Genomic DNA, 144,179 nt, shown 5'->3' on the forward strand with positions numbered 1-144,179 from the left:
TTGTGACAATAAGCAATTTTCATTTCATTTTCATTTCAGCTGCTTTGCCTTTATGTAGCTACTATCCCCACTCCTGGCACCACGGCCCATGATAACAACCAGCCGACCCGAGCAGTTGCCAGAACCTTGTGGCCTGTTTGGGTGGCCCCCAGGGAGTGAAATAGGAAGGGGGTCACAGAACTGCGTGCCCTGTTTCAGTGACCCCCATGGGGAGGGAAATCTGAAGCTGTGGTAGAACAGCGTGCCCTGTTTTTGGCAGCCTGTTAGGGTGATTGAAAGTGGTCCTCAAACTGTGGACCTTGGTGTTAAATGTTGAGAAGGCGAAAGCTGACAAGGTCGAACTTGACCAAATGAGCACAGTAAGAAGTCTTACAACACCAGGTTAAAGTCCAACATGTTTGTTTCAAACACTAGCTTTCGGAGCACTGCTCCTTCCTCAGGGGAATCTTGACCATCTTGACATCTTGACCAAATGAGGAAGGGGGTCTACAATGCCCCTTTTGCTTGCCCAAAAGCATTGTGATTGGCAAAATGTAAAAACGGGACAAATTCCAACAAACACTCTGCTGAGCAGGAACAAAGGGCTGGAGAGCTCAATAAGCTTTTTAAAAAATATCTGGGGATGATAGATCGGCGAATCGGCCCCTGGTCCAGATGGCCCCTTTTCAAATGGAGGTGAAAGTACTGCACAAACAAACCCAGATAAGGAATGCCAATACTGAGCCTTTTACTGCCGCAGAAAGACAAATGTTATAACAAAATTGTTAAAATAAAAAATTAATTAAGTTGTAAGTGAAATACAAGCTTGTGTTAAACAATTTTGAATTCAGTTCTGCATCAAGGTCATAGCTAAGCGTGTAGTTTGGCAGCAATCCAATTCCAACTTTCAAACATTTGAAGTTTAAAAAACTATTAAAATATCTTTCAAACTTGGTTAAGTAACGACATTGCAATCGGTTTAAAGGAAAATAAAAGGATTGGGGGAAATAAATTGAAGAAGAAAAGTTAACAATTTCAGCAGCCGATTGATTTGTTATTAAATTGCCCAGAAACGTGTGTGTCTATGATATATGTGTCCAAATTACTTAATATATGTTTGATTGTGGATTCATGGGAACTCAATCACACCAGTTAAAAGTGGGAATTCTAAGCATATTGCAGAGGGATTTGAAACAAATGTGAGCATTCAATTGTGCCATCACATTAGCCCCGTTAAAAAACAAAGGGTCGGATTCTCCGTAGCCCGATGCCGGAATCGTGATTGGCGATCGGGGGGAGTATGGGTTCCGATGCCGGAATTGGGGCTAGCGTTGGTTTGACGCCGGTCCACCATGCTCCTCCCCCTCCAAACCGGCGTCATCGTGACGTGTACCGCGCGTAGTTGCAATGCCGTTGGCGCGTCATCAGCCAGCTACGTGTGGTCCCAGCGGGTGGGAACTCGGCATGCCGGCTGCGGATTGTGTCCAGCGTCGCCACACTTGGCTGGAATCCATGCTGGTGTGGGGGGGGGGGATCTCTGCTAGGGCTGGGGGGACTGTGGTGGGGCATGGCCAGGGGATGGGCTATGGGGTCCGGTTGGCGGATTAGGGTTCACGCACGGCCGGCGCCATATTTTACGGCACGACCGGTCCAGGTCGTCATTCTCCGACCATTCTCGGCATGATCCTCGGGGGTTTCGCGGGCTGCCGGTGCTCGCCCCTGACCGGAATCGATGAGGGATTCGCGCCAATTATCGTGTCGTGAACCTCCCATGATTCTCCGTTCACGTCGGCACAGTCTCAGAAATGGGGAATCAGTCCAAAGGTTTTGTAGGTTGCAATGTGTTTGGGCGAGAATGCTTTTCAGAAGTTAACAAAGAATAAGTAATGCCGATGAAATCAGTGGTTGGAAATTGGCTTAAATGGAACAAAAAAAGATAAAGAAGTCAGATGAACAATTTAAGTTTTATAATGAAGGAAAATGTAGGATATTGTTTATTCTTTTAACCAATAGATTGTGAGCCTGCAGTGCTCTATCTCGTTAATAATCTGTAGCCAGGAGAGAAAGTTGATGATTAACTGATTTAAATTTATGCACCGTGATAATCTGTATTGTGTTTGTTTTATGTGGATATTTGCAGATCTTTGTCAGCATTGTTGTGGACTACACTTATCACGGTTGATCCTTCTGGGGGAATTAACCTTGTCTGGAGTTTTTGACTACAGATACTCTGGAAGTTTACAACAAAACCACAAGGACGCTTAAGTAAAGAATTTTGGTCAATGTTGGTTTAAAGAACTTGATATATTTCACTGCTTTTGTATGAATGATATTCGGGTGTTGTCTGTTCAAGCTTTAATGTTTCTGTCTGATATTGTGATTTTGAGATTATAGTTTAAATGATTTAAGCCAAACTCTCTAAATTCAGAAATTATTGTCACTTCATTATTTAAGAAGGGGTGAAACTAGATACCGACAGGCCAATCAGTTTATCAACAATTGTGGGGTGGCAGCTGGAATCTGTCGCCAGGGACACGGTGATAATGTTGGAGGAATATCACCTGATCAAAGAGAGACGAAAAAAACAACACAATGATCCTGTTTATCGGTAACTGAAACTAGACCTGGTTTAATGATGCAGTAGACGTGGAGCAGATGCTTCCTCTTGGGGGGCATTCGAGAACGAGAGGTCATAGTCTCAGGGTAAGAGGCAGCAAATTTAAAATAGAGTTGAGAAGAAACTACTCCTCCCAAATGGTTGTGAATCTGTGGAATTCGCTACCCCAGAGTGCGTTGGATGCTGGGACAATGAGCAAATTTGAGGAGGAATTAGCCAGATTTTTAATTGGTAATGGGTTGAAGGATTGTGGAGAGCGGGCAGGACGGTGGAGTTAAGGCCAGGATGGGATCAGCCATGATCGAATGGCGGGGAAGACTCGATGGGCCAAATGGCCTAATTCTGTTCCTACGTCTTCCTGGCTCTCTCATATTGTTTATTGTATTCGTGTTCAGTGTCTGAGGTACAGGGCCCAGGTACAAAGTGCATTTGCTTCTGCTTGACTCTGTATCCCCTCACTGGTAATAACTCTTTATCTGGTGATTTAGAGATAATCGGCAAGCCTGGTTGGGCAGCATGATAGCACAGTGGTTAGCACTGTTGCTTCGCATCGCCAGGGTCCCAGGTTCGATTCCTGGCTTGGGTCGCTGTCTGTGCGGAGTCTGCACGTTCTCCCCGTGTCTGCGTGGGTTTCCTCCGGGTGCTCCGGTTTCCTCCCATAAGTTCCGAAAGACATGCTGTTAGGTCAATTGGACATTCTAAATTCTCCCTCTGTGTACCCGAACAGGCGTCGGAATGTGGTGACTAGGGGCTTTTCAAAGTAACTTTATTGCAGTGTTAATGTAAGCCTATTTGTGACAATAAAGGTTATTATTATTATTATGGGTTTGGTAATGTTGCGGGAGTTTCATGACTATTCGACTATAGTGTTCCCAACTGACTGGACGACATTCAGAGTTTCAGTTCATGAACTGCTTTATTGCAAGCATAACAGGGGACCTAATTTACCACCAGATGGCTTGCCAGCTCCCCAATCACAGAAAATATAACAACTATATTTTTCTTTATCGTTCAAAAGAATACATTTATGTGGGGAAAAGTGAGCTGTTTGTAATCCACGCTAGGGGTCAGGAGGAGAGACTTGGAGTGCTTCTGCTCAAGATGGTGGAGAGGAGCTTTCATTATTTAGGTATACAGGTGGCTAGGAACTGGGATGCCCTACACAGGCTCAACTTATCTCGGCTTGTAGAGCAGATGGCGGGAGACTTTAAAAGGTGGGACATGCTCCCGCTTTCACTGGCGGGAAGAGTGCAGACTGTGAAGATGACGGTTCTCCCCAGATTCCTGTTCCTTTTTCAGTGCCTCCCCAGTTTCATCCCCGAATCCTTCTTCAAGCGGGTGAACAGGATTATCACGGGATCTATGCGGGCAAACAAGACCCCGGAGGTCAAAAGACTGTTCTTGGAGCATAGCCGGATTGGGGGGGGGGGGGGGGGGGGGGTGTGCTGGCACTGCTGAACCTCTGTAGCTACTATTGGGCGGCTAATGTGGCCATGATTAGGAAATGGGTAATGGAGGAGGGGTCGGCGTGGGGGCAGCTAGAGGCGGCGTCATGCAAAGGCACCAGCCGAGGGGCACTAGTAACAGCACCGCTGCCGTTCTCACCGGCATGATACACCATAAGCCCGGTGGTGACGGTGGCACTGAGGGTCTGGGGTCAATGGAGGAGGCACAGAAAGGAGGAGGGGGCCTCAGTTTGGAACCCGATATGGAACAACCATAGATTTGCTCCGGGCAAGATAGACGGGAGGTTCCAAGGCTGGTATAGGGCAGGCATTAGAAGGATGGGAGACCTGTTTATAGATGGGCATTTCTCTAGCTTGCAGGCGCCCGGGAAATGCTTTCAGATATCTCCAAGTCCGCGACTTTCTCAAAAAACAGGTGGGGAGATTTCCACGGCTACCCCCTCGAAGGATACAGGACAGGGTATTGTCTGGCATCTGGGTAGGAGGGGGGAAGGTGTCGGACATATACCAGGAGCTGCAGTAGGTGGAGGAAGCCTGAGTGGAGGGGTTGAAGGGCAAGTGGGAGGAGGAGCTGGGCGAGGTGCTAGATGAGGGCATGTGGGCTGATGCCCTGGGCAGGGTGAATTAGTCCGCATCATGTGCCAGGCTCAGTTTAAGGTGGTGCACCGGGCTCACATGCCGACGGCGGGAATGAGCAAGTTCTTTGGGGTGGAGACCTGGGTTAGCGATATGTCTGGGTTCCTCAGCCTGGAGCGAATAAAGTTTGCCTTGAGAGGGTCCTTGCTGGGGGTTCTCCAGGCAATGGCAACCTTTCCTTGACTTTCTGGGGGAGCAGTAAGTGTCAGCAGCAGCAACAACATGGGGGGGGGGGGGGGGGGGGTTTGGGTGGAGGGAGGGGGAATTGTCTATTTAATGTATATTTGAGTTTTGTATAATGATAACAGCCACCTAGTTTTGTTAAAGATTTTTCGGGTTTTTTTCTGTTATGTAAAAATTCTGGTTGCAAAAAGCTTTAATAAAAACAAATTTTAAAAAAAGAATACATTTATTTAGAAATTATCTATGTCCGTTCACAACTAATGCTTTGGATTACATAATGTATTACACATGAGTATACTTGCCAATCATAATCAAGGCACGTTGTCATGTGAGAGTACCTTTAAGAAATGGGTGCTTACAAATCAGCGTGTATGTAAGTATCAGTGGTGAGAGTACCTTTAGGAAATGGGTGTTTATTACTGCAGTGATGTCAGAGAGTGGGTGGAGCTGGGCTGTCTGTCAGCTTTTTACTTTCGGTTTAAGCTGTTTGCTGCAGGGTGTGTTTTAGTTTAGTTTTCAGAGCTGGATCGCTGCAGTCACAGCCAGAAGGTGTATTACAGTCTCTCTGTGATCTAAAGACTGTAAATCGATCCTGGTGATTTAAAACTAATAACAGTAGTGACTTTAACCTGATGTGCTTCTGGTAAAAGGTGTTTTAAGTCTTATGGATGTTAAAAGGAAAGCTTAAAGTATTACTTAGTGTTGTATTCTTTGGGGGTTGTATTTGAATTAATGGTTTCTAAGATGTTCACTGTATGTTTTAAAAAGGTTAACTTGAGTTCATAGAATAAACATTATTTTGCTTTAAAAATACTTTTCAATTTCTGCTGTACCACACCTGTAGAGTGGACCGTGTGCTCCCCATACCACAATCTATTAAAAGTTGTGGGTCAGGTGAACTCCATGATGAACTTTGGGGTTCTCTAAACCCTGGCCCATAACAACGTACATAGTATTATAATATCAGCAAGCACGTATTTGACCTACTTATCTACAAGCTACTAGGAATACACAAATTTAAATGTACACATGAGCTGTAGTTCCCATACTCCCATCCCATTTTCCTGTGTTCTGTGAGAATCACATGAGCGGCAACTGCATGATCAATTACATTTTTGTGTGAAAGTTTGTGTGTCTATATCCTTTTGTTGAAATTAAAAGTTCTTGAATACTTATCTGGAGCAACAAGTTTCTACTATCTGTCTGTGGAAATTCACTGACTATATCAAGCAGCATGAGGTGTGAACACTTCGGATTTATTCAAAACTGGTGTTCGTTTATATATAATCAATATATATAAGTATTGATTTATTAACCCTTTCAATAGAGTTTTGAAGGTTCACCTGATTATTTTTGATGAATCACTTCATCTTTCACAGACATGGCAACGTTATTCAGTCTTCTCGTCCAGTTGATGCTCAGAGTCAATCCATCTGTCTTTACCCAGGACAAGCTCACCATAATTGGCGTGAAAGATTGGAGGTAGTAACTGAGCTGCCAGGTTGCCCAGGTGGTACTGCCAGGGTGCCAGAGTGACAGTGCCAAGGTGGCCAGATGGCATCAGCAGTGACAGGGTAACCCTGCCCAGAGGCCGAGTGCCAAACAGTGCCCGACTGAGATATCCAATACGAGGGGGTTCAATCCCGGGTGCTGGGTAGATCCGTCGGAGACACACTCAAGAGAGCCGACTTACTCACTTGAATATGCAAATTTAGGCCCCGCCCATTGTGGGTGAGCTCCAGGTGGTGACATCTCACGACATCCATGAGATCTCATTGGATTTCGCAAGGCGGGATGGGCTGGGTAAATCTCGCAAGAGGCCTCTTCCGACTAGGGACGCGATGCGCTCGTTAGATTGTGCTCAGAACCTCAACTTGTCATTGTGTCGGGTCTCTGTTCCGAAGGATCGCTCTCTAGTTATTCCAAGGGAAGAACCTCTTGAGAGGTTTCTGTGCATTGGGTTTGTGAAACGAGGAACTGATCAGCATGACATAGCCAAACTCTTTCATCATCCACCTGTACAGCGAATGATATTGGGTATTATCAGGATCACAGCAGCTACACATTCGTCGCTGGTGGTGTAGCTTCCAGCAGACACTCTCTCTCCCTGGTCTTCAGAGATTTGCTCCCTCCGAGCAATTTGTGCTTGTTGCTGCCGTTTGACAATATCTGAAGTATGGGGTGGAGTTAGCAAATCAAACTGTGGGGGCGATTCTCCAGGAAATTCTCAATGTGGCAGCGAACGGGAATTGCCGCGAGCTTCCCGGCGCTCGGTCCAGCGAGGCCGGCAACGCAATTCAACATTAACTGGTCCACTTAACAAGAGTCAGGGGTTTCTCACAGCAAATGAAGGCTTGCCAGTGGATTCTTCGGGACCGCGCTCGCCCCGCTCTAACCAGGTCGAGCAGCACGCAAGCTGAAATTGCTCAGCCAACCCCAGCCAGCCCGCAATAGTGCCGAAAAAAGGTCTAACAACCTGTACCAGGCAAGTGAGTGTGAGGAGCCGCCTCATCCCCCCCCCCCCCCCCAAGGAAGCATCCACCACTCACCTCCCCATGTGGCCCCTAACCCTCCCTCCACCCCCTCCCCCTTCTCCGAGCGGCCCCCAAACCTCTCTCCACAACCCTTCCCACCACTGTGTACCACACATGTGGCTAATGATCCCTCCCCCTGCGTCTCCTCTGGAAACGCTCTCCCACCATCGTTGGGTGTGGGCTCAGACTGGCGGAGGAGTACCGGAGATAAGAATCCTCTGACTGGGACTGGGGTGGCTGAGGACAGATCGGCCGCTGGAGGCTGGCGGACGACGCAGAGGTGAGGGACCACCGGGTCCACCCGGGGCAGCTGTCAAACGTGAGTTGTTATTGCCTTACTGACTGACCCATCCCTCCCACTGACCACCTGTCCATTCACCCACAGGTCCTCCAGCCGACGGTGCAGGCCCATCCCAGTTGGCAGCTCCTCCTGCCTTCCAGGAGACCACCTTGGAGGAGAGCTCCGAGGATGCCATTGTTATAGTCGTGGCACAGCTGTCATCCCCATCCTCCACCAGCGCAGATACTCACACCTTGGTGGGACATGCTTGTGGGCAGTCTTCTGGGGCATAATCTGGTGAGCACCACACTGCTGATGATGCACATCTGGTGGAGGCAGGAACCCCCCCAGGTGGGACAGCAGTCGGGGGGGGGGGGGGGTGGGATGTCACCCACCACCAGGCTGACCTTGATGAGGTTCTGTGGCACATGTCCTGTTCTCAGCTGGGCATGGCCAAGGCGCTGCAGAGCTTGTCCCAGTCACAGGTGGGCATTTGCTGAGGCACTGCAGGGCATGGCCCAGTCAATGAGGAGCATCGCCGAGGGCGTCAACACAATGGTGCAGACCATGTGGGCGGGATTCTCCTTGCGAGCTTGGTATGACAGTGTGTAAAATATTTGGAAAGTGTTTTTGTCGTTATTTACCATATGTGGTGGCATTCTCAGTGTCTGTGCCATCCCAGTGGGCGTGTCATCATTGCATGTCCTGCCACTCTAGGTTCTTGCCTGGTGAGCCGTGCCCAGCTGATGAGGTGAAGGATTCCCCCCCATGGCACCATGGGCCGTTGCGTGTGTAATATCAGACAGAGGGCTGTGTTTTTCTGGCCGTGTTATTGATCACAGCCAATCCGAGCCCCAGATTGAGTTCCATTGTGGTAGTACAATCCTCACAGGTCATTGGACCGCTTCATCAGGATTAGTACACAGCTCTGACATCACACACTCATTACCATCTGGCAGACATTTCAAATGTTACCGAGTTCCGCCAACCTCGGTCCCTCAGTGTCTTTCACGGGAGAGTGGGACCAATAAAGGAGCAAGGTTCAGACTTAAAAACAGAGATAGAACATAGAACATAGAACGATACAGCGCAGTACAGGCCCTTCGGCCCACGATGTTGCACCGACATGGGAAGTCAAAAACTAAAGGCCATCTAATCTACACTATGCCCTTATCATCCATATGCTTATCCAATAAACTTTTAAATGCCCTCAATGTTGGCGAGTGCACTACTGTTGCAGGTAGGGCATTCCACGGCCTCACCACTCTTTGCGTAAAAAACCTACCTCTGACCTCTGTCCTATATCTATTACCCCTCAATTTAAGGCTATGTCCCCTCGTGCTAGTCACCTCCATCCGCGGGAGAAGGCTCTCACTGTCCACCCTATCTAACCCTCTGATCATTTTGTATGCCTCTATTAAGTCACCTCTTAACCTTCTTCTCTCTAACGAAAACAACCTCAAGTCCATCAGCCTTTCCTCATAAGATTTTCCCTCCATACCAGGCAACATCCTGGTAAATCTCCTCTGCACCCGTTCCAAAGCTTCCACGTCCTTCCTATAATGAGGCGACCAGAACAGTACGCAATACTCCAAATGCGGCCGTACTAGAGTTTTGTACAACTGCAACATGACCTCATGGCTCCGGAACACAATCCCTCTACCCATAAAGGCCAACACACCATCGGCCTTCTTCACAACCCTATCAACCTGGGTGGCAACTTTCAGGGATCTATGTACATGGACACCGAGATCCCTCTGCTCATCCACACTACCAAGAATTTTACCATTAGCCAAATATTCCGCATTCCTGTTATTCTTTCCAAAGTGAATCACCTCACACTTCTCCACATTAAACTCCATTTGCCACCTCTCAGCCCAGCTCTGCAGCTTATCTATGTCCCTCTGTAACCTGCAACATCCTTCCGCACTGTCTACAACTCCACCGACTTTAGTGTCGTCTGCAAATTTACTCACCCATCCTTCTGCGCCCTCCTCTAGCAACGGTCCCAGAACAGATCCTTGTGGTACGCCACTCGTAACGGAACTCCATTCTGAGCATTTCCCATCAACCACCACGCTCTGTCTTCTTTCAACTAGCCAATTTCTGATCCACATCTCTAAATCACTCTTAATCCCCAGCCTCCGTATTTTCTGCAATAGCTGACCGTGGGGAACCTTACCAAACGCTTTACTGAAATCCATATACACCACGTCAACTGCTCTACCCTCGTCTACCTGTTCAGTCACCTTCTCAAAGAACTCGATAAGGTTTGTGAGGCATGACCTACCCTTCACAAAACCATGCTGACTATCCCTAATCATATTATTCCTATCTAGATGATTATAAATCGCATCTTTTATAATCCTCTCCAAGACTTTACCCACAACAGATGTGAGGCTCACCGGCCTATAGTTACCGGGGTTATCTCTACTCCCCTTCTTGAACAAAGGGACCACATTTGCTATCCTTCAGTCCTCTGGCACTATTCCTGTAGCCAATGATGACATAAAAAATCAAAGTCAAAGGCTCAGCAATCTCTTCCCTGGCTTCCCAGAGAATCCTAGGATAAATCTCATCAGGCCCCGGGGACTTATCTATTTTCACCTTGTCCAGAATAGCCAACACTTCTTCCCTACGCACCTCAATGCCATCTATTCTAATAGCCTGGGTCTCAGCATTCTCCTCCACAACATTATCTTTTTCCTGAGTGAATACTGACGAAAAGTATTCATTTAGTATCTCGCTTATCTCCTCAGCCTCCACACAGAACTTCCCACCACTGTCTTTGACTGGCCCTACTCTTACCCTAGTCATTCTTTTATTCCTGACATACCTATAGAAAGCTTTTGGGGTTTCCTTGATCCTACCTGCCAAAGACTTCTCATATCCCCTCCTTGCCCGTCTTAGCTCTCTCTTTAGATCCTTCCTCGCTTCCCTGTAACTATCAAGCGCCCCAACTGAAACTTCACGCCTCATCTTCACATAGGCCTCCTTCTTCTTCTTAACAAGAGATTCCACTTCTTTGGTAAACCACGGTTCCCTCGCTCGACCCCTTCCTCCCTGCCTGACTGGTACGTACTGATCAAGAACACGCAATAGCTGTTCCTTGAACAAGCTCCACATATCCAGTGTGCCCAACCCTTGCAGCCTACTTCTCCAACCTACACATCCTAAGTCATGTCTAATGGCATCATAATTGCCCTTCCCCCAGCTATAACTTTTGCCCTGCGGGGTATACTTATCCCTTTCCATCACTAATGTAAAGGTCACCAAATTATGGTCACTGTCTCCAAAGTGCTCACCTACCTCCAGATCTAACACCTGGCCTGGTTCATTACCCGAAACCAAATCCAATGTGGCCTCACCTCTTGTTGGCCTGTCAACATATTGTGTCAGGAAACCCTTCTGCACACATTGTACAAAGAACGACCCATCTAATGTACTCGAACTATATCTTTTCCAGTCAATATTTGGAAAGTTAAAGTCTCCCATAACAACTACCCTGTTACTTTCACTCTTTTCTAGAATCATCTTCGCCATCCTTTCCTCTACATCCCTAGAACTATTAGGTGGCCTATAGAAAACTCCCAACAGGGTGACCTCTCCTTTCCTGTTTCTAACCTCAGCCCATACTACCTCGGAAGAAGAGTCCCCATCTTGCATCCTTTCTACCACCGTAATACTGTCCTTGACTAGCAGCGCCACACCTCCCCCTCTTTTGCCCCCTTCTCTGACCTTACTAAAACACCTAAACTCCGGAACCTGCAACAACCATTCCTGTCCCTGCTCTATCCATGTCTCTGAAATGGCCACAACATCGAAGTCCCAGGTACCAACCCATGCTGCCAGTTCCCCTACCTTATTTCGTATACTCCTGGCATTGAAGTAGACACACTTCAAACCACCTACCTGAACACTGGCACCCTCCTGCGAAGTCAAATCTGTGCTCCTGACCTCTATACTCTCAATCTCCCGTACCCCAAAACTACAATCCAGGTTCCCATGCCCCTGCTGATTTAGTTTAAACTCCCCCAAAGAGCACTAACAAATCTCCCCCCCAGGATATTGGTGCCCCTCAGGTTCAGATGTAGACCATCCTGTCTATAGAGGTCCCACCTTCCCCAGAAAGAGCCCCAGTTATCCAGAAATCTGAATCCCTCCCGCCTGCACCATCCCTGTAGCCACGTGTTTAATTGCCCTCTCTCCCTATTCCTCGTCTCACTATCACGTGGCACGGGCAACAACCCAGAGATAACAACTCTGTTTGTTCTCGCTCCGAGCTTCCATCCTAGCTCCCTAAAGGCCTGCCTGACATCCTTGTCCCCTTTCCTACCTATGCCGTTAGTGCCAATGTGGACTATGACTTGGGGCTGCTCCCCTTCCCCCTTAAGGACCCGAAAAACACGATCCGAGACATCACGTACCCTTGCACCTGGGAGGCAACATACCAAACGTGAGTCTCTCTCGCTCCCACAAAATCTCCTATCTGTGCCCCTGACTATTGAGTCCCCAATTACTAATGTTCTACTCCTATCCCCCCTTCCCTTCTGAGCAACAGGGACAGACTCCGTGCTAGAGTCCCGTACCCCATGGCTTACCCCTGGTAAGTCCCCCCCCCCCCCACAAGTATCCAAAACGGTATACTTGTTACTCAGGGGAACGACCGCAGGGGGTCCCTGCACTGACTGCTTCTTCCCAGTCCCTCTTACAGTTACCCATCTATCTCCAGTCTTTGGTGTAACTATTTCCCTGAAGCTCCTATCTATGACCCCCTCTGCCTCCCGAATGATCCGAAGTTCATCCAACTCCAGCTCCAGTACCATAACACGGTCTTGTAGGAGCTGGAGATGGCTGCACTTCCTGCAGGTAAAATCAGCAGGGACACTAACGGCATCCCTCACCTCAAACATCCTGCAGGAGGAACATTGCACTGCCTTCCCTGCCATCCCTCTTAGTTCCCACCAAGTTCTGGTAAACAAATATAAAATAAATTTTTTAAAAAAGAAAATAATATAATATAGCACTTACCTGCTCACACCAATGGGTCTTATTATTAGGTTAGAGGAGGAGGGCGGGTGGGAGACACTACGTGTAGATGAAATAACATTGCAGGGAGGGATGGAAAGTGATGGTGATCGACGATGAATAATACTTTTACCAAAATCTCAGTCACAAAACAAAGGTCACTGCAAAATGCACTTGGGTGAAAAGGATCCAACGTGGCAATGATTAAATTCCCCTGAGCTTTGCCGATAGGCGGTCCCCCGTTAAAGGGGACGGGGAACCCTAAACCATTTAAAGTTTCTGCATAAAGTCGGCCAGTTTGGGTACCGACCCGGCTGGGACCTTTCATGCTCAGTAAATAATAGTTATTGTCATAAAACTTTCTTTCCCTTAACAACTCGGTGTGGACTCCTTCTTGGTCTGAAAAACAGAGTCAAACAGAAGCAAATGTACTTTGTACCTGGGCCCTGTGCCTCAGTGACTTAGCACAAAGACAATAACTAATATGACAGAGCAATACAGGATGTATAATTAAACCAGATCTAGCTTCAGTTACCTATAAATGGGATCACAGTGTTGTTTTTGATGAAAATCCTATTCTTTCCATTTTGTCTTTGCCTTTGCTCCATATGGGCCGGGATTCTCCCCTACCCGGCGGTGCGGGGGGTCCCGGCGTACCGGAGTGGCGAGAACCACTCTGGCGTCGGGCCTCCCCAAAGGTGCGGAATTCTCCGCACCTTTTGGGGGCTAGGCCCGCGCCGGAGTGGCTCCCGCTGGCACCAGAGGTGGTTTAAACCACGTCGGCGGGAAAGGCCTGACAGCGGAGGGACTTCGGCCCATTGCGGGCCGGAGAATCGCCGCGGGGGGCCCGCCAACCGGCGCAGCGTGATTCCTGCCCCTGCCGATTCCTGGGTGGCGGAGAATTCCGGCCACGGCGGGGGCGGGATTTACGAAGGCACTGGGCGATTCCCCGACCCTGCGGGGGGTTGGAGAATTCCACCCGTGGTGTCTCAATTGACTCAATGGAGAAGTTAACTGTTTCTAGTAATGTTTTATAATACGACCTGCATAACATTAGAAATGTTTTTAAGATGTTCACTTTGAAACACATTGGATCAGGACTCCTCCATTCCGCCGTTCAATCCGAGGAGTGTAGCTGACATCCCTTCCTGTTGTTCCTGACTTTGCCTTTGGAGCTCCAGCAACTGAGGCATGACTGAGACCAGAGACACGTCACCTGACTAGGATTCAGCAGATTCCTGGCTTCCAACAATCCTCTGAATGCCGGCACACTGGGGTGATCCTGCTGTGGGTCAGAGAGAGAGTGAGGGGTTCACCAGTTTGTGACCCCGAGGCCTCTCTAATACTCAGTCTCACTGAGGTGTCGGCGCTGGTGGAAGGTGTGGGTGAAAGCTCTGATGTCTCTTCGATCTCTACATCCGTAAATACATCCTCGCTGGTTTCTGGGCTTGACTCCAGTGCCTGGCTGGGGATGGGAGGCACTGGGCTCCTCCCCTGTGTCTGCAGGAGAAGGGAGATGTTATTATTACACAGCAGGGCCATAACGATAGGAAAGACCGGACTCGTGTTAGCTTGCTGTGATGGATGATGGTGTACTGGATCCTCACTTGGATTTTGGTGCCCCCCTCGCCCTCAGCACAGGAGCGGCCGTCTCCCTCCCTGATCAGCTGGAGGGCTCTCTGCTCAAACGGAGAGAGAACTTTATACTCCTGCATCCCTGCCCCCCATCTGGGATCTGTCCCATTTATGATGTGTCAACTTGTCCGGCAAGAGATAAGATGGAGAGAGTGTAGCCAGGATGCATGCTAGGACAGATGGTAAGGGTGCTTGGCATCTCTGGTTGGTGAGCGGGAGCAGGGAGGTGATCATGGAACACAACAATTCAGACTTAGAAATAGAGGTGAAATAACATTGCAGGGAGGGATGAAAAGCGATGGTGCTCGACGATGAGTAATACTTTTACAAAACCTCACAGTCAAAAAACAAAGACAATAACAAATAGGACAGAGCAATACAGGATGTATCATTAAACCAGATCTAGTTTCAGTTACCTATAAACAGGATCACAGTGTTGTTTTTGATGAAAATCCGGTCCTTTCCATTTTTTCTTTGCCTTTGCTCCATTTGTATTCCTGGAATCGAGTCTGAGGAGAAGTTAACTGTTTCCAGAATTGTTTTATGTTATGAACTGCACAATGCGCCCATCTTAGAACTGGTTTTAAGATGTTCTCTTCCAAACACATCCGATCAGGACGAGGATATTCAGTCCCGCAAACCTGTCCCACTATTCCACGAGATATCAGCTGATCTGAACATCAACTCCTTTCACCCTCCTTTGCTCCACATCCATATCAACACCATCTGTATACACTCCCCTATCCACCATGTTTCTGTATGAACCTGGAAAAATTTATGAATCTCGCTTCCAATTTCCACCCCATAACGCCTTCACATGGTTCATTTCCAACACCTCTTCCCTTCCTTGACTTCTCTATCTCTATTTCAGGGAATAGACTGTCCACTAATATCCATGGCAAGCCCACCAACTCCCACAGTTACCTCAACGCCAGTTCTTCAGACCCCACATCCTGTAGGGACTTATAATTAGGCTTACATTGACACTGTAATGAAGTTACTGTGAAAAGCCCCTAGTCACCACATTCCAGCGCCTGTCCGGGTACACTGAGGGAGAATTCAGAATGTCCAAATTACCTAACGGCACATGTTTCGGGACTTAATTCCATTTTCCCAGTTCCTTCGCCTCCATCGCATCTGTCTCGATTATGCCATTTTCCAAAATGGTGCTGCTGACATGTCTTCCTTCTTCCTTAATCATGATTTCCCGCCCACTGTGGTTAACAGGATTCTCAACCATGTCTGATCTATCTCCCAGATCTCTGCTCTCACGCCTTCCCCTCCCTCCCAAAACCAGGATCAGGCCCCCCTTGTCCTCACTTTACACTCCACCAGCCTCTACACTCATAGAACCATCCTCCGCCAGTTCCGCCAACTCTGACATGATGTCACCACCAACCACATCTTCCTCTCACTCCCCTGTCAGCTCTCCAGCTCTCCATAAATATCTGTCACTCTCCTCAATGTCAAACTTAGGACAACAGGTTACCTTGTCACACCAGAGGTGGCAGCCCCGGGAAGTACGGCTCCCCTTTCCCCACAAAGCCCCTCACCTGCAGGTACCTGAACCTATTTCCCTCAGGCAACTGATATGTTTCCTCAAGCTCTTCCAGGCCCACAAACCTATCCCCAACAAACAAGTCCCTGAAGTAGTATACCCCCAGCTGCCGCCACCCCGGAACCTCGCATTCAGCCCCATCGGCACAAACCTGTGATTATCACATATCGGTGCCCGCCCACAGAGATTTACAACCCAAAATGCTGCCTGCACTGGTTCCAGACTCAGCACTGAGACCACCACTGGGCTCACTGAATACTGGGCTGTCAAGAACGGCAGGGACACCAACTGCAGTCCCCACAAACTAATCCCCCTACATGTCGCTGCCTCCATCTACCCCTGATGTGGAGATGCCGGCGTTGGACTGGGGGTGAGCACAGTAAGAAATCTTACAACACCAGGTTAAAGTCCAACAGGTTTGTTTCAAACACGAGCTTTCGGAGCGCTGCTCCTTCCTCAAGTGACCTGAGGAAGGAGCTGCGCTCCGAAAGCTCGTGTTTGAAACAAACCTGTTGGACTTTAACCTGGTGTTGTAAGATTTCTTACTGTCCATCTACCCCCAAACCGATCCCTCCTCCACTGCCCATTTCCTGACTCACCTGCAGGGTTTTCCCCGCCCACACACACACCCCCAAATTATCCCATTCACCTTCCTGAAAATGAACTTGGCGACAAAGGTGAGGAAGTTCTGGAACATAAACAAGAATTTGGGCAGCACCGTTATTTTAACCATCTGCACGTGACTTGCCAACGACAAAGGCAACACAACCTCCTAAAGCCTGCTTTCATACCCACCACCAGCCAGGCCAAGTTCAGTTTACGCAGCTGGGCCAGCTCCGTGCCACCTGAATCCCGATCTCCCTCATTGCTGTTTGCTTCCTCTGGCCCCCTCCTCGGTCTTTTCCTGTATCCCTTCCTGATGTTTCCCTGTGTTCCTCCCTTTCTGCCCCCCCCCCCCCTGTTCCTATCTATTCTGTATGCTCCTGTCTGCCCTCACTAGGTCCCCGCCTCCCTCCCTTCCTATCCGCTATTGGGCCTCAAACAGGTCTGGAACAGGCGGATGAATAGCCCCCATGCTTCACGTCCGACCCTTGGATGGTGTATTTGATCTTCTCCAGGTGGAGAAATTCTGCCACGTCTGCTGGCCAGTCCACAGCTGTGGCTGGTGCTGCTGATCGCCAGCCGGGAAGGATTCTCCGGCGTGCGATCAGGGAAGCAAAGGCAAGGGTGTCGACCCTTCTGGCTGGTCTGAAACGCTGAAGACTGCCACTCTCAGGCACAGCTCCACCCTCACCCCCACAGTCTTGGACATCGCCTCGAAAAAGACTGTCCAGAACCCAACAAGTTTGGGGCAGGCCCAGAACAAGTGGGCGTGGTTGGCCGGGCCTCCCTGGCCCCGTCCACATTTGTCTTCTACCTCCTGGCAGAACCTTTTCATTGGGGTGGTGGTCAGGTGGACTCTGTGCATCACTTAAACTGCCTGAGGCTGAGCCTTGCGCAGGAGGAGGTGGAGTTGGCCCTGCTCAGTGCTTTGCTGCGGGATCCCTACCATATCTCTATTCCTAGTTTGTCATCCCATTTCTGTCTTGCCCTATTGCTGTCCTCGCCCTTTCTAACAGTCGTCTGTACATGTCCCGCATTTCCCTTTCTCCATACCGTCCACCTCCAGCAATTCCTCCAGCATAGCGTCTGACGAGGCCCTGGGGCACCTCGTCATCCCCTTGCGGAGATCTGTAAATGTCAGAGCTCCTGTCCGTACAGTAGCTCCAGTCTTTCCGTCAGCTTGTCCAGGGCTGCGTGTCTGTCTCTTGTGTAGGAGTCCCTAATCGCTCGTGCCACCCGCACCGCCCCCCCCACCCCCATCCTGTCTCCACTTCTTAAACGAGGCGTACAGCATGACTGGTGAGAAATTGTGGTTACCGCAGATGGGGGCCATGATGGACACTCGGCTGAAGTACTGTCTCCACATTTTTAATGTAGCTTCCATCACTGGGCTGGATGTGTACTTAGTTCTGGAAGGGTTCAGGGCCTTCTTGGGTTACAAATTCAACCTGAGCAATGTGACATTGTACAAATGTACAGCATGTGAAGAGTTAATGTCATGTTAAAACTAGCCACTAGAGGGAGCTAAGGGACAGTGCTACAAATTGCACTGATGCCTAGATTTCTGGGAGAGTGAGCTGGAGAGAGTCATAGTAAGGCATAGGAGACATCAGTTTTGTATTTGAGATTTCTGTAGCTAGCGATAGCATAGTTTAATATAGTAACCTTATACTTTAGGAATATGTACGAATCTTATTTAGTAGTGTTAATAAATTAGTTTTGTTGGTTATAAAACTTGTTGTTCTTTGTTCAACACTACACATACAAGCCATCCAGGTAAAGCAAAGCAGGAAACAACACATGGTACCAGGTCTGGTTCCTAAAGTAGAATAGTAAGGTTTAGGGAGAAAGAAACAAATCTCCGTTCGAAGAAATAAAAAAAAACTTGCGAAAAAGAATCTCACCCGGTCTCCTGCAGCAACAACCGGCAGCTGTCATAAAAGAAATACGCAGTGGAAGCTTCATGGAGGGTCTACAGACTCCACAGTAATTCAGGACGTCAGTTAAAGTAGATGCGAACTGGAAAATTTTCAAACAAGAGTTTGAACAGTACCTCTCAGCCTGAAACCTCAAAGCGGTCAGTGAGAAGCGAAAGATTGCGCTGTTACTAAACTTGGCTGGACCGCTGATGATAGAACTGTATAACTCATTCCACTTTGAGAATGCGTTTGAGAAAAATAAGTTTAATGTGGTAATTGTAAAATTTGAAAGCCATTGTGAGAGTGAAAGAAATGAAATGCTGCGTCAACGACTGCAAAGGCAACAAAATGTAATGCTAGAAGATCCTAGTAATATATCCTGTGTGAGCAAAGTAACTAAAATTAGATGTTCCCAAAATTTCTTCGGGGAAAGTGACGCAAAAATCCCCATCGGGATGACTCCGTGGAAGTTGTGGCACAGCTAAAATTCAGCACGCTGCAGAAGGCCAGTTTGCACAAGGGCACATGAAAAAAAGCGCACCTTGGAAAACGGACATTGCATGCATGCACATTTGAAAAGAAAAGCGCGACCCGGAAGTTTACCGTTCTGCGCATGTGCACGACAATGTTGCACATGCGCACCTGAAAAAAGAGCGCACTCCGGATGACGATCGTTCTGCGCATGCGCAAAGGAAGTTTGCGCATGTCGTCACGAGCATGAGTACGCGTTGTGGCCACACCCATTAATAAAAAATGCAAAGCCTTCGGGAAAAGATGTTTAAAGTGCAGCAAACTGGCAGCATGTGACATCAGATAGCAGTAATCTGACAGATAGTGATGCTGATACCATTGAAGATGAATAGACAATTCCAGTGATACTGAATGTCACATTAATCAACTGCAAGCTCGTCACGGGAATGAGTGCCAATCTCCTCAGCCTCTCCGATTTGAACCACTGAGAGCTCCACCAACAGTTTTTGATCAAAAGAAATGTCTGGTCGTCTACAGTGGGAATGGGATTGAAACTCTAGGGGTATGTGACCTCGAAACATGGGTGCACAGTCAAAGTCACTGCCGTTGTAGATACAGAGCGAGAGTCCATATTGGGAGCGAAATCATGCGAAGCCCTGAACCTCGTTAAGCGACTGTATGTGCCAGACAGCGTGAAGACAGAGGAACATTGTAACTGGCCACAAGATATGATACCACAGTCATCCGATGATGACAGTGAAGAAACAGATGATGAGCAAGAAGCAGAAGAAGACTATGAAGGTCTATCTAGTTTATTTGCCAGTAGTGACGACGTGATCACAAGTAGCACATAAACTGTGCAGCACAACAGGGAGACTGACAGACCTCAGCTGGACTGTATAGAGGCTGGCAATGAAATTGCAACAGTGAACAGATCAAGTGAGAGCACGCCAATTGTGAACAGCCATCAAGAAAATTAAGACACCTCGGAAAAATTGATTCCAGATGAGAAGCACGAAGAGCTCAAAGAGTCGTCAGATAATCCAAAAGGAAATGACAGTGGAATGTTCAAAGATGAATCAGATAAGCCAAAAGAAACTAATCTTGAGAACACAAAGAGTAACTACAGAACAGCAGAATTTACACAAAGGTATGACCCAGTAACCAAAGAACAATTAACTAACGCATTGCAATTCAATGGAAACAAAGTGTTTAAATTTGTAGTCACACTTGACAAACCATGTGCATCAAAAGCAACACAGATAGCAAATGAGAAAGGCGTTGCAGGACATTGTTTAGAAAAAAGCATCATTCCAACAAATTGGACAAGTTGGCATTTGCTCAAAGACCAGGAAGCAAACCAGTTTTTCCGCAAATGAGACAAGAAATCGACGCCACAAGCACAGAAAAGACCATGTGAGGCAACAAAGGTGGAGCAACCAGCCGAAAACCTGATTGATTGAACTGATGACTTATTGGTAATGTACCACACTACCACAGCGGATACTGACTACAGACGGAATTCATGAACTGTTAAAAGTTAATAACTGCATTGTTAACCAAACTTTTTAATTGTTGACAAGCTGTGTGATAACCTGTATAATAAATGTATGGATATTCAACCTTGTATGTAAAAACATGGAACATTTTTGTTTCAAAGAAAGGGGGATGTGACATTATACAAATGTACAGCATTTGAAGAGTGAATGTTATGTTAAAACTAGCCACTTGAGGGAGCTAAGGGACAGTACTATAAATTGCATTGACTCTTAGATTTCTGGGAGAGTGGGCTGGAGAGAGTCCAGGAGAGTAGAAGAGGAGAAGATGGTTAGGCATAGGACACATCAGTTGTGTATTTGAGAGTTCTGTAGTTAGAGATAGCATAGTTTAATATAACATTATACATTAGGAATACGTATGAATCTTATTTAGTAGTGTTAATAAATTTGTTTTGTTGGATAACCAAGCTTGTTGTTCTTTGTTCAACACTACACATCCAAGCTATCCAGGTGGTGTAAAGCAGAGAACAACACAGGCAAGAGCAAGGTATTCCCAGTGAATCCAAATGGGGGAGGGACGGAGCTTGAGGGTCTATCATTCAAACTAGCCCAAAACAAATTCCACTACCTGGGGATTCAGATAAACCATGACTCGACACGGATCCACAATATGGCCAGACTGTAGCACAATGGTCAGCACTGTTGCTTCACAGTGTTAGCGTCCCCGGTTTGATTCTCAGCTTGGGTCACTGTCTGTGCCAAGTCTGCACCTTCTCCCCGTGTCTGCGTCGGTTTCCTCCGGGTGATCCGGTTTCCTCCCAGAAGTCCTGAAGGACATGCTTGTTAGGTGAATTGGCCTTTCTGAATTCTCCCTCCGTGTGCCTGAACAGGTGCCTGAGTGCGGCGACTAGGGGCTTTTCACAGTAACTTCATTTCAGAATTAATGTAAGCCTACTTGTGACACTAATAAAGTTTATGATTATGAATAATTTCTTAAATCCATTCGTTTCCTGTCTGATTCATGGAGTTAGGAACATTGACTGCAGTTTCCATTCCTCACTGAGGAGTTACAGAGCCACTTTACACAATCTCAGATGTGGTCCAGGAAATATTTGAGTATCTTCCAGTCCCTCCTGTTGGCTCTCGGACACCAATTGGTCAACAATTAATCTGACATCATTAATGGTCCAGCCAATCGGATTTGATTTCAGTGGCTCCACTGGTCTTCAGTCCGCTCTATATATTCACAGTCACACTTGGAACCTCATCACATCAGACAACTGGGAAAGAGAGAGGTAGGAATGGGTGCAGGAGATTCCCACCTTTCATTGGAAAGCTTGATGTTCATGTTGAATTGTTTTTGTCTTTCAGGTTTGAGGAGAGGAACTTCATGCCAGACATGATGCTGATTGGAGTTTTGCTGTTGGCTGCACTATTCAGCAGTGAGGTGGCAGGTAAACTGATTCCATTATCTGTAGAAATCAATGACTGTGTGGTGAATGTGATTCACACGGGATTATAATCTGTATATATATGTGTCTATATTGTAAGTGCAGTTGCACTACCTGACCACCAGGGGTAGTAGCTCTGGGAATGCTCGAGATTGTACTGGGCTTCTCCCTTGGCTCCGCCCAGGACTCCTCCCCCTGGAGCTGCTGTATAAAGATCAGTGCCACAGGGTCAGCCGGCCAGTTCACCGAAAGTTCAACGGCTAACAGGCTGGCTCTGTTGTAAGTATATTAAAACCGTTACTCTAATCCTACAAGCACGTGTCCGTAGAATTGTTGGTTCCAACAATTTAATATACTTAGGAAACAGTCGAAGAAAATCATGGAAGCAGCCCTCAAGCCCGGACGCCTAGAACTCGACCCACAGGATACAGAGGCTAAGGAAATTTTTTCCCACTGGCTGAGATGTTTTAAAGCCTACCTGGCAGAAGCCAGCACCGCCGGAACAACGGAGGAATAAAAACTCAGCCTACTGCACGCGAGGGTAAGCCACAGAATCTCCACACAGCTAAATCCGGCCGGTTCTTACACCGCAGCGCTGCCGATATTGGGCAAAATGTACGTTATGCCCATTAACGAGGTTTGTGCACGCCACGTGTTTATGACTCGCCGTCAGTGGCCTACAGAAACGCTTGCTGAGTTTGTACGGGAATTGAACAATCTTTCCAATGACTGTAATTATCAAGCCGTTACTGCGGCTGAACATAGGGAGCTTGCTGTGCGGGACGTTTTCGTAGCGGGCCTTAGATCTAACTATGTGCGCCAAAGACTGCTAGAAAAGGGGGCCCAGGACTTAGACACTACTGTGGAGGCTGCTACCACTATGGAAGTTTCCTTCCGCAGCCTCACGTCGTTTCCTGCGGACTCCGCAACCTCATCGTGGACCCCTGACCAACAATCCCCCCAGGCCTGTGCCGCACGGCCCCCCCAGCTACCGCGCTGCCAAAGCCAGTTACTCTGCTGCCCCAGCCAGCTACTCAGCTGCCCCAGCCAGCTACTCAGCTGCCCCAGCCTGCCATTTCTGTGGCCAACGCCAGCACCCGCGGCAACACTGCCCAGCCCGATCCGCAACCTGCAGCAGCTGCGGGAAGAAAGGCCACTATGCCAGGGTGTGCCTCGCGAAAAGGGCCCCAGTTTTTAACTCCCCTGCAGAGAGAACAAATCGCTCCCAACACCAGCGGGCCCGCGGGGCCTGAAACGCTGCGGCCTATGCCCCGACTCCGCCCCCTCCCGCCACGTGCGATCCATGGGGGCCGCCACCTTGGCAAACCCCCACAATGCGGCCGGCCACGTGCGACTCATGGGGGCCGCCATCTTCCTCGCCGCTCACCACGTGCGATCCACGGGCCCCATCTGCATCGGCATGCTCAGAAAGCTCATCTGAAGACTACGACTTCCCCGGGCAATCACCACGCGGCCCGCAACTCAATGCGGTCACCCTGGATCAATCCCGCCCCAAGCACCTACGAAGTTCGATGGCGGAGGTCCAGATCAACGTGTACAGCACGCCATGCCTCTTTGACTCCGGGAGCACCGAGAGCTTTATACATCCAGAGCTGGTAAGACGCTGTTTGCTTTCTATTTTTCCGGTGAGCCAAACTATTGCCCTCGCTTCGGGCTCCCACTCAGTCCAAATCCAAGGACGCACCGTCGCTACGCTCACAATTCGAGGCGCTAGTTATTCTAAATTGAAACTTTATGTCCTGCCTGACCTCTGCGCGCCACTCTTATTAGGCATGGATTTCCAGTGCAACCTCAAGAGCCTCATCCTCAGCTTCGGCGGGCCCCTGCCCCCACTCACTATCTGCAGCCTAGCCACGCTGCGCATCTCCCCCCCTCCTCTCTTCGCCAATCTCACTCCAGATTGCAAACCAGTAGCTACTCGCAGCAGGCGATACAGCCTACAGGATAGGGTCTTTATCCGATCAGAGGTCCGAAGGCTGCTCAGTGAGGGGATCATAGAGGCCAGTAATAGTCCCTGGAGAGCTCAGGTGGTGGCTGTCAAGACCGGGGAAACATTTTGCATGGTCGTCGACTATAGCCAGACCATAAATCGCTTTACCCTCCTAGACGCGTATCCCCTCCCCAGAATTGCAGACATGGTTAATCAGATCGCCCAATATCGGCTATTTTCCACTATCTGAAGTCTGCATACCACCAGCTCCCAATCTGCCCGGAGGACCGCCACTACACGGCATTCGAGGCCGATTGCCGCCTCTTCCATTTCCTCCGGGTTCCTTTCGGCGTCACTAACGGGGTTACGGTGTTCCAACGAGCAATGGACCGAATGGTAGACCAGTACGGGCTGCGGGCCACGTTTCCGTATCTGGATAATGTTACCATCTGCGGCTATGACCAGCAGGACCACGACGCCAACCTCCACCGTTTTCTCCAAACGGTACAGAAATTAAATCTCACTTATAACAAGGAGAAATGCGTTTTCCGCACAAACAGACTGGCCATCCTCGGCTACGTCGTGGTGAACGGAGTCCTGGGCCCAGACCCGGACCGCATGCTACAGGAGCTTAGAACTCCCCCTCCCTCATTGCCCCAAGGCCCTCAAACGGTGCTTGGGGTTCTTTTCATACTACGCCCAGTGGGTCCCCCAATATGCGGACAAAGCCCGCCCACTCTTTAGGGCCACACGATTTCACCTGTCAGCTGAGGCGCGCCAGGCCTTCAGCTGCATCAAGGAGGACATCGCCAAAGCAGCCATGCGGGCGGTGGATGAATCCACTCCCTTTCAGGTTGAGAGCAATGCCTCAGAGGTAGCTCTAGCAGCCACTTTAAATCAGGCAGGGAGGCCCGTTGCATTTTTCTCCCATACCCTATCCGCTTCAGAACTCCGACACTCCTCTGTCGAGAAGGAAGCGCAAGCCATCGTGGAGGCTGTTCGTCACTGGAGGCACTACCTCGCAGGTAGGAGGTTCACCCTCATCACCGACCAACGATCGGTTGCCTTCATGTTTGACAACTCCTAAAGGGGCAAAATAAAAAATGATAAAATCCTTCGGTGGAGGATCGAACTCTCCACCTATAGTTACGATATTAAATATCGACCGGGGAAGCTCAACGAGCCCTCGGATGCCCTATCCCGCGGGGCATGCACCAGCGCGCAGATCAGCCGTCTGAAAGCCAGCCTCGTGGACCTCTGCCATCCAGGGGTCACCTGGCTCGCCCACTACATCAGAGCCCGAAATCTGCCTTTCTCCAACGAGGAGGTAAAAGCGATCACCAGGGACTGCCCGATCTGTGCAGAGTGCAAACTGCACTTCTATAGACCAGACAGGGCCCACCTGGTCAAGGCTTCTAGGCCCTTTGAACGCCTTGCGATCGATTTCAAAGGGCCACTCCCCTCCACTAACAAGAACATCTATTTCCTCAACATCATCAACGAGTTCTCCCGATTCCCTTTTGCCATTCCATGCCCTGATATGACCTCCCACACAGTCATTAGGGCCCTGCATAGTGTCTTCACCCTGTTCGGTTTCCCCAGCTACGTGCACAGCGACTGGGGTTTGTCCTTTATGAGCGACGAGCTGCGTCAGTACCTGCTCGACAAGGGCATCGCCTCGAGCAGGACTACCAGTTACAATCCCAGGGGGAACGGGCAGGTGGAGAGGAAGAACGCGACGGTCTGGAAGACCGTCCTGCTGACCCTCCGGTCTAGAAAACTCCAAGTCTCCCAATGGCAAGAAGTCTTCCCAGACGCGCTCCATGCAATTAGATCCCTCCTCTGTACAGCTACAAATCAAACCCCTCACGAGCGACTCTTCATTTTTTTCTAGGGGCACTACCACGGGAGTCTCACTTCCGGCGTGGCTGAGGACACCAGGCCCGGTCCTCTTGAGGAAGCACGTCAAGGGGCACAAAACTGACCCCCTTGTTGAAAAGGTGCGCCTCCTCCATTCCAACCCCCAGTATGCATTCAGGGAGTTCCCGGACGGTCGCCAGGACACAGTATCCCTTTGGGACCTGGCACTCGCTGGATCCAGCCCCCCCACCCCCACTGAGGAACCCCTTACCCCGTTCCCTATGCTGCTGCCCCCTCGCGCCCCCGATTCTGCAAGCTCACCCCACCGGTTCCACGCGCCAGAACCAGCCCGCCCCCAGTCTCCGGTCGAGCCAGAGGTGTATAAAGTTTGGACGAGACCCGCCCCGGAGTCTGCCATCGTACCCCAGCTCTCAACACCCACCCAGCCACCGCAAGAGGCTACAACCCTGGTGCTCCACAGATCGAAAAGAACAATTCGTCCACCGGACAGACTAACTCTGTGAGCCACCACCCCCGCTGGACTCGATTTTTTTTACAGGGGGTGAATGTGGTGAATGTGATTCACACGGGATTATAATCTGTATATACATGTGTCTATATTGTAAGTGCAGTTGCACTACCTGACCACCAGGGGGAGTAGCTCTGGGAATGCTCGAGAGTTGTACTGGGCTTCTCCCTTGGCTCCGCCCAGGACTCCTCCCCCAGGAAAATGAAAATGAAAATGAAAATCGCTTATTGTCACGAGTAGGCTTCAATGAAGTTACTGTGAAAAGCCCCTAGTCGCCACATTCCGGCGCCTGTCCGGGGAGGCTGGTACGGGAATCGAACCGTGCTGCTGGCCTGCTTGGTCTGCTTTAAAAGCCAGCGATTTAGCTCAGTGAGCTAAACCAGCCGCTGTATAAAGATCAGTGCCACAGGGTCAGCCGGCAAGTTCACCGAAAGTTCAACGGCTAACAGGCTGGCTCTGTTGTAAGTATATTAAAACTGCTATTCTAATCCTACAAGCACGTGTCCATAGAATTGTTGGTTCCAACAGACTGTGAACAAAAAATAACGATTAATATTGGCAGCACAGGAGGTGTAACCGGATAATAGAAGATGGGAATTTGGGAACAATCAGACTGTCCCGGATGGCTACATCTGTCGGACGTGTCTCTTGCCTGAGACACAGCAGCTCAGAGTTGTTGAGCTGAAGTGTGAGTTTGAGACTCTCCAACACAGGGGAGGAGGGGAAATACCCACACGGCTTTCTCCAAATCACAGTCACCTCATAGTGAAGCACATTGCAGGAAGAGGACTCTGTGTCTGTCAGGACACAAGAGGAGGTAGAGAAGGAGGCCCTATGGATAATTAGAACCATAGACCGTGGAATCGCTACAGTGCAGGAGGCTATTCGGCCCATCTAGTCTACACTGACCCTCTGAAAGAGCACCCTACCTAGGCTCAACCCACTGCCCTATCCCTCTCACCCCATCTAACCTGCACATCCCTGGACACTAAGGGGAAATCAACCTAACCTGCACATCTTTGGACTGTGGGAGGAAACCAGAGCACCCAGAGGAAATCCACGCAGACACGGGGAGAACGTGCAGACTCCACACAGACAGTGACCCAAGGGTAGAATTGAACCCGGGTCCCTGGCGATGCGAGGTAGCAGTGCTAACCACCGTGGCACCACACTGCCTCTAGAGCTATTCTAGAATTTACTGCCTGTGAGGATTAGGATGGAGGCTGCTGGGTGAATACAAATTACACAGGATATACAGCAGAGAAACAGGCCATTTGGCCCAATCAGTCCATGCTGGAGTTTACACTCCACTCAATCCTTGTCCCATCTTTCATTGTCCAAATCTGTTATTGTAACTGTGGTAACTCGAGACAATAGACTGGAGGCTTCCAGTAACAACAGAGAGGGTTTATTAACACTAGGCAAAGACAACTATTTCCAGGCACAGAGCAACAATGACTATGGGAAACGTTTTACGGCCGCGTTGTACTTGAGCGAGAGACTGTGAGAGATCGGTTTGCAATCTAATTGGCCCACTCCGGTTGACGTGATCAGATCCTGCTGCAACTTGGCTAAGAACCAATAATCACCATTTAAAGCCAATCTCCATTCAACAAACGAGAATGATCCTCTATCTATCAGCCTCCCGTGATTTAACCGTCCCCCCAGCAAGTGACCACACGGGTGCCAATTAGGGCACATTTTATAAACGTGAAGCTGGCAGAATAGCTGCTGTGGTGATCTGAGGAGGGGACTAGCCATCTTCAATCCCGGGCAATGAGCCCCGGGGCACTGGGGTTGCTGCCCATGTGCCCGGGTAGGGGGGGCTGAGAGAACTCCCAAGGGGAACGGCCTGGGCCGAAGGGGGGGGGAATGGGTTGGGTCACGATTGGTGGAAGGGCTCCACCCTGGGCTCGGGGGGGGAATGTGTCAGTGTCTCAACGCCTACGAGTCCGCCATGCCACCCCTGGATAGTGTGTATCCATATTGGGGGCAATCCCAGCCCCTCCTTGTCTGTACCACTGACCACCCGTAACTCCCACTGACCGTGGAGGCCCTGTGGCTGAAGACTATTGCTGATGGGAGTTGGCAATCGTGGTTAAGTGAGCACTTCACACCTCCCAAGTGGATTCCCATGGGTAGGCGCGCCAAGTAGCATGTGGTTATTGAGCAACATCCCAATCAGACCGTAACGACTGGACCCTATGCCTGAACACTGCAGGAAGCAACACCTCAGACACAGCAGCCAACATCCAAACACCTGGGGGCTGGGCCCCAGCACCGGTCACATTTCCATGGCTAGAGGGTGGGTGTGTGCACCGGGAAGCATCTAACACCCGGTCCAGGTAACATTACGTGCGGGTGTCTCAGGTACAGGGCCCTGGGTCCAGTGACCAGTGGCCCCCGCTGCGGCCGGGGTTGCGTGGGCAGGGCGTGTCAGGTGGCATGGGATGCCAGGGGGGAGTGGAAGGGGGGAGCAATGGGGGACTGGAGAGACGCGGAGTGGAAAACTCCAGTGGTCGCCATTCCCATCCCTCGGAGGGATAACCATTTGAAATGAGCGTTTACCAAGATGAGGAACATCCTGCCCATGAAGGGGTCTGCAATGTCTCCATGTACTCCAGTTCATTCACAGCCCGGCCACTCACTGGGGTGGAGGTTGGCTGTAGGAGACAATGACTGTTGTGTCTGACAGCAGATACACTGGCACACTATGTTTTCAATGGGGAAACTCAGGTACAGGGCCTGAGTTGTTAGGAACCAAACGCTCCCTCTGAACGCACTCCACTCAGCACACGGCCATGGCACCGTGTAGACCTGCTCGATGCTTCGGGGCTGCTGACCTGTCCAGGCTGTTGGATGCTCCGGAGGTGAGGCAGAGCCCACTGTTCCCCACAGGAGGAGTCGGAGGAACAGCCACAGGGCTGCCAATGCTTCCTGGTAGTTAGTGGCAGTGGCCATCAGGTCGTGCAGTATCACGAGGCGGACCGCTGTCCAATGTTGTAAGAAGACAAACGACCTTCACAGGACTCCGCAGGTGAGTGAATACCGGCCCCCTGGCCCCGACCCTGCCTACCACCATGGCTGAGGGCCTTGGCAACATTTCCCAGTCGCTGAGCGACGTGTCCAGGGAGCAGGTGGATATTGCTGATGCTATACAGGGCGTGTCCCAGGGGGCAGGTGGATATTGCTGATGCTATACAGGGTGTGTCCCAGGGGGCAGGTGGATATTGCTGATGCTATACAGGGTGTGTCCCAGGGAGCAGGTGGATATTGCTGATGCTATACAGGGCGTGTCCCAGTGGGCAGGTGGATATTGCTGATGCTATACAGGGCGTGTCCCAGGGGGCAGGTGGATATTGCTGATGCTATACAGGGTGTATCCCAGGGGGCAGGTGGATATTGCTGATGCTATACAGGGTGTATCCCAGGGGGAAGGTGGATATTGCTGATGCTATACAGGGCGTGTCCCAGGGAGCAGGTGGATATTGCTGATGCTATACAGGGTGTGTCCCAGGGAGCAGGTGGATATTGCTGATGCTATACAGGGTGTGTCCCAGGGAGCAGGTGGATATTGCTGATGCTATACAGGGCGTGTCCCAGGGAGCAGGTGGATATTGCTGATGCTATACAGGGTGTGTCCTGGGGGCAGGTGGATATTGCTGATGCTATACAGGGTGTGTCCCAGGGAGCAGGTGGATATTGCTGATGCTATACAGGGTGTGTCCCAGGGAGCAGGTGGATATTGCTGATGCTATACAGGGTGTGTCCCAGGGAGCAGGTGGATATTGCTGATGCTATACAGGGTGTGTCCCAGGGGGCAGGTGGATATTGCTGATGCTATACAGGGTGTGTCCCAGGCACAGGTGGATATTGCTGATGCTATACAGGGCGTGTCCCAGGGGGCAGGTGGATATTGCTGATGCTATACAGGGCGTGTCCCAGGGGGCAGGTGGATATTGCTGATGCTATACAGGGTGTGTCCCAGGGGGCAGGTGGATATTGCTGATGCTATACAGGGCGTGTCCCAGGGGGCAGGTGGATATTGCTGATGCTATACAGGGTGTGTCCCAGGGAGCAGGTGGATATTGCTGATGCTATACAGGGTGTGTCCTGGGAGCAGGTGGATATTGCTGATGCTATACAGGCCGTGTCCCAGGGAGCAGGTGGATATTGCTGATGCTATACAGGGTGTGTCCTGGGGGCAGGTGGATATTGCTGATGCTATACAGGCCGTGTCCCAGGGAGCAGGTGGATATTGCTGATGCTATACAGGCCGTGTCCCAGGGGGCAGGTGGATATTGCTGATGCTATACAGGGTGTGTCCCAGGCACAGGTGGATATTGCTGATGCTATACAGGCCGTGTCCCAGGGGGCAGGTGGATATTGCTGATGCTATACAGGGCGTGTCCTGGGGGTAGGTGGATATTGCTGATGCTAAACAGGGCGTGTCCCAGGGGGCAGGTGGATATTGCTGATGCTATACAGGGCGTGTCCCAGGGAGCAGGTGGATATTGCTGATGCTATACAGAGCGTGTCCCAGGGGGCAGGTGGATATTGCTGATGCTGTACAGGGCGTGTCCCAGGGAGCAGGTGGATACTGCTGATGCTATACAGGGCGTGTCCCAGGGAGCAGGTGGATATTGCTGATGCTATACAGGGTGTGTCCCAGGGGGCAGGTGGATATTGCTAATGCTATACAGGGCGTGTCCCAGGGAGCAGGTGGATATTGCTGATGCTATACAGGGCGTGTCTCAGGGAGCAGGTGGATATTGCTGATGCTATACAGGGCGTGTCCCAGGGGGCAGGTGGATATTGCTGATGCTATACAGGGTGTGTCCCAGGGGGCAGGTGGATATTGCTGATGCTATACAGGGCGTGTCTCAGGGAGCAGGTGGATATTGCTGATGCTATACAGGGTGTGTCCCAGGGAGAAGGTGGATATTGCTGATGCTATACAGGGCGTGTCCCAGGGAGCAGGTGGATATTGCTGATGCTATACAGGGTGTGTCCCAGGGAGCAGGTGGATATTGCTGATGCTATACAGGGTGTGTCCCAGGGAGCAGATGGATATTGCTGATGCTATACAGGGTGTGTCCCAGGCACAGGTGGATATTGCTGATGCTATACAGGGTGTGTCCCAGGGAGCAGGTGGATATTGCTGATGCTATACAGGGCGTGTCCCAGGGGGTAGGTGGATATTGCTGATGCTATACAGGGTGTGTCCCAGGGAGCAGGTGGATATTGCTGATGCTATACAGGGCGTGTCCCAGGGGGTAGGTGGATATTGCTGATGCTATACAGGGTGTGTCCCAGGGAGCAGGTGGATATTGCTGATGCTATACAGGGCGTGTCCCAGGGGGCAGGTGGATATTGCTGATGCTATACAGGGTGTGTCCCAGGGAGCAGGTGGATATTGCTGATGCTATACAGGCCGTGTCCCAGGGAGCAGGTGGATATTGCTGATGCTATACAGGGCGTGTCCCAGTGGGCAGGTGGATATTGCTGATGCTATACAGGGCGTGTCCCAGGGGGCAGGTGGATATTGCTGATGCTATACAGGGCGTGTCCCAGGGGGCAGGTGGATATTGCTGATGCTATACAGGGTGTGTCCAGATGCAGGTGGATATTGCTGATGCTATACAGGGTGTGTCCCAGGGGGCAGGTGGATATTGCTGATGCTATACAGGGCGTGTCCCAGGGAGCAGGTGGATATTGCTGATGCTATACAGGGTGTGTCCCAGGGGGCAGGTGGATATTGCTGATGCTATACAGGGTGTGTCCCAGGGGGCAGGTGGATATTGCTGATGCTATACAGGGCGTGTCCCAGGGAGCAGGTGGATATTGCTGATGCTATACAGGGTGTGTCCCAGGGGGCAGGTGGATATTGCTCATGCTATACAGGGTGTGTCCCAGGCACAGGTGGATATTGCTGATGCTATACAGGGCGTGTCCCAGGGAGCAGGTGGATATTGCTGATGCTATACAGGGCGTGTCCCAGGGAGCAGGTGGATATTGCTGATGCTATACAGGGTGTGTCCCAGGCACAGGTGGATATTGCTGATGCTATACAGGCCGTGTCCCAGGGGGCAGGTGGATATTGCTGATGCTATACAGGGTGTGTCCCAGGGAGCAGGTGGATATTGCTGATGCTATACAGGGTGTGTCCTGGGGGTAGGTGGATATTGCTGATGCTATACAGGGTGTGTCCCAGGGGGCAGGTGGATATTGCTGATGCTATACAGGGTGTGTCCCAGGCACAGGTGGATATTGCTGATGCTATACAGGGTGTGTCCCAGGGGGCAGGTGGATATTGCTGATACTATACAGGGTGTGTCCCAGGCACAGGTGGATATTGCTGATGCTATACAGGGCGTGTCCCAGGGGGCAGGTGGATATTGCTGATGCTATACAGGGTGTGTCCCAGGGAGCAGGTGGATATTGCTGATGCTATACAGGGTGTGTCCCAGGGGGCAGGTGGATATTGCTGATGCTATACAGGGTGTGTCCCAGGCACAGGTGGATATTGCTGATGCTATACAGGCCGTGTCCCAGGGAGCAGGTGGATATTGCTGATGCTATACAGGGTGTGTCCCAGGCACAGGTGGATATTGCTGATGCTATACAGGGCGTGTCCCAGGCACAGGTGGATATTGCTGATGCTATACAGGGCGTGTCCCAGGGGGCAGGTGGATATTGCTGATGCTATACAGGGCGTGTCCCAGGGGGCAGGTGGATATTGCTGATGCTATACAGGGTGTGTCCCAGGGAGCAGGTGGATATTGCTGATGCTATACAGGGTGTGTCCCAGGGAGCAGGTGGATATTGCTGATGCTATACAGGGTGTGTCCCAGGGGGTAGGTGGATATTGCTGATGCTATACAGAGTGTGTCCCAGGGAGCAGGTGGATATTGCTGATGCTATACAGGGTGTGTCCCAGGCACAGTGGATATTGCTGATGCTATACAGGGCGTGTCCCAGGGGGCAGGTGGATATTGCTGATGCTATACAGGGCGTGTCCCAGGGGGCAGGTGGATATTGCTGATGATATACAGGGCGTGTCCCAGGGGGTAGGTGGATATTGCTGATGCTATACAGGGCGTGCCCCAGGGAGCAGGTGGATATTGCTGATGCTATACAGGGCGTGTCCCAGGGGGCAGGTGGATATTGCTGATGCTATACAGGGTGTGTCCCAAGGAGCAGGTGGATATTGCTGATGCTATACAGGGCGTGTCCCAGGGAGCAGGTGGATATTGCTGATGCTATACAGGGTGCGTCCCAGGGAGCAGGTGGATATTGCTGATGCTATACAGGGTGTGTCCCAGGGAGCAGGTGGATATTGCTGATGCTATACAGGGTGTGTCCCAGGCACAGTGGATATTGCTGATGCTATACAGGGCGTGTCCCAGTGAGCAGGTGGATATTGCTGATGCTATACAGGGCGTGTCCCGGGGAGCAGGTGGATATTGCTGATGCTATACAGGGTGTGTCCCAGGGGGTAGGTGGATATTGCTGATGCTATACAGGGCGTGTCCCAGGGAGCAGGTGGATATTGCTGATGCTATACAGGCCGTGTCCCAGGGAGCAGGTGGATATTGCTGATGCTATACAGGGTGTGTCCCAGGGAGCAGGTGGATATTGCTGATGCTATACAGGGCGTGTCCTGGGGGTAGGTGGATATTGCTGATGCTAAACAGGGCGTGTCCCAGGGAGCAGGTGGATATTGCTGATGCTATACAGGGCGTGTCCCAGGGGGCAGGTGGATATTGCTGATGCTATACAGGGCGTGTCCCAGGGAGCAGGTGGATATTGCTGATGCTATACAGGGTGTGTCCCATGGGGTAGGTGGATATTGCTGATGCTATACAGGCCGTGTCCCAGGGAGCAGGTGGATATTGCTGATGCTAAACAGGGTGTGTCCCAGGGGGCAGGTGGATATTGCTGATGCTATACAGGCCGTGTCCCAGGGAGCAGGTGGATATTGCTGATGCTATACAGGGTGTGTCCCAGGGGGCAGGTGGATATTGCTGATGCTATACAGGCCGTGTCCCAGGGAGCAGGTGGATATTGCTGATGCTATACAGGGTGTGTCCCAGGGAGCAGGTGGATATTGCTGATGCTATACAGGGTGTGTCCCAGGGAGCAGGTGGATATTGCTGATGCTATACAGGGCGTGTCCCAGGGAGCAGGTGGATATTGCTGATGCTATACAGGGCGTGTCCCAGGGAGCAGGTGGATATTGCTGATGCTACACAGGGCGTGTCCAGGGGGCAGGTGGATATTGCTGATGCTATACAGGGCGTGTCCCAGGGGCAGGTGGATATTGCTGATGCTATACAGGGCGTGTCCCAGGGGGCAGGTGGATATTGCTGATGCTATACAGGGCGTGTCCCAGGGGGCAGGTGGATATTGCTGATGCTATACAGGGTGTGTCCCAGGGAGCAGGTGGATATTGCTGATGCTATACAGGGCGTGTCCCAGGGAGCAGGTGGATATTGCTGATGCTATACAGGGCGTGTCCCAGGGAGCAGGTGGATATTGCTGATGCTATACAGGGCGTGTCCAGGGGGCAGGTGGATATTGCTGATGCTATACAGGGCGTGTCCCAGGGAGCAGGTGGATATTGCTGATGCTATACAGGGCGTGTCCCAGGGAGCAGGTGGATATTGCTGATGCTATACAGGGCGTGTCCCAGGGAGCAGGTGGATATTGCTGATGCTATACAGGGTGTGTCCCAGGCACAGGTGGATATTGCTGATGCTATACAGGGTGTGTCCCAGGGAGCAGGTGGATATTGCTGATGCTATACAGGGTGTGTCCCAGGCACAGTGGATATTGCTGATGCTATACAGGGCGTGTCCCAGGGGGCAGGTGGATATTGCTGATGCTATACAGGGCGTGTCCCAGGGAGCAGGTGGATATTGCTGATGCTATACAGGGCGTGTCCCAGGGGGTAGGTGGATATTGCTGATGCTATACAGGGCGTGCCCCAGGGAGCAGGTGGATATTGCTGATGCTATACAGGGCGTGTCCCAGGGGGCAGGTGGATATTGCTGATGCTATACAGGGTGTGTCCCAAGGAGCAGGTGGATATTGCTGATGCTATACAGGGTGTGTCCCAGGGAGCAGGTGGATATTGCTGATGCTATACAGGGTGTGTCCCAGGGAGCAGGTGGATATTGCTGATGCTATACAGGGCGTGTCCCAGGGGGTAGGTGGATATTGCTGATGCTATACAGGGCGTGCCCCAGGGAGCAGGTGGATATTGCTGATGCTATACAGGGCGTGTCCCAGGGGGCAGGTGGATATTGCTGATGCTATACAGTGTGTGTCCCAGGGAGCAGGTGGATATTGCTGATGCTATACAGGGTGTGTCCTGGGGGCAGGTGGATATTGCTGATGCTATACAGGGCGTGTCCCAGGGAGCAGGTGGATATTGCTGATGCTATACAGGGCGTGTCCCAGGGAGCAGGTGGATATTGCTGATGCTATACAGGGCGTGTCCAGGGGGCAGGTGGATATTGCTGATGCTATACAGGGCGTGTCCCAGGGGGCAGGTGGATATTGCTGATGCTATACAGGGCGTGTCCCAGGGAGCAGGTGGATATTGCTGATTCTATACAGGGCGTGTCCCAGGGAGCAGGTGGATATTGCTGATGCTATACAGGGCGTGTCCCAGGGGGCAGGTGGATATTGCTGATGCTATACAGGGCGTGTCCAGGGAGCAGGTGGATATTGCTGATGCTATACAGGGCGTGTCCCAGGGAGCAGGTGGATATTGCTGATGCTATACAGGGTGTGTCCCAGGGAGCAGGTGGATATTGCTGATGCTATACAGGCCGTGTCCCAGGGAGCAGGTGGATATTGCTGATGCTATACAGGGTGTGTCCCAGGGGGCAGGTGGATATTGCTGATGCTATACAGGGCGTGTCCCAGGGAGCAGGTGGATATTGCTGATGCTATACAGGCCGTGTCCCAGGGAGCAGGTGGATATTGCTGATGCTATACAGGCCGTGTCCCGGGGGGCAGGTGGATATTGCTGATGCTATACAGGGTGTGTCCCAGGGAGCAGGTGGATATTGCTGATGCTATACAGGGCGTGTCCCAGGGAGCAGGTGGATATTGCTGATGCTATACAGGGCGTGTCCCAGGGGGCAGGTGGATATTGCTGATGCTATACAGGGCGTGTCCCAGGGGGGTGGATATTGCTGATGCTATACAGGGTGTGTCCCAGGGAGCAGGTGGATATTGCTGATGCTATACAGGGCGTGTCCCAGGGGGCAGGTGGATATTGCTGATGCTATACAGGGCGTGTCCCAGGGAGCAGGTGGATATTGCTGATGCTATACAGGGTGTGTCCCAGGGAGCAGGTGGATATTGCTGATGCTATACAGGGCGTGTCCCAGGGGGCAGGTGGATATTGCTGATGCTATACAGGGCGTGTCCCAGGGAGCAGGTGGATATTGCTGATGCTATACAGGGCGTGTCCCAGGGAGCAGGTGGATATTGCTGATGCTATACAGGGCGTGTCCCAGGGGGCAGGTGGATATTGCTGATGCTCTACAGGGCGTGTCCCAGGGGGCAGGTGGATATTGCTGATGCTATACAGGCCGTGTCCCAGGGAGCAGGTGGATATTGCTGATGCTATACAGGGTGTGTCCCAGGGAGCAGGTGGATATTGCTGATGCTCTACAGGGCGTGTCCCAGGGGGCAGGTGGATATTGCTGATGCTATACAGGCCGTGTCCCAGGGAGCAGGTGGATATTGCTGATGCTATACAGGGCGTGTCCCAGGGGGCAGGTGGATATTGCTGATGCTATACAGGGTGTGTCCCAGGGAGCAGGTGGATGTTGCTGATGCTATACAGGGTGTGTCCCAGGGAGCAGGTGGATATTGCTGATGCTATACAGGGCGTGTCCAGGGGGCAGGTGGATATTGCTGATGCTATACAGGCCGTGTCCCAGGGAGCAGGTGGATATTGCTGATGCTGTACAGGGTGTGTCCCAGGGGGTAGGTGGATATTGCTGATGCTATACAGGGTGTGTCCCAGGGAGCATGTGGATATTGCTGATGCTATACAGAGCGTGTCCCAGGAAGCAGGTGGATATTGCTGATGCTATACAGGGTGTGTCCCAGGGGGAAGGTGGATATTGCTGATGCTATACAGGGCGTGTCCCAGGGAGAAGGTGGGTATTGCTGATGCTATACAGGGCGTGTCCCAGGGAGCAGGTGGATATTGCTGATGCTATACAGGGCGTGTCCCAGGGGGCAGGTGGATATTGCTGATGCTATACAGGGTGTGTCCCAGGGAGCAGGTGGATATTGCTGATGCTATACAGGGTGTGTCCCAGGGAGCAGGTGGATATTGCTGATGCTATACAGGGCGTGTCCCGGGGAGCAGGTGGATATTGCTGATGCTATACAGGGTGTATCCCAGGGAGCAGGTGGATATTGCTGATGCTATACAGAGCGTGTCCCAGGGGGCAGGTGGATATTGCTGATGCTATACAGGGCGTGTCCCAGGGGGCAGGTGGATATTGCTGATGCTATACAGGGTGTGTCCCAGGGAGCAGGTGGATATTGCTGATGCTATACAGGGCGTGTCCCGGGGAGCAGGTGGATATTGCTGATGCTATACAGGGTGTATCCCAGGGAGCAGGTGGATATTGCTGATGCTATACAGAGCGTGTCCCAGGGGGCAGGTGGATATTGCTGATGCTATACAGGGCGTGTCCCAGGGGGCAGGTGGATATTGCTGATGCTATACAGGGCGTGTCCCAGGGGGCAGGTGGATATTGCTGATGCTATACAGGGTGTGTCCCAGGGAGCAGGTGGATATTGCTGATGCTATACAGGGCGTGTCCCAGGGAGCAGGTGGATATTGCTGATGCTATACAGGGCGTGTCCCAGGGGGCAGGTGGATATTGCTGATGCTATACAGGGCGTGTCCAGATGCAGGTGGATATTGCTGATGCTATACAGGGTGTGTCCCAGGGGGCAGGTGGATATTGCTGATGTTATACAGGGCGTGTCCAGGGAGCAGGTGGACATTGCTGATGCTATACAGGGCGTGTCCCAGGGAGCAGGTGGATATTGCTGATGCTATACAGGGCGTGTCCCAGGCACAGGTGGATATTGCTGATGCTATACAGGGTGTGTCCCAGGGGGTAGGTGGATATTGCTGATGCTATACAGGGCATGTCCCAGGGAGCAGGTGGATATTGCTGATGCTATACAGGGCGTGTCCCAGGCACAGGTGGATATTGCTGATGCTATACAGGGCGTGTCCCAGGGGGCAGGTGGATATTGCTGATGCTATACAGGGTGTGTCCCATGGAGCAGGTGGATATTGCTGATGCTGTACAGGGTGTGTCCCAGGGGGTAGGTGGATATTGCTGATGCTATACAGGGTGTGTCCCAGGGAGCAGGTGGATATTGCTGATGCTATACAGAGCGTGTCCCAGGGGGCAGGTGGATATTGCTGATGCTATACAGGGTGTGTCCCAGGGAGCAGGTGGATATTGCTGATGCTATACAGGGCGTGTCCCAGGGGGCAGGTGGATATTGCTGATGCTATACAGGGTGTGTCCCAGGGAGCAGGTGGATATTGCTGATGCTATACAGGGTGTGTCCCAGGGAGCAGGTGGATATTGCTGATGCTATACAGGGTGTGTCCCAGGGAGCAGGTGGATATTGCTGATGCTATACAGGGCGTGTCCCAGTGGGCAGGTGGATATTGCTGATGCTATACAGGGTGTGTCCCAGGGAGCAGGTGGATATTGCTGATGCTATACAGGGTGTGTCCCAGGGAGCAGGTGGATATTGCTGATGCTATACAGGGTGTGTCCCATGGGGTAGGTGGATATTGCTGATGCTATACAGGGTGTGTCCCAGGGAGCAGGTGGATATTGCTGATGCTATACAGGGTGTGTCCCAGGGAGTAGGTGGATATTGCTGATGCTATACAGGGTGTGTCCCAGGGAGCAGGTGGATATTGCTGATGCTATACAGGGTGTGTCCCAGGGAGCAGGTGGATATTGCTGATGCTATACAGGGTGTGTCCCATGGGGTAGGTGGATATTGCTGATGCTATACAGGGCGTGTCCCAGGCACAGTGGATATTGCTGATGCTGTACAGGGTGTGTCCCAGGGAGCAGGTGGATATTGCTGATGCTGTACAGGGCGTGTCCCAGGGAGCAGGTGGATATTGCTGATGCTATACAGGGTGTGTCCTGGGGGCAGGTGGATATTGCTGATGCTATACAGGGCGTGTCCCAGGGGGTAGGTGGATATTGCTGATGCTATACAGGGCGTGTCCCAGGGAGCAGGTGGATATTGCTGATGCTATACAGGGCGTGTCCCATGGGGCAGGTGGACATTATTGAGACATTGCAGAGCTTGACCCAGTCGCTGAGGGGCATCACTGAGGGCGTCAGCACCATGGTGCAGGCAATAGGGTGGGGGTAGGGGGTGGAGGGGTGCTATGGCTGCCGGGCAGATAACACAGAGACCTCGGGAGCTCACTCCAGGTGCCCTTCCATCCCGTGGATACCCCCAGCACCCCAAAGGCATCATCTGGGAGTCCTGGAGACCAACCTGCTGTCTCCCATTAGGGAGGGGACGGCAGTCTCCACTGCACCCGAAACCCCCCTCTCCTCCCCTCCCAACCAAGGGGAATCTCAATGTCAATGGGCAGCACAGGGGGCACGATCATGCCAGTGAGGCTACCAGACCCCTCCAGCTCCAGGCCCTCCAGAGGACGTCTGCCAAAGCATGAATGGCCACTGGGAGGTTGGGGCGAGAGGGGAGGAGATGATAGACAAAGGCTGGCCCTGTGAGAAGCGTGCAAGGAAGAGGGTCTCCCCAGGCCCTCTGGGCATGCCAGACCCTGGCCGCTGCCTGCCCTCCATCCTCCGACTGCTCCCCCGAAGCAGCACCTCCTGGTCTGGCCCCTCCTCATACGCCCCCCCCCAGACAAGGCTGCATCTTCCTCCTCCTCCTCCTGCAGCACATCGCCCTGCTGCTGGGCCAGGCAGATCACCACAAAGCAGGGTACCCTCTGGGGAAAGGGTGGGGGGGGGGGGGGGGAGGGGTGTGGTGCTTCACTACCCCAACAGAGCAGCCCGGGCATCGGAACGGCATGTTTAGTAGTCCAATGTGAAACCCAATGAGAGCACAGGTGGCAACATGTGCCTCGTTTTATTGGGTCCAACCCATCATCCTGGGGAGGTCATCGAGGAAGTCAGGGATCTCCAAGTATCCCAGTATATATCTGTCGTGCACGCTCCCTGGGAAGCTTGCACAGATGTGCGGGATCCGGAGGTGGTGGTCGGACACAAGTTGACCATTCAGGGAGTACAACCACTTCCTCCACAGTCCCTGATGCCCCAGTCTTTATACGGCGACAAGCATGTCATCTATTGCCTCCTGGACCTGGATCATGCCAGCGATGCCTGAGCATCCTGCTGCCCGGGCATCTGGGTGGGCTTGGTCCAGCTCGAAGTTTATGTAGTCTGATACCCGGATGCACTATGGGCTGTCGCTTTGCAACTGTCCTGTCCTGTGATCCCTTTAATGCCAGTCCTGCTACATTCTTCGGGGTTAGCTGCTAGATAGATCCTGCAACCTTTGGGATTTCTGTTTAAATTGTAGTCTTTGGACACTGAGACAAACTCCCTTCCAAATGGACTGGCCCAAAACATTCCCTTTAGGTTTTGTGGCAGAATCTGTGATGGTGTTTGATGGACTTGGCAAACAGCCAATCAGTGCATATGGAATTTTCAATGGCCTCCTATCGGAGCCGGTGGTTGGTGAAGCCAATCAGTAACTCTCTGGGAGAGCGCCATCTTTTGTTCAGTTCTGTTATGCAGCCAGCAAAGTATAATAATAACTTATAATAATATTTATTGTCACAAGTAGGCTTACATTAACATTGCAATGAAGTTACTGTGAAAAGCCTCTAGCGGTTCGGGTACACTGAGGGCGAATTCAGAATGTCCAAATCACTTGTGGGAGGAAACCAGAGCACCCGTGTCGTAATATCCACTCATGTATATAATGGGATGCAGACAGGCAGTGATTGACACACAGGATGACCAATGAACACACAACACAGGACAACCAATCACCAGACAGGAAACCATCACTATAAAGCCCACAGGGCATTAAGATTCCCGCTCTTTTCGGGACCCAGGTACTGAGACAGTCAGAGTGCACAAGTTAGTGGGCATTACTGCCATGTGGTAGCTAGTACTCTGGTCGAGCCAGTAAGAGGTCGTCAGTAGGATTAGTAGAGTGTCAACCCACAGCTGAACATGTACAGCAGTTCATAGTTAAATAAAACAGTGTTGAATCATCTCCGGTGTCAGACGTTTGTTTCTAGCTTCCCTGCATCCAGTTGCAGTCGATGTCGAACCATCCTGCCGAACACATCATGGTACCAGAGTGCTATTAATCCTGCAGAACCTACTTCGAGTGAATCTGCAACAACCAGCAAGCGGACATCCAGCGAAATGGAAAACATCCAGCCTCCTCCACAGCTCTGCATCTCCGGCAACCTCGGCGCTAATTGGAAGATCTTCAAGCAAAAGTTCCTCTTATACATCGAGGCCTCCGACCTCGAGGCAGCATCGGATGCAAGGAAGATCCCGCTATTTCTCTCGACCGCGGGGGATCAGGCCATCCATATCTACAACTCGCTTACATTTGCCGATAGCGAAGACAAGACGAAGTTCAAAACAGTTCTGCTAAAATTCGACAGCCACTGCGACATTGAGGTGAATGAGAGCTTTGAAAGGTACATCTTCCAGCAGACGCTTCAGGGTAAGGATGAACCTTTTCAGTCCTTCCTGAACCAGCTCCGCATCCTGGCACAGTCATGTAATTATGGCTCGACGGCTGATTCCATGATTTGGGATCAGATCGTTTTCGGGGTCCAGTCCAATTCCCTGCGGGAGCAGCTCCTCAAAATCAAATAGCTGACCCTCTCCGCCGCTATCGAGATATGCGTAGTCCATGATCATGCCAAGAATCGTTACTCGCACATCAGGGCGGCAGAAACTGCAAAACTGGCTTCCCACGAGGCAGAACGGGTGCAAGGCCTGAGCATCGAGGAGAGTGGCCGTTTCGGGCGCTTTTCCCGGGTCCCGACGCATGCGTGCCACAGCCGGGTGGATGATGAGGCCGACAACCCTTATGCGCAGGTGCGTATGTTGGCCGACCACACTCCGACCGCACGGAACACGCTGACGTCAGCGTTATGACGTGTCTGAATTGTGGCTCCGCCCATTTAAAGCGGCAATGTCCAGCCAAAGGACGGCGATGTCTACAGTGTGGGAAGCCTGGCCATTACGCGGCCTTATGCAGGTCCGCTCCACCAATTATCAGCCAGCTATCCCAGATACGGCGCAGAAATGTCCACTCGGTACAACAACACATGCAGGATGCTGATCCCGACAGCCCAACGGACCCCGATGCTGACTGCCTCGAGTCTCCATATCGGGTGGGCATCATAACCCCACGCGAGCTGGTCCCCACCATGCCTGCAAACCGCCTTTCGATCCTCAGTGTGGATCCCGACTATGAGTGGTGTGCTATCCTCACAGTCAACCAGGCTCGCATCCAATTTAAACTGGACACCGGCGCGTCTGCAAACCTAATATCGCAGTCAGATCTCGACAGCATCCGTGACCAACTGAGCATTATTCCACCAGCCTGCCAACTCCTTGACTACAGTGGCAATGCCATAGCTGCTAGTGGATCGTGTCAGCTAGGTGTATCTCACAAGGCAATCAAGGCAACTTTACGATTCGAGATCGTCAGGCCTGACAAGGCATCCCTGCCCGGTGCTCACGCCTGCAAACTCCTGAATCTGGTCCAGCGCGTCCATGCCATGTCCTCAACACCGGCGACTACCTCGCCCGATGTGAATCTCCAGGCCGAGATAGACGACATCCTCACACAATACCACAACGTGTTTGAAGGAACTGGCAAGCTCCCATATCGCTACAAAATTTTGCTCAAGCCGAACGCCACCCCAGTGATCCATCCACCACACTGGGTGCCGGCTCCTCTCAAGGATCATCTGAAAACGCAGCTACGAGAGCTCCAAGACCAGGGTATCATCTCAAAGGTCACGGAACCAACAGACTGGGTCAGCTTCATGGTCTGAGTAAAAAAACCTTCTGCAGCGCGTGATGAAGCACCTCGCCCATGGCTGGCAAAGGGGGCAGTGCGCCCAGTTCTTTAATGTTAAGGACAAGTTAACGGTCATTGAGGGAATCCTTAAACTGGATAGGATCGTCATTCCTCAAAGCATGCAAGCTATGGTGCTCGGGCAGATCCATGAGGGGCACCTTGGGGTCGAGAAATGTCGACCCAGAGCTCGGGAGGCGGTTTATTGGCCGGGCATCAACCAGGACATTGCCGCAGGGTCCTCAACTGCCCAACCTGCCAGAAGTTTCAACCGGCTGAGCCCAAAGAAACACTGCAGCAGCACGAGGTTGTGACCTCTCTGTGGTATAAAGTGGGGGTAGACCTCTTTCACGCCAAAGGGCGGGATTACGTGCTCTTGGTCGACTACTTCTCCATTTACCCGGAAGTGGTGTAATTGTCGGACCTCATGTCCAAGTCCGTCATCAAAGCCGCAAAGAGACGTTTGCCAGGCACGGGATACCACTCACAGTAATGATGGACAACGTTCCATGTTTCTACAGCCAGGAGTGGTCTGATTTTGCACGATCCTACCACTTCCGACACATCACCTCCAGTCCCCATTACCCGCAATCAAACGGGAAGGCCGAGCAATGGGTCCATATTGTCAAGCGGTTGCTGTGCAAGGCTGCAGACTCAGCCTCCGATTTCAGCTTGGCGCTGCTGGCCTACAGGGCAGCCCCTCTGTCGACGGGTTTGTCTCCGGCGCAGCTGCTCATGAACCGCAACCTGTGGACGACTGTTCCAGCCATCCATGTTCCAGACCTTGACCACCTCACGGTGCTGCAGAAGGTGCAGCAATCCAGGGACCAGCAGAAGATCAGGTATGATGCTCATGCCACGAATCTGCCTGCGCTGGCTCCAGACGATGTTGATCGCATCCAGTTGCCTGAGGGAGTTTGGTCAGCCCCAGCTGTTGTTGTCAGGAAGGCCGTCCCGAGGTCTTTCATTGTTCAAATGGCTGACAGCTCCATTGTCCGGCGCAACAGGAGGGCGCTGCGGAGAGTTCCCCGCCCACTACCTATCCGAATTGCTCCGCCGGTTATCATGCCTCCTCCGGAAGTCTCCTGCCACGAGGCCACCGATCTGCCAGCGATCCCGCCTGTCCACGATCCCGCCGCAATGCCAGCGATCCCGCCTGTCCATGACACCACCGCAATGCCAGCGATCCCGCCTGTCCACGATCCCGCCGCAATGCCAGCGATCCCGCCTGTCCATGACACCACCGCAATGCCAGCGATCCCGCCTGTCCACGATCCCGCCGCAATGCCAGCGATCCCGCCTGTCCACGACCCCGCCGCAATGCCAGCGATCCCGCCTGTCCACGATCCCGCCGCAATGCCAGCGATCCCGCCTGTCCATGACCCCGCCGCAATGCCAGCGATCCCGCCTGTCCATGACCCCGCCGCAATGCCAGCGATCCCGCCTGTCCACGACACCGCCGATCTGCCAGCGATCCCGCCGCAATGCCAGCGATCCCGCCTGTCCATGACCCCGCCGCAATGCCAGCGATCCCGCCTGTCCATGACACCGCCACAGTGCCAGCGATCCCGCCTGTCCATGACCCCGCCGCAATGCCAGCGATCCCGCCTGTCCACGACACCGCCGATCTGCCAGCGATCCCGCCGCAATGCCACCGATCCCGCCTGTCCATGACCCCGCCGCAATGCCAGCGATCCCGCCTGTCCACGACACCGCCGATCTGCCAGCGATCCCGCCGCAATGCCACCGATCCCGCCTGTCCATGACACCGCCGCAATGCCAGCGATCCCGCCGCAATGCCAGCGATCCCGCCGCAATGCCAGCGATCCCGCCTGTCCATGACACCGCCGCAATGCCAGCAATCCCGCCGCAATGCCAGCGATCCCGCCGCAATGCCAGCGATCCCGCCGCAATGCCAGCGATCCCGCCTGTCCATGATCCCGCCGCAATGCCAGCGATCCCGCCTGTCCATGATCCCGCCGCAATGCCAGCGATCCCGCCTGTCCATGATCCCGCCGCAATGCCAGCGATCCCGCCTGTCCATGATCCCGCCGCAATGCCAGCGATCCCGCCTGTCCATGATCCCGCCGCAATGCCAGCGATCCCGCCTGTCCATGATCCCGCCGCAATGCCAGCGATCCCGCCTGTCCACGACACCGCCGATCTGCCAGCGATCTCGCCGCAATGCCAGCGATCCCGCCGCAATGCCAGCAATCCCGCCGCAATGCCAGCGATCCCGCCTGTCCATGACCCCGCCGATCTGCCAGCGATCCCGCCTGTCCACGACACCGCCGCAATGCCAGCGATCCCGCCGCAATGCCAGCGATCCCGCCGCAATGCCAGCGATCCCGCCGCAATGCCAGCGATCCCGCCTGTCCATGACCCCCGCCGATCTGCCAGCGATCCCGCCTGTCCATGACCCCGCCGATCTGCCAGCGATCCCGCCTGTCCACGACACCGCCGCAGTGCCAGCGATCCCGCCGCAGTGCCAGCGATCCCGCCGCAATGCCAGCGATCCCGCCGCAGTGCCAGCGATCCCGCCTGTCCATGACCCCGCCGATCTGCCAGCGATCCCGCCTGTCCACGACACCGCCGCAATGCCAGCGATCCCGCCGCAATGCCAGCGATCCCGCCGCAATGCCAGCGATCCCGCCTGTCCATGACCCCGCCGATCTGCCAGCGATCCCGCCTGTCCATGACCCCGCCGATTTGCCATCAATCCCGCCGCAATGCCAGCGATCCCGTCTGTCCACGACACCGCCGATCTGCCAGCGATCCCGCCTGTCCATGACCCCGCCGATTTGCCATCAATCCCGCCGCAATGCCAGCGATCCCGCCTGTCCACGCCACCGCCGATTTGCCAGCGATCCCGTCTGTCCACGACACCGCCGATTTGCCAGCAATCCCGCCTGTCCAAGTGCCGGCGTCTCCTCCTCCACCTCTGCGGCGATCGACCAGAATTTGTCGCCCGCCTCAAAGACTGAATCTTTAGACTTTACTTTTATAAATTTTGTTCAGCTTGCTCTGTAGCTGCACGATAGACACCTTCCCATGTACATCTGTTCATTAACTCACCACTATACCTTCACGTTCCAAAACTTATTTTTAAAAAAAGGGAGATGTCATAATATCCACTCATGTATATAATGGGATGCAGACAGGCAGTGATTGACACACAGGATGACCAATGAACACATAACACAGAACAACCAATCACCAGACAGGACACCACCACTATAAAGCCCACAGGGCATTAAGACTCCGGCTCTTTTCGGGACCCAGGTACTGAGACAGTCAGAGTGCACAAGTTAGTGGGCACTCTTGCCATGTGACTCTGGTCAAGCCAGTAAGAGGTCATCAGTAGGATTAGTAGAGTGTCAACCCACAGCTGAACATGTACAGCAGTTCATAGTTAAATAAAACAGTGTTGGATCATCTCCGGTGTCAGACGTTTGTTTCTATCTTCCCTGCATCCGGGGGGGGGGGGGGGGGGGGGGGGAGCCGTGTCGCCGGCAGGGGGATCAGAGAGGGCTGGGGGGATTGATGGGGGGTGTCGAGGGGAGGGCGAGGGGGTGAGTGGGGGGTGTCGAGGGGAGGGCGAGGGGGTGAGTGGGGGGTGTCGAGGGGAGGGCGAGGGGGGGGGTTTAGGGGGACACTATTTGGCTGGCCAGGGTCCGCACACGGCTGGCGCTATGTTTTATGCTGCAGGCCATCGCTGTGTGCATGCGCAGCCACGGACCCTGCAATTCTCCGGCCGTTATTTTGGGAACGTCGGGGGTTTTATGGGGCGCAGTTGCTGCCCCCCCCCACCGGGCGGGCGTCGGTGCGGAGACGCCGCTGACATTTTCACCGTAAAACTAGACACACATTCCGGACAAAGCCTCAAAATCAGAGAATCCAGCCCCTTGAATGTGAAAATACAAAGGTCAGTAACCTTCGAACTGTGTGTGTCAGGGGCTGGGAAGAGCTGAAAAGCTTAAAGTGGGAGCATTTGCGATAAAACTGCCAGTGTTGTCTGGGAATCAGGCCAGGAAAACAGCTAAATTCCACAGAGAGGGGAAACCTCCATCTGGTGGTAGAAAGGCGGAAGTGCACCGACCTGAGCAGCCTGTGTACAGCACCATCTGGTGGCCAGCCACAAGAACTGCATCGATCTGAACTCTTCGGACTTAGCTCCATCTGGTGGCTAAAGAGCAGAATCGCACCACGTGGAGGTCGAAGGAATTGCACCAACCTGCACTTTTCGAGTAAACCTATTTCCCAGAGTTTGCAATCACTGTAGTGAAGACTCATCTCAGACCAACCCCTTTAATCCCTATTGTATTTTATTCCCAGTAAGAAGTATTACAACATCAGGTTTATGTCCAACAGGCCAGTAGCACGGTTCGATTCGCCTCCCCGGACAGGCGCTGAAATGTGGCGACTAGAGGCTTTTCACAGTAACTTCATTGAAGCCTACTCGTGACAATAAAGCGATTTTCATTTCATTTTCATATTTTCTCACTTTTATTCATAAATACTTTGTTGATATTTTACTTGTAAATTTGGTGTCTGCAAATCTTTGGAGCAGTCAAGGTTAAAGGTCTCCGGAAAACGCAAATTATTGGTTAATTCACTTCCGTTGGGACTCCGGGATCTGTGGGGCTGGAATTGACCGCGCCGTTGTCCAGGGTGTCGTGACCAATGGACCCATAGCATTAAAGTTCGGGGCTGTGGTGACCTTGATGGTCACCAGGAGCGGGTATCCTCCTCCTCCATGAGGTAACAAGTCTGCAAGTACATGTCAAAGTGCCACACTGTCTCCATGCTGAGGCAAAGTCTCCTGTGGCACGGGCTGTTGTGGGGGTCAGTGTAATGAGGGTGTGTGTGGGAGTCAGTGTAATGAGGGTGTGTGTGGGAGTCAGTGTAATGGGGGGGGTGTGTGGGAGTCAGTGTTAAGAGGGTGTGTGTGGGAGTCTATATAATAATAATAGTCGCTTATTATCACAATTACGCATCAATGAAGTTACTGTGAAAAGCCCATAGTCGCCACATTCCGGTGCCCGTTCAGGGAGCTCGGTGCCGGAGCGATTCACCTGAGGAAGGAGCTGCGCTCCGAAAGCTAATGATTTGAAACAAACCTGTTGGACTTAAACCTGGTGTTGTAAGACTTCTTACTGTGCTCACCCCTGTCCAACGCCGGCACGGTAGCCTTGTGGATAGCACAATTGCTTCACAGCTCCAGGGTCCCAGGTTCGATTCGGGCTTGGGCCAGTGTCTGTGCGGAGTCTGCACGTTCTCCCCGTGTCTGCGTGGGTTTCCTCCGGGTGCTCCGGTTTCTCCCACAGTCCAAAGATGTGCAGGTTAGGTGGATTGGCCATGATAAATTGCCCTTAGTGTCCAAAATTGCCCTTTGTGTTGGGTGGGGTTACTGGGTTATGGGGATAGGGTGGCGGTGTTGACCTTGGGTAGGGTGCTCTTTCCAAGAGCCGGTGCAGACTCGATGGGCTGAATGGCCTCCTTCTGCACTGTAAATTCTATGATAATCTCCACATCATAATTAAAATTACAAACCTGTGACGGTTAAGTGGCTCAAACAAGGAGCTTTGGTATTTTAAGTAAAATGCAGTCTGAGCTGTGTGTGACTCTGGGTCAAGCGGGGCTGGAATTGACCACGCACTGGGCCAGGATTGACGTGACACCGACTCTCGTGAAACTTTGTGCCAGAATCACCATTCTCGCTGACCGTGATCGTTGCCGCAAAATGGGCCCTTCAGTCTGTTGAGTAGAGGGTTAATGCAGTAAGGTGAAATGTCCCACTCACTAGGCGCGTCTCATTTACCATGTACTGGTCAATCTCTAGCTCCATAAGTGATAAATGAACTGAGAATGTTGTGCTTATTACTGCTTGTTTTAATCTGCAGCTAACCTGCTTATTAAAAGCGATGTGGAGAAATGGACATTTAATCAGCATGATACTGATGAATTGGAAAAACAATTGTGTCCGAATGGCCTGGTTTCTTTTGGCCATTGCTTCCTATTCGTCGCTGTGAAAATGAATTGGATCAATGCTGAGGTAATCTTCATAATTTATTCAAGTACATGTTCCTCGATGTTTCTAAACTTGACTAAATGCAGAAAGAACAATCTTCTTGTTTTTACCTGAACAGTTTTGATTCACTCAGTGTCACCCAGGTAATATGATCCACACTGTCTTAGACTCAAAGATTCCCGACAGTGCAGAAGGAGTCCATTCGGCCTATCGAGTCTACGCCGACCCTCCAAAAGACCACTCTAACTGGGTCCAGTTTCCCGTCCAGACTGCCTTATCCCTGTAACCCCACCTGAACTGAACATCCCCAGACACTAACTGAACACGGCCAAGCCACCTAAACTGCACATCTTTGGAGTGTGGGAGGAAACTGGAGCACCCGGAGGAAACCCACGCAAACATGCGGAGAAGGTGCACACTCCATACACGCAAGTACCCTAAGCCGGAATCAAACACGGCAGCAGCGTTAATGATTGAAGTTAATTATAACCCTCAGCCCTCTTGGGGTTATCCTGGATCAGGAACCCTCCTTCAATAATCACCCACACTTGAGTTCAACGTAACCACATCGCACAGACACTTACTTTTTGAGTCTGAGTTAGACCACTATCCTGTGATATTGCATTCTTCCAGACAGTCTTTCAAATAATTCTCAGCTCGGTTACAGCAATTATTAGTTTCTGGTTATTTATTCATGGGATGTGAATGTCACTGGCTAGGCCAGCCTTTATTGATCACTCTCTGATTGCCTCTGAGGAGGTAGAGGTGAGCTGCCGTCTTTAACTGCGGCTGCCCATTTGGTATAGATCCACCCACAGTGAAGGTAGGGAGAGGGATCCAGGATATTGGCTCAGCACCAGTGAAGCAATGGGAACAGATTCCCACATCAGGATGGAGGGAACTGCCAGGGGGTGATGTTTCCATGTGTCTGCTGCCCTTGTCTTTTTGAATGGCAGTGATCATGGGTTTGGTTGATGCTGTTCAAGGAGTCTTGGTGAGTTCTTGCATTGCATCTTGTAGTTAGCACACACTGCTTAGTGTACGGCGGTGGTGGAGGGGGTGAATGTTTTCATGGATGGGATGCCAGTCAAACTGGCTACTTTGTCCTGAATTGTGGCAATCTGTGAAGATTCTTCAGTTTTGTTGGAACTGCACTCATTTTTTAAAAAATTTAGAGTACCCAATTATTTTTTCCAATTAAGGGGCAATTTAACGTGGCCAATCCACCTAACCTGCACATCTTTGGGTTGTGGTGAATATAATATGATAATTCACACTATGTCTTTGTAAGCGCAGTAGCATTATCCGACCACTAGGGGGAGTAGCTCTGGGAATGCTCAGGAGCTTGTACAGAGCTCCACCCTTGGCTCCGCCCATGACACCTCCCCCTAGTGCTGCTGTATAAACACCCTTGTCCAGAGTCAGCCTGCAGCTCACTGAGAGTTCATCAACGGGTAACAGGCTGGCTCTGTAGTAAGTCAATTAAAGCCTATATTCATATCGGAAAGATGTGTTTGGTGAATTGATGGTTCCATCAGGAGTGAAACCCACGCAGACACGGGGAGAATGTGCAAACTCCTCACAGACAGTGACCCAGGGCCGGGATTCGAACCCAGGTCATCAGCGCCGTATGCAGCAATGCTAACCACTGTGCCACCGTGCTGCCCTGGAACTGCATTCATCGAGGCAACAGGAGGGTACTCCATCACAATTCTGACTGGTGCCTGGTACATAGTTGACAGGCTTTGGAGAGTCAGGAGGTGAGTTATTCAACACAGGATTCCCAGTTACCGACCTGCTCTCGTAGCCACAGTATTTACGTGGCTAGTTCACTTCAGTTTTGGGTCAATGGTAAGTCCAGTATGTTGAAAGTGAGGAATTCAGTGATGGTCAAGGAGATAAGATTAGATTCTTGCTTCTTGGAGATGGTCAATGCCTGGCATTTGTGTGGCATGAAAGCTACTTGGCAGAAGCACTAGAAGATCCTTAGATACCAGCAACATGGGGTAACATTGTCGGTCTTTCAATTAAGAGCTTTTCAAAATTAATTTCAGGTGCTGTCCATGTATGTGTGAAAAAGCTTTTGGGTAAAATAATTAGTGAGTGACTGAAGGACAGAAGCAGCACAGGTCAAAATGTGTGCAGCACAGGAATTTGGCAAATTTAAAAGGTATATATGTAAATCAGGAACATAGCAAATAAAGCCAGTGAGCTAAGGGAACAGACAATGGCAGCATGATATCATCGCTGTCAAAGAAACCTGGCTTAAGGAGGGACAAAAACGGCAGCAAACATCCCAGGATATCGGGCAGAACTTTCCAATTTTTTGGCAGAGTGGTGTGACGAGCGGGAAAAACAACGGAAGCCACGGCTCCAAGGACAGCTTCCTCCACTGTATTGTTCGGCACTTTTACTTCATGAGCACTTATGTTAGCTTTCAAGCATCTATATCAAATATGGTATTAAATATCACGTTGCAGCCTCTTTGTGCCTCCCCGCTCTCATTTGATTGCTGCATAACCTGCCATCTGCCATGTAAAAGGCTGGATGGTCATGAATGCATAATGGCGCTGCTGCGTGACCCCCACGCCCTGGGACCAAGGCCACCAGACAGCCCATTCATTTGGGAACGTCTGATGTGTGGCTTCATGGAGGCAGGAGCAGATCCCGGAGAAGGAAGGGATGGCTGGGTCTGCTCAATGGCTGGAGGCTGGTCGCTTGGAGGTGACGTCATCAGGCCAGAGTTTACAGACTGTCTGATATTCTTGGAGATGAGGGAGAACCAATGTAGGTTCGAATGTGATGACTCCGAATGTCCAGGTACACGGTCACTCCCTTTGCCACGTTTCCTAGGAGTTGGAGCCACATGGACTCAGACCCCAGCTACTGCCGGTTGTCCCGAAGGTCACAACCGCCCTAAATTTCTACGCCAGTGGCTCCTTTCAGGCCTCTGCACATAAATGTATCAGAGAGGTCACGGATGCCACCCTTCCTGAGGGAGCATCGTTACACAGACCTTGACTTGGCCAGGCTAGCCAGGACACCAGAGCCATGGGGTTTGCCCTGATGATTGCCTTCCCATAAAAACTGAACGCACATGGCTTTCCGTTCCCCATGGTGCCAAGGTGTTCCATTCATAAACCACAAGGATCTCCTCTCCCTGAATGTCCAGATTGTCTGCGACCATTTCAAGCTTATCCTGCAGGTGTGTGCCAGGTTCCCAGGGAGTGTCCATGCCAGCTATACCCTTGGCCACTCTCAGATGCCACTTTCAGGGAGATCATTGGCTACAGGGTTGGCTTTATGTGAGTCTTCCTTCTATCTGGCGTTTTTACCAAATAATTCACCTCACTTAATTTCCTTTCAATCTGATAAGGTCCACTGAACCTTGCTTTCAAAGGTTTGTCTACCGCTGGTAACAAGACTAAAACTTTATCTCCACTGGCAAAACTACAAACCTCCTTGTCCACTTCCTGTTTATCATATGCTGTGCAACTTTTAAATGTTGTCCAATTCACTTGCTCTATTTAACTGTTCCCTAAAATTTGACACGTAATCCAATAATGTACTTTCAGAATGCTCACTCACCAATTTCTCCTTTATCAATTTAAGTTGTCATCTGACCTCATGACCTCAAAAGAACTGAATTTGGTGCATCGCTAATTGCAAACAGAACAAATGGAATTCCTTTATCCCAATTCTCTGGGCAGCATGGCACAATTGCTTCATATCTCCAGGGTCCCAGGTTTGATTTCCGCTTGGGTCACTGTGCGGAGTTTCACGTTCTCCCCGTGTGTGCGTGGGTTTCCTCCGGGTGCTCTGGTTTCCTCCCACAGTCCAAAGATATGCGGGTTAGATGGATTGGCCACTCTAAAATTGCCCTTTGTGCCCAAAATTGCCCTTCGTGTTGGCTGAGGTTACTGGGTTATGGGGATAGGGTGGAGGTGTTGACCTTGGGTAGAGTGTTCTTTCCAAGAGCCGGTGCAGACTCAATGGGCCGAATGGCCTCCTTCTGCACTGTAAATTCTATGATTCTCTGGATAATCTTGACAATAAGCCCTCCACATTGTCTTTAATGTCTGATGTCACCTTTCTAACGCTCCCTGCGATTCTGGATAGTACGCAGTTGATTTAAATTGTTTTGTTCCTAAGCTATCCATAAATTCTTTGAATAACCTTGAGGTAAAATTTGATCCTTGATCTGATTGTATTTCTATGGATAGTCCATATCTAGTAAACAATTTAAGTAATTCCTCCACAATCTTTTTAGCTGTATTATTACATACTGGTATGGCCTCTGGAAACCTCGTAGACACATCCATTATAGTCAAAAGATATTGATTCCCAATTTTTTATTTTGGAAGCGGTCTTATGCAATCAATTAAGACGCTTGTAAAACGTTCCTCAAATACTGTAATATGGGCAGCACGGTGGCCTAGTGGTTAGCACAACCGCCTCACGGCGCTGAGGTCCCAGGTTCGATCCCGGCTCTGGGTCACTGTCCGTGTGGAGTTTGCACATTCTCCCCGTGTCTGCGTGGGTTTCGCCCCCACAACCCAAAAATGTGCAGAGTAGGTGGATTGGCCACGCTAAATTGCCCCTTAATTGGAAAAATAATTGGGTAATCTAAATTTATTTTAAAAAATACTGTAATATGTATTAAAGGTGCTGGTTTTATCACTGCTTGAGGTTCCCCTATCACTTGACATGTGTGACATGATTGACAAAATTTACTACATCTTTATGTAGTCCAGGCCAATAAAAATGTTTTTGGATTTTAACTTGAGTTTTCCTTATTCCCAAATGACCTCCCACTGGTATCTGATGTGCAACTCGCAACACCTCCTTTCTATATCCTACCGGCAATACTACTTGATGAGCTTCTGCCCACTTTTAATCCGCCTGCATATGTACAGGTCTCCATTTTTGCATTAAGACATAATTTTTAAGGTAATAACACTCTGGTATACACTCAGATTCCTCTTCCATATATGCTTTCTGATACGTCCGTTTTATTTATATATCTTCCTGTTGTAACTGCCAATTTTCCTGAACCAAAAATATCTGCCTCATCCTCCACCATTTCTTGTTCTTTTCCAACCATCTGATCAAAAATCATTTCTGATAATTGAACTTCAACTTCATCTTCACTCTTTGATTTCTCCTCTTGTCTTAACCTGTGACTTTGTTACTACACAATCCGGAAACATCCCAGGATATTCGTCCTTCAACAACTCAGTTGTTTAATTTTCCACTGCTTTCAACCACAGTAGGCATCACTCCCACCTGCGATCCAGCGATGTCATTACCCAAAGTAAACTGTATTCCTGGACAAGATAGTTTCTCTATTACTCCTACTACCACTTCACCACTCTTCACTAGACTCTCCAACCTCACCTTATATAACGGAACACTACTCTTCTCACTCTAAATTCCACTTTATGCCACCTTTTCTGGCAATATTCCTCCCAAACTGCATAACTCCTCAGCTCTTACCATCAAAGATTGACCAGCTCCCATATCTTTTAAAATTCTGACTTCTTTACTTACTCCTCCTGGTACACATGAGTAAACTTTACCCACACAAGTAAAGTATTTAAAGAGATCTGGCACCTTCTTATCAATCACCACTAGATCAGGCTGTACATTCTTTTGCACCTCCTTTGCTTCCCTTGGGCTTTCCTTTACCACTTTAACAAACCCCACTGGCTTATCCTGTTTTATCACATCAGCCTTCCCAGTGCTTTTGTTAAACCTCCAACACTGTGACTTTACATGGCCTCGTTTATTACAGTGAAAACATTTGAAACTTTTAATTTCCCTTCCACCCTCCTGGATTTCTTTTTTAATCTGAGGTACGCAATCCTTATTATCTCCCTTCAGGCCTCTGTTACCTTTACCACTTGAGTATCTCTCATATCTCTAGTTTCTGTCCCTCATAGGCTGAAACTGGTATTGGAAATCAAACTTTGATTTATGAACTAATTCATAATCATCTGCCATTTCTGCTGCTAATCTTGCAGTTTTAACCATCTGCGCTTCCACATGAGTTCACATTACATCAGGAATTGAATTTTTAAACTCTTCCAAAATTATCATTTTTCTAAGTGATTCATACGTTTGGTCTATTTTCAAAGCCCTTATCCACCTCTCTTTCTCCTTCTGCAGTCCAAAGCAGTCAGACTGAAATGGAAACTTAAAACAAAAACCCTCTCACCTGATAGCCACATCCCAATGTGCTGCAAGTCACATGATGAGACACTCACATGACACTTCTCAAGCCTCAGCTCAACCTCGGACCCACACACAACCCACCACCGGACCCATGAGCAACAACCCACCCCCCAACCTGTTAGTGAGTAATCCCCCTGAACCCACAAGAAACGCCCCTTTCCCGAGACGGTGGGCAACCCCCCCACAGACCCACAAACCATCCCTCTCCCCCCCCCCAGTCCCGCACTCAACCCTGCCAGAACTCACGGGGGCCTCACGGTAGCATGGTGGTTAGCATCAATGCTTCACAGCTCCAGGGTCCCAGGTTCGATTCCCGGCTGGGTCACTGTCTGTGTGGAGTCTGCACGTCCTCCCCCTCTGTGCGTGGGTTTCCTCCGGGTGCTCCGGTTTCCTCCCACAGTCCAAAGATGTGCGGGTTAGGTGGATTGGCCATGATAAATTGCCCGTAGTGTAAGGTTAATGGGGGGATTGTTGGGTTACGGGTATACGGGTTACGTGGGTTTAAGTAGGGTGATCATTGCTCGGCACAACATCGAGGGCCGAAGGGCCTGTTCTGTGCTGTACTGTTCTATGTTCTATGATCTAACTACACTCATTGCCCTGCCCGGACTCACAAGCAAGCCTCCTGAACTCGCAATTCTATATGGGTGTCATCCCCCCCCACCCCAACCCCTACACTCCCACCCCCACCCGCCTGTACCCTGCCACCACCCCCCCCCACCCCCCATCCCTCCCACCCCAACCCCCTACAATGGGAGGAGGTGGTGATAATGGGACTGCCTTCTAATCAGACGTTACTGTATTGAAATGAGGTTCCCAACCCTCCTGAGCAGGAACCTCATTACATCATTGGAGCAGGTCGGGGAAATTAAGAAATCATAACCTTGACGGCGAGAATCTCCTTTTTTTCAGTCTCGGGATACTTTCCACCCACATCGTTGTTTGCGCTCGTGGTGAACGCTGATGCAAACTCGCGACCAGAGCGTTTGAGCTCAAACCCAGCCCAATTTCAGCTGATACAAAAAACCTACTGGAATTTCAATCTAATTGTTTGAAACTACAATTTTTTTTTTGGTTCCAAGGAATCGGTGTGAGTGTGTCCCCATTCACTGACGTTCGGAATCAGTCCCCATCAGGAGATCATGGGACATATAGCAAGAGGTTGTAGTTTTATTGTTCACATTCTGCAAAAGGACAAAGTATCAGCTTTAAACATATGGGAGTAAAATAATTGTATATGTTCATTGTAAAAAGCAATTAAATTATCTTTTTTTTAAAGCGGTATTGCCAAGACCTGGTCCCACCCAGCCATCTTGTCTCCATACACTCCGTGAGGCAGAGTTACGTCATTCACAGAATCCCGCCTGAATTGAACGGAAGTCATGCCCATTTTTGGATTGGTTTGAATGACATTAAGAAGGTAAGATTTCTTGAATTGTTGTGTCACATTGTTTAGGGTGACCAAGTTGTACATTTTTAAAATATGTGATTTTCTATTTCCACAGGAGGGGGTTTTCGAATGGACTGATGGATCTCCACTACAGTTTACAAAATGGCATGATTATGAACCCAGTAACAATGAAAATGAGCATTGTGTGGAGGTTGTGCACTGTAAGTTGCTGTTGTGTGATATTTGGTGCTATCTAACAGAAACGTTTCTCAGTGTGGTAGTGAGCGGGAATTACCCGGTGCTTCCCGATTGCTGAACGGGCGAGACCCCAACCGGTATCGAACGTCAATTAGGGGGGGTAATGATGCCCCATGGGCCTCACACCGGAACTGACTGCCCCACCAGCTGATTCACCTAACCCAGCTGCTCGAGGCGGGACATCCTGTTCCCTCAAGTGGGCTGGAGGGTCAGCCGGTGCTGCCCGGGAGACAGTTTCAGCTGCCGCCAGCTCAGTGAGAGGATCCTGGAGCACACACATCCAGTGTAGAAGGAAGCTCAATGACCTGCAGTGGGCCACACAGGTGAGTTGGCATCGGCCCCCTGGCACCGATCACACCGCCCCCCGCCCCGACCCCCCCCACCCTGCCACTCCCAACCTCGCACCCACTACTCCCAGTCCTCCCAGCCGCAGCGCCACCCGTCCAGAACCCACCACCGCCAAGCCCCCTGTACATCACTGCGCCTGTGCCCCAACACACCATGGCATCCACTAGCATAATGCACCCATGCCCAGCAGCCATGCCCATGTCTGTCACCCGCCATTGGCTCCCCACCACAATGCATCAAGCATGCGACTCACAGTGCCCTCTCCCTAATCCCCACAGGAGAGGTTGGCACACAATCAGCAGGAAAGGGCCCAGATGGACAGCAGGTTGCTGGACATCAGAGTCCTTACCCCTTACCAGAAACGGGTCGTGGGGGTGACGAGGAAAGAGCAGTCACTGACGTTGAAGTTGGCCTGCACCTCATAGATGAGGGTCAACTGCCCCTCTCCCCGCCCCACCTGTCTCACCTGAGTTGTGCATGCCAGACAACATTTTCCTTCCCTCTCGCTGACCACACGTCCATTCTCACGCAGGATCGCCATCCGATGGTTTCGGCCCATCCAGTGTGGCCCCCACCATTGATGCGTCACGGCTGTCATCCCCACCCTCCACCAGCACAGAGAAACACACTCTGCTCCAGCTGCTGGAGTGCCCCACCAGAGCGGTCGAGGCATCAAAACCATATCCGGAGCATTCCGAAGCACCGCTCAATGACAGCTCAGGTGGCCACATGAGGCTGGTTATACCAGGTCTCCGCATCGGTCTCCAGCCTCGATACTGGCTTCATTAACCAGCTCCTCAATAGGAACCCCTTCTCCCCAAGAGCCAATCTGCCATCTTGGGGTGTTCCACGAAGATACCGGTGATTTCCGACAGCTCTTGGATGTAGTTGCTGTCCCTAGGAAGCGTGCACACACGTGCCTGATCCTGAGGCGGTGGTCGCACACATGTTGGAGGTTCAGGGAGTGGAAACCCTTCTTGTTGATGGAGGGAACAGGCATGCCATCTATTACACCCCTGGACCTGGGGATTCTCAGCAATGTCGGAGATCCTGCTGCCCGGGCATCTTTATGTTTGGTCCAGGTCAACGTTTATATAGTCTCATGCCCAGGCAATAGGGTACCAGGGAGCCTCCTCCTTGTGAGGCAACAAGACTGCAAAGACATGCCACAGGGGCTGCACCATCCCTTTGTTGAGGCGGAGTCTCCTGCGACACGCGCTCTCTGACACATCCTCGAAAGACCTCCGATTCCTGTACACTGCTGGCCTCTCCCTCTGGGTCCCTCCCTGGCCTGATGGACGGCCGGGTCCTCAGGGTGTGGGGCGGACCTCTCCACATGGGCTGCCGACTTGAGCCTCTGTCGGCACTGTTTCTTCTGGCTTCACCGGCGTCTAGCCGCCTGGCCTGTCGCCAGCACCGGAGGGCAACTGCTGTGGGGTCACAATATCATCCAGAACAGATATCTGAAAGGAATAGAGGTTCATAGAATTTACAGTGCAGAAGGAGGCCATTCGGCCCATCGAGTCTGCACCGGCTCTTGGAAAGAGCACTCTACCCAAGGTCAGCACCTCCACCCTATCCCCATAACCCAGTAACCCCAACCAACACTAAGGGCAATTTTGGACACTAAGGGCAATTTAGCAAGGCCAATCCACCTAACCTGCACATCTTTGGACTGTGGGAAGAAACCGGAGCACCCGGAGGAAAGCCACGTACACACGGGGAGGATGTGCAGACTCCGCACAGACAGTGACCTAGCCGGGAATCGAACCTGGGACCGTGGAGCTGTGAAGCGATTGTGCTATCCACAATGATACCGTGCTGCCCTTTGGGAGAGGGTGAGAGACCAACAATCGTTTACCTCTTCCATCCCAGGACCCTGAGTCCTCCAAGCATGAGCAACACCCCCCCCCCCCCATCCCCCGATCCTCGCCTTCTCTCAGGGTGCCATTCGACAGGTCAGACTGGGCCCAGGTTAACCCCCCCCCCCCCCCCCCCCCTCCATCTCCGTCCCCCACCCGCTTCCATCCACACACACTCACCCTCTGGTCACAGGGATATCCCAGTGCTGCAGCCCAGCTCCTGGGTGTGATTGTTGGCTGATGCCCCCAGGGTTTAGACAGTGTCCATGCCTCACAGCTTGATCGGGAAGCTAGACAATAGCACTTGCCTGTGGCTTTGCACGGTACCCACAGGATTCCACTTGTGAGCTGTGAAGTGCTCAGCTACCTAACATTGCCATTTCCCTATCAGCAACAGCTTTAAGCTGTGCACCTCGTGAAGGCCATGGTCAGAGGGAGTTAAAGTGACTCTCAGCATACTACCACAGACAGGGCCCTGGCCTGAGGGTGGTCGGTGGGACAGACAGGCAGCTGTGCTTGCCCCTGGTATGGGATGTACAGACCAGGGTGTGGCCTGTTGGACTCTCCGGGCACTGAGTCCCCCGGCCTAGGGGCGACCCCCTATCAATGGTGCCCCACGCTCATGATCAAGACCGTCTTTTCCATGGGTTCCCCCAAGACATCCCCCCCCAACCCCCCGCTCATGCACCCAGGAACTGGGGCAGCAGCTCTGGAGCCCCTGGGCTGCATGTCCAATTTCAAAGATCCCCTCATTGGCCACTGTCCCAGTACCGTCTCCTCCAGACATCAGTGTGCTACCGCAGTACCGTCTCCTCCTGACGTCGGCGCGCTGTTCCAGTACCGTCTCCTCCTGACATCAGCGCTGTCCCAGTGCCGTCTCCTCCTGATGTCAGTGCGCTGTCGAAGTACCGTCTCCTCCCTGACGTCAGTGCGATGTCCCAGTACCGTCTGCTCCTGACGTCAGTGATGCACGATCAATTGCACGAAAGACTCAGATTGGTACAACTGTGGCTTTATTACAGTCAGATGCGTGGCCTCCTGCTGCAGCTGGCGAAATGGCTGATCAGGAGGAGGACGTGCATATTTATACAGCTCCTTGTGGGCGGAGCTAGCCGGCAGGGGCTACCGGAGAACCTGTAGTGCAGGTCCTACCTTACATCCCCTAATACAGGTGCACACAGTGGATCATCACATTCACCCCCTGTTAAAAATGAGTCCGGCGGGGGTGATGTGGAACTATATACAGATTTGCAAATTATTTACAGAGGGGAGGGGGAAAATATATGTCCATCTTGTAGTCTGGTGCCCGTCAGAGGTTAAGTCTGTCCGGTGGTTTGACGGTTCGCTGGGAGCGACGTAGCGGTGGTGGCGATGTCGGTACTGGCGGTGTCGGCGTCGACGACGTCGGTGCTGGCGGTGTTGGTGCTGGCCAGTAGTTGGATGACTCCGGGAGCGTGCTGAAATCTTCCTCGTTCTTCGTGGGCAGGGGAAGGAGGGATGGATCTCGTGGGGCTAATGCTGGGAGCGTGTGGAGGGTGGAGGGGAGGGTGGCGTGTGGGCGGGGAAGTGTGTGGGAGTGGCACCCGAGGGAGCCATTTCCCTGAGTGAGACCGTATCCTGGCGGCTGTCGGGGAACTCCACATAGGCATACTGGGGGTTGGCGTGGAGCAAGTGCACCCTGTCCACCAAGGGGTCCGCCTTGTGGAGTCGGACCTGCCAACGTAGAAGAACCGGTCCTTGAGCTGCGAGCCAAGTCGGGAGCGACACCCCGGATGTGGACTTCCCAGGGAAGGTAAAAACACATTCATGGGGTGTGTTATTCGTGGCGGTGCACAGTAGAGACTGGATGGAGTGCAGTGCATCCGGGAGGACCTGCTGCCAGCGAGCGGCTGGGAGGTTTCTGGACCGTAGGGCCAGCTGGACGGCCCTCCAAACCGTCCTGTTCTCCCTCTCTACCTGCCCGTTTCCCCGGGGATTATAGCTGGTCGTCCTGCTGGAGGCTATACCCCTGCTGAGCAGGAACTGACGCAGCTCATCGCTCATGAATAAGGATTCCCTGTCGCTGTGGATGTAGTCGGGGAAACCGAACAGAGCGAAGATGGAGTTAAGGGCCTTGATGACGGTGGCAGGCATCATATCTGGGCATGGGATGGCGAATGGGAACCTAGAAAATTCATCGACCACACTGAGGATATATGTGTTGCAGTCGGTGGAGGGGAGGGGCCCTTTGAAATCCACGCTGAGGCGTTCAAAGGGGCGGGACGCTTTCATCAGGCGCCGGTAGAAGTGCGGTTTGCACTCGGCACAGATCTGGCAGTCTCTGGTGACTGTCCGTACTTCCTCGACGGAGTTGGACAGGTTGCGAGCTTTGACGAGGTGATACAATCGAGTGACCCCCGGGTGACAAAGGCTGTCGTGGGCACGGAGCTGGTCTACTTGTGCGCTGGCACATGTACCTCGGGAGAGGGCGTCTGGGGGCTCATTGAGCTTGCCGGGGCGATACAAAATCTCGTAATTGTAGGTGGAGAGCTCGATTCTCCACCGCAAGATTTTATCATTTTTGATCTTGCCCCACTGCATGTTGTTAAACATGAAGGCTACCGACCGTTGGTCAGTGAGGAGAGTGAATCTCCTGCCGGCCAGGTAATGCCTCCAATGCCGCACAGCTTCAACGATAGCCTGGGCCTCCTTTTCAACAGACAAGTGTCGAATCTCAGAGTCATGCAGAGTGCGGGAAAAGAATGCCACGGGTCTGCCTGCCTGGTTTAGAGTGGCGGCAAGGGCGACATCTGAAGCTTTGCTCTCTACTTGAAAGGCAGTGTCTCATCTACTGCGTGCATCCCGGCCTTGGCTATGTCAGAGCGAATACGGGCGAAGGCATGTTGTGCCTCGGCCGTGAGGGGAAATTGAGTGGACTGTATAAGTGGGCGGGCCTTGTCTGCGTATTTAGGGATCCACTGGGCGTAGTAGGAGAAGAATCCAAGGCAACGTTTGAGGGCCTTAGGGCAGTGGGGAAGGGGGAGCTCTATGAGGGGACACATGCGGTTGGGATCGGGCCCCAGGAGTCTGTTTTGGACTACGTAGCCGAGGATGGCTAGGCAGTTGGTGCTGAACAGGCACTTCTCCTTGTTGTAGGTGAGGTTGAGGAGAGAGGCGGTGTGGAGAAATTTGGCAAGGTTGGCGTCGTGGTCCTGCTGATCATGGCCACAGATGGTGACATTGTCCAGGTACAGAAACGTGGCCCGCAGTCTGTACCGGTCAACCATTCGGTCCATTTCCCTTTGGAATACCGAGACCCCGTTAGTGACGCCGAAGGGAACCCTCAGAAATTGATAGAGGCGACCGTCCACCTCGAAGGCAGTATAGGGACGGTCCGAATTATGGATGGGGAGCTGGTGGTAGGCGGATTTAAGGTCAATCGTTGAGAAGACCTGGTACTGTGCAATCTGATTGACCATATCAGATATGCGAGGGAGGGGGTACGCGTCGAGCTGCATGTACCAATTGATGGTCTGGCTGTAGTCCACGACCATCCTGTGTTTCTCCCCAGTTTTAACTACTACCACTTGGGCTCTCCAGGGGCTGTTGCTGGCCTCGATAACACCCTCCCGAAGCAGCCACTGGACTTCGGACCTGATGAAGGCCTTGTCCTGGGCGCTGTACCGTCTGCTCCTGGTGGCGACGGGCTTGCAATCCACAGTTAGATTGGCAAAGAGGGAGGGGGGTCAACCTTGAAGGTCGTGAGGCCGCAAACGGTGAGTGGGGGTAGGGGCCAACCAAATTTGAGGGTGAGGCTCTGGAGATGACACTAAAAATCCAGGCCCAGCAATAGTGCAGCACAGAGGCTGGGGAGGATGTAGAGGCGGAAACTGCGGAATTCTACGCCCTGGACAGTGAGATTGGCCACACAGAAACCTCAGATTGAGACAGGGTGGGATCCGGAGGCCAGGGAGATCCGTTGGTTAGCTGGGTGGACCGCGAGGGAGCAGCGCCTTACCGTGTCCGGGTGGATGAAGCTTTCGGTGCTCCCGGAGTCCAGTAGGCAAGACGTCGCGTGGCCGTTGATTTCCACTGTCGTCGAAGCGGTGGCCAGGTTGTGAGGACGGGACTGGTCCAGCGTCATAGAGGCGAGCTGCGGGTGGTCGTCCTAGGATTCAGATGGGGAGCCGGATCCAGCGTTCCAGTGCCGTGGGGAACACAAAATGGCGGCGGTGGCGGCATCCGGGGGACCTGTTGAGGAGAAGATGGCAGCGCCCATGCAGCGGACATTGTAGGGGTGGGGCAAGATGGCGGCGTCCATGGAGCGCACGTTGCGGGGGCGGGGCAAGATGGCGGCGCCCATGGTGCGTACGTTGTGGGGGCGGGGAAAGATGGCGGCGCCTACGGGCCGCACGTGGTCCTGGGGGGAGAAGATGGCGGTGCCCATTGTGCGATCGGCTGGGGGAAGGGGGCGATTGCGGGCGTGATAGTGGCGACTGCGCGGGCCTGGAACACCGCCGCAAAGTGGCCCTTATTACTGCAGGATTTGCAAGTGGAGGCGCGGGATGGGCAGCACTGGCGGGGGTGCTTCTGCTGGCTGCAGAAGTAGCAGCGGGGACCCCCAGGGTGCGTGGTTTGGCGGGTGGCGCAGGCATATTGAGTAGGAGAGGCCCCAGCCTGGGGGGTCGTTTGCGGGGTCCAGGAGGGGTAGGAGGGGTGGGCCGCGCGGCGAGCGGGGTAGGATTGGATGTTGCGAGATGCGACCGCCATGGAGAGCGCTAAAGCTTTCGACTCCGCGAGGTCGAGCGTGGCCCCTTCCAGCAGTCATTGTCGGATGGGGTCCGACGCAATCCCCGTCACGAATACATCACGCATGAGGAGATTGGGATGTTCAGTGGCCTTGACGGCCGGACAGTCACAGTCCCGTACGAGTGGGATAAGAGCCCTCCAGAAGTCTTCGATCGACTCACCAGGTAGTTGTATGCGAATGGCGAGTACGTGCCTTGCGAAGAGTGTGTTTGTCTTCTGAGCGTAGTTCTCTTTAAGGAATGCCATCGCATCCGCGTACGTCGGGGCGTCCTGGATCAACGAGACCACGCTGGAGCTCAACCTGGACTATAGAACTTGGATCTTCTGAGCTTCCATCGGCGTGGGGGTCGCTGCATTGATGTAAACCTCAAAGCAAGCTAGCCAGTGATTAAAGTCCTTTCTGGCGTCTGGCGAGTGCGGATCCAGCTGCAGGCGATCTGGTTTGATCCTAATGTCCATAATGCAGAAAAATCTGACTGTAATAAATTGATGCACTATCAATTGCACGAAAGACTCAGATTGGTACAACTGTGGCTTTATTACAGTCAGATGCGTGGCCTCCTGCTGCAGCTGGCAGAATGGCTGATCAGGAGGAGGTCATGCATATTTATACGGCTCCTTGCGGGCGGAGCTAGCCGGCAGGGGCTACCGGAGAACCTGTAGTGCAGGTCCTACCTTACATCCCCTAATACAGGTGCACACAGTGGATCACCACAGTCAGCGTGCTGTCCCAGTACCATCTCCTCCTGACGTCAGCGAGCTGTCCCAGTACCGTCTCCTCCTGACGTCAGCGAGCTGTCCCAGTACCGTCTCCTCCTGACATCAGCGCGCTGTCCGAGCACTGTCATCTCCTGACGTCAGCGCGCTGTCCCAGTACCGCCTCCTCCTGATGTCAGTGTGCTGTCCCAGTACCGTCTCCTCCTGACGTCAGCGCGCTGTCCCAGTACCGTCTCCTCCTGACGTCAGCGCGCTGTCTCAGTACCGTCTCCTCCTGACGTCAGTGTGCTGTCCCAGTACCGTCTCCTCCTGACGTCAGTGCGCTGTCCCAGTACCGTCTCCTCCTGATGTCAGTGTGCTGTCCCAGTACCGTCTCCTCCTACGTCAGTGTACTGTCCCAGTACCGTCTCCTCCTGACGTCAGTGCGCTGTCCCAGTACCGTCTCCTCCTGACTTCAGTGTGCTGTCCCAGTACCGTCTTCTCCTGATGTCAGTGTGCTGTCCCAGTACCGTCTCCTCCTACGTCAGTGTGCTGTCCCAGTACCGTCTCCTCCTGACGTCAGTGTGCTGTCCCAGTACCGTCTCCTCCTACGTCAGCGCGCTGTCTCAGTACCATCGGCTCCTGACGTCAGCGCGCTGTCCCAGTGCCGTCTCCTCCTGACGTCAGTGTGCTGTCCCAGTACCGTCTTCTCCTGATGTCAGCGTGCTATCTCAGTACCGCCTCCTCTTGACGTCAGCGAGCTGTCCCAGTACCGTCTCCTCCTTACGTCAGCGCGCTGTCCCAGTACCGTCTCCTCCTGACGTCAGCGCGCTGTCCCAGTACCGTCTCCTCCTGACGTCAGTGCGCTGTCCCAGTACCGTCGCCTCCTGATGTCAGCGCGCTGTCCCAGTACTGTCTCCTCCTGATGTCAGCGTGCTATCCCAGTACCGTCTCCTCCTGACGTCAGTGTGCTGTCCCAGTACCGTCTCCTCCTGACGTCAGCGCGCTGTCCCAGTACCGTCTCCTCCTGACGTCAGCGGGCTGTCTCAGTACCGTCTCCTCCTGATGTCAGCGCGCTGTCCCAGTACCATCTCCTCCTGATGTCAGCGCGCTGTCCCAGTACCGTCTCCTCCTGACATCAGCGCGCTGTCCCAGTACCGTCTTCTCCTGATGTCAGTGCGCTGTCCCAGTACCGTCCACTCCTGATGTCAGCGCGCTGTCCCAGTTCCGCCTCCTCCTGATGTCAGCGCGCTGTTCCAGTGCCATCTCCTCCTGATGTCAGCGCGCTGTCTCAGTACCGTCTCCTCCTGACGTCAGTGCGCTGTCCCAGTACCGTCTCCTCCTGACGTCAGCGCGATGTCCCTGTACCGTCTCCTCCTGACGTCAGTGTGCTGTCCCAGTACCGTCTCCTCCTGACGTCAGCGGGCTGTCTCAGTACCGTCTCCTCCTGATGTCAGCGCGCTGTTCCAGTACCGTCCACTCCTGATGTCAGCGCGCTGTTCCAGTACCGTCCACTCCTGATGTCAGCGCGCTGTTCCAGTACCGTCTCCTCCTGATGTCAGCGCGCTGTTCCAGTACCGTCCACTCCTGATGTCAGCGCGCTGTTCCAGTACCGTCCACTCCTGATGTCAGCGCGCTGTTCCAGTACCGTCTCCTCCTGATGTCAGCGCGCTGTTCCAGTACCGTCCACTCCTGATGTCAGCGCGCTGTCTCAGTACCGTCTCCTCCTGACGTCAGCGCGCTGTCCCAGTACCGTCTCCTCCTGACGTCAGTGTGCTGTCCCAGTACCGTCTCCTCTTGACGTCAGTGTGCTGTCCCAGTACCGTCTCCTCCTGATGTCAGCGTGCTGTCCCAGTACCGTCTCCTCCTGATGTCAGCGCGCTGTTCCAGTACCGTCTCCTCCTGACGTCAGTGTGCTGTCCCAGTACCGTCTCCTCCTGACGTCAGCGCGCTGTCCCAGTGCCGTCTCCTCCTGATGTCAGCGCGCTGTCCCAGTACCGTCTCCTCCTGATGTCAGCGCGCTGTCCCAGTACCGTCTCCTCCTGATGTCAGCGCGCTGTCCCAGTACCGTCTCCTCCTGATGTCAGCGCGCTGTCCCAGTACCGTCTCCTCCTGACGTCAGCGCGCTGTCCCAGTACCGTCTCCTCCTGACGTCAGCGCGCTGTCCCAGTACCGTCTCCTCCTGATGTCAGTGTGCTGTCCCAGTACCGTCTCCTCCTGACGTCAGCGCGCTGTCCCAGTACCGTCTCCTCCTGACGTCAGCGCGCTGTCCCAGTACCGCCTCCTCCTGATGTCAGCGTGCTGTCCCAATACCGTCTCCTCCTGATGTCAGTGTGCTGTCTCAGTACCGTCTCCTCCTGATGTCAGCGTGCTGTCCCAATACCGTCTCCTCCTGACGTCAGCGCGCTGTCCCAGTACCGTCTCCTCCTGATGTCAGCGCGCTGTCCCAGTACCGTCTCCTCCTGATGTCAGCGCGCTGTCCCAGTACCGTCTCCTCCTGATGTCAGCGCGCTGTCCCAGTACCGTCTCCTCCTGATGTCAGCGCGCTGTCCCAGTACCGTCTCCTCCTGATGTCAGCGCGCTGTCCCAGTACCGTCTCCTCCTGACATCAGCGCGCTGTCCCAGTACCGCCTCCTCCTGATGTCAGCGCGCTGTTCCAGTACCGTCCACTCCTGATGTCAGCGCGCTGTCTCAGTACCGTCTCCTCCTGACGTCAGCGCGCTGTTCCAGTACCGTCTCCTCCTGACGTCAGCGCGCTGTCTCAGTACCGTCTTCTCCTGATGTCAGCGCGCTGTCCCAGTACCGTCTCCTCCTGATGTCAGCGCGCTGTCCCAGTACCGCCGCCTCCTGACGTCAGCGCGCTGTCCCAGTACCGTCTCCTCCTGATGTCAGTGTGCTGTCCCAGTACCGCCGCCTCCTGATGTCAGCGCGCTGTCCCAGTACCGTCTCCTCCTGATGTCAGCGCGCTGTCCCAGTACCGCCTCCTCCTGATGTCAGCGCGCTGTCTCAGTACCGTCTCCTCCTGATGTCAGTGTGCTGTCCCAGTACCGTCTCCTCCTGACGTCAGCGCGCTGTCCCAGTGCCGTCTCCTCCTGATGTCAGCGCGCTGTCCCAGTACCGTCTCCTCCTGATGTCAGCGCGCTGTCCCAGTACCGTCTCCTCCTGATGTCAGCGCGCTGTCCCAGTACCGTCTTCTCCTGACGTCAGCGCGCTGTCCCAGTACCGTCTCCTCCTGATGTCAGCGCGCTGTCCCAGTACCGTCTCCTCCTGATGTCAGCGCGCTGTTCCAGTACCGTCTCCTCCTGACGTCAGTGTGCTGTCCCAGTACCGTCTCCTCCTGACGTCAGCGCGCTGTCCCAGTGCCGTCTCCTCCTGATGTCAGCGCGCTGTCCCAGTACCGTCTCCTCCTGATGTCAGCGCGCTGTCCCAGTACCGTCTCCTCCTGATGTCAGCGCGCTGTCCCAGTACCGTCTCCTCCTGATGTCAGCGCGCTGTCCCAGTACCGTCTCCTCCTGACGTCAGCGCGCTGTCCCAGTACCGTCTCCTCCTGACGTCAGCGCGCTGTCCCAGTACCGTCTCCTCCTGATGTCAGCGTGCTATCCCAGTACCGTCTCCTCCTGATGTCAGTGTGCTGTCCCAGTACCGTCTCCTCCTGATGTCAGTGTGCTGTCCCAGTACCGTCTCCTCCTGACGTCAGCGCGCTGTCCCAGTACCGTCTCCTCCTGACGTCAGCGCGCTGTCCCAGTACCGCCTCCTCCTGATGTCAGCGTGCTGTCCCAATACCGTCTCCTCCTGATGTCAGTGTGCTGTCTCAGTACCGTCTCCTCCTGATGTCAGCGTGCTGTCCCAATACCGTCTCCTCCTGACGTCAGCGCGCTGTCCCAGTACCGTCTCCTCCTGATGTCAGCGCGCTGTCCCAGTACCGTCTCCTCCTGATGTCAGCGCGCTGTCCCAGTACCGTCTCCTCCTGATGTCAGTGTGCTGTCTCAGTACCGTCTCCTCCTGATGTCAGCGCGCTGTCCCAATACCGTCTCCTCCTGATGTCAGTGTGCTGTCTCAGTACCGTCTCCTCCTGATGTCAGCGTGCTGTCCCAATACCGTCTCCTCCTGACGTCAGCGCGCTGTCCCAGTACCGTCTCCTCCTGATGTCAGCGCGCTGTCCCAGTACCGTCTCCTCCTGATGTCAGCGCGCTGTCCCAGTACCGTCTCCTCCTGATGTCAGCGCGCTGTCCCAGTACCGTCTCCTCCTGATGTCAGCGCGCTGTCCCAGTACCGTCTCCTCCTGATGTCAGCGCGCTGTCCCAGTACCGTCTCCTCCTGACATCAGCGCGCTGTCCCAGTACCGTCTCCTCCTGATGTCAGCGCGCTGTCCCAGTACCGTCTCCTCCTGATGTCAGCGCGCTGTCCCAGTACCGTCTCCTCCTGATGTCAGCGCGCTGTTCCAGTACCGCCAGACCAGTGGCCCCTCACTGCAGCGGGACCAGACCTTCTGTTATTGCCAACCCAGGGCCCCCACCCTGTGGTGAGGCAGGTAGGAATCACAGAAGGGGTTTCAAGGTGGTCAGTGGTGGCGCAGGGCGGGTGTTCATGCTATGGGGTGGTCGGCCGGGGCGGGGGTGGGGTGGGGGTGTGACGGGATGTTTGTGCCGCTGGTCAGGCCCTCGAGTTGGTGAACCTGGAGGCAAGTAGAGCGTCCCGTGCATGTTGTGCGACCTCCTGTGCCTGCCCAGGCCCGATGTCCTGCCCATCCTTGTCCTCCCCCCTGTCGTCCTCATCAGACAAGGCCTGGCGTTCATCCTCCTCCTCCAGCACGTTGCCCCTCTCCTGGGCAGTGTTGTGGAGGATGTAGCACTGATGCACCTGCTCACCGACCTCAACGTTAGCTTCCTGTTCCTTTGGGGAAGGCTCCGCCATGACAGGGTCCTCCTCAAACAGCTCCGACTCGTACAGCCTCAGTGCATCACCCAGGCTGCAGCTACCAGGATAAAGGTCACCGTTCCTGATTGGATTTCGATAGCCATTCCGATAAGGGGTGAAAGACATGTGAGCATGGGGCATTCTCCCATGACCTGCCAGGTCCAACGGGCTACACGATGGCCCCATGTTCCCCTACCCCCCCCCCATACCTACGCCCACCACCAGCTGTTCTCCGGCACCCTGCCCTCCACACCCCTGGCCCCGTTGATGGCCGGCACCGTGGGGATGCCTGTGGCTCTGAAGCTTGCACCTGCTGACAGGGGTGCCGCTGGCTGGTGCTGCCATGCCAGTGATATGCTCAGTGGCCTTCGAGTGGCACCCTCCTGTAGGAGCTACCATGGGCGATGCCCTTGGGTGATGACCTGCTGGCGGGTGATGGCCAGTTGGAGGGTGTGGAGTTGGTGGGGTTGAGGGTGGGTGGTCGAATACAGAGCTGGTGGGGTAGAGGGTGGAGGCTGGGGTGCAGGTCCTGGGGATTAAGGAGTGGGAGCACCCATCCGTCTGGTGTCACTAATTGGCCACGGTGGACAGTCAGTGGGGTGGCACAGAAAGATGGCTTCCATGCAGGCTGCTTCAATTGTGGTCCACGGGGGGATTCACCCAGACCCTTAGGCCTGTCCCCCGGTCAACCACCGCTCCCCCCCCCCCGCCCCGCACCCCTTCCCCCGACCAGCCATGTCAGCGGCAGGAGCAGCAGCCCACAGTCGTGCCCCTACGTGTCCTACCTCCCCTCTCTCCCTCATTGGCCACGGCGCCTGATTCCAGGTTTTTAAAACCACAAGTGAAACATGCCGTTGGTAAATCCTGGGGTCAGGCCCGCTGATGATATGCCAACGGTGTTTCCTGTACGGAGTGTAACACATTGATGCTGCTGTCATGGCACCGGAGCGTGGCATTCTGTCCGGCGCCCAGCGCTCCCATCATTCTGGCCTCACGACCAAATCTCCACCCAATTACCTTTCCCAATTCCAGCGTTGGCCGACGGAGAATCCCACCCTGCACCTTCACTCAGGAACTGCCGGAACCCCCCCCCCCCCCCCCCAGTGAATATTTCCAGGTTTTCAGATTCACTGGTTCACCCACTGACTGAAAAAGGGGGTCACAACAGGAAATACCTCCGGTTATTCACAAAGATACTCATGGATTAAGGGATGGAGAAAATGAAAAGATCATTGACATTTTCAAGGCAGAAAGAATGAACTAATTAGAACAATAGCTGATCACTTCACTGAATTCAATCTCTCTTTCTTTCTCCAGGGAGTAGAATTGGCTGGAATGATGCAGATTGTTCGGACGAATTAAATTTCCTTTGCTCCCGCAAATTGATCTACGATTAGAGGAATCTGGTGATGCTCCGTGATCCTGTCCGGGACTGGATTCAGTGTTTTGGTTTGTTTGTGACACAGTTACTGCCTCTGTGACTGTTCTTAGTCTCTCAGTTAATAATAAATACAATTGCACCATGAGCTGTGTGTTTGATGCTGAGTCTAGTTAATAGCAGCCTTCCTGTCCCACTGTGGCTTCCTACCTACCTCTTCACTCAATACTACACTGGGGAGGAAGACAGCACAGACTTGGATGTTTTTTTAATTGATTCCTGTGATGTGAGCATTGCTGGCAAGACCCAAATGTATTCCTCTTTGAGAAGGTACTGATGGTGAGGCACCTCCTTCAACTGCTGAAGTCCACCTGGTGATAGGGTGTTCGAGGGTTTTGATCCAGTGACAGTGAAGCAACAACTATATAGTTCCAAGTCAGGATGCTGTGTGACTTGGAGGGGGAACTTGCAGGTGGCAGTGTTCTGTCGCATTTACTGCCCTTGTTCTTGTAGGTGGGACAGGTCACAGGTTTGGGAGATGCTGCCAAAGGAGCCGTGGTGAGTCACTGCAGTACATCTTGTAGATGGTGGACAATGTTGCCATGTGCTGCTGGTGGAGGAAGTGCCAATAAACATGGCTGCTTTGTCCTGGATGGTTCCGAGCTTCTGGAGTGTTATTGTAGCTGCACTCATCCAGGCCAGTGGGAATATCCCAACACAGTCCTTACTAGTACCTTGTAAATGTTGGACAGGCTTTTGGAAGTCAGGAGGTGAATTAGTCACTAATTCCCGGCCTCTGACCAGAGGTGGATTTACGCTTTGTGAGGCCCCACACTCACCATCATCTCTGCCCCGCCCCACTCCCCATGACTGCCTCCGACCAGCGAGCTCACCACGTGGCTCTCATCCGGTGCCTCATGTCTCACGCCTCGGGCCTCCTCTCGCTGTTGCTGCCTTACACAGCCCTGGGTGACGAGATGCCCCTCGACTCCTCTCCTCGCTGCTCGATGGTTGCTGGTCGGCTGATTCGATCCCCCGCCCCCCCCCCCCCCCCAAAGCTGCCCCTGGCAGTGGGATCGTGGTTCACGCCCACGGGCCAACCGGAGGATGTAAATGAATGCAGATGGATCTTACTGACCCATTTGCATCCACTTAGAGCATCTGCCGACTAAAATCCCAAAGGCCCTGAGTCTGGGGCCGCGGGGTACGTCAAGATTTAATTACACTGAAGGTGGGTCATCATCCCCGACGATGATCTTAGCTCGAAAAAATAAACACAGATGTTCAGTATATTCCGAACAGACGTCGGTACCTGAGCTGAACGCCTCAAGCTTCCCATAGTGTGACACATTGGCGGCCGATGCAGCAACTTCCAGCGGCCTATGGCAATGCTGCTGAGTGCTGAGGACACGGCACCGTCTGCAACCTCACCTGTCCCTCGTCACCAGTCTTAGATCCAAGGAAGTCACCACACGGAAGCACAAAGGAAACACAGGTTTATTTGATGTGGAAAGAAACTGTACACACCACCATTCCTCGAGGAGACTCCCGTGAGCGGCCCACACCCGGGCTGGGGTTTTTATGTCCAGGTCTGGTCCCTACGGATGAGGGAGCACTGTCCCCTCAGCGGGGGAGCTCGTATTCCTCAAGTCATGGGGAGCCTAATCGGCACAGTCCCGGGGCTCCTGTACAGGTTATAACAGGCCCATTGCGAGAAGGGTTAAATTGAAAAGCAGGGCAACTTGTCTAGAACCTTGGTTAGGTGACAGCGTTGTTCCCTGTGGACAGTTTGGTCTATTGTAAAGGAGAGAGAAACATGTGAAAGGGCAAAAATAACTAACAGGGGTCCCTGGACTGAGATACTAACCACCAAAGATTGACCTGAGGCTATTTTGTCTGGAGAACAGAAGACTGAGGGGAGATCTGATTGAGGTTGTGAAGATTATGAAGGTTAGATAAGGTAGACGTGGAGAAGTTGTTTCCACCTCCGGGGGAGACTAGAAGAGAACTGTAAATGTAGAAAGTCTCTAATCAGCACAATGTAGAAAATGTCGGAGTGACCTCGCTCGCAGAGAGTGGTTAGAATGGAATTTGTTGTTGCCACAAGGGAGTAGTTGACGCGGATTGATGTATTTATATAAGCACATAAAATGTAGGAGCAGGATATTTGGCCCTATGGATCTGCTTCACCATTTTACAGAGTGCTCACTTCTCGCTTACCTCTTCTACTAGCCTTGTACACTCCTCATTAATGACATCTGTGTTTTCCCAGCAGGATTTATAATCTGATGACTAGGATGAGTAAAGTGTCTGTGTAACTTTAAACCAATGTGTTTTTCCCTAATCTATCTATATCCCTGACGGACTCTTTGTGTCCTGTTCGCAACTTCCTTTCCTGTCGATCTTGGTATCATCAAAAAATTTGATGACCAAATCCTTTCATCCGGGTCATTAGTACACTGTAGGCAGTGGCAGAGTGTTATTGTCACTGGACCAGAGACCCAGGATAATGCTCTGGGGACCTGGGTTCAAATCCCACCATGGCAGGAGGAATTTAAACTCAATGACCATGAAACAATTGTTGTAAAAACCCACTGGCTCACTTCTGCCCCTTTGCGAAGGAAATCTGCCGTCCTTACCTGGTCTGGCCTACATGTGACTCCAGACACACAGCAATGTGGTTGACTGGGAAATAGCCTAGCAAGCCACTTATTTGTATCTAACTACTACGAAAATGCAAAACTGGAATAAATCGGAAGGAACACCCGACATCAACCCAGGCGCCAGAAACGACAATGCCTAACCCAGCCCTGTCGACCCTGCAAAGTCCTCCTTCCTAACATCTGGGGGGTTGTGCCAAAGTTGGGAGAGCTGTCTCACAGACGAATCAAGCAACAGCCTGAGATAGTCATACTCATCGAATTCTACCTTATAGACACTGGGTGGGATTCTCCTTTGCTGAGGTTGATATCGGGAAACGGGATTGGGTGGAGAACAGGTTCTGTGGCCAAAATCGCGGCGAGCGGCAGGTTTGACGCCAAATCGCAATTCTCCGTCATCTCGAGCGGCGGTAATGCGATCCGGAACACAGTAAACACCATTTGCATATCATTAGCGGGCCTGACCCCAGTATTCTCCAGGGCCTCCGCGATTCTCTACCTCCAATGGGCCGACTTCCCACCGGCTGTTAAAATTTGTCAAACCGGCGTTGTGGTTGATGAGCGAAAGCGAGGGGGTAGGGCGCAGACAGGCATGATCGTGGGCTGCCGGGTTGGATACTAGGCAGGCTGGCTGGGGTGGGGGGAGCCCTGCCAGGGCCCCGGGGGGCGGGGGGGGGGGGGTGATGGAGGAACAGGCTGAGTGCCCGGGGTGACCCCCCACGGGACTGGGACAGTGTCCAGGCATGGACTGCCATTGCAAGGCAGCTACCTTGCTGCTCACCTAACTGACTACCCACCTTGGCCTCTGGCTCTGCAGGGTGACACCGGTCCCCAACCCCGGACCCCACCCTCGGCCATAACCCCCTCCACTCACTGCCACCCACAGGTGGCCCACTCAGGGAAACGCCCACTGTAGCCCGAACAAGGGCAGTGTCAGCTGACAGGACCTCTAGCATCAGGGACAGGCAGCAGCCCAGAGGCCACGGTGTCGGGTACCAACGGTGCCAGGGATGCGGGGATGGTGGTGGGGGAAACACATGGGGGCATAGCCCGGTGGACCTGGTTGGGCACAAGGGGTACGCACCAGGCTAACATGTCGGCCTTTCACCCCCTGCAGACAATGTATATAGGAATTCAAGCAGAAATAGTGGCCTCCCTGCTAGTCGCCGCAGCCCTGGGGGATGCCCTGCGGCTGTACGAACTGGAGCTGCTCGAGGAGGAGAAGGAAGTTGCAGCAGCGGAGTGGGCAGCAGCGGAGTGGGCAGCAGCGGAGTGTGCAGCAGCGGAGTGGGCAGCAGCGGAGTGGGCAGCAGCGGAGTGGGCAGCAGCGGAGCGGGTAGCAGCGGAGCGGGTAGCAGCGGAGCGGGCAGCAGCGGTGTGGGCAGCAGCGGAGCGGGTAGCAGCAGAGCGGGCAGCAGCGGAGTGGGCAGCAGCGGAGCGGGTAGCAGCGGAGTGGGTAGCAGCGGAGTGGGCAGCAGCGGAGTGGGCAGCAGCGGAGCGGGTAGCAGCGGAGTGGGCAGCAGCGGAGCGGGTAGCAGCGGAGCGGGTAGCAGCGGAGCGGGTAGCAGCGGAGCGGGCAGCAGCGGAGCGGGTAGCAGCGGAGCGGGCAGCAGCGGAGCGGGCAGCAGCGGAGCGGGTAGCAGCGGAGCGGGCAGCAGCGGAGCGGGCAGCAGCGGAATGTGCAGCAGCGGAGTGGGCAGCAGCGGAATGTGCAGCAGCGGAGTGGGCAGCAGCGGAGTAGGCAGCAGCGGAGCGGGTAGCAGCGGAGCGGGTAGCAGCGGAGCGGGCAGCAGCGGAGCGGGTACCAGAGGAGCGAGCAGCAGTGGAGCGGGTAGCAGCGGAGTGGGTAGCAGCGGAGCGGGTAGCAGTGGAGCGTGCAGCAGCGGAGCGGGTAGCAGCGGAGTGGGTAGCAGTGCAGCGGGTAGCAGCGGAGCCGGCAGCAGTGGAGCGGGTAGCAGTGGGGTGGGTAGCAGTAGAGCGGGTAGCAGTGGAGCATGCAGCAGCGGAGCGGGTAGCAGCGGAGCGGGCAGCAGTGGAGCGGGCAGCAGTGGAGCGGGTAGCAGTGGAGCGGGTAGCAGTGGAGCGGGTAGCAGTGGAGTGGGCAGCAGTGGAGTGGGTAGCAGCGGGGCGGGTAGCAGTGGAGTGGGCAGCAGCGGAGCGGGTAGCAGTGGAGTGGGTAGCAGTGGGGCGGGCAGTAGCGGAGTGGGCAGCAGTGGAGTGGGTAGCAGTGGGGCGGGCAGCAGCGGAGTGGGCAGCAGTGGAGCGGATAACATTGGAGCGGGTAGCAGTGGGGTGGGTAGCAGTGGAGCGGGTAGCAGTGGAGCGGGTAGCAGTGGAGCGGGTAGCAGTGGAGCGGGTAGCAGTAGAGCGGGTAGCAGTGGAGTGGGTAGCAGCGTATTGGGTAGCAGCGGAGCGGGCAGCAGCGGAGCGGGTAGCAGTGGAGCGGGCAGCAGCGGGGTGTGCAGCAGTGGAGCGGGCTGCAGCGGAGCGGGCAGCAGCGGAGTGGGTAGCAGCGGAGCGGGTAGCAGCGGAGCGGGCAGCAGCGGAGCGGGCAGCAGCGGAGCAGATAGCAGTGGAGCGGGTAGCAGTGGAGCGGGCAGCAGCGGAGCGGGCAGCAGCGGAGCGGATAGCAGTGGAGCGTGTAGCAGCGGAGCGGGCAGCAGTGGAGCGGGTAGCAGTGGAGCGGGTAGCAGTGGAGCGGGTAGCAGTGGAGCGGGTAGCAGTGGAGCGGGTAGCAGTAGAGCGGGTAGCAGTGGAGCGGGTAGCAGTGGAGTGGGTAGCAGCGTATTGGGTAGCAGCGGAGCGGGTAGCAGCGGAGCGGGCAGCAGCGGAGCGGGCAGCAGCGGAGCGGGCAGCAGCGGAGCGGATAGCAGTGGAGCGGGTAGCAGTGGAGCGGGCAGCAGTGGAGCGGGTAGCAGTGGAGCGGGTAGCAGTGGAGTGGGTAGCAGTGGAGCGGGCAGCAGCGGAGCGGGTAGCAGCGGAGCGGGTAGCAGCGGAGCGGGCAGCAGTGGAGTGGGTAGCAGTGGAGCGGGTAGCAGTGGAGCGGGCAGCAGTGGAGCGGGCAGCAGTGGAGCGGGTAGCAGTGGAGCGGGCAGCAGTGGAGCGGGCAGCAGTGGAGTGGGCAGCAGTGGAGCGGGTAGCAGTGGAGCGGGCAGCAGTGGAGTGGGCAGCAGTGGAGCGGGTAGCAGCGGGGTGTGCAGCAGCGGAGCGGGCAGCAGTGGAGTGGGCAGCAGTGGAGCGGGTAGCAGCGGAGTGGGCAGCAGCGGAGCGGGCAGCAGCGGAGTGGGCAGCAGCGGAGCGGGTAGCAGCGGAGCGGGCAGCAGCGGAGTGGGCAGCAGTGGAGCGGGTAGCAGCGGAGTGTGCAGCAGTGGAGCGGGTAGCAGCGGAGCGGGTAGCAGTGGAGCGGGTAGCAGTGGAGCGGGTAGCAGTGGAGCGGGCAGCAGCGGAGTGGGTAGCAGCGGAGCGGGTAGCAGTGGAGCGGGTAGCAGTGGAGCGGGCAGCAGCGGAGTGGGTAGCAGCGGAGCGGGTAGCAGTGGAGCGGGTAGCAGTGGAGTGGGCAGCAGCGGAGCGGGTAGCAGTGGAGTGGGCAGCAGCGGAGCGGGCAGCAGCGGAGTGGGTAGCAGTGGAGTGGGCAGCAGTGGAGTGGGCAGCAGCGGAGCGGGTAGCAGCGGAGCGGGTAGCAGTGGAGTGGGTAGCAGTGGAGTGGGCAGCAGTGGAGTGGGCAGCAGTGGAGTGGGCAGCAGCGGAGTGGGCAGCAGTGGAGCGTCCCCCTGAAGAGCAGGAGGCTGCCGTCCAGGATGGACAGCCACCACCCCGTCTGCAACCCCTCGGTGATACATACCTGCTGAAGGACAGGGTGTGGGCTCTGGGTTGGCAGTATCACCGGGTCTGGTCCATGGGATGGAGGATGGTGCCAACTCGCTCTGCAATGAGATCTGGTGTTCCACATCGTTTGATGTCTGACTTGTCCATGGTAACACTTTCCACCTTCCAATTGGGTGAATCCTGCATGTGAGTTGGCCATTCCATCACACGGTGCCATCAAATCCCTGCAGTGACGGTGATGGGGACGGGAGGGAGGGAGGGGAGGTGTAGTGGGGTGGTTGGGGAGCCCAGGCCACCCACAACATCTGCCCATTTCCTCCCCCCCCCCCCCCCCACCTCGCATTCCCTTTCCGGCCAGCCCCAACCAGCTCGCCCCTCACACCCATCTGACAGAGCACCGAGGCAGGTTGTAATAGTGTCAACAGGTGTTTAATGTGACAACGTACATAAAGGTTTGTGCCCTCGCCCCTATCAATCAACCCGTGCCAACTTAACTAGTGTCTAACTTCCTGGCCTTCCGAGCCCTATCGCCCGTGAGGTGGATCCCCAGACAGTACATCAGGGGTAGAGGCGGCCTGCTGTGATTCCCGCCCTGCCACCTGGATCCCTGTTGGTGGCTGTCTTCTGGGTCGACCCGGCCTGGATTGGCCCGCTTGCTGCTCGGGTGTCCCAGGCGGCGTGATGCCGCCGTGTTCTGCCCCCTGCCCACCAGATGCTCCAGGGACAGGAATGGGGTGGGGGGGGGGTCCAAGGTACTGCGGTGTCCTCCTCCTCCTCCCTCGGGGTGTCCGATAGCCCCCAGGCTACTCCATGGGACAGGGGTGTGAGTGGAGCCATCCCCTGAGACTCCCCTGGCACTGTCAGTGTTGGAGGCTCGCTTTGGTCTCAACAAGGTCTGCATGCTGGCGGCTGTGAAGCACAGGGAATGGACCATCTCCGTCTGGGAAGGCGCCACATCACCCATTGACTGTGCCACTACCTTCTGGACATGTGCCACATCACCCATTGACTGTGCCACTACCTTCTGGGCGTGTGCCACATCCCCCATTGACTGTGCCACTACCTTCTGGGCCAGTGTCACATCACCCATTGACTGTGCCACTACATTCTGGGCGTGTGCCACATCACCCATTGACTGTGCCACTACATTCTGGGCGTGTGCCACATCACCCATTGACTGTGCCACTACATTCTGGGCGTGTGCCACATCACCCATTGACTGTGCCACTACATTCTGGGCGTGTGCCACATCACCCATTGACTGTGCCACTACCTTCTGGGCCAGTGTCACATCACCCATTGACTGTGCCACTACCTTCTGGGCCAGTGTCACATCAGTCAGTGACTGTGTCATATCCCTCTGGGACTGGGCCACCCCCCTCTACGTCTTTGCCACGTCGGCCAGCGCCTGGGCAATGCCGCCGACATTCTCAGCCATGGCCCGCTGTGACTGGGCCATGCTCAGAGGCATTGCTGAAATTTCCAGTCGCTGTTGCACATGGTTCCCCATAAGGCAGCAATCCTGCCTTGGGCCTTGGCCAGCGCCTTCACCGAATGCCCCAGGCCTTGGACATGTTGATCCACAGCCAAAACCGTCACCCCCAATGCCTCCACTGCGGACGCCACCCGTGTGGTGTTGGCCTGGGTTCCACGCATTGCCAGCACCACTTCCTGCTCCTGCACATGGTTGGACTCCTCCACCTGTGCCTGCAGGTCATGGATCATCCCCTCATGTAGTCAATGAATCTGCAACTGCATTTCCACAATCGATGGGACCATGCATTCCAGAAGCCCAAATCCCATCTGGACAGCAGTTAGGTCCTGAGCTCGGCCTACTCTCCGACCGTCCGCCCCCTCAGGAGTTCCTACCTCCGCCTGCTTTACCGGATCAGCTGTGTAGTATATACCAGATAGTGTCCCAGAAGCCTCTTCACTAACAGGCCTGATGTGACCATCAATTCACTCGGAACACGATTGGAAGTAAACTGTGGTTTTAATAGTCTTACAACTGAGCCTGCCTGCGACCAGAAGAACTGAGGGCAGGCTAACACGGCTGCATTACTTTATACTTCTGGCAGTGGGAGGGGCCATGGACGGAGGCGAGGGTGGAGCCCTGTACAAGCTCCTCATCTCCCCCTATGGGCAGAGCCGTGCAACAGCTCACAGACAGAGCCCACAAGGACACAATATCATACAACACAATACAGTGTGAATTACATTCACCACACGGCCCAACCGAGGTAAGAGTCTCTGGTGCAGTGGAGGGTGATGGATACAGCTGTGACGGTAAATCAGTGTCATCCTCAGACTCAGGTTTCGGCGTGTTCTGAGTCTCGGGTTGAGGGCTGCCGTCTGATCTGCTCTCATCGTCAGTGCTCAGCTTACAGGGGGCATCGGCTGTGGACTGGCTGGGAGACATCAGATGGACCCGCTCCAACACCAACAGGTCCTGCAAGACACAAGACAAGACATATGATTGGACCTTGGGCCGGGGGGGAATGTGTGGGTAAGGGTGGTTTGGGGGTGCAGGAGGTGGTGAGGGTGAGGGTGATGTAGGGTGAAGGTGGTGGTGGGGGTGAGGATGGTGTAGGGTGGAGCTGCATGTGAGGGTGGTGTGGGCGTGAGGGTGGTGGTGAGGGTGAGGGTGGTGTAGGGTGGAGCTGCATGTGAGGGTGGTGTGGGCGTGAGGGTGGTGGTGAAGGTGTTGGGGGAGGGGGCTGGCCGGCGTGTCATGGGGAACCGTTACTCAGCAGGGTGTCACTTCATCGCCTGCGGCCAAACTCCACCCCAGCAACCTCCCTTTCCTCCTGGCCGTCAACCCCATCCAGGGCCCTCTGCTCTGCCACAGTCAGGGGCCACAGGTCCAGCGGCCCCCTCCAGTTTTCACCTGCTCCCCGATGTTATGGGCATCTTTCTCTTCAGTTGGAGCGGGGTGGGGGAGCAAATGGAAAACATCAGTGTTAGTCAGTCTGACGCATGCAACCCAGCAGGTGGGTAGCTGGTGGCCTCAATAGCCAGGGACCTGGCCATGGCGACCAGTAATCATAATAATTGCTTATTGTCACAAGTAGGCTTGAATGAAGTTACGTTGAAAAGCCCCTAGTCGCCACATTCCGGCGCCTGTCAGGATTTGAACTCGCGCTGCTGGCCTTGTTCTGCTGCTTAGCCCACTGTGCTAAACCAGCCCCTATGGTGTAAGGTGGGAGTTCGACCGCTCTCTGGGTTGTGGGGGAGGAGGTGGTTACGGGTGTGTGGGACGAGGTTCGTGCCAGGCAATGACCATCTCCTACAAGAGAGGATCTAACCATTGCCCCTTGATGTGGAGATGCCGGCGTTGGACTGGGGTGAGCACAGTATGAAGTCTTACAACACCAGGTTAAAGTCCAACAGGATTCAGTCCAACTGAGGAAGGAGCTGCGCTCCGAAAGCTAGTGATTTGAAACAAGCCTGTTTGACTTTAACCTGGTGTTGTAAGACTTCTTATTGTGCATCTCCCCTTGATATTCAATGGCATTAACATAGCTGAATAACCCACAATCAACATCCTGGGGTTACCATTGATCAGAAACTGAACTGGACATTAATACTGTGGCTACCAGGGCAGATCAAAGGCTAGGAATCCTACGGCGAGTAACTCACCTCCTGAGCCCCCAAAGTCTGTCCACCATGTACAAGGCACAAGTCAGGAGTGAGATGGAATACTCACCACTCAGGATGAGTGCAGCTCCGATAACACTCAAAATGCTCAACACCATCCCCCGACGTGGGGGTCCTGGACTCCTGCTGTTACCCTCCGGCACACCACGTGCAAGTGATAGGTGTGAGCGAGCACTCAGCAGACAGGCGGAGGTCAGACTATGGCATAGATTGAGGAGCACCAGCCCTCAGCTCTCACCGAGTTATCATCACCGCCCTGCCCTCGCCCGTGACCCGCTGACACAGTCCCATCACCTTGGAATGATGTCACACAGATCCTGGGAATCTGTGGGGGTGGGGGGAAGAGGGAATGGGGAATGAGTGGCCAGAGGGAGGAGAGGGGAGGACTACGTAGCGGGGGGATGCAGAGGGAGGGGGGAGGGGATGGGAAGCGGGGGAATGATGGGCAAGGCCATGTCCTATGTGAAGCGGGCAAGGGTGAGTTCCTCACTGGCCTTCCGGGTTTGCCAGACCTCGCCGCTGCCACCTGTCCTCCATCCTCCGGTTGGTCCTGCGGGTTCCCCCTGGGCTCTTCCTCCAGCCACTTCTGGTCTGGCACCAACTTGTCCTCCTCCTCGGAGGTGGTCACATGTTCCTACCCCTCCACCTCCAACACCTCACCCCGCTGCTGTGCGAGGTTGTGGAGGGACACAGCAGACCACCACCTTCCGGGTCATGTACTGCAGGGCACCACCAGGGCAATCGAGGCATCAAAACCGCATCAGTCTGATGCACCGCTCAATGACAGCCCAGGTGGCAGCCTGGGCCTCATATCGAGTCTTCTCACCGGGCACCGGCCTTCGTACTGGCACCATTAGCTAGGTCCTCAGCGGGTACCCCTTATCTCCCAAGAGCCAAACAGCTATCCTGGGTGGACCTCGAAGAGGCTGGGGATGTCCGACTGCCCCAGCATGCAGGTGTCACACACAGGAGGTCGCACTTGAGCTGGATGTTCAGGGAGCAGAACCACTTCCTGTTGATTTAGGATACTCCCTGGTGGCCCTGTGAGCTCAAGAAACTTGCATGCCATCTCTTACCCCCTGGACCTGGAGTATCCGCCAATGGCGGCAAATCCTGCTGCCTGGGCATCTTTTTGAGCTTGGTCAATATCAAGGTTTATAAAGGTATCTGCCCAAGCAAACAGGGCATCTGTGACCTCACGGATGCACTTGCAGGCTGTAGCCTGTGAGATGCCGCACAAGACCCAGCTCAAGCCCTGTAATGGTCCTGAGGCGTAGACGGTCAGGATGCAGTGACATTGTCAGCCACCGGGAGCGGATATCCTACTCCTCCACGTGGTGCAAAGCCCGCAAGGACAAGGTGGAGCCTCCTGCTCATCTGCTCGAAGGACCAGCGGCACCTGTACACGTTGGGCCGTCGCAGGCCTTCCCCTTCTGCTCCCTCCTTGGCCTGCTGGGCAGCCGGAACCTGCACATGGGCCGCCGTCTCGAATCTCTGTCAACGCTGCCATTGCCGCCTTCCCCACCATCTAGCCACCTGGCCTTCCATCAGCACCATGAGGTCCAAAATATCCTCCATATTGTTCAAGATCTAGGAATTATGTGAGGGTGTGAGACCGACAGCCATCAATGTCTTTCACCCCAGGACCCTCTTGTCCCCCCTATTGCTCCCCCAGCACTCCCTGCTCAGGCACCCCGGCCGCAGTGAGGGACCCTACTCACAGGGCCCCACACCCTGCTCCCCAGACACCTGCACATAATGTTACCTGGACTGGGCACAGTTCCCCTCCCCAGTGCACTCACCTACCCTCTGGCCGCGGTAATGTCCCTGGTCTAGGGCCCAGCCCCTGGGTGTTCACATGTTGGCCGCTGCAGTGTCTGGGCATCATGGTCTGATTGGGATGCTGGGCAATAACCCCCACATGCTACATGGCACACCTACCCATGGGAATCTACATGCGCGATGTGGGGTTCTCTTCCGCTTCCGCCATGGCGGACACGGAAGAAACTAGTGCAGCCAGGACACTGGCCCGGACTCTGAGGGGTGGGCCCCGATCGCAGGCCAGGCCACCGTGGGGGCACCCCCCCGGGGTTCGATCGCCCCTCCGCCCCCCCCCAGGACCCCGGGGGCCTGCTCGCGCCACTGAGCCCGCCGTTCCAGAGGTGGTTTAAACCTCGGCGGCGGGAGAGGCCTCCCAGCGGCGGGACCTCGGCCCATCCGGGCCGGAGAATCGCCGCAGGGGCCTCTCCGATCGGAGTTGCGAGATTCCTGCCCCCGCCACTTCCCGGGTGGCGGAGAATCTCTGCCACGGCGGGGGCGGGATTTTAGGCGCCCCCAGGCGATTCTCCGACCCTGCTGGGGGTCGGAGAATTTCGCCCCTGGTCTTGGAGTTTAGCAGTTTTTTACTGGCCTGATTCCGGTACAACACTGGCGGTTTTATCGCAAAAGCTTCCACTTTATGCCTTTATTCTTCAGCTCTTCCCAAATATTTTCCTTATTGCAGAATGAAAAATCCCACTCAAAGCAACCGCTCTCCAGGATGCTGTTCATGCTCCAGATTCCAACATGAACTGAATAATTTAGAGAGAGAGGAGAAATAAGATTTAAAACAGATCGGTCTCTCCAATCGGGCTTCTGAAAGGAACACGTGAGGAAATTAGAACATAGAACATACACTGCAGAAAGAGGCCATTCAGCCCATTGAGTCTGGACTGACCCACTTAAGCCCTCACTTCCACCCTATCCCCTAACTCAATAACCTCTCCTAACCTTTTTGGTCACAAAAGGCAATTTATCATGGCCAATCCACCTAACCTGCACGTCTTTGGACTGTGGGAGGAAACCGGAGGAAACCCACACAGACGCGGGGAGAACTTGCAGACTCCGCACAGGCAGCGACCCAGCGTGGAATCGAACCTGGGACCCTGGTGATGTGAAGCCACAGTGCTATCTACTTGTGTGTGGTAGTCAACACTGTTGTATTTTATGTACTGCATATGAGGTGTACTACGGTAAGACCCCTGTACTACAGGTATGGGGGTAGATCCCTGCCTGCTGGCTCCGCCAATTAGGCAGAGTATAAATGTGTGGGCTCACCGAGCTGCAGCCATTTCAGCAGCAGCTGTGGGAGGCTGCACATCTCTGTTTAATAAAGCCTCGATTACACTCTACACTCGTCTCGTCGTAATTGATAGTGCATCAATTTATTACACAGAGATTTTATAACGATGGATCTCCGCATCAAGCCTGATCGCCTGCAGCTGCACCCTCAAGCAGACAATGCCAAGTCGGCCTTCACACATTGGCTGGCTTTCTTAGAAGCACACATCGGATCTGTGACAGAACCGCCCTCAGAGGCACAGAAGCTCCTGATCCTCTACACGCTGCTGAGCTCCGATATCTTTCCCCTCATCCGGGACATGCCTACCTACGCTGAGGCCATGGCGCTACTGAAGGAGAACAACGCTCAGCAGACCAACAAAATCTACACCCCACGCCTTCTGTCCACACGGCATCAACTCTGCGGTGAGTCTGTGGAAGATTTCTTGCATGCCCTGCACGCCCTGGCGAGTGACTGCGATTGCCAGGCCATTTCGGCCGTTGAACATTCTGAACTTCTAATTAGAGACGCGTTCGTTACGGGCATATGGTCAGCTTTACATACGTCAGGGACTCTTAGAAGAGGCTACCCTCGACCTCGCGGTGACCAAGAAACTAGCGATCTCCCTCACAGTCGCCTCATGCAATGTACAGGCGTATGCCCCCGACCGCACGGCACACCCCACCTGGGCATCGGGGACCCCACCAGCGACAGCCCCCAGCCAACCCTAGGCCTGCGCCGCGCGACAGCCAACCAACCCCGAGGGACCTAAATGCTACTTCTGCGGACAGTCAAAACACCCCCGGCAGCGCTGCCCGGTGCGGAGCGTGCTCTGCAAGGCCTGCAGGAAGAAAGGCCATTTTGCTGCTGTGTGCCAGGCCTGCTCGATCGCCGCTATTGTCCCTGGACCACCCATGTGCGATCCGTGGGGGCCGCCATCTTCCTCGCCTCAGACCACGTGCGGCCCTTGGGCACCGCCATCTTGCTCGGCTCACAACATGTGCGGCCCATGGGCGCCGCCATCTTTAACGCCGCCCGCCGCATGCGCCAGTGAGTGCCACCATCTTCCCCGAGTACCCCAGCTCACGGGTACCTCATCGGGCAATTCATCACCGGCAACCACCGCCGACCAGCCGCGTCTCACCTCCATCACAATCGACCAGTCCCGACCGCACAACTTCGCAACCGTGTCGACGACAGTAAAGGTCGACGGGCACGAGATATCCTGCCTTCAGGACTCCGGGAGCACTGAGAGCATCATCCACCCCGATACTGTAAGGCGCTGCCCCGTCGCGGTACACCCTATTAACCAAAAAATCTACCTGACCTCCGGATCCCACTCGGTGGCGATCCGGGGGTACTGCACCGCCACCCTCACCATCCAGGACGTAGAGTTCAGCGGCTTCCAGCTCTACATCCTCCCCAACCTCTGCGCTGCTCGGCCTGGACTTCCAGTGCAACCTCCAGAGCCTAACCCTGAAATTGGCGGGCCCCTACCTCCCCTCACTGTCTGCGCTCTCACGACCCTTAAGGTCGACCCGCCTTCTCTATTTGCAAATCTCACCTCGGTTTGCAAACCCATCGCCACCAGGAGCAGACGGTACAGCGCCCAGGACAGGACCTCCATCAGGTCTGAGGTCCAGCGGCTGCTGCAGGAAGGCATCATCGAGGCCAGCAACAGCTATTGGAGAGCCAAAATGGTAGTTGTGAAAACTGGGGAGAAAAACAGGATGGCCGTTGACTGCAGTCAGACCATCAATCGGTACACGCAGCTCGACGCGTACCCCCTCCCACACATATCTGATATGGTCAATCAGATAGCACAGTACCGGGTCTTCTCGACAGTGGACCTGAAATCTGCCTACCACCAGCTCCCCATTCGCAAGGTGGACCACCCATACACCGCGTTTGAAGCGGACGGCCGCCTTTACCATTTCCTTAGGGTTCCCTTTGGTGTCACTAACGGGGTCTCGGTCTTCCAATGGGAGATGGATCTAATGGTTGACCGGTACAGATTGCGGGCCACCTTTCCGTACCTGGATAATGTCACCATCTGCAGCCACGACCAGCAGGACCACAACGCTAACATTTCCAAATTCCTCCACACCGCCAAACTCCTCAACCTAACCTACAACAAGTGTGTGTTCAGCACGAAACGATTAGCCATCCTCGACTCTGTGGTTCAAAACGGAGTCCTAGAGCCCAACCCCGATCGCATGCGCCCCCTCATGCAACTCCCCCTTCCCCACTGCCCCAAGGCCCTCAAGCGATGTCTGGGGTTCTTCTCGTACTACACCAGTGAGTCCCTAACTATGCCCACCCACTCATTCACTCCATCGTGTTCCCACTGGCAGCCGAGGCTCACCAGGCCTTCGATCGTATCAAGGCCGACATCACCAAGGCTGCGATGCACGCGGTCGACGAGACGCTCCCCTTCCAATTTGAGAGCGATGCATCAGATGTCGCTCTGGCCACCACCCTCAACCCCATGGCATTCTTTTTCCGCACTTGCCATGCCTCCGAAATTCGGCACTCCTCCGTCGAGAAGGAGGCCCAAGCCATAGTAGAAGCTGTGCGGCATTGGAGGCATTACCTGGCCAGCAGGAGATTCATTCTCCTCACCGACCAACGGTCGGTTGCCTTCATGTTCAACAACACACAGCAGGGTAAGATCAAAAATGATAAGACCTTGAGGTGGAGAATCGAGCTCTCCACCTACAATTACAAGATTTTGTGTCGCCCCGGTAAGCTCAACGAGCCCCCCCGATGCCCTATCCCGAGGTACATGTGCCAGGGCACAAGTGGACCGACTCCGGACTCTGCACGTCGATCTCTGTCACTCAGGAGTCACCCGTTTTTATCACTTCATAAAGGCCCACAATCTGTCCTACTCCATCGAGGAAGTCTGGGCTATCACCAGAGACTGCCAGGTCTGCGCGGAGCGCAAACCGCACTTCTACCAGCCAGACCGTGTGCGCCTGGTGAAGGCCTCCCACCACTTTGAATGCCTCAGCGTGGATTTCAAAGGGCCCGTCCCCTCCACCAACCGAAATACGTACTTTCTTAACATGGTCAACGAATATTCCAGATTCCCCTTCGCCGTCCCATGCCCTGATATGACGTCTGCCACTGTCACCAAAGCCCTCAACACCATCTTCGCTCTGTTCGCTTTTCCCGCCTATGTCCACAGCGACCGGGGATCCTCATTTATGAGCGATGAGCTACGTCAGTGCCTGCTCAGCAGGGGCATTGCCTCGAGCAGGACAAGCAACTACAACCCCTGGGGAAACGGGCAGGTGGAGCGGGAGAATGGGGCTGTCTGGAAGGCCGTCAGCTAGCCCTACGGTCCATAAAGCTCACGGCCTCCTGGTGGCAGGAGGTCTTCCCCAACACCCTTCACTCCATTCAGTCGCTCCTGTGCACCGCGACTAACAAAACTCCCCATGAACGTCTCTTTACCTTCCCCAGGAAGTCCACCACCGGGGTTTTGCTCCCAATGTGGCTGGCAGTTCCAGGACCCGTCCTCCTCCGCAAGCACATGAGGCTCCACAAGGCGGACCCATTGGTTGAGCGGGTACAGCTACTTCACACGAACCCGCAGTATGCCTACGTAGCATAACCCGACGGCCGGCAAGACACAGTCTCCCTCAGGGACCTGGCGCCAGCCGGGTCCCCAACCCCCCCCCACCCACCCCAGCACCATCCTCCCTCCCCCCAGCGCACCCCGCCACAGCCCCCACTTCAGGACGATCCGTCCTCCCTTTGGTCCCAATCAGGGATGAAGATGAGGTCGACACGCTCCCGGACTCTCTGACGACTGAACCGACGCCTGAATCGCCACCGAGACTGCAGCGCTCGCAACGACTGATCAAGGCGCCCGATCATCTGAATTTATAAACTTTTCCTAAAATGTTAAATGCCTACATGTAAATAGCCTTCCACTACCCCCGCCGGACTCTTTTTTAACAGGGGATGAATGTGGCAATCACCACTGTTGTATTGTATGTACCACATATGAGGTGTATTATGGTAAGGCCCCTGTACTACAGATATGGGGGTAGATCCCTGCTTGCTGACTCCGCCCAGTAGGCAGAGTTTAAATGTGTGTGCTCACCGAGCTGCAGCCATTTCGGCAGCAGCTGCAGGAGGCTGCAGAAGCCTCGATTACACTCTACTCGCGCCTCGTCGTAATTGATAGTGCATCATTGTGCTACCGTACAGCCCGTGGAATTGTAGGTGTTTGTCAAAGTTTTCCGAAACTCTCTCTAGGTGAAATTATTGTCACTTCATTATTTAAGAAGGGGTGAAAATAAATACTGACAGGCCAATCAGTTTATCAACAATTGTAGGGTGGCAGCTGGAATCTGTCCCCAGGGACAGGGTGATAAAGTTGGAGGAATATCACCTGAACAAAGAGAGACGAGAATTTGTGACGAGTTCATGTCTGACTGATCTTGTTGGGTTTTTTGAGGATTTCACTAACATGGTGGATAGGGGAGTGAATAAAAATAATATAGATATAGAGCAAAGGTAGGTAAAAGGAGATGATGTTCTGATCAGCTGATATCTCGTGGAATAGCGGAACAGGTTTGAGGAATTGAATCACCTAGTCCATTACTATGTATTAGGACCAAAAACAATCCTAAAATGAGTATATTGTGCAGGCCCTATCATAAAATATTTCTGGAAACAATCAACTTCTCCTCAGACTCGATTCCAGGGACATAATATGGAGCAAAGGCAAAGACAAAATGGAAAGAACAGGATTTGTGATCCTGTTTATATGTAACTGAAGCTAGATCTGGTTTAATGATGCATCCTGTCTGGCTCTGTCCTATTAGTTATTGTCTTTGTGCTCAGTCACTGAGGCACAGGGCCCAGGTACAAAATACATTTGCTTCTGCTTCTCTATCCCCTCAATGGGAACTGTTTATCTGGTGATCTAGAGGTAATCCAAAGACCTGGTTTTGGGTTTGATAGGGTGTGGGAGGTTCATCTGATTCTTTCTGATTAGTCACTTCATCCTTCTGAGACATGGCAACGTTATTCTGTCTTCTCGACCAGTTTCTGCTCAGAGTCGATCCATCTGTCTTTACCCAGGACAAAATCGGCCATTACTGGTATGAAAGCATCAAGACTGGAGGGGGTAACCTGAGCTGAGGACACTCACACCCAGGTGGAGCAGGCCTCAGAGTTGGCTGGTGAGGATGGAGATCATTCCGACACAGTCGGTGACATTTACCACCGTAACACTGAGTGAGGCTTCATCCAGTATTCATTGATAACGTGAACAAAAGTGAGCGACCTACAGCCTGGGAGCAGCTCTCAGAATCATTAATCACTCATCACTAATTATCTCATTTCTCTATTCCAGCTAGCAGCAAGAAAAGGTGAAGAGAAGGTTCCAGCAAGTGGCTGAAAGGCAGATGCTTCAGCTTTTGATTCTTAAATTGTCTCAGATATTAAATTACTGCTGTGCCCGTATCTACTTACATTTTAATTTCATGAGCTTCGAGTTTGGACATGCCCAAACGTTGTTGATCACCCTGCATTGACAAGACGCCTAGCTTCAGAGCCTGCAGTGGCTCAGTTACATTGGGTGCAATTCCCCCCCCCCCCCCCCCCCCCCCACGGCGGGTGGGAGAATCGCTGGGGCGCCGGGTGAGTCCCACCATGCCGCCCCGGCACCCGCACGCGATTCTCCCACCCCCCCCACAAACCGGTGCCGAGATTTACGGCTGGCTGCTCGGAGAATCGCCGCTCGCCATCTGTAACGGGCGAGTGCCGATTCTCTGGTCTGGATGAGCCGATCGCCCTGCCCAACACGACAGGTTCTCGCCGGTGCCGTCCACACCTGGTCGATGCCGGCGGGAACAACGCGGGAACGCTGGAGCAGCAGCCTACGGGGCGGGGCTGGGGGACAGCACCGGTGCCCACCGATCGGCGGGCCGGCCTTTCTGAAGGAGGATCTCCTTTACTCCGCCGCCCCGCAAGATCCATCCGACATCTTCTTGTGGGGCGCCCGCGGGGAGGACGGTAACCGCGCATGCGCGGGTGACATCATTTACGCGGCGCCGGCCACGTAATTTACGCGCCGCCGCTTTTATGCGGCGCCAAGGCCCGGCGTGCGTAAATGATGCGGCGCCGCTCCTAGCCCCCCGGGGGTGGGAGAATAGGGGGCAAGGAGCGGCCTCTGACCTCGGAGTGAAACACTCCAATTTTCACTCCAGCGTCAGGACTCCCGATGGGAGAATCTCGCCCATTGTCTTTCAATTGATCTTGAACTTCATCTACTAATTTATAGACGCGATTAGTCTGATTAGGTGTATTTGTTTTCTTGCACATTCTTGGTGTAAAAGAGGGTTCCTGAGCCCAACGTGCTTTGCCAATATGGCGCTTCTTGCCACAATTCTTGCATGGATTTGTTTTACTCCAACACTCCCCCTGCTGAGTGTCCAACCTGTAAATCAGTGACATAGTTTCACCCTTGCAGCCTTGTTCCTGGTGGTATCAATTTTGTTGAACTTTGCTCCAGCCCCTATTTGTGAAGCTTCTTTTGTTGCTAGGTCCACAGGTATGGCAACTGCCACCGGCGCTGATGTGTTGGGTAAACTGGGTCTACCATCACAGCGTTTACTGCAGTGATGAGAGAGACAGGCTTCCAACACTTGAAGAAATGCAACTCGATTTTATTGAACACTTAACTATAATACATGCTTTAACTGTGGGTTGACACTATGCTGAGTTGACTGGAGACCTGAGGCTAACCTGACCAGACTATCTTACTATCACATGGTGTTTGTTCAAGTTTCTGCTCACGAGCTCTGACTGTCTCAGAGGCTGCATCCCGTGAGAGCGGGAAAACTAGTGCCCTCTGCCTTTATAGTGGTCTTGTCCTGTCTGGTGATTGGCTGCTGTGTTCTGTGTGTTTATTGGTCATCCTGTGTGCCAATCACTGCCTGTCTGCACTCCATCATATATTTGGATGTATATTATGACATCTCCCCCTTTTTTAAAAAATGTGTTCAGGTCAATAAATAGTGTGTGTGTGTGTACAGGAGCCTGACTATATACAAAATATGCTAACGTATTTAAATGGGAAGGTGTCTACTGCAGATAGAGGGCAGATAACACATGAGAAAAAAATAATATGTACTGATGTGTAAACGATGAGATAACAAGGTAATGCAACATTCAGTCTATAAATTCAGTCTCTGTGGTGGGTGACGAATTCTGGTTGACCAAATGAGCATTTGGCTCTGTTGAGGCGGAGGCCATGCTCGTGAATCCTGTGGAACACCCGCTTGAGGCAATCGATGTGCTCCTGAGGAGTTGTGGACCAGATAATGATATAATTGATGTACACTCGCACCCCCTCGATGCCCTCCATCATTTGTTCCATTATGCGGTGGAACACCTCTGAGGCGGAGATGATGTCAAAGGGCATTCGGTTGTAGCCGTAGTGACCGAACGGGATGTTAAATGTGCAACAGCTTTCGACTGGACGCATCCAGCTGTATTTGCCAAAACCCCTTGGAGGCATCCAACTTCGTGAAGAACTTGGCATGAGTCATCTCGCTAGTTAGTTCTTCTCGTTTAGGTATTGGGTAGTGTTCCCTCATGATGTTATGGTTCGAATCTTTGGGGTCAATACAGATTCGAAATTCCCCTGATGGCTTTTTGACACAAACTATGGAGCTAACCCAGTCGTGGGTTCAGTGACCTTAGAAATGACGCCCTGGTCCTGGAGGTCTTGCAACTGCTGCTTGAGGCGGTCCTTGAGGGGTGCCGGCACCCAACGCGGTGCGTGGACCACAGGGGTGGCATTTGGCTTCAACAGGATTTTGTAACGGTAAGCGAGTGTGCCCATACCTTCGAACACATTATGGTATTGTGCTATGATGTCATCAAGTTGGGCTTGGAAGTTAACATCTGGTGAGGCCATTGCCTCTGTGGACGACATGGTGTGAACCCACTGCACAAGGTTCAGGAGTTTGCAGGCCCGAGCACTGAGCAGGGAAGCTCTGTTGGTTCCTACAATTTCAAAACATAGCGTTGCTTTTGAAGAACAATGGGACACCGCAAGCTGGCATGAGCCACGGGCAACAATGACATTGCCATTTAGTCAAGGAGCTGGCAGGCAGGTGGAAGAATGTTTGGGGTTGGAGTCTGTGACGGGTTGCTGTACTGACCGGACGCTCCTGTGCTGTGGCTGAGATTGCTGTGTGCAGATCTGCAAAGGGCTGCGCAGTGGCCAAGCTTGCCACACTGGAGACAGCGTTGAGATTTCACGGGACATTGCCGCTTTAAATGGGCAGAGCCACAGTTGGAGCACGTCATGGCGCTGCTGTCAGGACATTCCGTACGCCACCGCGCATGCGCAGTGCGGTCAAACGACGTGCGCACTTGCGCGGTTCGGTCGTCGGCCTCGCCGTCCCCTTGGTCGTGGCACGCATGCGCAGGAACCCGGGAAAAGCGCGCGAAATGGCCGCCCTCATCCAAACTCAGGCCCCGCATTTGTTTGATGGCCTGCACCCATTCCACATCGTGGGGGTTTTGCTGTGCCGTTTCTGCCGCTTTGATATGGGAGGACCAGTTATTAGCCGTGCCCATGGAGGACGCAGGTCTCGATGCCGATGGTAAGGGTGAGCTGCTTTTAGGAGCTGCTGGTGAAGGGGGTCGGAGTGGATCCCAAAAACGATCTGATCCTGGATCATGGAATTGGAAGTGGAGTCATAGTTACATGACTGCGCGAGGTTGCGGAGATGGGTTAAAAAGGACTGAAAAGGTTCATCCTTACCCTGAACCCTCTGCTGGAACACATAGCGTTCAAAGCTCTCATTGACTTCGATGTCACAGTGGCTGCCAAACTTCAGCAGGACTGTTTTAAACTTCATCTTGTCCTCGCCTTCAGCAAAGGTGAGGGAGTTGAAGATGTGGATAGCGTGGTCCCCGGCTGTAGAAAGGAAGAGAGAAATCTTCCTGACATCTGATGTGGCCTCGAGGGCGGTGGCTTCAAGATGTAGCTGGAACTTCTGCTGGAAAATCTTCCAGTTTGCACCGAGGTCGCCGGCGATGCGGAGGGGGGGGGGGGGGGGGGGGTGCGGGGGAGGGCGGACGCTGTCCATGTTACCGGATGGCTGATTGCTGGTCAAAGGCAGATTATCTCAAGGTTGGTCCGTCAAGCTCGAGCATAACTGACTGGTACCATGATGTGTTGGGTAAGCTGGGTCTACGAGGACTGCGTTTACTGCAGTGGTGAAAGAGACAGGCTTCCAACACTTGAAGAAATGCAACACAATTTTATTGAACACTTAACTATAATACATGCTTTAACTGTGGGTTGACACTATGCTGAGTTGACTGTAGACCTGAGGCTAACCTGACCAGACTACCACATGGTGTTTGTTCTAGTTGCTGCTCACGAGCTCTGACTGTCTCAGAGCCTGGATCCCGAGAGAGTGGGAAAACTAGTGCCCTCTGGCTTTATAGTGGTCGTGTCCTGTCTGGTGATTGGCTGCTGTGTTCTGTGTGTTCACTGGTCATCCTGTGTGTCAATCACTGCTTGTCTGCACACCATCATATAATTGTGTGTATATTATGACAGGCGCTTTACGAGTTAAATCAGTTACAGTAAGCAGCTCCCTCTGAATAGCTTCACTGCGGAGACGACAGACCAACCTATCATGAAGAGTATCATCCAGTAATGCACCAAATTCACAATATTTTGCTGACCTTCTTGAAGTGATTAATAATTGTAACATGCTTTCACCTTCTTCCTGACTACGGTGGCGGAACCAAACTCTTTCTGCAATCAATAACGGTCTGGGAGAGAAATGCTCCTCGGAGATTTTCATTAGTTTGATGTATGACTTATCTCCTGGTTTTACCGGATGAACTAAATTGTGGAGCAGCATCAAAGTTTTACGCCCCACGGATCTGAGAAATGGTGTGACCTTTACGCCCTCCAATGTTTGATTCATTATGTGGTATTATTGGAATATTTCCTCATTTGAGTTCCACATCTCACAGTCTTCATCAAATGCATCCATGGCACCCATTTGTCCTGCCATTGCGGATCCTGACTCCTAGGGCCTATACTTCAACAACCTTCAGACGCATCACACCCCAAAATAAGAGATACTTATCACTAAAGTAGTGTCCAGATACTTGTTACACTGTAAGCAAACCAGTCTCACAAAAATGCTGTAAATCTCATTCGGACACCCAAAATCCTTACTCAAAGGACCCCCCTCGGAATTCTTTCCCAAATTTCACTTCGACTCAGACGGCCCAGGCAGGCACGCCAGGGCCAATGAGCACAGGACATTTTGATCGCCAACTTGGAGGTGGAAACTGGCCAAGGGCATGGACATCGCAGCCCAACTCCACACACCCTCTTCCCCATTCCCCCCCCCCCCCCCCCCCCCCCCCCCCCACTCCGTGATACATACCTGCTGCATGACAGGGTGAGGACTCTGGGTTGGCAGTACACCGGGTCTGGTCCATGGGATGAGCTCTGGTGCTCCACGTCGCTCAACAACGTCTGACTCCTGCCCACGGTAGCACTTTCGACCATTCTCCTGGGTGATCCCTGCATGTGAGCTGGCCATTCCATAATAGCAAAGTGGTGGAAGGAGTCATCAACAGCGTTATCAAGAAGCACCTACTCAGCAATAACCTGCTCACGGATGCTCACTTTGGGTTCCGCCAGGGTCACTCAGCTCCTGACCTCATTACAGCCTTGGTTCAAACATGGACAAAAGAGCTGAATGCCAGAGGGGAGGTGAGAGTGACTGCCCTTGACATCAAGGCAGCATTTGACTGAGTATGGTATCAAGGAGCCCTAGCAAAACTGGATTCAATAGGAATTGGGGGGAAATCTCAGCACATTGGAGTCATACTAGGCACAAAGAAAGTTGGTTGTGGAGGTTGGATGTCAATCATCTCAGCTCCAGGAGATCTCATCAGGAGTTCCTCAGGGTAGTGTCCATAGCCCAACTATCTTCAGCGGCTTCACCAATGACCTCTCTTCCATCATGAGGTCAGAAGTGGGGATGTTTGTGGATCATTGCGCAATGTTCAGCACCATTCGAGACTCAGATAATGAAACAGTCCAAATGCAGCAAGACCTGAACAATATCCAGGTTTAAGTTGACAAGTGGCAAGTTATATTCGTGACACACAAGTGCAAGTCAATGACCATCTCCTACAAGAGATGATCTAACCATTGCCCCATGACATTAAATGGTATTACCATTGCTGAATCCCACACAATCAACATCCTGGAGGTTATCATTGAAACTGAACTGGACTAGCCATAGCAATACTGTGGCTACCAGAGCAGGTCAAAGGCTAGGAATTCTATAGCCACACTCACCCCCTGACCCCCCAAAATCTTTCAACCATCTGCAAGGCACAAGTCAGGAGTGTGATGGAATACTCTCCACTTGCCTTGATGAGTGCAGCTCCAACAACACTCAGGAAGCTCAACACCATCCAGGACAAAGTAGCCTGCTTGATTGCTGCCCGTTTTACTAACATTTAATAACTCCACCACCAATGAACAGTGACAGCTGTGTATACCATCTACAAGGTGCACTGCAGGAACTGGCTAGGTTTCCTCAGGCAGCACCTTCCAAACCCATAACCATTACCATTTTTAAGGACAAGAGTAGCAGATACCTGGGAACCCCACCATCTGGAGGTTGCCATCCAAGTCACTCAACACCCTGTTCTGACACCCTGGGTGAGTGTGCGGTCAATTCCAGCCCTCCATGCCCAGGAGATCCAACGCAAGTGAATTAACCAACAATTTGGGGCTTTTCACAGTAACCTCATTGAAGCCTACTTGTGACAATCAGCGATTATTATTATTATTTTTATAGTTTCTGAGATCTTTGACCCTTGACTACTCCAATGACTTATAGGCACCAGATTTGTAAGTGAATCACAAAAAAAATGTTATTTTTAATATAACAAGAGAGATAAGACATGCAATAATAATAATATAATAGCGACCAGTTAACCTGTTATTACCCCCTTTTACCATCCCACACTGTACCCAAACACACACTCGGCAGAGACACACAAGGGGAAAGGGAAAGGGGGAAAACATGTGATTAAAGTAGAAGAAAGAGAGATAAGTGTCCTTGTTGCTGATATCAAAGTTGTCGCCGATTATCTTCCCAGGATGCGGGGTATTGAAACCACCAGTTTGGATCTCCTTGAATGTGCATTCAATCAGAACTCTCAGGCTGTAAGACTTCCTCTGGGGAGTCACTTTCACTTCTCTTAACCTGAGCCTTCAACCAAAAGAACATCTCCAGGCTTGTGTAATTTTCATTTTTTTCCAGCTTCCCCAGAATGTCTAACAGCCTATCCATGATAAGAACAGAGTACCCCACATGAGATTTAAAAATGGTTCTTTAAACCTCTGGGCCTGGCTGCAGCTGATGTTGGACTAAACACCCTTGCCGGTCAATCTGCTCATAGAGAGAGATTTACCCCTTTCAGGGAGAGAGCAAACTCAAATCCATCTTCTGTCCAGAATGAAACTGAAACAAACAGACATCATTCCAGAATGATCAGCACCAATCAGCATTGAGGGCTAGCTAAGATATTGGAATTTAAAGCAGCACGGTAGCACAAGTAATTAGCACTGTGGCTTCACAGCGCCAAGGTCCAAGGTTCGATTCCCTGCTGGGTCACTGTCTGTGCGGAGTCTGCACCTTCTCCCGGTGTGTGCATGGGTTTCCTCCGGGTGCTCCAGTTTCCTCCCACAATCCAAAATGTTATTGGGTTACAGGGATAGGGCTTAAGTGGGTTGGTGCAGACATGATGGGCCAAATGGCCTTCTTCTGCACTGTATGTTTTATGTAGAACTCTATGGAGCTTATTGGCTGCCAGCCAAGTCCATCAAAATATTTCATCACTGTGACCGGACCAAGCAGCACATCTCACTTGGGTTTCATGAGGCCAAACCAAACATCACGGGCGCGATTCTCCGCAACGGCGGAGAATCAGGAAAGCCGCCGTGAAAGAGGCCGTCTCTCACGGTGGCCTCGGCACCCAGTCCGGGGACCCGATTCTCCCCCCGGGCGGGTCTAGGAGCGGGGCTCTGGGGTTCTCGGCTGCGCAGCCTTGACGACTGTCTTCAGGGCCGCGCGCCGAGAATGACGCGCGGCTGGCGCCTGTATGACGTCAGCCGCGCATGCGCAGGTTGGCTGGCTCCAACCCGTGCATGCGTGGATGACGTCATCACGCAGATGGCACGAACCCACGCATGCGCGGTGCCGTCTTTTCCCTTTGGACGCAGGCCCGACGATCCCTGGGCACCGATCGCGGGCCTGTCGCCTCCCGAGCACTGCCGTGGTGCTCATTCCCCAATCGGGCGCCTAGAAGCCCCAAACAGGCTTCTGGCGCCCGTTTCACGATAGTGGCGACCAGGTGTGGTTGCCGCCGTAGTGAAACGGTTGGAAACGGGCAACCACTCGGCCCATCGGGCTCGGAAAATCGCCGTTCGCCGTAAATAACGGCGAGCGGCGATTCGACGAGCGGTGGGGGGGGGGAGAATCGCGGGGGGGTCGTTAAAAATGGCGGGAGGCCCTCCCGCGATTCTCCCAGGCCACGTGGGGAGCGGAGAATTCCGCCTCACATCTTTTTATTAAAGTATTTTTATGCAAATGTTTGACATTTTTAGATTGAACACACAGAACATTACAGCACCAACCCCTAAACCTTCCCCACCCCCCACTCCCCCACCCCAATACCCCAACCAAACTTGCCACATCTCCACCCCCCCGAGATGGTACCAAGAGCCCTGAAATGCAGCATAAACAAACCCCATTTTTCTGGAACCCCTCACTCACCCCTCTTCGAGCGAATTTCATCTTTTCTAAGTTGCAAGAACTTGATTAAATTCCCCCAGCCACACCGAGGCACAGCGTGCGAGCGATCAATGAGATGAAGGCTAAGACATTTTCCCCCGCACCCGTGTGCAAATCCGGCAAGCCGACACCTGAATGTGGCTCCGAGGGTACTGGGCTCTCAATCCACATGCAACATCGGCGACATGTTGCTGCAGAACGACCTCCAAAATATCTCCAACATTAAGCATGACCAGAACATAAGTATGTGATTGACTGTGCCCCTCCCACACAAATATCCTACCTCCCCACCTCAGACAGCCAGTTTATCCTTGGCTTTTTCTGGTGCACTCTGTGTACTCTCGTTAGCTGTGTCAACCCCAGCCTCGCAAACGAGGTTGAGGCATTCACCCTCGGTTGCACCTCACACAACAATCCCTCCTCCAGCGCGGTCCACAGCTCCTCCTCCCACTTGGTCTTCACCCCTCAGAAACACCCCATCCTCCTCCAAAGTCCTCCCATAGAGCGCCATGATGAATCCCCTCGCACCCTATCAGCGCCAACACCCGCTCCAGAGGCGAGGAGGGCGGTGCCACCGGAATGTTGGGAAAAGTGTTGTTCACACAATCGCGCACCTGCATGTGCCTAAAACTCTTTCCACAAAGGACTCCAAACGACCCCCCCCCTCCACCCAACTCCTCCAAACGTGCAAACCACCCTTCCAAAAACAAGTCCTTCATCTCCATCCAAGCAGCACATCTTGCCGAGAGGTTCCTTTGTGTTTAAAAGTAAAGGTGAAATCCATCTTAAAGGTATAGCTCCCAGTAATTATCCAGAAACGGAAGCTATAAAAGCCAAAATAGCAGAAAATAAAAGGAACATTCACGGGTCCAGGTTTAAACTGAAGGACCCTAACAACACAACTTGGAAATATATCGCTGTTCCTCACTGACGGTGGGCTAAAATCATGGAATTCCCTCCCTAAGAGCACTCTGGGTTTACCTACAGCTCAGGGACTGCAGAGGTTCAAGAAGGCAACTCACTACCACCTTCTGAAGGGCAACTAGGGATGGGCATTAAATGCTGGTCTAACCAGTGATGCCCATACCCAGTAAATGCATTTTAAAAAACCCTTTCAAACCCAGAAGCAGGCCTTCCGATTATTTCACACTCACCAGAAAAAGAGTTACCTGTGAGGGGATAGCGAAGCAGAAACAAATGTACTTTGTACCTGGGCCCTGTTCCTCAGTGACTGAGCACAAAGACAATAACTAATAGGACAGAGCCAGACAGAATGCAACATTAACCAATATCTAGTTTAATTTACCTATGAACAGGATCATGGTGTTGTTTTTGATGCAAATCCTGTTCTTTCTGTGGCACGTGGTGCAATGGTTAGCACTGGGGCTACGGTGCTGAGGATCTGGGTTCGAATCCTGGCCCTGGGTCACTGTCCGTGTGGAGTTTGCACATTCTCCCTGTGTCTGTGTGGGTTTCACCCTCACAACCCAAAGATGTGCGGGTTAGGTAGATTGGCCACGCTAAATTGTCCCTTAATTGGATAATAGTAATTGGGTACTCTAAAGTTATAAAAAAGAAACACACTGCAGTTTATAATATAATTTGAAGCCAGACTGAATATTGTGGCAGGCGATGTTCCTCAGTGACTGAGCACAAAGACAATAACTAATAGGACAGAGCCAGACAGAATGCAACATTAACCAATATCTAGTTTAATTTACCTATGAACAGGATCATGGTGTTGTTTTTGATGCAAATCCTGTTCTTTCTGTGGCACGTGGTGCAATGGTTAGCACTGGGGCTACGGTGCTGAGGATCTGGGTTCGAATCCTGGCCCTGGGTCACTGTCCGTGTGGAGTTTGCACATTCTCCCTGTGTCTGTGTGGGTTTCACCCTCACAACCCAAAGATGTGCGGGTTAGGTAGATTGGCCACGCTAAATTGTCCCTTAATTGGATAATAGTAATTGGGTACTCTAAAGTTATAAAAAAGAAACACACTGCAGTTTATAATATAATTTGAAGCCAGACTGAATATTGTGGCAGGCGATGGGGTCTCGGCTGTTGGCTGAAGAGCCGGCGACTGTCCCACATTGCCCCTTTTAGAGGGCAGCACGGTAGCACAGTGGTTAGCACAGTCGCTTCACAGCTCCGGGATCCCAGTTTCGATTCCTGGCTTGGGTCACTGTCTGTGCGGAGTTTGCACGTTCTCCCCTTGTCTGCGTGGGTTTCCTCCGTCGGGTGCTCCGGTTTCCTCCCGCAGACCAAAGATGTTCAGGATAGGTGGATTGGCCATGCTCAATTTCCCTTAGTGTCCAAGAAAGGTCAGGTGGGGTTCTGGAGACAGGGTGAAGGTGTAGGGATAGGGTGGAGGTGTGGGCTTAGGTAGGGTGCTCTTTCCAAGGGCTGGTGGAAAATCGATGGGCCGACTGGCCTCCTTCTGCACTGCAAATTCTCTGATTCTCTGATTTCCATTTTGCCTTTGCTCCACATTGTGTCCCTGGAATTGAGTCTGTGGAGAAGTTAACTGCTTCCAGAAATGTTTTGTGTGATGACCTGTACAATGTGCCCGTCTTAGAACTGGTTTTAAAATGTTCCCTGGCAAACACATCGGATCAGGCCTAGGATATTCAGTCCGAAAAAATGTTGGTGACCTCTTCAAAAAACTCAAGTAGATTAATCAGACATGAACTATTTTTGTCTCACTTCCTCCACTCCAAAGGAGTGGCTAAGGGTTCCCGTGTGGGTCCTAGGTTTGCCTGAGTCTTTATGGGATATGTGGAACATTCCGAGTTCCAGTCCTCCTCCAGCCCCTCCCACAATCTTTATTCAGAACACTGATGACTGTTTTGGTGCCGCTTCACGTTCCTGTCTGGACCTGGAAGTATTGATCAATATCGCTTCCAATTTCCACCCCATATCAGCTTCACATGGCCCATCTTCCTTCCCTTCCTTGACCTCTCTATTTCTATTTCAGGGGATCGACTGTCCACTAGTATCCATTATAAGCCCACCGGCTCCCACAGTTGCCTCGACTACAGCTCCTCACACCCCTCATCCTGTGAAGGGTTCATCCCAATCTTCCGGTTCTTTCGCGTCCGTCGCATCAGTTCAGAAAATGCCACTTTCCAAAATGGTGGTGCTGACATGGCTTCCTCCTTCCTTAACCATGATTTCCCACCCACTGTGGTTAACTGGACTCTCAACCATGTCTGATCTATCTCCCACCTCTGCTCTCGCCCCTTCCCCTCCCTCCCAGAACCAGGATCGGGCCCCCCTTTTCCTCACTTTTCACTCCACCATCCTCTACATTCAAAGAATCATCCTCCGCCAGTTCCGCCAACTCTGACATGATGCCATCATCAATCACATCTTCCTCTCACTTCCCTGTCAGCGTTCCGCAGGGTCCATTCTTGGGGCATCTTGTCAAGGGGCATCTTGACATACACATGAATAGGATGGGAATAGAGGGATATGGATCCCGGGATTGCAGAAGATTTTAGTTTAGACGGGCAGCATGGTCAGCACAGGCTTGGAGGGCCGAAGGGCCTGTTCCTGTGCTGTACTTTTCTTTGTTCTTTGTTCATTCCATCCGGGGTACACTGGTCCTCAACTCCATCACCCCTAACACCTCACCTTCTTCCCAAGGTACTTTCCCATGCAATCTCTGGTGTAACATCTACCCCTTTACCTCCTCCCTGCTCATCATCCAAGGGCCTAAACACTCTTTTCAGGTGAGGCAGTGCTTCATGCCCACCTCCTTCAATCTGGTCTGTTGCATTTGCTGCTCCCAATGGGGTCTACTCTACATAGCGGAGACTAAACGCAGGCTGGATGACTACTTTGCAGAACACCTTTGGTTCGTGTACAAGCAGGACCGAGACCTTCCTGTCACTTGCCATGTCCACCCTTGGCCTGCTGCAATATTCCAATGAAACCCAATGTAAGCTAGAGTAACAGTACTTCATTTTCCTATTCAACATGTTATAGCCTTCCGGACTTAACACTGAGTTCTGCAACTTCCGACTGTGAACTCTCTCCTCTGCCTCCACCCCATTTTCATTTCCAGCAATTTATTTTCATTTTTTCTATCGATCTGTTTTACCCTTACCATTGTCCCCCCCTCCCCCCATCCCACCCCAGGAGGGCCACCTGTTCACTGTTTCAGGTTGCCCTTTGATAAACTCCTTACCTCTGTTCTGCTATTAACACATTCTGATCTCTTAAAGTGCCACCATCAGCACCCTTCTTAGCCATGATCACCACGTTGCCGTTGTCTTTTTGTCCATAACCTCTTTGGCAATCTCCACCTATTGCTGACCCTCATTCCAGCCCCACTCCTCCTTGCCCACTCCCACATCAGTACGAATCTCATCTTATTTTCAGTTCCCTCTAGCTTTGACAAAGAGTCAACCAGTCATCGAATCAGAGAATTTTCAGTGCAGAAGGAGGCCATTCGGCCCATCAAGTCTGCACTGGATCCACTTAAACCCACACCTCCACCCTATCCCCCTAACCCAATAACCCCACCTAACCTTTTGGACACGAAGGGCAATTTATCATGGCCAATCCACCTGACCTACGCATCTTTGGACTGTGGGAGGAACCCGGAGCTCCCGGAGGAAACCCATGCAGACACGGGGAGAACGTGCAAACTCCAGACAGTGACCCGAGACCGGAATAGAACCCGGGACCTTGGAGTTGTGAGGCAGCAGTGCTGACCACTGTGCTACCATGCAGTCTCGTCCGATTAGCTTGTGGCCTTAGGAATGAAGCCATTCAAAGGAAGTGACGAATCTGTGGGATTCAGAACCAGAGAAAGTAGCTGAGGCCAAATCGTTGTGTAATTTCAAGAATGAATTAGACATAGCTCTTGGGGATAAAGGGATCACTGAAGCAACAGTGCTAACCACTGTGAAGCAGGCCCACCAAGACCCTACCGTGTCATCTCTGCAACCAAGTGGGACATATGGCTGGAGATCATTGAAGCAAGGAGAACAAATACAAAAATTGTGGGAAAGTTGGTCACATTGCGAATTTAAGCTCAGCATTCTAGCAGTGTGTGCCACCTCTGATTCTGTCTCTTTGAGGCTACAGCAACATTCGATTTACACATCCATTCTGCAAGTTTATATGTTTCTTTCTGTATCTTCCTGAGGTCCTCCTCTGTAATAGCTCGTGAGGGTCCTTCCTGTTTATTCCCTGTATCCCATTATTTCCCCATTTAATTTTGCTGTTTTATTTTTGATCCATGGATGATTTACGGACATCTTTAATCCAAGCAGAAGAAAGCAGTGTCCTGTGCATTTAATTGAAGCAGAAGACTGCTGATTTAAACCGGTGTTGTAGACTGGCCAGCGCTAATGACAGAGATTGACTGGGACTCGGCTTGATTGATTTTGATGATGGCTAATGAATTGGCCAAAAAGGTTGTTCTCTGCCCAGTAACCAGTGGTGATTGGATATTATTTCACTGGAAGACTTTTCAGAATTCCAACATTCGAGTCTGGTTTCAGTTTTGGTTATGGCAGCTTGAACTGCTTGAAGTCAAACATTGAGCTGAAAGCATGGTTTGATGTGAAACAGAGTGTCTCCACAGAAACATAGAGGCCCGAAGGTGAGCCATGAGCTGAAGGCCCAATTTGATGAGAAATAAATTGTCTGTGCAGTAATAATAATAACCTTTATCATCAGATGTAGGCTTACATTAACACTGCAATGAAGTTACTGTGAAAAGCCTCTAGTCGCCACATTCCGGCGCCTGTTCAGGTACACAGAGGAAGAATTTAGAATGTCCAATTCACCGTACAGCATGTCTTTCGGGACTTGTGGGAGGAAACTGGAGCACCCGGAGGAAACTGGAGCACCCGGAGGAAACCCATTCAGGCATAGGCAGAACGTGCCGACTCCGCACAGACAGTGACCTGGGAGCCTGGCGCTGTGAAGCAACAGTGCTAACCACCGTGCCACCCAGTAAGCCTGCTGCCTGCATGTACTGCATTTTCTAACCTTTAGGGACCCTGAATGAAGGACTCCACAAAGAAGACCATTACTGGCTGTAAACCAAGACTTTAATCAGCAAGTATGCTGCCACAAAAGTGTGCTAAAGAGCCACCATTTTGAAACAAAGACTCAGCTTTTGATCTTCATCCTTTTTAGTTTCCTCCCTTTCCACCCCTCTGTGATTGTCTGACTTGTGTCTGGGTAGAGGTTGGGACTGTTAAGGTGGGTAGCAGGTATTAACTTGTTGTTATCCAGTTGTATTTACTGCATCTTTCATGATGATTCTTGGTATAAATAAACAATGATCATGTTGAAAATAACAACAGCTTTGACAAAGAGTCAACGGACTCTAAACATTAGCTCTTTTCTCTCCCTACAGATGCTGCCAGACCTGCTGAGATGTTCCAGCATTTTCTCTTTTGTTTCCGATTCCAGCATCTGAAGTAATTTGCTTTTATCAACTGTAATTATTATGCTGCCAAGGACCAAATACAGCAGAAATTCTGATAAGAATTATTGGCTGATTCACTTGAGTTCTAACTCCAGGACTAGTGGAGTTGAAACTGACCACGCACTTGCCCAGGGCGTCATAGCAGGTTATAAACCCATTTAGGTTTAGTTTCTGATATTAAAATTATTCTTCGGATTCCAGAGAACAAATTGTTGATGTAAAGAGTAAACAGGGGTCCCCAACACCTCTCATTGTCGAACACAACTTTGCATCTTGTGTCAGTTTGAATAAATACCCCAAACGTCTATTCTCGTTTTCAAGCCATCTAGCTATCCATTCTACTACTTGTTCCTTTAGCCGCTCTGACCTTTGTCATGAGCCTCCTGTACTATTCTTCACAAATAGGGAACATTCCCACTGCTGCCAGTGTGTGGAGGAGATCTATCATTATGGGGAGCAATGGGAGGAATAGATGGGGTTCAGATCTGTTACAAAAGGGATCGGATTATCTGATAGAAGTGCTCGTGTTTTGAGAATATTCTGCTTTTATTCAGTGGTCTTCATCTCATGATGATAATGATCAAATTCTAAATGGTCTCATTGATTCATTAAATCCTAATTTTTTTAATCCATTCATTTCCAGAATGATTCATGGGGTTAGGAACATTGACTGCAGTTTCCATTCCTCACTGAGGATTTACAGGGCCACGTTACACAATCTCAGCTGTGGTCCAGGAAATATTTGAATATCTTCCAGTCCCTCCTGTTGGCTCTCGGACACCAATTGGTCAACAATTAACCTGACATCATTAATGGTCCAGCCAATCGGATTTGATTTCAGTGGCTCCACTGGTCTTCAGTCCGCTCTATATATTCACAGTCACACTTGGCACCTCATCACATCAGACAACTGGGAAAGAGAGAGGTAGGAATGGGTGCAGGAGATTCCCACCTTTCATTGGAAATCTTGATGTTCATGTTGAATTGTTTTTATATTTCAGGTTTGAGGAGAGGAACTTTATGCCAGACATGATGCTGATTGGAGTTTTGCTGTTGGCCGCATTATTCAGCAGTGAGGTGACAGGTAAACTGATTCTATTATCTGTAGAAATCAATGGCTGTGAACAAAAAATAAAGATTAAAATTGGCAGCACAGGAGGTGTATCCGGATAATGGAAGATGGGAATTTGGGAACAATCAGACTGTCCCGGATGGCTACATCTGTCGGACGTGTCTCTTGCCTGAGACACAGCAGCTCAGAGTTGTTGAGCTGAAGTGTGAGTTTGAGATTCTCCAACACAGGGGAGGAGGGGAAATACCCACACGGCTTTCTCCAAATCACAGTCACCTCATAGCGAAGCACATTGCAGGAAGAGGACTGTGTGTCTGTCAGGACACAAGAGGTAGAGAAGGTGGCCCTATGGATAATTAGAACCATAGAACCAAACAACCGTTACAGTGGAGAAAGAGGCCATTTGGCCCATTGAGTCTGCACTGACCCTCTGAAAGAGCACCCTACCTAGGCTCAACTCCCTGCCCTATCCCTCTAACACCCACCTGCACATCTTTGGACACTAAGGGACAATTTAGCATGGCCAATCCACCTAACCTGCACAACTTTGGACTATCAGTTGAAACCAGAGCATCCGGAGGAAACACACACATACATGGGGAGAACATGCAAACTACACACAGTCACCCGAGACTAGAATTGAACCCGGATCCCTGGAGCTGTGAGGCAGCAGTGATAATCACAGTGTCACAAAAAATTATTCTAGAACTTTCTGCCTGAGAGGATAAGAATGAAGGCTGTCGGATGGATACAAATTACACAGGATATACAGCAGAGAAACAGGCCATTTGGCCCAATCAGTCCATGCTGGAGTTTATACGCCACTTCATATTTGTCCCATCTTTCCTCATACAAATCTGTTATCGTAGCTGTGATAACTCGAGACAATAGACTGGAGACTTTCAGTAACAGCAAACAGGGTTTATTAAGAATAGGCAAAGACAACCATGTATAGGCATCGAGCAACAATGACTATGTCTTAGCTTTCTGGCTCTGAGGTCCACACTGACCAGGCCTCTGCTCCCAGGGCTCAGCGCTTTCTCTTCATTGGTCAGGGTTTGTGCACTGCTGCGTGATTTGCTACGAGCAGGTGACCATGGACTGCGAAGACACTCCCCTTAAAGGGATGACGCTACCACATCCCTCCCCTCTTAAGGCCCTGAATTACATCTTGCATTTTATACCTGCTACGTACATGTGTGATATAAATGTGAAAAGGTCAATCGTCATAATGCCGTTTTTTGAGTCCTTGTGGAATGCCTTAGTGTCATGTCCTGTCGACTGGCTCAAGTACAGAACATCTAATTTATTATTTAACAACTGCGTGACTAAGATAACTCAGATAAACAAAATAATGAACTACTGACACTAATTAACTATTGAAGAGCTACTGCAAAATATGTCTGTCTCCTAGCACAACCCACTTCCAACTCCACAGACCCAGAGTCACGTGATGGGTATACACGGCCACCTAGTGGTCGGAGGTCGTGCATAACATTATGTACGCAACTGCTTTACGCATATCATCATATCCCATTTCATTTGGAAAATTAAATTATTTACATACATTTGATTATTTTTACATTATATCATGATATGCATAACTATTTATATGTTCAGAAATTGTTTGTAGTCTGTCAAAAGTTTGGACTTTCTGTCTTGTGTTGATGTACCATCCTCTTGTTGTATTTGTTCCATATCTTCTTCAGATGTTTTAGGACTGTTGCATGTTTCTTCTGGTGGTTGCACCATAATGGCTTGAGACTCATCGGCAAACCTCTTTGTGGATTTGGCCTGAAATCTCTCCTGTGTGTCCTTTTATTTTTACAGAGTGGCTGCCTTTCTGCTTCTTAATGGAGCTGAAGCAGGAGCACTGTGTGGCTTTCGTTTGCTTCCGCACCGTGTGCAGACATTGCCTCTCCCGCACCGTGTGTAGACGTTCCCTCTTCTGCATTGTGTGCAGACGTTCCCTCTCCCGCACCGCGTGCAGACATTGCCTCTCCAGCACCATGTGCAGACACACCGTGTGCAGACGTTCCCTCTCCCGAACCGTGTGTAGACGTTCCCTCTCCCGCACCGTGTGCAGACATTCTCTCTTCCGCACCGTGTGCAGACGTTCTCTCTTCCGCACCGTGTGCAGACGCACCGTGTGCAGACGTTCCCTCTCCCGTATCGTGTGCAGACGTTCCCTCTCCCGCACCGTGTGTAGACGTTCCCTCTTCTGCATTGTGTGCAGACGTGCCCTCTCCAGCACCATGTGCAGACGCACCGTGTGCAGACATTCCCTCTTCCGCACCGTGTGCAGACGTTCCCTCTTCCGCACCGTGTGCAGACGTTCCCTCTCCCGCACCGTGTGCAGACGCACCGTGTGCAGACGTTCCCTCTTCCGTATCGTGTGAAGACGTGCCCTCTCCAGCACCATGTGCAGTTCTGTGCCATTGTGTCGATATCCCGGAGGAAGCCCGGCCAATAGATTGTGTCTTCGCTCCCTGTTTGCACTATTTGTTTCCATTGTGCTCTGCATGGACTTTGCTCAGAATCACTGATCTTAAAAGATTTCAGAATTACTATCCTCTTTCCTTGCAGCAAATCTCTACTCTGCTCTGACGTTGTAGAAACTGGAGCAGGATTCTTTGGGCCATAGTTCTCAAAGATATCTTCTCACCTTCTGCATCATTGGGTCCATCTTATTTCTTCTCTTAGTTTGACACCATCAATGCAGGTCTTTCATCCATTGTGGAGGTTCTTTATAATAATAATCTTTATTTTCACAAGTAGGTTTACATTAACACTGCAATGAAGTTACTGTGAAAAGCCCCTAGTCGCCACATTCCAGCGCCTGTTTGGGTACACTGAGGGAGAATTCAGAATTCACCGAACAGCAAGTCTTTCGGGGCTTGTGGGAGGAAACCGGAGCACCCGGAGGAAACCCACGTAGACACGGGGATTACGTGAAATAAGCTCCCCACAGACCACCACCTTGAATGCCTCTCACAGCATGGCGGCCGTGACCTCCCCCGTGTCATTGAGCTCCACATACCCCCCAGGTGACGGCCCTCATCTACTCGCACACCTCCTCATCTGCCAACAGCCTCACATCCAGCCTCCACTGCGGGCGCTACCCCCACCCCACACCCCCCCCACCCCAAGGTCCACCCACAAAGCCACCCAGGGCGGCACGTGGTTGGAGACCACAATCACTGAACACTCCGCATCGACCACCCCCACCAACAATGCCTTGTCCACCACAAAAAAGCCAATCCAGGAATACACCTGGTGCACATGGGAAAACTATTAAAATTCCTTGGCCTCCCAAACCTCCACGGGTCCACCCCCCATATGCTCCACAAACCCCAAGTATGGGGAGCACACGGCCCACTCTACAGGTGTGGTACAGCAGAAATCGAAAAGTAATTTTCAAAGCAAAACAATGTTGATTCTCTGAACTCAAGTTAACCTTTTAAGATATACAGTGAACATCTCAGCAACCATCAATTCAAATACAACCCCCCAAAAAATATACAACACTAAGTAATCCTTACTTTCCTTTTAACATCCATAAGACATAAAAAAGAACCTTTTCACAGAAGCACGTCAGATTTAAATTCACTACTGAGAACAGTTATCACTCTGAATTCACCAAATGATCAAGAGATAGGGCGCGATTCTCCGATGCCGCGCCGCATCGGGAAAGCCGTCGTGAACTCGGTCGAGTTCAACGACAGCGCGAAACGGCCCCGATCGCGACCTATTCTGGCCCCGGGAATGGGCTAGCATCGGGGCCACGCGAAACACGGGGGGTTTGACGTCGGAAGCGTGCGACGCCCGAATGACGCCGCTCCGCGTCGTAAAAGGGCACAATCTACGATAACAAAGGGGGGGGAAATGTCCGAGCCATGGAGGGCCGCCCCGAGGTTCCGTGATACGGACCTAGAGACCCTCCTCGATGAGGGGGAGCAGCGCAGGGGCATCATCTGACCAGGACGAGGGCATCGCCACCCTTCCAGCGTCATGCGACGGGCCTGGCGTGAGGTGGGCACTGCAGTCAGTGCTGTGGGGCAGACCCCTCGGTCTGGGGAGCAGTGCCGCAAGAAGCTCCACGACCTCACCAGGGCTGCCAGGGTAAGTGCCACGAGCGTGTCCCCGGTTCACAACCCCCCCCCCATGTCCCTCATCACCCACCTCCCCCCCCCCCCCCCCCCCGGGCACGAGGGGGAGGGGGGGGTGAGAGTGAGTGGAGGGTGGTTAACAAAGTTGTCACAGACCCCCTGGAGAGATGCCATGGTGTAGCTGCAACTTTTCCCCCACCCTATGCCAATATCTGAACGCCCTGACGATACCCGCCGAATTCTGATGATCTATCTATGCCCCCCCGCAACAGGACAAGACTGCTCACAACAGCTGGGTGCGCAACAGAACTGGAGGGGGTTCACCCATTATGCACCCCCTGACAGTGTTCGAGCAGAGGGCACTGGACCTTGCTGGGGGATCTGCCACCCGGGAGGTCGCGCAATGCGAGGTTCGAGGTGCAGAACCAAGTGAGATAACCCTGCATGACAACCCCTCCCCCCCCCCCAGCCCATCCTCCGTCCCCTCACACTCTACCCACTGGACCCCCCATCCTCTGTCCCCTCACACTCTACCCAATGGGCCCCCCCATCCTCTGTCCCCTCACACTCTACCCACTGGACCCCCTGATAGAACCATCAATTCACCAGACACGTGTTTGCCGATATGAATACAGGCTTTAATCTACTTACTACAGAGCCAGCCTGTTACCCGTTGATGAACTCTCGGTGAACTGCAGGCTGACTCTGGACAAGGGTATTTATACAACAGCACAAGGGGGAGGAGTCGTGGGCGGAGCCAAGGGTGGAGCCCTGTACAAGCTCCTGAGCATTCCCAGAGCTACTCCTCCCTAGTGTTCGGATAACGCTACCGTGCTTACAAAGATACAGTGTGAATTGCCAAGTTACATTCACCACATTCACCCCCTGCAAAAAAATCAAGTCCGGCGGGGGTGGTGGTCTGCAAAGTAAGTCTGTCCGGTGGTCGAACTGTCCGCTGTGATCTGCGGAGCACCAGGGTTGCAGCCTCTTGCGATAGGTGTTGTGTGCTGGGGTACAATGGCGGACTCCAGGGAGGGTTGTATCCGAGCTTCATACTCATCTGGTTCGACCAGGGACTGGGGGCGCTGGCTGGCGCGGGTGCGCGGAACTGGTGGAGCGAGCTCGTGGGCTCGGGAGCGTGAGGGGGCGGCAGCATGGGGTGTGGGGTGAGAGGTCCTTCTGTGGGGATAGAGGGGGCGCTGGATCCGGGGGGTGCCAGATCCCGGAGGGATACAGTGTCCTGACGGCCGTCAGGGAACTCGACGAATGCGTACTGGGGGTTGGAGTGGAGCAGGCGCACCTTTTCAACAAGGGGGTCGGTTTTGTGCGCCCTGACGTGTTTCCTCAGAAGTACGGGGCCCGGCGTTCTCAGCCATGCCGGAAGGGAGACCCCCGTGGTAGTGCCCCTGGAAAAATTGAAGAGCCTCTTATGAGGCGTCTGATTGGCCGCTGTGCACAAAAGGGACCTAATAACGTGGCGCGCGTCTGGGAGGACTTCCTGCCACTGGGAGACTTGGAACTTTCTAGACCGGAGGGTCAGTAGGACGGTCTTCCAGACCGTCGCGTTCTCCCTCTCCACCTGCCCGTTCCCCCTGGGGTTGTAGCTGGTAGTCCTGCTCGAGGTAATGCCCTTTTCGAGCAGGTACTGACGCAGCTCGTCGCTCATGAAGGACGAACCCCGGTCGCTGTGTACGTAGCTGGGGAAACCAAACAGGGTGAAGATGTTATGCAGGGCCCTAATGACTGTGTGGGAGGTCATGTCAGGGCACGGGATAGCGAATGGGAAACGGGAGAACTCATCTACGACGTTTAGAAAATAAACGTTTTTGTTAGTTGAGGGGAGTGGCCCTTTGAAATCAATCGCGATGCGTTCAAAGGGCCTAGAAGCCTTGACCAGGTGGGCCCTGTCGGGTCTATAGAAGTGCGGATTGCACTCCGCAAAGATCGGGCAGTCCCTGGTGACCGCTTTTACCTCCTCGTTGGAGAAAGGCAGGTTTCGGGCTCTAATGTAGTGGGCGAGCCGGGTGACCCCCGGGTGGCAGAGGTCATTGTGGATGACTTTCAATCGGTCAATCTGCGCACTGGCGCATTTCCCGCGGGATAGGGCATCCGGAGGCTCGTTGAGCTTCCCGGGTCGATACTTAATATCGTAATTGTAGATGGAGAGTTCGATCCTCCACCTCAGAATTTTGTCGTTTTTAATTTTGCCCCTTTGCAAGTTGTCAAACATGAAGGCAACCGATCTTTGGTCGGTGATGAGGGTGAACCTCCTACCTGCGAGGTAGTGCCTCCAGTGATGGATAGCCTCCACAATGGCTTGTGCTTCTTTCTCGACTGAGGAGTGTCGGAGTTCTGAAGCGGAGAGGGTACGGGAGAAAAATGCGACTGGTCTCCCTGCCTGATTTAGTGTGGCTGCTAGAGCTACCTCTGAGGCGTCGCTCTCAACCAGGAATGGAGTGGATTCGTCCACCGCCCGCATGACTGCTTTGGCGATGTCCTCTTTGATGCCGTCGAAGGCCTGGGATGCCTCGGCTGACAGGGGAAATCGTGTGGTCCTAAAGAGTGGGTGGGCTTTGTCTGCATATTGAGGGACCCACGGGGCAATGGGGGAGGGGGAGTTCTAAGAGGGGGCGCATATTGTCCGGGTCTGGGCTCAGGACTCCGTTTTCCACGACATAGCCGAGGATGGCGAGTCTGGTTGTGCGGAAAACGCATTTCTCCTTGTTGTACGTGAGATTTAGTTTCTGTGCCGTCTGGAGAAAACGGTGGAGTTTGGCGTCGTGGTCCTACTGGTCATAGCCGCAGATGGTGACATTGTCCAAGTACGGAAACGTGGCCCTCAGCCCGTACTGGTCCACCATTCGGTCCATTGCTCATTGGAACAACGAGACCCCATTAGTGACGCCGAAAGGGACCCGGAGGAAATGGAAGAGGCGGCCATCGGCCTCGAATGCCGTGTAGTGGCTGTCCTCCGGGCGGATTGGGAGCTGGTGTTGCCATGTCCAGCCTGCATGGAGGTGTTGCCATGTCCAGCCTGCAGGGAGGTGTAGCCATGTCCAGCCTGCATGGAGGTGTTGCCATGTCCAGCCTGCAGGGAGGTGTTGCCATGTCCAGCCTGCATGGAGGTGTTGCCATGTCCAGCCTGCATGGAGGTGTTGCCATGTCCAGCCTGCATGGAGGTGTAGCCATGTCCAGCCTGCATGGAGGTGTTGCCATGTCCAGCCTGCATGGAGGTGTTGCCATGTCCAGCCTGCATGGAGGTGTAGCCATGTCCAGCCTGCATGGAGGTGTTGCCATGTCCAGCCTGCAGGGAGGTGTTGCCATGTCCAGCCTGCAGGGAGGTGTTGCCATGTCCTGCCTGCATGGAGGTGTTGAGCCCATCCCATCTCTAACCTCACATCCATGTGGTGTGGAGCATGGTCGGAGATTACAATTGTGGAGTATTCCGCTCCTATCACCTCTGGAAGCACAGTTTTCCACACCGCAAAGAAGTCAATCCTGGTGCAGGCCCTGTGATCCTGGAAGAAGAAGGCAAACTCGTACTCCCCTGGGTGTGTGAACCTCCATGGGTCCACTGCCCCCTCCAGTGCCATGAACACACCCAGTTCCTTCACCATCTTTGATTTTGTTCCCCGATTTGGGGTTTGATGTGACCCTGGTGAATCGGAGCGTGTCTATGTCGGGGATTCCGCATAGTCTTTTTCACAAATTCCGTGTCCCAGTTGGGAGCGTCCATGATTACAAGTATCACCCTTCCAGGACAGATGGATTTTTAAAAAATCTGGAAGTAAAAGTTGAATGATGGCCATGAAACCATTGTCGATTGTTGTAAAAACCCATCCGGTTTATTAATGTCCTTATTGAAAGGAAATCTGCTGTCCTTTCCTGGTCTGGTCTACATATTACTCCAGACCCACAGTAATGTGGTTCACTCTTAAATGCCCTCTGGGATGGGCAACAAATTTTGGCCCAGCCAGCGACACCTACAGCCTATGGACGAACAAAGAAAAAAAAGTCCCGCACAAATAGTTTCCCCATATTTCGCAGTTCGATGCGTTGAGGTATCTGGTTCATTGCTGCTTACATTATCTCCCCAGTCCATGCTTACGGAAAAACTCATCTGCGTCCGCTGGTGCGGTGAAATAGTATTCCCTGCTCTGGAACATCACCCAGAGCTTGGTCGGGTACAGCAATCCGAACCGCACACTGTTATTATAAAGGGTCGGCTTGGCTTTGTTAAATTCTGCCAGACACTGGGCCCGGTCTGCTCCAATGTCTTGATACACACGGATCACAGTTGCAGGAACTGTGTGTCTCACCCAGTTTAAGATCCTTTCCCGGTCTTGGTACTGGTGCAGCTTTGCAATGACGGCCTGCAGCTGTTCTGCAGTCTTATGTTCTGGCTGGAGTGACCTGTGGGCTCTGTCCACTTCAGGAGATTTGGGGAAGTTTTCCCTTCCAGACAGTTTTCCGAGCATCTTGGCCACATACTCCTGCCCTCGGTTCCCTCCGGTGGGCCCACATTATGGAGGTTCTGGCGGTTTTCTTGGTCCTCGACCTTACCCCTTAGTGACCCTTACGTCACCACAAACCTTGCCATTTCTGTCTCCAGTGAGGTGATCCGATCGCTCTGCTTACAGGGAGGCCAGCACTTCTGCTGCTGCCACTTTCACCGTTGCCATAATTTCCATCTTGGCGTTCATTATTTTATTTATCCTAGTTACCTTATCACACAGTCATAAATTATTTAAATTAGATGTTCTATAGTACATCATTCACTATGGGCAGTCTACAGAACATGACATGGTACCAGGCTTGATGATTTACGAAGAACTCGAAGATTCTGTATAAAAGATTCCGAACCACTAAAGATATCTTTAAAGGATAAGGAAGAAAACGCATCATTGTTATGAACCTTGCAAGTTACTGACATCCGGTGTTCAACACGCAGTAAAACATCGAAGCCTGGGATAGAAGGCATCAAGGCACCTCAACAGCTTTGGATTACCAGGAATGTAGATGGGAATTGGAGGGCGTTTAAGGAACAGTTTTAACTCTACGTTGCAGCCCTTGGTCTGCAGGCGTTTCCCGGTGAGAGGCGTATCATGTTGCTGCTCACTGTCGCAAGTCCCCAAGCAATTGACATTTTCAACTCTTTTTTGTCTTTGAAAACAAGGCTAACAGCAAAAGCTTCGAAGAAGTGCTTAAACAATTTGATCGGCATTGCTCCCATAAAAAAATTAAATCTTCGAGCGCTATATATTCCGTACGTGCACCCAGAATGTGGGAGAGGCATTCATAGCTTCCTCACTGACTTGTGATTGAAGGCGCAGTCGTACAACTTCAGTACACTCCAGTCGTCAATGATCTGCGATCAGATAGATTTCAGAATCTCCAATGATGACGTGCGTGAGCGACTTCTGCGGGAAACAGACCTTCAACTTGAAAGTGCGATTCAAATATGTCACCCTCGTCAGCTGGCTGCAAAGCAGCTCAGCACGTTGAACCTTCAGAATTTTGGTGCGAAGGCAGAAGAGGCGGCAGACATCATTAGTGTGGTTTCGCAGCTGGATAAGAAACGTGCTCCGAAGTGCAGGCGGCCATCTTGAGCAGCCGACTCGATCCTCCATTTTATGTCCGCAATGTGGCAGTATTAACATTTTTCAATCCAACAAAAAATACCAAGATTTCAACAGATGCATCGAAAGTTGGTCTGTTGCTGCAGCAGGAAAATGGTAATGATTGGAAACCAGTCACATATGCTTCAAGATCTCTGACAGAATCTGAATGTCGTTATGCACAAATAGAAAAGGAGTGTTTAGGGCTAGTGAATGGGTTGGAGAAATTTCATGGCTACATATATGGTCTACCTGAGTTCATTGTCGAGACAGGTCATCGACCGCTGGTTGCAATAATCAAGAAGAATTTCAATGAGATGTCTCCTCGTGTTCAACGTCTGACGATGACACTTCAGAGATATGACTTTGAATTAATCTATACACCTGGCAAGCATATTGTGGCAGTGGATGTGTTGTCTAGAGCCTCAACAGCACAAGTTGACAGCTCCACTGGAGATCATGTGCAGGTTCATGTAGATATGATTACGGAAAGACGACCAGTGTTGGATGCAAAGTCAAAGCTGATTGTTGAAGAAACAGAGAAGGGTGAATTATTACAAATGGTGATACACAATCTCAACAATGGATGGCTGAAAGGTTCATGTTCCAAATATCATCGTATACGATCGGAGCTAAGTGTAGCAAATGGTTTGTTACTGAGGCAAGAGAGAATTGGAATTCCACAGTCACTGCGCAAGGAATTGCTACAAAAGATTCATCAGGGTCACCTTGGAATCGAGAAATGCAAGCAAAGAACGTGAGATACTGTATATTGGCCAGGAATAAACAAAGACATACAGAAAACTGTGGAAAAGTGTAGCACTTGTCAACAATATCAATATGACAAGCAAAGGAACCGATGAAAATAGGTGAAATTATGTCAGTTCCTTGGCAAAAGGTTGGGATAGACTTATTCTCCCTTGATGGTAAAGAATATTTGGCAGTGGTAGACTATTATTCTAATTATCCAGAGATTGCACAATCATCAGGCTCATCAGCAAATTGTGTAATCATGCACACAATGTTTGCACAACGTGGAAAACTGAGTCAGTAATGAGTGATAATCGGCCATGTTTTAACAGTAAAGAATAGCAAGAATTTGCACGGCAATCTGATTTTAAGCATGTAACGTCAAATTCATTATACCCGCAATCACATGGCAAAGCAGAAAAAGGGGTTTGGATAGTTAAGCAGTTACTGAAGAAGGCTATGGACAGTAAAGATGATCCATATTTAGCACTTCTAAGTTATCGAACATCTCCATTATGGTGTGGTTTGTTGCCAGCAGAAATGTAGATGAATTGGAAACTACGAACAACTCAACTTTGCCAAATCAAGCAAAGAGTGAATGAGAAGATAAGAAATCAAATGGAATCTCAGAAGAAGAAGAAACAAAAGGAACATTTCTCCTGAATTCCTCATTGGGTTTATTGGTAACGATATTATATTTATAACTCTGGGTTTGTATCACATCATCCAGTGACTGTGCCATCTCCCTCTGGGACTAGGCCACCTCCCTCTGTGTCTGTGCCATGTTGGCCAGCGCTTGGGCAATGCCTCTGACGTTCCCAGCCATATCTTGCTTTTACTGGGCCATGCTCAGGAGCGCCGCTTCAAATTGGCTTTGGCACTTGGTTGCCTGTGACGCGGCAACCCTGTCCTGGGCCTCGGCCAGCGGCTGCACAGGATGCTCCGGGCCTTGGACATGCTGACCCAGAGGCAAAGCCCTTGTCCCAATGCCTCAGCCGTGGATGTCGCCTGTGCGATGTATGCTGGGTGGCACGCATGGTCGGCACCACCTTCTGCTCCTACACGCGGTTGGTCTCCTCCAACTGCGCCTGCAGGTGTTGGATGCTCACAGACAACCCCTCATGAAGCATCTGGCTCTGCGACTGCATCTCCACAATCGATGGGACTGTCCGTTCCAGAAGCCCGAAACCCATCTGGGCGGCAGCTAGTTCCTGGGGTTGGCCCAGGCGCCAGCCATCGGTGGCGGATGGCAGCCTCCTTCCTGGATGTGTTATAGATGCCGCACTGTCCCCCTGGTGAGATGCAGTCTTCTGCGGCACATGGTGTCTGCCGGCCCGTTGAAGGATCATCTTGTCCTGTTAACGCTAGGTCAGCAGTGTGCATAGGGCAAGTTTGTAATGTTATGCACGACTTCCGACCACTAAGTGGCATTGTAAACCCATGACCCTGGCTGGGAGTTGGGAGGAGGTTGTGCTCTTCTGGCCCTGCCTCAGCCTAATGGGTGGCCTGTCCATGAGGCCCCTGTTGCTGTGGTGCAGGTTCTAGCCTGCGTTGGACCTGACACAGTCGCCGACGATCAGCGGGCTCTATCCCAAAGTTCAGAGTAAATCCTGGAGGATGTAGAGAAGGAGAGAGAAAGACAGTATGGTTTTCCATCCTAGGACCATCAACCCCAGCCCTCACCCCCCAGCACCCCTTCTCCTCATGATCCTGGAGGCTGACAGCCCATTACCGGCCCTGCCTCTCTGCACCTTTGTCAGCCACGCACGCTGGGTTTCTTCTGGGTTCTCCGGTACCTCCCACAGTCTAAAAATGTGCCGGTTAGGTGGATTGGCCATGCTAATTTGCCCTTTAGGGTGGGGTTGTAGGAATAGGACAGTGGATTGGGCCTGGGTAGTGTCGGGTCGGTGGAGACTCGAAGGGCCGAATGACCATCTTCTGCGCTCCTGCGTAGGGATTGTAGTGATCTCTGTAGGTGCATGTACACAAGGGGTTAATGGGTAAATACAGGTCGAACTATGTGCGCCAACGACTGCTGGGAAAGGGGGCCCAGGACTTAGAAACGACTGTGGAAGCTGCTACCACAATGGAGGTCTCCTTCTGCAGCCTTAACTCATTCCCCTCGTACCCCGCGACCCAATGATGGGTCCCCGGCAAGCGACTCCCCAGGCCTGTGCTACACGGCCGCCCAGCCACCATGCTGCCCCAGCCACTATGCTGCTCCAGCCACCATGCTTCCCCAGCCACTATGCTGCTCCAGCCAGCCACTATGCTGCTCCAGCCTGCCATTTCTGCGGCCAGAACCAGCATCCGCGGCAGCACTGCCCGGCCCGCAATGCGACCTGCAGCAGCTGCGGGCGTAAAAGCCATTACGCAAGAGGGTGCTTCACAAAAAGGGCCCCTGCTTCCAACTCCCCAGCTACTCTAAGTAATCGCTCCCCTCATTCGCAGGCCCGCGGGGCCCGAAACTCTGCGGCCTATGCCCCGACTCCGCCCCCTCCAACCACGTGCGATCCATGGGGGCCGCCATCTTGGAAAACCTCCACCATGCAGCCGGCCACGTGCGACTCATGGGGGCCGCCATCATGGACGCCATCTTCCTCGCCGCCCGCCACGTGCGATCCACGGGCCCGATCGGCATCTCCGCGCTCGGACAACTCAGTGGAAGAATACGAATATGAACTCAGAGGGCAGTCATCACGGGGCCACTCCAGCACAGCTGATCGAGCCACCGACTACCCATAACTCAGCGCGGTCACCCTGGACCAATCACGACCAAAGAATCTACGAAACTCAATGGCAGAGGTCCATATCAACGGGTACAGAACGCCATGCCTCTTCGACTCTGGGAGCACGGAGAGCTTCATACATCCAGACCTGGTAAGACGCTGTTCACTCCCCGTTTTCCCCGTGCAGCAAACTATCTCGCTCGCTTCAGGCTTCCATTCAGTCCAGATCCAGCGACACTCACAATCCGAGGCGCTAGCTACTCGAAATTCAAACTCTACGTTTTACCCGAACTCTGCGCGCCACTCTTATTAGGCCTAGACTTCCAATGTAACCTCAAGAGCCTCACCCTCAGCTTCGGAGGGCCCCTGCCCCCACTCACGATCTGCAGGCTCGCTATGCTGCGAATTCCCGCCCCTCCTCTCTTTGCCAATCTCACTAAGGACTGTAAACTCGTAACCACTCGTAGCAGGCGGTATAGCCTGCAGGATAGGGTATTTGTCAGAGCAGAGGTCCGAAGGTTACTCAGTGAGGGGGTTATAGAGGCCAGCAATAGTCCCTGGAGAGCTCAGGTGGTGGTCGTTAAGACCGGGGAAAAATTCCGCATGGTGGTCGACTATAGTCAGACCATAAATAGATTTACGCTCCTCGACGCGTATCCCCTCCCCAGGATTGCAGACATGGTAAACCAGATCGCCCAGTACCGACTCTTTTCCACGGTGGATCAAGTCTGCATACCACCAGCTCCCAATCAGACCGGAGGACCGCCACTACACGGCATTCGAGGCCGATGGCCGCCTCTTCCATTTCCTCCGGGTCCCTTTCGACGTCACTAATGGGGTCTCAGTGTTCCAACGAGCAATGGACCGAATGGTGGACCAGTACGGGCTGCGGGCCACGTTTCCATACTTGGACAATGTCACCATCTGTGGCTATGACCAGCAGGACCACAACGCCAACCTCCACCGTTTTCTCCAGACGGCACAGAAACTGAATCTCACGTACAACAAGGAGAAATGCGTTTTCCGCACAACCAGACTAGCCATCCTCGGCTATGTCGTGGAAAACGGAGTCCTGGGCCCCGACCCGGACCGTATGTGCCCCCTCTTAGAACTCCCCCTCCCCCATTGCCCCAAGGCCCTCAAACGGTGCTTGGGTTTCTTTTCCTACTACGCCCAGTGGGTCCCTGAATATGCGGACAAAGCCCGCCCACTCTTTAGGGCCACACGATTTCACCTGTCAGCCTAGGCCTTCAACGGCATCAAGGAGGACATCACCAAAGCGGTCATGCGGGCGGTGGACGAATCCACTCCATTTCAGGTAGAGAGCGACGCCTCAGAGGTAGCTCTTGCAGCCACGTTAAACCAGGCAGGGAGACCAGTAGCAATTTTCTCCCGTACCCTCTATGCTTCAGAACTCCGACACTCCTCAGTCGAGAAAGAAGCACAAGCCATTGTGGAGGCTATCCGTCACTGGAGGCACTACCTCACAGGTAGGAGGTTCACCCTCATCACCGACCAAAGATCGGTTGCCTTCATGTTCGACAACTCGCAAAGGGGCAAAATTTAAAACGACTAAATTCTGAGGTGGAGGATTGAACTCTCCACCTACAATTACGATATTAAATATCGACCCGGGAAGCTCAACGAGCCTCCGGATGCCCTATCCCGCGGGACATGCACCAGTGCGCAGATCGACCGATTAAAAGTCATCCACAATGACCTCTGCCACCCGGGGGTCACCCGGCTCGCCCACTACATCAGAGCTCGAAACCTGCCTTTCTCCAACGAGGAGATAAAAGCGGTCACCAGGGACTGCACGATCTGTGCGGAGTGCAAACCGCACTTCTATAAACCAGACAGGGCCCTAGGAGGTCAAGGCTTCTAGGCCCTTTGAACGCCTCGCGATTGATTTCAAAGGGCTACTCCCCTCAACTAACAAGAATGTTTACTTTTTAAACGTCGTAGACGAGTTCTCCCGTTTCCCATTCGCTATCCCGTGCCCTGACATGACCTCCCACACAGTCATTAGGGCCCTGCATAGCATCTTCACCCTGTTTGGTTTCCCCAGCTACGTACACAGCGACCGGGGTTCGTCCTTCATGAGCGACGAGCTGCGTCAGTACCTGCTCGACAAGGGCATTGCCTCGAGCAGGACTACCAGCTACAACCCCAGGGGGAACGGGCAGGTAGATAGGGAGAACGCGATGGTCTGGAAGACCGTCCTACTGACCCTCCGGTCTAGAAAGCTCCAAGTCTCCCAGTGGCAGGAAGTCCTCCCAGACGCGCGCCACGTTATTAGGTCCCTTTTGTGCACAGCGGCCAATCAGACCCCTCACGAGAGGCTCTTCATTTTTTCCAGGGGCACTACCACGGGGATCTCACTTCCAGCATGGCTGAGAACGCCGGGCCCCGTACTTCTGAGGAAACACGTCAGGGCGCACAAAACCGACCCCCTTGTTGAAAAGGTGCGCCTGCACCACTCCAACCCCCAGTACGCATTCGGCGAGTTCCCTGACGGCCGTCAGGACACGGTATCCCTCCAGCATCTGGCACCTGCCAGATCCAGCGCCTCCTCTACCCCCACAGAAAGACCCCTCACCCTATACCCCATGCTGCCTCCCCCTCGCGCTCCCGAGCCCACGAGCTCGCTCCACCAGTTCCGCGCACCCGCGCCGGCCAGTCCCTGGTCGAACCAGGAGAGTATGAAGCTCGGATACAACCTTCCCTGGAGTCCGCCATCGTACCCCAGCACACAACACCCATCCAGCCACCGCAAGAGGCTGCAACCCCGGTGCTCCGCAGATCACAGCGGACAATTCGACCACCGGACAGACTGACATTGTAGGCCACCACCCCCGCCTGACTTGATTTTTTTGCAGGGGGTGAATGTACGATAATTCACACTGTCGTTGTAAGCGCACAGTACACAGGAACTTGTACTGGGCTCCACCCTTGGCTTCACCCATGACTCCTCCCCCTAGTGCTGCTGTATAAATACCCTTGTCCAGAGTCAGCCTGAGTTCACTAAGATTTCATCAACGGGTAACAGGCTGGCTCTGAAGTAAGTCGATTAAAGCCTAGATTCATATCGGAAACACGTGTCTGGTGAATTGATGGTTCCATCAGACTGACCTTCCCAAGAGTGGGGAGGGGGTTGGTGGACAGACTGGGGGCCCTGGTCAGGATCGAAGAGGTATTGGAGGGCCTGAAGGTCATGCTGTCGGGTAAAGCCCCGGGGCCGGACAGGTATCCGGTGGAGTTTTACAAAAACTTTGCTGGGATAGTGGGGCCGGTGCTGGTCAGGGTCTTTAATGAGGCAAGATACAGAGCTGGTTTACCCCTGACAATGTCGCAGGCTACCATCTTGCTCATTCTGAAACGGAGGCTTGTGGGTCATACAGGTCGATCTCCTTGATCAACGGAGACGCCAAGTTACTGGCCAAGATCTTGGCGACCAGAATTGAGGACTGTGTACCGGATGTAATTGTGGAGGACCAAACCGGGTTTGTAAAGGGGAGGCAACTGGTGGCCAACCTAAGAAGGCTACTCAACGTGATTATGATGCCCCCGGAGAGTAGGGAGGTGGAGGTAGTGGTAGCCATGGATGCTGAAAAGGCTTTTGAACGGGTCGAGTGGGATTATCTTTGGGAGGTACTAGGACAGTTCGGGTTCGGGACGGGGTTCATCGATTGGGTTAGGCTATTATATCAGGCCCAGGAGGCGAGTGTAAGGATGAACAGGACGACATTGGACTACTTTAGACTACACCGTGGGTCAAGACAGGGCTGCCCTCTCTCCCCATTGCTGTTTGCGCTCGTCATAGAGCCGCTGGCAATTGCACTGAGAGCTTCTAGGGGCTGCAAAGGGCTGGTCCAGGGGGGAATGAGAACATAGAGTCTCGTTATACGCAGACAATCTGCTGTTATATATATCGGACCCAATGGTGGGGATGGACGGTATTATGGAAATCCTGAGGGAATTTGGCCAGTTCTCAGGATATGAATTGAACATGGCTAAGAGCGAGTTGTTTGTAATTCAGGCGAGGTGAAGGGATTGCCGTTCAGGCCAGTGGGGGAGAATTTCCGATATTTGGGGATTCAGGTGGCACGGGACTGGGGCAGGTTGCATAAGCTCAACTTGTCCCGACTGGTGGAACGAGTGAGGGAGGAGGTCCGGAGGTGGGATGCGCTCCCGCTGTGATTGGCGGGGAGGGTGCAGACTGTTAAGATGACGATTCTCCCACGGTTCTTGTTTCTTTTTCAGTGTCTCCCCATCTTTATCCCGCGGTCCTTCTTTAAGAGGCTGAATAAAATTATTCTGGGATTTGTATGGGCAGGGAAGTCCCCGCGGGTGAAGAGGGTGATGCTTGAAAGGAGCAGAGGAGAAGGGGGGCTGGCGTTGCCGAACTTCAGCAACTATTACTGGGCGGCCAACTAGCGATGATAAGGAAATGGATGGTGGGTGCGGGGTCGGTTTGGGAGCGGATGGAGGCTGCTTCGTGCAGGGGCACTAGCTTAGCAGCCCTGGTCACGGTGCCTCTGCCGCTTCCGCCGGCACGGTACTCCACCAGCCTGATAGTGGTGGCGGCTCTTCGGATCTGGGGCCAGTGGAGGAGGCATGTAGGGGAGGTAAGAGCATCAGTGTGGACTCCAATCTGCGGCAACCACCGATTTATCCCGGGGAACATGGACGGGGGTTTTCGACGGCGGGGATTGTGAGGACGGGGGATCTGTTCCTGGAAGGGAGCTTTCCGAGCATGAGGGCGCTGGAGGAGAAGTTTGGCCTGGCGAGAGGGAATGACTTTAGATACGTGCAGGTGAGGGATTTTGTACGCAGACTGGTGCCGTCCTTCCCACGTCTCCCGCCGAAGGGGAGGCAGGACAGGGTAGTTTCTAGGGGAGAGGTGGGAGACGGTAGAGTCTCAGACATCTACAAGGAACTAATGGGAGCTGAGGATACGCAGACCGAGGACCTGAAGCTTAAGTGGGAAGAGGAGCTCAGGGGGGAGATGGTGGACGGTATCTGGGCAGAAGCCCTGAGCAGAGTAAACACGACCGCAACATGCGCCATGCTCAGCCTTATCCAGTTTAAGGTCGTGCACCGGGCCCTCATGACGGATGAGCAGATTCTTCGGGCTGGAGGACAAGTGTGCTAGATACACCGGAGGGCCAGCTAACCATGTACACATGTTCTGGTCGTGCCCTAAACTCAGGGGTATTGGCAGGGATTCGCAAACGTCACGTCCTGGGTATTGAAAACTGGGGTGGTAATGAGCCCGGAGGTGGCAATCTTTGGTATTTCGGAGGACCCGGGAGTCCAGGAAGAGAGAGAGGCCGCATTCTGGCCTTTACTTCCCTGGTAGCCCGGCGAGGAATACTGTTAGCATAGAGGGACTTAAAGCCCCTGAGGGCTGAGGTATGGCTATCGGACATGGCGAGCTTTCTTGGCCTGGAGAAAGTCAAGTTTGCCTTGAGAGGTTCGCTATTAGGGTTCGCCCGAACGTGGCAGCTATTTATTGACTTCTTCGCAGAGGAGTAAGCATTAGCCGGGGGGGTGGGGGGGGGGGGGGGGGTGTGTGGCTAGGGTAGAGTAGAGTAGAGCAGGGGGGTATTGAGGCAGGTCCGTGCGTGAACAGAGCCGTGGTTTGCACTATGTTTAATTTGACTTTCATTTTGTACTGTACAATGTCACTTTTTCTATATGCCTAAAATACCTCAATAAAATTGTTTGTTCAAAAAAAAACAAGGTTCAGAGAACCTCACCATCAACCAAGGATTGAGTAACACGTGTTATCGACCGCGCAGGTAACACCACAGGGATTCTATGATTCTGTGATTTATTTACAAGGGCTTTGAAAAGACAAGTTTGGCACATGAATGGAGGTGTTGGTTAAAACTAAAAAGGCAAAAGTATACAATGTATAAGTTGAGTGTTTGGATCTGTTGGGAACACAGGAGAGCTCACGAACAAGTAATGCAGGTAGTGCAGCATCAGAAGCACATTCTGCTGAGGAAACCATTTGGGAGAGAATTAGTTTGCAGTTTGAGCATAAAAGAGACATTTTTTAAATAGAGATGCGAAGTGGTAAAAAGATAAAGAAAGAACTTTTCAAAAAGGAAATTGAAATGAGGAAACTTGATGTGGAAATGGAAAGATTAGCAAGAGAATAACAGCTTAAAAGGTTTGAGAGCAAAGGCAGATGTTGAGGAAAGTCAAGGGTGGGGAGTAACCCTTCCCAGTCCAAATCTTAGTGGGAATATGTTTAAATGTGTTCAGGCATGAACAGAACTTTAGGAAAAAGAAGTGGAGGCATTCGTCACGGCATTTGGGAAAATAGCAAATCCAATGGAGTGGCCGACGGAAAAGTGGACATTATCCATGTAAAATAAACTGACGGGGCGGATGCAGGAGGTTTATACCTCCCTGTCAGATGGGATCTCTCAGCATCACAAAGAGAAACGATTATTCTGAGTGCGTATGAATTAGTTCCAGTGGCACATAGGCAAAAGTTTTGGAAGTTAAAGAAGCAGCCGGAAGGGCCCTGTCAGCTGGGTGCCGGGCTGGCAGTGCAAAGGTGCCAAGCTGGCATCTTTCCTGCGACGGGGACAGGCTCAGGGGTGCCGTGTGTGGGGTGAGTTGGGGCTTTCGGGTGTTGGGAAAGGGGTAGCAGATAGCCAGTTGCATTTTCTGTCCATTAATTATAATACTGCGCACAATAAAAGGTTACTTGTGATTTAAAGTTACAAACCTGTGACTGTTAATTGGCTCAACCAAGGAGGTTGGATGTTTTAAGTAAAATCCAGTCTGAGCTGTGTGTGACTCTGGATCAAATGGGGCTGGAATTGACCGCACACTAAGCCAGGGTGACGTGACACGACTTTCGTGAAACTTTGTGCCTGTCCCACTCCCTGGGCGGGTCTCATTTGCCATGTACTGGCGAATTTCTAGCTCCATGAATGAGAAATGAACTGAGAATGTTGTGCTTATTACAGCTTGTTATATTCTACAGCTGATCTGCTTCCAAAAAGGGGCATGCAGAAACGGACATGCGATGGTAATGATCGACGATGTGATCAGTCGGGCAAACGATTGTGTCCTGATGGTGTGATTTCTTTTGGGCGATGCTACACATTTGTCTCTGAGGAAAAGGATTGGCTGAAAGCTGAGGTAATCTTCATAATTTATTCAAGTACCTGTTCCTCAATGTTTCTAAACTTGACCAAACGCAGAATGAAAGAATCTTCTTGTTTGTACTTGAACAGTTTTGATTCACTCAGTGTGCTCCATCACCCAGGTAATATGATCCACGCTATCTTATTCAAAAATTCCCTACAGTGAGAAGGAGTCCATTCGGCCTATCGAGTCTACACCGACCCTCCAAAAGACCACTTGAACTTGGTCCAGTCCCCCTTCCACACTGCCTTATCCCTGTAACCCCACCTGCAAATGTCTGGACACTAAGGAACAATTTAGCATGGCCAATCCACCTAACCTGCATATCTTTGGCGTGCAGGAGGAAACTGGAGCACCCGGAGGAAACCCACGCAGACACGGGGAGAAGGTGCACACTCCATACACGCAAGTACCCGAGCCGGAATCAAACCCGGGTCCCTTGCGCTGTGAGGCAGCAGCGTTAATGACTGAAGTGAATTAAAACCCAAATAGTCTTTTAAATAATTCTCAGCTTGGTTACAGCAATTATTAGTTTCTGGTTATTTATTCATGGGATGTGAATGTCACTGGCTAGGCCAGCCTTTATTGCTCACTCGCTGATTGCCTCTGAGGAGGTAGAGGTGAGCTGCCGTCTTTAACTGCGGCTGCCCATTTGGTATAGATCCACCCACAGTGAAGGTAGGGAGAGGGATCCAGGATATTGGCTCAGCACCAGTGAAGCAATGGGAACATATTTCCACATCAGGATGTCCAATTCTGTGCACAAGTTTTATTGAAGATCCTTTATAGTTGGGAGAGGTGTCTGCCTCTCCGTCACTCAAGGGGTTGGCCAGTCGCATCTCAGCTTAGAAGTGAGAAAGCAAAAGTTATATATCTTGAGCCCCTATTGCCTTTCCCACTGTCCATCATCCCAGTCTTTCTGCACAAATCATTTTACTCCCCGACTGTCTGAGGTCCAGATAACTGGTGACATCCTTATCACAAGCACTCCAGTAAGTGGTCGTGACCTGTGGTGACTGCAAGGGTCATGTCAACTGGACACATGTGCTCTGTTTGTGCTTCAAACTGCTGATGGTGCTTGTCTGGCCGTAGACCCTCCTGATGTTGACGTCATCCGTCCACGGGACGCAAAACACTGGGCACATCTGCGTCCTTGTTCCCCATCGATAGTTTCGCTCTGAGACCCCAACATGTCAACTGACCCCTCTGTCCTTACCTTAGGTATACAATTGAACTTTTGTGGTTTTAACTTCCTGTTTATTATGGGTTTTACTGCATGTGTGTTGTAACTGCCATTGTAACTGCCGGGCTAGACTATTTGCAATCTGTTTTGTAAGCCTTACTGAATATGCAATTTCAGATATTTGTAAGGTTGGCTACATTTCCCATCATGACTCTTGTTATTGGCCAATTTGTACAAACGGAGATGCTTCTAAGTCATGGCTTGTGGTTTTCCATTATCACTTAGCTGGATGGTTTTGTGCAGCACAGACAGAATTCAATTGTCCTGAGCTTAGTGGGGAAACTTGGCTTTGAATCCTTCAGTATACACTGTGCGCTGGTGGTGGAGGAGGTGAATGTTTTCGTGGATGGGATGCCAATCAAGCACCCTGAATGGTGTCAAGTTGTGAAGCTTCTTTAGTGTTGTTGGAGCTGCACGCATCTCCTGCAACAGGAGGGTACTCCATCACAATTCTGACTGGTGCCTTGTACATGGTGGACAGGCTTTGGAGAGTCAGGAGGTGAGTTACTCACCACAGGATTCCCAGTTTCCTACCTGCTCTTGTCACCACAATATTTATGTGGCTCGTCCAGTTCAGTTTCTAGTCAATGGTAAATCCAGTATGTTTAAAATGAGGAAAAAAGTGATGGTCAAGGAGATAGGGTTAGATTCTCGCCTCTTAGAGATGGTTATTGCCTGGTACTTATGTGCATGAACGTTACTTGAAGCACTAGAAGATCCATAGATACTACCAACATGAGGTAATGTTGTTGGAATTTAATTAAATTATGAGCTGTTTTTAATTAATTTCAGTGCTGTCCATGTATATAGTTGAAAAAACGTTTGAATTAAATGGCTATCTGTTTGCCTGTGTCCTTTTCCTCAATTCTATAGTCTAACGTCCTAATTATATATGGATTCTACCAAATATCTACCTGGAATCTGACACAGTATTCTCCATGAAACACTGAGGGTAATGAGCTGTGGCATTGGACCCCACAGACGATGAAGCTCACTGGTTCATCCATGGACAGCGGTGAGAGCGTTAAAACTGGTCTGAGTGCCTCTGCTTTTGAAGAAAATCAAAACAGCACCACCGCTGATCCTGGTCACCATCTAGTGCAACTTCCAACAAAGTACATGGAGCGGACGTTTAGTGGGAATAGGATTGGGATCCTGATCTTCAGATCCAAGGCGCAAGGCACACATTTTTACACATTTAAGAGGTTTGAAGGAGGACATTGTGTTTCTCCCAGAGTCTAGTGGTTACCGAGCTGTAACGTCTGTACATTAACCCTTTATAAACATACAGATATGCAGATCACTACATCCTCCCCTTTTTTAATACATTTTCTAGAGTTGTAAAGAAAATTGTACAACACATTAAGATAAATAATGACATGCATATCTGTACAAACATGACAATAGTGATAACTATACATAGTTAAGTATCATTTATGAATCCAATCTTTAAAAATTGAGTTGGTTAGGTTTCTTTCTTTTTCTGTTATATTTTCTCAACTATTGAAGTAGTGAGTTTAAAATCTTTATGTCTTTGTGTATGTCATCTGAAGTTATCTGATGTTTAAGAACCAACAAGTCATCGTGCGAAATGTTGAATCACTTATGTTGCCTGACTGGTCTTTTTTTTGTGCTTGTGGTATCAATTCTGTATGTCATCTGCCTTAGAAACTGGTTTGCTTGTTTGTCTTGGAGCAAATGCGAATGCATGAAATTCATTGTCAAGACATTTGTGTTGTCTGAACAATGTCCATGTGATGTTTCTACTCTTGGCGTTGTTTTGGATTGTGCTGTTACATTGTCCTTCAGTTGCAGAGTTATACCATTGTGTACAGGTTGTTGTTTCGTTGTCACTGTGGTTGTTGTTATTGTGCTCAATAACTGTTCCTTGTGGATAATTTGAGTCATTCTCAAAGTCGGTGGTATCAGTGTCCTTTGTGGTATCTGATGTTCCATTGAGCTTTATGATTTGAGGTTTGTGTGAATGATCTGATGTTGCATTGATCTTGGTGGCATCAGTCATTTCTGGTTGATTTGATTCCTCATTGATTCCTTGGTGCTTCTCTGCTTGAGTCAACGTCTTCAAGATTTCAATTTCCTGGAGTTGGTTGTAATAGTGTGGTTTCAACTGATGTGGTCTCAATGGATTAATTTGTAGTCTTACTTTGATTGTTATGTTTTTTTGTACAGTCGAGCTGAGATCTGTCAGTCTCGCTGTGGTCTTGCGCATCTTGTATGCGAATTGTGATCCCTTTGTCACTATTCTGACATACAGTGGATAGACAATCATAGTCTTCTTCAAGCATGGTTGTCGCTCTGGAGTCTTTAATTGCTTCCATTCTGGAATCTGTCAACAAGTTCTCTGTGGAGGCTTTCATCGCTCTCTCTCTGGAGGCTTTCATTGCTCTCTCTGTGGAGTCTGTCATCGATCTCTCTGTGGAGTTGTGCAGTGTTGTTGCTGTGGAGTAGATCAGTGCTCTCTCTACAGAGTTGTTCAGTACTCTGCGTGTGGTGTCATTTTCTTCTTGGTTATTTGACCACTTTCTGTCATCCAATATATCAACGATCAACCATTCCATCATGGTATTGGATTCATCGATTTGTGTTGAGTGGTATTTACCGTTTCAACCATGTTGTTAATGCTATGATTATCATATCCAAATATCTGAGCCATGTCTGAGTAGTATTCTTCAATAAACAAATCATCTTCTTTAGTTTTGGATTTGTTATTATGCTCTTCATTTTGAATGCTGCAAACGTCTTGTTCCATGTTGCTGCGAAGGTTATCTTCAACTATTTGTTGAAATTCAGGCTTTGTTCTGCCTTGCAAGGTAAATATTTTGGGTTTTGTGGCTTTAAAAGTTATATTGAATTTTCGGGCAGTTTTCCTTTAAGTGGACGTATTCTAAATGTTCTGACGTCATGACGCTCGTGACCTCATGCGTAATCGTTGATTGCTGAGAGAACGAGAGAATGTGCAGACTCTGCACAGACAGAGACCCACGCAGGAATCGAATCTGGGACCCTGGAGCTGTGAAGCACCAGTACAACCCACTGTGCCACCGTGCCGCCCATAAAATGAATGTGGAGAATGTGGGTCTGGAACAAGGAGGCAGTGGGGCCGGAGCATGGAGGGAACCTCTGCAGAGGGGAATACATTCTCCTCTTGTGCGAGACTAAGTCTTACCCAATTTAAGATGGTGCATAGAGCCCCACATGGCGGTGTCCAGGATGAACCGGTTCTTTTTGGGGGGTGGAGGATTGGTATGCACGCGGTGTGTGTGACCGGGGGGGATGGCGGTGTGGGAGGCGGCGTGGCATACCATATACATATGTTGTGGGCGTGTCTGAGGTTGAGTGGGTTTTGGGTGTGTATTTCAGACTTTATGTCAGAGGTCAGAACAAAACGGGATTATTATTTAAACGATAAAATATTAAAGCATGCCGCTGTTCAGAGAGACTTGGGTGTGCTAGTGCATGAGTCACAGAAGGTTGGTTTACAAGTGCAACAGGTGATTAAGAAGGCAAATGGAATTTTGTCCTTCATTGCTAGAGGGATGGAGTTTAAGACTAGGGAGGTTATGTTGCAATTGTATAAGGTGTTAGTGCGGCCACACCTGGAGTATTGTGTTCAGTTTTGGTCTCCTTACTTGAGAAAGGACGTACTGGCGCTGGAGGGTGTGCAGAGGAGATTCACTAGGTTAATCCCAGACCTGAAGGGGTTGGATTATGAGGAGAGGTTGAGTAGACTGGGACTGTACTCGTTGGAATTTAGAAGGATGAGGGGGGATCTTATAGAAACATTTAAAATTATGAAGGGAATAGATAGGATAGATGCGGGCAGGTTGTTTCCACTGGCGGGTGACAGCAGAACTAGGGGGCATAGCCTCAAAATAAGGGGAAGTAGATTTAGGACTGAGTTTAGGAGGAACTTCTTCACCCAAAGGGTTGTGAATCTATGGAATTCCTTGCCCAGTCAAGCAGTTGAGGCTCCTTCATTACATGTTTTTAAGGTAAAGATAGATAGTTTTTTGAAGAATAAAGGGATTAAGGGTTATGGTGTTCGGGCCGGAAAGTGGAGCTGAGTCCACAAAAGATCAGCCATGATCTAATTTAATGGCGGAGCAGGCTCGAGGGGCCAAATGGCCTACTCCTGCTCCTAGTTCTTATGTTCTTATGTTCTTATGTTTTGGGGGTAGAGGTAGCTCCGAGTGCGGAGGTGCCGATATTTGGAGTGTCGGAGGGTGCGGGGGCTCAGGTGGTGAGAGAGGCTGACGTCTTGCCTCCCTGACAGCCCAGAGACAGATTTTGCTGTGCTGCTGGGACTCGGAGCTGCCAAAGGAAGGGGTATGGGTGAGTGATTTGCCAGAGGTTTTGCAGTTGGATAAAGTGAATTTTGCCATTCGAGGGGTGGAGGAGGGTTTCACCTTGAGGTGGAAGGTATTTATCAACTTCTTTAATGAGCATTGAGTCGTCAGCGGGGGGTGGGGGAGTTTACTTTCTGTTTGAGAGAGGTTGGTTAAAAAAGGGAGGTGGGTACTGGGGTGGTAAGGGGGTGAGTGGGGCTGTGGTTGGCAGGTGAGTGGGGGCTGTGTTTGGGGGGTGCGTGGGGGCTGTGGTTAAGGGGTTACAGGAAGGGAGGGGTTAGTTTTTGAGCACCTATGTTTTGTATTAAATATCACTTGTTGCAACCCTTTTGTGCCTCCCTGCTCTTATTTGATTGCTGCATGATCTGCCATCGGCCATGTAATGGGTGGATGGTCACTAATGGCGTAATGGAGTCGCCTCCATCTCCTGTCTGCGAGGATGTGAGCTGATTGATTGGCCGCTCCTCACACTAACAGGATGCAGTGAGGAATGAGTGACCCTGCTAACATGGAGCATTGGCACCACCATATTCCCTCACCCGTCCACCCCCCCCCCCTCAGCCCCCAACCCCAACCCACCCGCCTCCAAAGACCAAGGCTACCAGACAGCCTATTCATTTGGGAACGTCTAATATCACCACATGTGATCCAGTGGCCACACCCTTGACAGCCGTTCCTCTGGCACCAGTGACACAGATTCTCAGGAACTTCCCCAACCAATGAGGAGCCTGCACCAGGAGAAATTACTCCATCCGCGCATCATCACCCTGATATTCCCCAGCTCACTGGGAGTTCACGAGCTGCTTTCAGCCAGACAGGAGACATTCACAGTCGCCCTTTGAGGACCAATACTTTGTCCTCACCGCAAGTCATCATCATCCGCCTTCATCGTATGGACCATGGGTAACAGCACCCTTCCCATGACAGGAGCAATATCAGAGTTGGGGGTCACGCTGCCACCACTCAACCAGGATGGGCCATCTCCCATGATGGGACTTCAGTGCCCACTCTTGTTCTGGTCATTCGTGAAGCTATCAGTGCGTCCCAAACTCTTCTCCCCATTCAGGCCCTCGTCATCGTCTAACTGTCTTCCTCTGCCTGAATAAAGGATTGCCTCAGCCCCTCCTTGACTTCCTCATCATCAGAGTAGATATGCTGCTTGTCCACCTCCTTTGTCAGCTCCTAGCCTCTCTACAGCACCAGGTTGTGGAGAGCACAGTAAATAACAATGTGCAAAACCCTCTGGGTCTATACTGCTGGGATCCACCTGACCGGTTCAGGCACTGGAACCTCTTCTTCAGGGTGCTGATCATCTGCTCTCCCAAAGCATAAGGAGCATCATGGGCTTCTTTGCAAGGTGGTTCTGCTGCCCATTTGGCCTCCACACAGGCATTATCAGCCATTTCCTGACGGGATACCCCTTGTTTCCGAAGAGCCAACCCTGTAGCCAATAATCTCCCTTAAATCTCCGGGATCTGAGAGAGGCCAAGGGTATAGCTGGCGTGGACACTCGCCAGGAACCTGACACACACCTGCAGGATGAGTTTGACATGGTCACAGACAATCTGGACATTCAGGGAGAGGAGACCCTTGTGGTTTATGAAGGGGACATCTTGGCACCATGGGAAATGGAAAGCCATGTGCGTTCAGTCTATGGCTCACTGTACTTATGGGAAGGCAATCACCAGGGCAAACCCCATGACTCTGGTGTCCTGGAGAGCATGGTCAAGTCAAGGTTTGTGTAACGATGCTCCCTCAGGAAGGGTGGCATCCGTGACCTCCCTGTTACATTTATGCGCAGAGGCCTGGGAGATTTTTCAAAGGCACCTATGGAACTCTGAAAGGAGCCACTGGCGTAGAGGTTTAGGGCTGTTGAGACCTTCAGGACAACATGCAGTGGGTGGGCTCTGGGTCCATGTGGCACCAACTACTAGGGAACTTGGCAAAGTTGAATGACCATGTACCTGAACAGTCGGAGTCTCCTCCTTCACTGGTTCTCGCTCATCTCCAAGAATATCAGCTGGTCTGTAAACTCTGGCCTGATGACGTCACCTCCGAGCGACCACTCTCTGTGCCCAGCCTCCAGACGTTGAGCAGGCCCGGTCACCACTTCCTTCTCCGGGATCTGCGTCCATGAAACCATACATTGACACTGGCATTGGCTCTCCTACATTACGGCTGGTAGGATAACCGCCAACTAGGAACATAGAACTCCACAGGCTCCATAGTTGTAACTGTACAACTGTATGTCAGGAATACTGCGTGCTGTTCTGGTCGCCACATTACCAGAAGGATGTGGATGCTTTAGAGAGGGTGCAGAGGAGGTTCACCAGGATGTTGCCTGGTATGGAGGGTGCTAGCTAAGAAGAAAGGTTGAGTAGATTAGGATTATTTTCATTGGAAAGACAGAGGTTGAGGGGAGACCTGATTGAGGTCTACAAAATTATGAGAGGCATGGACAGGGTGGATAGCAACAAGCTTTTTCCAAGAGTGGGGGTGTCAGTTACAAGGGGTCACGATTTCAAGGTGAGAGGGGAAAAGTTTAAGGGAGATGTGCGAGGAAAGTCTTTTACGCAGAGGGTGATGGGTGCCTGGAACGCTTTGCCAGCGGAGTGGTAGAGGCGGGCACGATAGCATAATTTAAGATGCATCTGGACAGATATATGAACGGGCGGGGAACAGAGGGAAGTAGACCTTGGAAAATAGGCAACAGGTTTAGATAAAGGATCTGGATGCTGGCGCAGGCTGGGAGGGCCGAAGGGCCTGTTCCTGTGCTGTAATTTTCTTTGTTCTTTGTTCTTCTTTACTTTCTTCTCAGGCCTCAGGCCAATCCCCCCCCCCCCCCCCCCCAACAAAGGAGTTCCCCCATGGGGCTGGCCTCTTGGGCCTCAGCTCAACACCTGGACCCACCCACAACCTACCCCCCATCAAACCTATGAATGAGTAACCCCCACCCCACCCCTCCCCTCCTGAACCAACAATAAACACCCCTCCCCCAAGAGTAAATCCCCAAAACCCACAAGAAACTCCCTTCTCCCGTACCCATGAGCACCCCCCACCCCCGCTGGAACTACACTCAATGCCCACCTGAACCCACAAGCAAACCTCCGAATCCACAATCCTTTAATCCGGGTTCCCCCCGACACCATCCCCACACCAGGCTCTCTGGTGCCCTCTCTGCCGTTGACTAGTAAACGATAGTGTGCAAAGAACAATCAATATAGTGCAAGAAAACCAGCTCCCCTCCTACAAGGACCAGCCTAATACCCCCCCCCCCCCCCCCCAATCTACGCTACCCTAACCCCCCCCCCCCGCTGACGAAAAATTTTCCGTGAAGAAGTCGATAAATGGTTGCCACCTCCGGGCGAACCCTGACAGTGACCCTCTCAAGCGAACTTAATTTTCTCCTGACCGAGGTGCTTGCCGTATCCGATAGCCAAGCCTCCGAATTCGGGGGTGTTGAGTCCCTCCTTGCCAGAAGAATTTGTTGACGGGCTACTGGGGAAGCAAAGGCCAAAACGTCAGCCACTCTCTCCTCCTGGACTGCTGGGTCCTCCGAAACCCCAAATTTGCCACCTCTGGACTCATCACCACCCTTGTTTTCAGTACCTGGACCATAACGTCTGCAAATCCCTGCCAGTACCCCCGGAGTTTTGGACATGCCCAGAACATGTGGACATGGTTTGCTGGGCCTCCCGAGCGTCTGCCGCACCTGTCCTCCAATTCAAAAAATTTATTCATCCGGGCCACTGTCATGTGGGCCCGGTGGACGACTTTGAATTGAATCAGGCTGAGCCTAGTGCATGTTGCAGTCGCGTTTGCCCTGCTCAACGCCTCTGCCCATAAGCCCTCTTCCATCTCGTCCCCGAGCTCCTCTTCCCACTTAAGCTTCAGCTCCTTGATCTGCATCTCCTCTGCTCCCATAAGTTCTTTACATATAGGGCAGCACGGTGGCCTAGTGGTTAGCACAACCGCCTCACGGCGCTGAGGTCCCAGGTTCGATCCCGGCTCTGGGTCACTGTCTGTGTGGAGTTTGCACATTCTCCCCGTGTCTGCGTGGGTTTCGCCCCCACAACCCAAAAATGTGCAGAGTAGGTGGATTGGCCACGCTAAATTGCCCCTTAATTGGAAAAAAAATAATTGGGTAATCTAAATTTATAAAAAAAAAAAAAAAAGTTCTTTATATATATCCGAGACCCTCCCCTCCCCCACCCATATACTGGACACTACCCTGCCCTGGATCCCCCTGGGTGGCAGGCGTGGGAAGGATGCGATCTGTCTGCGTAGAAAGTCCCGCATCTGCACAAAGCAGCCTCCATTCGCCCCCAAACCGACCCCGCATCCACCATCCATTTCTTTATCATAGCTATGTTGGCCGCCCAGTAGTTGTTACTAAAGTTTGGCAGCGCCAGCCCCCCTTCCCCTCGATTCCTCTCGAGCATCAATCTCCTCATCCGCGGGTACTTTCCTGCCCACACAAATCCCATAATCATTTTATTGACCTTCCTGAAAAAAGACCGCGGAATGAAAATGGGGAGACACTGGAATACGAACAGGAATCTCGGGAGGATTGTCATTTTAACTGTCTGCACTCTCCCTGCTAGTGTCAGTGGGAGCGCATCCCTTCTCCGGAACTCAGCCCTCATTCGCTCCACCAACCGAGACAAGTTCAACTCGTGCAGACAGCCCCAGACCCGTGCCACCTGTATCCCTAAGTATCTAAAACTGTCCCCTACTAACCTAAACGGCAGTTCCCTCAATCGACCCTCCTGGCCCCTCGCCTGGACTACAAATAACTCACTCTTTGCCATGTTCAGTTTATATCCCGAGAATCGGCCGAATTCCTTCATGATTCCCATGATTTCATCCATCCCAGCCACTGGATCCATGATGTATAAGAGCAGGTCGCCCCCTTCCAACCCCAAGAAGCTCTCAGGGCAATTGCCAGTGGCTCTATTGCTAACGCAAACAGCAGTGGGGAGAGGGAACACCTCTGCCTTGTCCCTTGGTACAGTTTAAAATAGTCAGATATCGTCCTATTCATCCTCACTTGCCTCCAGAGCCTGGTACAACACTCTGACCCAGTCGATAAAGCCCTCCCCGCACCCAAATCATCCCAACACCTCCCATAAATAGTGGCACTTAACCCGGTTGAAAGCCTTCTTGGCATCCATTTCCACAACCACCTCTACCTCCCTACTCTCCGGGGGCATCATGATCACATTCAGCAGCCTTCTTAGGTTGGCCACCAGCTGCCTGCTCTTGACAAACCCGGTTTGATCTTCCATAATGATGTCTGGCGCATGTCCACAATCCCAGCCGCCAAGAGCTTGGCCAGTATTTTAGCATCTACGTTGAGCAGAGAGATCAGCCTATAGGACCCACGGGCGTCCGGGTATTTGTCCCGTTTCAATATCAGGGAGATGGTGGCCTGTGACATCGTCGGGGGTAAAACCCCTCTGTCTCTTGCCTCATTGAAAACCCTAACCAGCACCAGCCCCACTATCTCGGAGAACTTTTTGTAAAACTTCACCAGATACCCATCCGGCCCTGGGGCATGGCCTTCAAACCCCCCCAATAATTCTTCAGTCCTGATCGGGGCCCCCAACCCGTCTTTGGGAACGTCTCTGCCCACTTTGGGAAGGTCAGTCCATCCAGAAAGTGCCTCATCCCCTCCGGCCCCACAGGGGGTTCTGAGGTATGAAGCTGACTATAGAAGTCCCTGAACACCTTGTTCAGCCCTGACGGATCCCTTACCAAATTGCCACCATCGACTACCTTCCCTATTTCCCTAGCCGCCTCCCTCTTCCTCAGTTGCTGTGCCAGCATTCCACTGGTTTTCTCCTCGTGCTCATAAATTGCACCCCTGGCCTTCCTAAGCTGCCCCATTGCTTACCTGTGGACAACACCCCAAACTCAGTCTGTAGCCTTTGTCGTTCCCTTAATAGCTCTGCCCTCGGGGTCTCCACATATCTCCTGTCTATCTGTCAGATCTCCTTTACAAGTCGGTCCGTTTCTGCCCTGTCTGTCCTGTCCCTATGTGCTCGAATCGAGATCAGCTCCCCTCTCACCATTGCCTTCAGCGCCTCCCAGAGCACCGCCGCTGAGACTTCCCCTGTGTCATTGACCTGTAGGTAGTTTTGCATACATTTCCTCACCCTCGCACACACCGCCTCGTCCGCCAACAAACTGACCTCTAGCTTCCATTGAGGGTGCTGAAAACTATCCTTGCAGACCTGCAGATCAACCCAGCGTGGGGCATGATCCGAAATAGCGACCGCCGAATATTCTACGTCTGTCACCCCCGCCAGCAAATCCCTGCTCATGATGAGAAAATCAATTCGGGAATACATCTTACGAACATGTGAATAGATCAAAAACTCCCTCCCCGTCGGCCGACTAGCCCTCCATGTATCAGTCCCCCCCATTTGCTCTATAAATCCCCTCAGTTCTTTTTCCATTGCCTGCATCTTACCCGTTTTTGAACACGATGGGTCTAGGCCGGGGTCAAGGACTGTGTTAAAATTCCCTCCCATAATCAGTCTATGCCAGTCCAGGTCAGGTACCTTCCCCAGCAGTCTCTTAATGAAATCTACATCATCGCAGTTTGGGGCATATACATTGACCAAAACTACCCACATCCCTTCAATCTTGTTACTCACCATGACAAATCTGCCTCCCCTATCCGAGATTGTGCTGCCACCTCAAATTGCACCCGTTTGTTGAACAAATTCCCCCTGGTTTTAGTGTCCAGCCCGAGTGGGAGACCTGGCTGATCCAGCCCTGCCTCGATCTGACCTGGTCAGCTACTTTCAGATGGGTCTCCTGAAGCATTATTACTTTGGCCTTCTGCGCCCTCAGGTGCGTGAACTCACGTGGCTTCTTTACCGGCCCGTTTAACCTTCTAACGTTCCAGGTCATAATATATACCAGTATATCATGGTGCAGACACACACTGATGGACACACACAGGGACCAATCAACATGTACAAACACCGCAGCCAATCACCAGTTAGAATATACACACACTGTAAAGGCAGAGTGCACCACGGTTCCCGCTCATTCTGGGTGCTGCCTCTGAGAGTAACAGGAACTTATTCAGCCCAGCACTGATTCACAACACGTGCTGAGAGAAGCAACTGATTCGGACAAGGCTTAGGTCTTGTTCAAGTTAGCATTATTTAGACCCACAGTCATCGTTTGTTAGTTAGTTAGAAGTAGTTAATAAAATTGAGTTGAACCTTCATCTGTGTTGGAAATGTCTGTTCATCTCACAAGCCAATACATCAGTGATCAGCCTGGTTGAGGGGCACCGTGCCACCCCACCCCCTGCCGATCATCCATCTCCTTTCTTGGGGCCGCCCCCAGCCCCTGTATCACCCTTCCCCTGGCCCACCTCCTGGCAGCCCCCACCTCCGACCTCCTCCATGTTCCCGAACCCAAGTCCCTCCCTCGTCAACAGATCAACAACCCCCCTTCCCCCCTCTAGCAACAATACCCTGTAACCTAACCCCTGCCATAAACTAGCTATATACCATCATTCTGTCTTGTTTCCCTAACTAGTGTGGTAAACCACGTGATTGTATTGTCTGGACTGTACTGTATCATACATGCCTGGGCTTGTCCAGGTTGGCTCTGCCTGGGGCTCCTCCCCTCTGGGCTTCTATATAAAAGTGGCAAGTCTCCACCTCCAGCACCAGTTCGGGTCCAGAGGCTGGAGGCTTGCTGCTTCGTGTATTAAAGCCTCAGTTAACTTTATCAACTCGTCGTGTATTATCGATGGTGTATCAACTAGCTCTGCTGTCTATTATTAAATGCTGTTATTGATGTGTGATGATTGGAATACCTTGCCCAAGGGCAGCACGGTGGCGCAGTGGGTTAGCACTGCGGCCTCACGGCGCTGAGGTCCCAGGTACGATCCCGGCTCTGGGTCACTGTCTGTGAGGAGTTTGCACATTCTCCCCGTGTCTGCGTGGGTTTCGCCCCCACAACCCAAAAATGTGCAAGCTAGGTGGATTGGCCACTCTAAATTGCCCCTTAATTGGAAAAATGATTGGGTACACTAAATTTATAAAAAAAAAAGGAATACCTTGCCCCTTTAAGAGGCTTGTGATGATCGGAATACATTGCCCCTTTAAGAGGCTTGGAACCCTGGGGGACTCCGCCTCTGGCTACCCCCCCTGGGAAACAGTACTTAAGATGAGACTCCATTTTGCGAGCACACTTCTCATGGAGGCTGCCATTGTTCACTGCTTATTAAAGCCTTTGATTACTGACCTAACTTTCGTGTCGTAATTGAGAGTGCCTCAATTTAATAAGCAGTGCACATCAAGATGGACAGCGGTCTGAAACCAGAGAGACTCAACCTGGAAGGCAGGACGCCTGAAGCCTCGGAAACCTTTAAACATTGGCTCCGGTGTTTTGAGGATTATTTGGACTCCTCACCGTCTGATGTCGACAGCGCTCGCAAGCTGCGCTTCCTACATGGCCGGGTGAGCCACCGAATCTCTGCCATGATTGAAACCGCTACGACCTATGAGGCGGCGATCGAAATATTGAAGAAACGCTTCATAAAGACTACCAATGATGTACATGCCAGGCATTTGCTCTCGACCTGCAGCCAGCGCTCCAGAGAAATGCTGGACGAGTTTGTGGAAAGACTCATCGCGCTCGCGAGGAACTGCGACCACAAAGCAGTGACGGCTGAAGAACACAGGGACTTACACATTCGCGACGCCCTTGTGTCTGGCATCAGGTCATCGTACATCCGGCAGCGGCTCCTAGAAGACGGGGCGAAGGATCTCCAAGGCACGGTAACGCTCGGCTTTTCTCTCGAAACGGCCCACCGTAACCTCCGTACGTACTCCGCGGACCTTACGAATCCCTCTCGATCCCCTCCAGACTCGGCCACGCTACAGGCCTGTGCCACGCGTCGATCCACTCACTCCGGGGGCTCCCCATGCTATTTCTGTGGGCAAGGCCAGCACCCACGTCAGCGTTGCCCGCCCCGATCCGCGATCTGCAACGACTGCGGGAAGAAAGGGCGCTTCGCGAAAGCCTGCCTGGCTGGGCCCAAAGGCCACAAACAAAAGTCTCACCGGGCCCAGAAATCAAGCTCCCGGCCTCACAGACCCCGCAACGCGGCTGCACTGCGGCCAGACACGCCCACTTCTGACGCGTCATCGACCTCGTGCGAGTCATGGGAGCGGCCATCTTGGCGGCGGCCATCTTCGAAACCCGACACGTGCGACCGGCGGCGGCGGCCATCTTGTGACTCCGGGCGGCCATTTTGTGAGTCCGACTCTGATGGCCCACACCTAGGAGCGATCACGCTTGATCAATCACGGCCGAAACACCTGCAAAACTTGATGATGCGGGTGCGAATCAACGGCCAAGACACTCCCTGCCTGTTCGACTCCGGGAGCACGGAGAGCTTTATCCAACCAGACACGGTAAGGCGCTGCTCCCTGCGCACCCATCCCGCCTCCCAAACTATCGCCCTCGCCTCAGGGTCCCATTTGGTTCAAATCACGGGGTATTGTGTCGCTGACCTCACAATTCAAGGCGCGAAATACTCCCGTTTTAAACTGTACATTTTTCCTCAACTCTGCGCCCCCCTGCTGCTTGGCCTCGACTTTCAGTGCAGCCACCGGAGCCTGACACTGAAGTTCGGCGGACCCCTGCCCCCACTCACAGTCTGCAGCCTGGCGACACTCAAAGTTGCGCCACCCCGCCTCTTCGCGAACCTCACTCCCGACTGTAAGCCCATCGCCACCAAGAGTCGCCGGTACAGTACCCAAGACTTGACTTTCATCAAGTCGGAGGTTCAGCGGCTACTAAAAGAGGGGGTCATAGAGGCCAGCAACAGCCCTTGGAGGGCCCAGGTATTAGTAGTCCGCTCCGGAGAAAAGCAACGCATGGTTGTGGATTATAGCCAGACAATAAACCGCTTCACACAACTCGATGCGTACCCACTTCCCCGAATAGCTGAAATGGTGACCCAAATTGCCCAGTATCGGGTATTCTCCACGGTTGACCTCAAATCGGCCTACCACCAACTCCCTATTCGCTCAGAGGACCGCCCCTACACGGCTTTTGAAGCAGCCGGTCGGCTGTTTCACTTCCTCAGGGTACCCTTTGGTGTTACAAACGGAGTCTCCGTTTTCCAGAGGGCGATGGATCAAATGGTGGACCAGTACGGCTTACGGGCGACCTTCCCGTACTTGGACAACGTCACCATCTGCGGCCATGACCAGCAGGACCACAACGCAAACCTGAGGAAGTTCCTCCAGACTGCCCGGGCCCTCAACCTCACCTACAACAAAGAGAAATGCGTGTTCCACACAACCCGGCTCGTCATCCTCGGCTACATCGTGGAGAACGGGGTCCCAGGCCCGGACCCCGACCGCATGCGTCCCCTTAAGGAACTCCCCCTCCCCCGTAGCCTCAAGGCACTCAAACGGTGCTTGGGGCTTTTCTCCTATAACGCCCAGTGGGTCCCCAGATATGGGGACAAAGCCCGGCCACTCATTAAGACCACGGTTTTTCCTCTGACGGATGAGGCCCAGTCGGCTTTCAACCGTATCAAGGCCGGCATCATCAAGGCCGCCATGCACGCGGTGGACGAAGCCATCCCCTTTCAAATAGAAAGCGATGCATCAGACGTCGCCCTGGCTTCTACCCTCAACCAAGCGGGCAGACCAGTAGCGTTCTTCTCCCGAACCCTCAACGCCTCGGAAATTCGACACTCTGCAGTCGAGAAGGAGGCACAAGCCATAGTGGAGGCCGTGCGACACTGGAGGCACTACCTAGCCGGTAGGAGGTTCACCCTCATCACCGACCAACGGTCGGTCGCCTTTATGTTCGATAACGCACAACGGGGCAAAATAAAGAACGACAAGATTCTGAGGTGGAGAATAGAGCTCTCCACCTATACGTACGATATTAAATATCGCCCGGGGAAGCTCAACGAGTCCCCAGATGCCCTGTCTCGCGGCACGTGTGCCAACGCGCAATTGGACCGCCTGAGAGCTATCCACGATGACCTCTGCCACCCGGGGGTCACCCGGCTTGCCCACTTCATCAAGTCCCGCAACCTGCCCTACTCCACAGGGGAGGTCAAGACCATGACTAAGGCATGCCAGATCTGTGCAGAATGCAAACCGCAGTTCTATCGACCAGACAAGGCCCGCCTGATAAAAGCCTCTGGGCCCTTTGAGCGACTAAGCGTGGACTTCAAAGGGCCTCTCCCGTCCAACAACCGCAACATCTATTTCCTCACCGTCATCGATGAATTCTCCCGCTTCCCTTTTGCTGTCCCCTGCCCCGATACTACCTCGGCCTCCGTGATCAAGGCACTGCGCAGCATCTTCGCTCTGTTTGGTTTCCCCGCTTATATCCACAGTGACCGGGGTACATCGTTCATGAGCGATGAGCTGCGTCGGTACCTGCTCAGCAAGGGCATCGCCTCGAGCAGGACGACGAGCTATAACCCGCGGGGAAACGGGCAAGTGGAGAGGGAGAACGCGACAGTTTGGAAGGCTGTCCTCCTAGCCCTACGGTCAAGGAGTCTCCCTATCGCCCGCTGGCAGGAGGTCCTACCCGATGCCCTGCACTCCATTAGGTCGCTCCTCTGTACGGCCACGAACGAGACCCCTCACAATCGTTTGTTTGTCTTCTCCAGGAAGTCCACCTCTGGAGTCTCGCTTCCACCCTGGCTGACGACTCCGGGTCCAGTCCTACTCCGGAGGCATGTGAGGAGCCATAAAACGGATGCAATAGTCGAGGGGGTCCACCTGCTGCAAGCAAACCCTCGTTATGCCTACGTCGAGCACCCCGATGGCAGGCAGGATACTGTCTCCCTGCGAGACCTGGCACCCGCTGGCTCTCCCACCGACTCCACCGATCCTCCCACCGGACCCCCCCCTTCTACCGACGCTCCCGGCCCTACACTGAACGCCGACTTCGACAACGCCCCCTCCATAGCGCCCCCTGCCCCCCAGCCGACACCGACCACCCTAATCACTCCTGATACCCCCCCCTCTCCAATGCGGACAAAGCTTCAGTCAACCGTGCTCCCGGATAGACCACCATCGGAACCGACCGCATCCACGGCGCCACCACCGGAGCGGCGAAAGTCAGCACGGACTATCAGACCACCACAAAGACTGAACTTATAATTTAAAAACACTTCATTCCCGACGGACTATGTTTTTTTTTTAAACAGGGGGTGAATGTGATG

At 52.4% G+C, this 144,179-nt stretch overlaps 2 protein-coding genes across 3 annotated transcripts in view; both read left to right on the forward strand.

The window, feature by feature from the left end:
• The first annotated feature begins 17,811 nt into the window (after nucleotides 1-17,811).
• LOC119973799 (CD209 antigen-like) lies at nucleotides 17,812-71,436 on the forward strand. Its single transcript, XM_038812224.1, has 9 exons — nucleotides 17,812-17,992; nucleotides 19,522-19,752; nucleotides 19,915-20,059; nucleotides 21,620-21,703; nucleotides 21,780-21,862; nucleotides 49,296-49,447; nucleotides 56,937-57,077; nucleotides 57,163-57,268; nucleotides 71,234-71,436. The coding sequence occupies exons 1-9, from the start codon at nucleotides 17,812-17,814 to the stop codon at nucleotides 71,311-71,313; spliced, it is 1,203 nt and encodes a 400-aa protein (XP_038668152.1). The 3' UTR covers nucleotides 71,314-71,436.
• A 34,446-nt stretch (nucleotides 71,437-105,882) lies between these two features.
• Nucleotides 105,883-144,179, forward strand: part of LOC119973688 (lectin-like) — a 45,962-nt gene continuing 7,665 nt past the window's right edge. The window contains exons 1-2 of one of the 2 annotated variants that reach the window (XM_038812067.1): nucleotides 105,883-105,961; nucleotides 126,165-126,322. In XM_038812067.1, the coding sequence (XP_038667995.1) occupies nucleotides 105,898-105,961; nucleotides 126,165-126,322 (222 nt within the window). In that variant the 5' untranslated portion in view covers nucleotides 105,883-105,897. Of the gene's footprint in view, nucleotides 105,962-125,647; nucleotides 125,787-126,164; nucleotides 126,323-144,179 lie in introns of those variants that run through there. The other variant, XM_038812068.1, reaches the window with a different exon arrangement.

The sequence above is a fragment of the Scyliorhinus canicula genome, chromosome 11, assembly GCF_902713615.1.
Source record: "Scyliorhinus canicula chromosome 11, sScyCan1.1, whole genome shotgun sequence".
Taxonomy (NCBI): domain Eukaryota; kingdom Metazoa; phylum Chordata; class Chondrichthyes; order Carcharhiniformes; family Scyliorhinidae; genus Scyliorhinus; species Scyliorhinus canicula.

Coding starts and splice junctions, on each gene's coding strand:
- LOC119973799 (XM_038812224.1), top strand. CDS start 17,812: ATGACTGGTGAGAAATTGTGGTTACCGCAGATGGGGGCCATGATGGAC. Junction 17,993..19,521: donor CAATGTGACATTGTACAAAT/GTACAGCATGTG, acceptor CTGCCGTTGTAG/ATACAGAGCGAGAGTCCATA. Junction 20,060..21,619: donor ACAGCAGAATTTACACAAAG/GTATGACCCAGT, acceptor ATTTGATTTCAG/TGGCTCCACTGGTCTTCAGT.